The 144179-nt window shown below is 33.5% G+C and overlaps 9 protein-coding genes and 1 pseudogene across 9 annotated transcripts in view; 4 read left to right on the top strand and 6 right to left on the bottom strand.

Moving 5' to 3' along the window:
• The window catches only part of LOC133325101 (D-xylose transporter-like), a 4580-nt gene extending 2420 nt beyond the window's left edge, over nucleotides 1–2160 (bottom strand). The window contains exon 1 of the mRNA XM_061533927.1: nucleotides 1928–2160. Within this exon, the coding sequence (XP_061389911.1) occupies nucleotides 1928–2154 (227 nt within the window). The 5' untranslated portion in view covers nucleotides 2155–2160. The remainder of the gene's footprint in view (nucleotides 1–1927) is intronic.
• Nucleotides 2161–19720: 17560 nt separating this feature from the next.
• Nucleotides 19721–19839, bottom strand: LOC133325106 (5S ribosomal RNA; annotated as a pseudogene).
• Nucleotides 19840–48084: 28245 nt separating this feature from the next.
• Nucleotides 48085–52693, top strand: LOC133325099 (uncharacterized). Its single transcript, XM_061533925.1, has 2 exons — nucleotides 48085–50418; nucleotides 52604–52693. The coding sequence occupies exons 1-2, from the start codon at nucleotides 48085–48087 to the stop codon at nucleotides 52691–52693; spliced, it is 2424 nt and encodes an 807-aa protein (XP_061389909.1).
• Nucleotides 52694–64067: 11374 nt separating this feature from the next.
• Nucleotides 64068–77581, bottom strand: LOC133325098 (serine-rich adhesin for platelets). Its single transcript, XM_061533924.1, has 3 exons — nucleotides 76936–77581; nucleotides 67439–67717; nucleotides 64068–67363 (listed from the first exon to the last, which is right to left on the bottom strand). The coding sequence occupies exons 1-3, from the start codon at nucleotides 77498–77500 to the stop codon at nucleotides 64068–64070; spliced, it is 4140 nt and encodes a 1379-aa protein (XP_061389908.1). The 5' UTR covers nucleotides 77501–77581.
• Nucleotides 77582–84127: 6546 nt separating this feature from the next.
• On the top strand, nucleotides 84128–86326 carry LOC133325105 (protein regulator of cytokinesis 1). Its single transcript, XM_061533930.1, has one exon. The coding sequence runs from the start codon at nucleotides 84140–84142 to the stop codon at nucleotides 86321–86323; it is 2184 nt and encodes a 727-aa protein (XP_061389914.1). The 5' UTR covers nucleotides 84128–84139; the 3' UTR covers nucleotides 86324–86326.
• Nucleotides 86327–92394: 6068 nt separating this feature from the next.
• LOC133325097 (zinc finger protein 91-like) lies at nucleotides 92395–100516 on the bottom strand. The gene is made up of 7 exons (XM_061533923.1): nucleotides 99810–100516; nucleotides 98133–98413; nucleotides 97597–97848; nucleotides 96813–97467; nucleotides 96146–96736; nucleotides 92824–93361; nucleotides 92395–92703 (listed from the first exon to the last, which is right to left on the bottom strand). The coding sequence occupies exons 1-7, from the start codon at nucleotides 100514–100516 to the stop codon at nucleotides 92395–92397; spliced, it is 3333 nt and encodes a 1110-aa protein (XP_061389907.1).
• A 2787-nt stretch (nucleotides 100517–103303) lies between these two features.
• Nucleotides 103304–103742, top strand: LOC133325094 (large ribosomal subunit protein uL14m). Its single transcript, XM_061533919.1, has one exon. It carries the CDS (start codon nucleotides 103326–103328, stop codon nucleotides 103740–103742), a length of 417 nt encoding a protein of 138 aa, XP_061389903.1. The 5' UTR covers nucleotides 103304–103325.
• Nucleotides 103743–103816: 74 nt separating this feature from the next.
• LOC133325095 (DNA replication complex GINS protein PSF3) lies at nucleotides 103817–104590 on the bottom strand. Its single transcript, XM_061533921.1, has 3 exons — nucleotides 104488–104590; nucleotides 104032–104426; nucleotides 103817–103957 (listed from the first exon to the last, which is right to left on the bottom strand). The coding sequence occupies exons 1-3, from the start codon at nucleotides 104588–104590 to the stop codon at nucleotides 103817–103819; spliced, it is 639 nt and encodes a 212-aa protein (XP_061389905.1).
• A 282-nt stretch (nucleotides 104591–104872) lies between these two features.
• Nucleotides 104873–126729, top strand: LOC133325096 (uncharacterized). The gene is made up of 7 exons (XM_061533922.1): nucleotides 104873–104934; nucleotides 116989–117134; nucleotides 122046–122157; nucleotides 122253–124094; nucleotides 124368–126193; nucleotides 126261–126347; nucleotides 126407–126729. The coding sequence occupies exons 1-7, from the start codon at nucleotides 104873–104875 to the stop codon at nucleotides 126727–126729; spliced, it is 4398 nt and encodes a 1465-aa protein (XP_061389906.1).
• Nucleotides 126730–141268: 14539 nt separating this feature from the next.
• LOC133325104 (alpha-tocopherol transfer protein-like) overlaps nucleotides 141269–144179 on the bottom strand; it is a 9416-nt gene continuing 6505 nt past the window's right edge. Inside the window, exons 2-6 of the mRNA XM_061533929.1 lie at nucleotides 142381–142540; nucleotides 142059–142140; nucleotides 141618–141989; nucleotides 141414–141550; nucleotides 141269–141344 (exon numbers count right to left, since the gene is read on the bottom strand). Of these exons, the coding sequence (XP_061389913.1) occupies nucleotides 141269–141344; nucleotides 141414–141550; nucleotides 141618–141989; nucleotides 142059–142140; nucleotides 142381–142540 (827 nt within the window). The remainder of the gene's footprint in view (nucleotides 141345–141413; nucleotides 141551–141617; nucleotides 141990–142058; nucleotides 142141–142380; nucleotides 142541–144179) is intronic.

The raw sequence follows: 144179 nt of genomic DNA, 5'->3' as shown, positions 1-144179 counted from the left end.
AATTACTGCAATTTATTGTCTCAAAAAGTTTTTTTTTTAAGTTATTTTACTACTTCTACAGAAAAACAGATATTCCTCTTCCTTACTTAGATATCGAAATTGGATTCGACATCCTTATTTTTGTTCTTCTGTTAATTCGCTTGAAGGCAATTTCTCACTGTTTTTTATGCAGTGGTTTGGGTCATGATGCAATAATAAGGTGATGCATCACAACAAAATCTTTGTTTTTGTCTCGATCATCTGTCAAATTTTTCCATATAATATTTCAAGCGGTTGGCAACACTGCATATCGAATTCAATTAGAAATTACCCACTTTGACAGTTAATCAAGACATCAGCTGCGCTAAATGGACTACCTATTCATTGTGCCATGGTTTGGGTCATTGATTATTTAGAGTTGTCATTTCCCTCTGAATGGCACTATATCCTGCCATTTCTGCCGGACGCATTTCATATGGAGGAGGATATAAGTCTAATTTTTCAAATATTTGAAACTCCTTTTGAAAGACTCTTCTCCGCTGGGATTCTAAATCGGTGGTTGTTCTGCTGTATCATATCCTAGGTACTGGTGCTACAACTTATCGTTGTCTTAGGTAATGGAACTGACATCTATCGTTGGCTAGAAACAATGTCTCATTGAATTTTATGCAGTAGTTGGGATCCTGGCTTATCTTGTGTTGTCATTTTCCTTTGTATGGCGCTATTTCCTGCCATTCCTATTTTGTGTTATCAGCATGTTTTGTGTTCATGCCGAGTTTGGTTATTAGACGGTCAGGTGACTTCGGATTCTAAGTAGATGATTATTCTGCTGTATCTTGCCATATGTGATGGTGCTACCATCTATCTTAGGTGCTGACATCTGCCGTTATCTAGAAACAATGTATCATTGAATTTATTTTTAGTATTGCCATTTTTCTCCAAGTGGCGCTATCTTCTGCCAATTTAGATTGTAGTCAAGGTTATGTATTCAATTTTCGAGGTCTTCAGAGTCCATTTTTAAAAAATATTCGAAACCATCTTGAAAGAATTTCCCCCTTCGTTTGAATACATTTCCGGAACCTGCCGATTTTATATTTTTATGAAGTTATACACAGTTTTCGCATCTGACTTCAGAATTTCCAGAATATTTCTCTCTAAAGATTCTACTCTTAAAGATCTTAGTTGAGAGTAGGTGTGTTAAAGCGTAACTGAGAGATAATCATCAACAATTACTGATGCATAGAGAAAAAAGAGAATACGTGTTTAGCCATCACCGCTATCGTAATATTTTGTGCATGAGTGTTCTAGATCGACATGCCTATCGAGCAGGTCTGAATACGGTATTAATATCGATGATGTTGTAAATATTGTGCTCAGATGTGACATTTAGATTCTGGATGTCCTAACAGATTGAATTTTGATTGAGCGCCAGTTGATGACAATTCAGAATTTGGCATGCCTTTAGTTTCTAAGTCGAATATTTTCTAGGAATTCTCCTAATTTCTAGTGCTCAGATGACACCATCGAACAGTTAAATGCAGGATGTCGTAACCCTATTAATTCAAATTGGACGCCAGTTGAAGGTACTACATGATTGATATGATTTTAGTTTCTTAGACGAATCTTTTCTTGGAATTCTCCTGAATTTTTTCATCTCTTTCCCCTTCAACATTTGATGGGGCATTAACTCTGCGCCTTTTAAATCGACTCGATAAACGTTGCCATTTTAGTACTTTTAGGTACGGTGGTGTATTTTTATTGGTACAAAAAAACAGTGTTGTATTTTAAATTATCTCAATTATGGACAGTATTTTGAGCGAATCGAGATAAAGAGTAGATATAATTTTATATGGTAAATCGAAGAAAATTTAGCTCGATGACAATAAAAGCTATAGTCTAAACTTGCCCTTACTGAGCTAAGTTTTTTATTAAATATCTCATAACTTACCTTGTTTCATTTTGAATAGCCGAACATTGCTCGGTCACTTCGGCCCTAGTGAACATTGTATTATTCTGTTGGCAGGATATATCACCATATTCCAAATCAATGGCCGTCTGTTTCGAAGTGACACCAATTAAATAATGTCCCAGTTCACCCAAGATATAACCAATTGTTAAAATGGCCAGTACATAGGTACTATAATAGCCACTTAGTTTCGATAATATTGGTATCATTTTGGTGATCTACAAAGAAAAAAGAACAAGAAGAAAAAATTAGCAATTAATAATATTATTTTGAATCATTTATTTCTAAAATGAAAATAATAACAGGTTATAAGATTTATTTCACAATCAAAATTAATCATCCAAAAGTTTTGTTATTGTTGTTGCATTATTTGGTAGATATACGTAATTAAACATTTGACCAATGTAATTATCCATAACATTCGAATAGAATTTTTGTTTGTTCATTAGTAATAAACATTTGGTTTATTTGAAAGTAAAATCCAATATTCTAAGATTTTTGCAGTGAACTGCATTCGGATATTCCAGTCATATTCTATTCTACATGTGACTGTCTAATCAGATGATTACTGCTGCTTAAATTATCAATGAATTGGAAAAAAATATATAAAAAATACGTTCTAATTGCAGGGTGGCGAGCTTATTAATTTGTTATAGTACTTTATTTTAATTGATGTTAATCGTCAATTGTCTCGTAGTGATCGATGACCGGCTGTCGCAAGTGTGAAATATTCTTTAGATGGAATCTAAGAGAAACAGCAAAAGAATAAAAGTTCTATATTCAATTGGTATGTGTCAAAACTTGGATAGAAAAACATGTATTGAAAGCTGTAATACATTCCGGTCACAAAGTGATCAGAAATAATTTAAAACGAGGATAGGAATGACAATAAATTATACGTTGAGACAACTTAAAATATATAAATGCAAATATATGGGAATGCGAATAAAAAATGAAGCGATATGTTTTTAAACCCTCCACCATAGTATGGAAGGTATATTAATTTTGTCATTCCGTTTGTAACTCACGGAAATATTCATTTCCGTCCGTTTGTCCGTCTGTTGTAATCACGCTATCTTACGAAGGAATTGAGATAGGGTGCTGAAATTTTGCATAGGGTTGTCTTTTGTCTGCAGGCAAGTCAAGTTCGAAGATGGGATATATCGGTCCACGTTTAGGCATAGCTCCCATATAAGGTATTTTGGAGTTCTTGAGCTCGTTTTTCAACCGAATTCGCTGAAATTTGGTATATTGGGTTCTTATTGGGTACCAAATATCTCCACTAAAAATTATAAAGTGTATACACACTAATTAGCCATAAGGCTGAGGGTATATTTTTCTATTAAAAATTATTGTTCACATAATCGGTTTGTAGAAATGTCGGTATAGGTCCATTTTTTGGTATGTTCCGTATATTTTCATTTAAAGTACCTGCCAGTATATCTAACGCTTTTTCACTTGTTATACTATAGCTCAAATTTAGAACCATGCTCCAAAACGTTGTAATATAATAATTTATTTATTTTTCTTTTTTTTTTTTTTTTTGTTTTGCGTTAAAAAAAAGCGAATAAACATAACCAATTGCTGTGTATGATTTTTAAAATATTTGACAGAAGAGGCCACTACCTACAGAGTTGATTTTTTATCATACACATCAAGTTGTCCTACATTGTTTTCAGTTTTGCCAATTTAGCACTTTTACTGCTAGATTTAGCACTTTTTAAACTAGCTAAGCACCAAAAAAGTGATCTAGCATCTATCACTTATTTTGGAATTTTTAAATTGTTCAAAATTGTTAGCATTATCCTGGAAAATTTGTCTTTTTTGAATTTCACATTGACACATTGAAATTTCCGTGTTTCTAACAATGAATTCGATTTTCCAATGTTTAACAAGTGAGCGGAGCAGTGTAGTCGGGCGGGGACATCCATATGATACACTTCGCAACTACCAGTGGATTTTTTCTGTAAATTTGCCGTGTCAGTGACGAATTCTGCGTGATATTCACTTCCTGGTGTGACTAGAAAAACTGTCAAAAACAACTTTTCTGGTTCATTTAATCCCACAAATATCATCTTATCACCACCTAAAACTATACATGTCGCACTTCACGATAACCAGAACTTTCCGCCTTCTAGTGTAGTAATGGCAATACCAATACCAAACAATATCAGAATACGTAGACCCCTGTGAATATTTATATATAGCTCCCACATCCTGTTTATGTCCTATTGGACAACAAACACATATAATATCCTCACAACATAGCTGTTAATTTGAATTTCCTTTTTCGTATTTGAGTATACAAATATTTTTTTTGAAATATAGATCTCATTATAAATTATGAATAAATTTCTTTATATGCATTTTTTCGGCCTAAAACGAATTTAAAGTATGATAGAGCCAATCAGCTGATATTTGTTTACGTATACACACATTTCTAATTTCACGTAGTTGGCCAATATTTACATAATTTTAATAGGATTTTCCAGACATTAGATCATGGCATAATTACACAAGGTAATCTTATGTAAACATATGATTCCAATTTTTCATAAATTTACTTTTGACAACATTCAGCTTTCAAAATTTAAATGAAAATATCTTCCCAAATTAACGCACAACGCGTGTTCAGTGGCAATAATTACAAAATGTTTAATATTTTGAAATTCCCAGTCTTTATAACCTACAAATATAAGTTGTAACATCTATAATTATATCTTAAGAACAATATTAATAAAAAAATGGAGATACTTATTTACAGAAAGTATTAATTTATTTTTTAAAAAATTTAAATTTTTTAAAAAATATGCCATTCGACATGCATCAAATTTTAAGGAATTTATTTTTCAAATAATTTCAAATTGATAGATGAGTTCCAAATTAAAAAGGATTGCCACTATTAATTTCTCAAATGAGACTACCTTCCGTAATTATGCCATGATAAACTATGAACAAATTTCTTTATATACATTTTTTATTTCTTTCGGCCCAAAAAGGCATTTACATTAGAACATTTTACCAGGTTAACCTATTTTATGAGGATTTATTTGACATATATTCAAAGGAATTGAATATTTAAACCCACTGGGTTAACGAAATCCTGTCTAATGTAAACGCACTATAAAACGAGATTAGAGTAAGGACATGCCTTCTGATTAGTACGGTATTAAAATGATAGTCAATCAGCTGATATTTGTTTACGTATACACACACATTTCTAATTCCACGTAGCTGGACAATATTTACACAATTCTAATAGGAATTTCTAGCCATTAGATAAAATATGTAAAAATATCAAATCAAAAATGTTGTTTTAAATTACAGTTATACTCATTATAAATTTATAGTACGTTTACATTGTATTGGAATTCATTGACTCAGTGGGTTAAATTATTTACTCAGTGGGCTTATCTTAATGAGGCTAAATTTACCACACAATTTTAAATCATTTTGAGGCAGGATTTATTTTAAATCATGAACGAAATCATGATACTAATGAGATGCAACGCGGTTTTTGTACGAAAAAAATACAACTCTCTCACAAGGTACCAAAATTTGCACATGTTTGGTCTGTTCCATGGCACAATGAATAGGTAGTCCATTTAGCGCAGCTGATGTCTTGATTAACTGTCAAAGTGGGTAATTTCTACATGAATTCGATGTGCAGTGTTGCCAACCATTTGAAATATTATATGGAAAAATTGGACAGATAATCGAGACAAAAACAAAGGTTTTTGTTTTGATACATCACCTTATTATTGCATCATGGTCTGTTCCAGTACTTTTTTAATAGTAAAGCTAGTAAAAGGGAAACATTTCAAATTCGCTCTCATAGTACCAAATAATTCGAAAAGTTCGGGAACGAAAATCTAGTAAATATGACAAAATTAGATGGCAATATTTCAAAATCAACATAGCAGCCAATCAGAAGTTGGCATTCCTGTTTACATTTTTACTCGTTCAAATTTCTCGAGTAAATAGTTTACAAAGAGAACGCCATTTTGTTTTGTGCTCTCTTAAACTTGATTCAATGTTTTACCAGTTTTGTGGGTTTAGGAACGGATTTCGAGTAAAAGGTTCCAAAACTTGTAAAATTAGTAGATTCTTTTAAGTTCTGGAACGGAACTGTTTTTAATTTTTTAAATGAGAAAACGAAAAATCGCTGGAAAATAGAAAATACTTATAGAATTTTTGTTTAAGGGGACCCCCATTCTCGGGGTCAAAATTTTTTATGAATTAATTCGAATCTACTCTAATTCAAGAATGTCCCTACAAAATTTCAAGTGAAAATCTCAAGAACTCTTGAAGATATAGCCGATTTATTGTGCCAGCATCAAATGACGGCTGAAGGGCTTCTCAAACTTTAAACGCGTTTTTCCCAAACATTGGTTTTGCGAATGGCGGGCACGATAACTCAAAAACTAATAACCCAATCGATTCCAAATTTTTACACGTTTCTCTGTGAGTGCACAGCTATCGTATGAACTAGGATAAAGACAATCGGTGAAGATCTTTATTTTTTAACTTGGTTTTTGGTCAAAAATCAGCGATTTTCCAAAAATATTTTTTCAAAGGTCCGCCATTTTGTTAATTTTAGAGCGAAGTCAATAATCCTAGTTCATACGAGTGCTAGACATGTACTCTTTCTAATACCGTTGGAATTTTCGGATTCCGATGTTCCAGTGAGGAGTTATCATGCCCGCCATCAAAAATAAGGACTTTTCTTTAATTACAACAAAACAATAACAAACTTTTTTTTTGTAAATTATTTTTCTTTTCTTTTAAATCTTCAAATATATATATGCAAAGTTATAAAACAACCGGGCATTGGTATTGAATTACCAGCCCATTGAAAATCTTGAAAAAATAAAATCGAGAATGGGGGTTCCCTTAATAGGTGATTTTTTACATTTCAAACTATCAAATCATTGCAAAAAAATTGTCTATTGTTGTAATTTTTCTTTTCACTTTCAAATTGCAAACAAATATTTTTGGCGCAAATTACTAATTTTGTATGTATACTAACAAACATCAACTGATCGGGATTTAGATCATGATCAAAGGTATGTGTAAACAATTACGATGTATTTCTGGATTTTGTTAATCGGGTGGATTTCAAGTTGTATATGTAAATGTACTTTAAAAAACATCAGCTGATCGGGATTTAGATCATTATCAAAGGTATGTGCATGGCACAATGAATAGGTAGTCCATTTAGAGCAGCTGATGTCCTGATTAACTGTCAAAGTGGTAAATTTTACTTGAATTCGATGTGCAATGCTGCCAAATTTTTGAAATATTATAAGGAAAAATTTGACAGATAATCGTTTTGATACATCATCTGTTTATTGCATCATGGGTATGTGTAAACAATTAGGGTGTATTTCTGGATTTCGTTAATCGAGTCGATTTAAAATTGTATATGTAAATGTACTTTAAAGGTCTTCTGTTAGCGAAACAAATTTCAAATCTTCTACAACTAGAAGACCTATCTACTTTATGAAAATATTTGACTATTATTTTTTATTGTTCACACTTGTCAAATCAAGTTTGGGGTGTGTTGCATTAAAACACTTCAAATCAATCTCAAAAAAATATATATGTTCCCGTCAATAATGATTTATGTGTCTAGTCCATTAATCAATTTATCGAAATATTTGAAAAAATTAATGGCTAATTATATGAAATTTCATGAGAAGAGGATGTAGAAAAAAATAGAATAGGTGCTGGTGATTTTTTTTTTTTGCCCATTCCCACAAGTCATTGCCTTTTTGCCATGAAGAAATTGAATAAAAAAACTGATGAAATCAATCAATGATTTCCGAGAGTGCTATTTTGCCAGTTTTTAATGTTAATGCTGTCGTTGTTATTATTATTGACTTGTATGTAGTTCGTTTCAAGGTTAAGAATTCAATGGGGGATTTGTTATATAATAAAAACAACAACAATATAAAATAAAACAAAAACTTCAATCAAATAACAACAAGTGTTACGGACAAGCAGTGATTCGGACATACCAGAAAGAATTTGTAAAAGTTGAAATGCCAAAAAAAAGTATTAAAAACAAAGAACAAAATATTTCTAAACACATAAAAGAACATAATAATAGTAAATTATGATTGTATTACAATAATAAAAGAATAATACCTAAATTCCAAAAATACCTTAAATCCAAGAAAAAAAGAATTCTCTACAATCAATATGAAATAATCTGAAACAAAACATACACACACAAGCGGATGTAAACCACATCCACAGTGATTACCAATATTCGTATTTGTATTATTATTGTTCTGTTATTAAATTAGATAATTTGTATTCTTAGTTTTTATTTACAATAAAGTTGTTTTGTTGTTTTATATTTTATTTTTTTTGTCTTTGTTGTAGACAGTAACATCCATTAGGTAGTACATTGTTGTTAACTATTTTTGTTTTTTATTAAAAAGCCCACCTATATGTGATCTCTAATAATCATTATGGATATTAATATGAATCTTTTGTTTCAAAAGTTGGCAACCTTGTCGGTAATGTAAACAATTTCCGGTTTTAATGTTAAAATATTTAGTAAAATAATTCCTTTCACTTTCTTTGTTTTGTAAAAAAGTAACAAATAGACGTTTTCATGCTATGACAAATAATTTATAATGATATTAGGTTTTTGTTAACACCTCTGGGTGCTGTATACTAATCGATGATACCCATATAAAGTAAAAAATTACGTTTCAGAATGACTACAACTTTATTGACAGAAAGTCTAAATATATGTCATACATAACGATAGTTTAAACATGACTTGAAATGCAATTGAATGTCAAACAGGAGTTATAAAGTGTTTACACTTCAGTAATTTTTATTAGGAAGAACATTATCGAAAGTGCGTTCAATCTATACCTTCTAAATCGACTCGATTTGTAAATCGAAAAACTAAATCTAAGCTGTTTGGACTAGTATAAAATGATATAAAGTAAGTCAGCCAATATTTCTTTACGTATGCATAAAACGTAATTAAACGTAGGTTGTCAATGATTAAATAATTGTAATATGAATCCCATTAGGTTAAAAACAGCTGTTGCAATTCCTTAATTAGACAACAACTTTCAATATTAAAGAAAAACAAACGACATACATAAAGCATTGGATAAAGGGATGCTCTTTTTGACACAAAAAAGGGTTGTATTTGAAATTATCTCGATTTAGGGGAATTGAGTTTTTTTGCTTCCAGCATGAATTCATTTCAAAAAGTGTATCAGTTCCCAAACTCCCAAAAGTAAACAATTTTAGCTGTTTATGCTATTTGCAAATCAGCTGATGGTATGTATACGAACGAAAACACCATACCATGCTATGCAATCCTGTTTTTGTGTTATAAAATACTAACAATTGCAACTGTTCTCATAAATTAACTTCATTTTAGGAAAAATCTTAAATTTAAGTATACTTATAATAACTTTTCTGACTAATATAAATTATCGTCATTTTGCATTCTACATTATATAGTTGAATTTACCGGAAACGGATTTCTCAACATTCCATTTTATGGAGTTAACCGATATGTGCACTGAGCGGCTGAAATAATGTTGTCTTGAATTTGTAATTTGTCAGATGATTTTCATTCAAGAGAATATCGAAAATAATTATTTGGGGAAATAAAAAATGATAAATATCAAATTCCAATAAAAAATTGAGTTAAAATCTTATTTTTTATTATAAAATTCGTGGTAACAATTTTTTCTTTTTGTAAACTTGTGTTTGTATAGATGCGTGATGCAATAATAGGTGATGTATCAAAACAAAAAAGTTGTTTTTGTCTCGACCATCTGTCAAATTATTCCTTAAAATTTTTCACATGGTTTGCAACACTGCACATCGAATTCAAGTAAAAATTACCCACTTTGACAGTTAATCGAGACATCAGCTGCGCTAAGTGGACTACCTATTTATTGTGCCATGTATATATGTAAACAAATACCAGCTGACTGTCATCCACATCATATAAAGTGTGTATGTAAATGCTCTATAATAGCAAAAATCTCTCCCGGACAAATGATATAAAGTCAGCTGTTTTACATATACGTACACTTTTCACCGGTTTCATAATTTTTATGACAATTTTGCAATCAATATTTTCAAAATTCTTATATGACTTGCTCTCCGTTAGGTAAAATAAGGATAACATATTTTTTTTCTAATTATAGTAATATTCATTCCTAAATTCCTAAATAAAAAAATATATTTTCCAACAGCTGACATTTTTGTTAGGCAACTATTTTGAAGCGTAAAGCGTTGCCATATGAAGAATGTTGCACTCTTTTCAGCAAAACAGTTTAGACATGTCTCGAGATGATCAGTCGGTCAGCTGATGAGTACTGACACACAAATTTAAATTAGTAATTTTAATTGAAAGAACAGAACACGAACAAATTCCGACTTTTATATTTATGTACAATGTTGAATTTTTTGGCAGTATTCCTTCCTCTTTAAATACGGTATTTTCCCAATGAGATATAATTTTTTCCCTGGCGTAGTTATACAATGTAATCTCAAGCTGTCATATGTTTACCTTTTTTCAAATGTTACTTTTGACAACATTCTGTTTTCAAAATTTAAATGAAAAAAGCTTCTTTCACAAAGTACACACATCTTGTGTCCAGTGGCAAAAAATTCTAGATTATTAAAACCTATAGATATAAGTTGTAGCACCCATATTCATATGTTGAGAATTATGTATACAATTTTTTGGAATTTATTTTCCATTTTATTTGAAATTGATGTATGATTTACAAAATCGAAAAGGATTGTCATTATCAATTTTACAAAAGTGTTGCATTTTATTATTGCGATTTAACAATTAACATACTTAATGTGCATTTACATATACAATTTTAAATTCACTGGATTTACTAAATCCTGAAATACGCCCTCATTGTTTACACACACCTTTAATAATGACGTAAATAAAAATCAGCTGATGTTTGTTTGTATACACATTAAATTATTAATTTGCGCTAAAAATATTTGGTGATATTTCATTAGGATCACGATTTCGATCATGATTTAAATTTGTATGGCAAATCATTGTAAATTCAGCATGAATAAGCATGAAAATAAACCCTGCAATGGTATTGACAATTTAAGCCCACTAGACTAACGAAATCCAGTAAAATTTAAATGTACTATAATTCGGCAAAAGGTTTTAATGTATTTTAAAGAAAGTTGCTAAACATATAATAAATTCAAAATAAAAATGTAGACAACCCTTTTTGTTCTGTAGAATATTTAGTTGTATATACCTTCTATCAATCTACCTTGATCAAACTGTTCCATATTTAAAACACAGAGTTTCAATATTTACAATGACGTATTGTATTTGACCACTTTTTACAGCAAAATTTAATAACTGTCACAAACACTTAATTACAAATTTTAATTGACTCTTTGTATTTCTCTCTATCTCTGTCTCAGTGTCTATACAAAATTACATTAATAATCAAATATTTAATGACTTCAATTCGATTTGGCAATTAACATACTTCGATTATTATTATAACAATTTTAATTACTTGGCTAACAGTGACAAATTGAATTCCAGGCAAAAATAGTAAAATATTGTTGTGGTTGGGTTTTTATGCGAATTACATTTTCAATTTCCAATGTAAATTGAAATGTTGATTTTTCAAATTAAATCACTTGTGGCAAATTTATGTCAAATTATAACAAATTAAAAATGTCCATTTAAATGACAATATTTAAAATAGTTGTTTGGTAGGAGTTTTTTTCTATATGGCATGCAACAGCTGTTGATGTTGTTGTTACAACATGTCAGGGTAATAGACATTTAATGAAACATAAAAAACAACAACATAAATTGTTGTTGTCACGGTTGTTAATAGCTGTAGGGAGGGGTATGGGATTTTCTAATGATGATGATCTTCATCCTATGTGGATTGTTTGCATGTTCTTTTATTATTACTATTCTCATTCGTAAAAGACAAGAAAAAAAAAACAAAGATTTGAAATAAGATATTCTTTTAACATTGAAGATCAAGTTGGAGGCTTTTTTCCACTACTTTATTTTTTTTTTTCAAGCTATTGTTGTTGCTGCTGCTGATAAGCGTTTGTTTTGTGTCTCTATAATTAAATTAAAATTAGCACTATGTTATTTATGTTGTTGTAGTTATTGTAGTGTTAGCCAATTGTTAAACATGCACATGTTTTCATTAATTTTTCCAAGTTTTCGATTGAAGATTTCACTTTGTTGTGTTTCAATTCCACAATGTTCCCTGCGTGGGGGCTTTAGATGTCATTGATAAAATTGCAAGTAAACAAAACAAAATTTTGTATTAATTTCAACGTAATCTATAGAGGGAATTCCCACGTATTCCCACGACACACATTCGAGGTGCGTAAACTTGTTCGTGTTGAAAATATTTAAAATATTCTTAACGTTTAAATCACAATTAAGATGTCTGAAATGAATAACACGTAATTTGAATTCCTTTTTTATTTTTCTTGAATAAATTTTGGACATTAATTTATGCAAATTCCCACCATAATTAGCATTTATGTTCAAACGTTTAAAAGAGGATGGTGAAAGAAGTTGGGGAACATCAATATTTAAAAGCTTACTTTAATTTGTAATGGTACATTTATATAGTACTAGATCCAGTAGATTTAAATTGTCAATTCAACATGACAAATAAATGCTCATAGAAGAGGATTAATCTACGTTATGAGGATTTATTTGACATATATGGAATGGAATTGACAATTTAAATCTACTGGATTAACGAAATCCAGTACAATGTAATCGTACTATAATGTACATAGTTTACCATTCTTTATCTGGATAGTTTTACAGTACGTTTACATTTAACCGGATTTCGTTAACCCAGTGGGTTTCAATTGTCATTTCCTTTGCGTATATGTCAAATAAATCCTCATAAAGTAGGTTAACCCGGCAAAAAGTTCTAATGTACAAGGAGTTTTACGTATTGGCGGGTTTGATCATCTTTTCAACAATCAGCTGTTTTTGTCCCCTGTTATCAAACTCGTTTTCAAGTGACAATTGACATTTATTGCTGTCGTTATTTTATATTATAATGGCGCTTTAAGAGTATGCACTACTATGCACTTTGATAGTAGATTTAAATTGTCAATGCATATATGTCAAATAAATATTCATAGAAGAGGTTAACCCAGCAAAAAGTTCTAATGTAAATGCCGTTTAATTCCCAATATTTGTTAAATAAACGACAAATTTTAGCAAAGTTTTGTCACACTGTCTATGGGTATTTGTTTGTTTTGTCATTTGTAAGTTTGATCATCTGTTCATCGATCAGCTGATTTAGTCCGCTGTTATCATTCTCTCTTTCAAGTGTCAATTGAATATTCTTTAGATTTACGAAATCCGCTCGATCTAAAACGTCAATTCAGTAAGGTATACGCCACGTTAATTCTTTTCACAAATCCAGTTGATTATATTTGAGGTATACGCTATGGAATTGACATTTGAGATAAATCTAAACGTACTTTAAGGAATATTTTTGATTTGTTCCAGTACCTGCAAGAATTTACAATTTTTTACTACCATAGAAATTTTTCTTTTGTGTTATCAAAAAAAAAACTCTATATATATATATATACTCTACTCAAATGTCGGTTGGCTTGAAATCCTATGCAAAATCGAGATAATTTCAAATACAACCCAGCTTTCTCACCAAAAAAAAAAAAAATTACCAAATTTTCCTAAATTTAACATAATGAAAACATTTTAAGCTTCAACATATTTTAAAATTCAAAATAGTTAACCAACAAAAATATGAAAAACTTAAAAAAAGGTTTAAACATATTCTGAATAGAACTATAATTTAAAACGCGATATGTTTTTATGCATTTGTTGACCTAATTATTAGAATTATGAACATTTTGATTGAAAAATTGTCGCATAACTTATAACACCAGTGAAATGTATATGTATGTAAACAAATAACAGCTGAATGTCAACATTATGTCATTAGTACTTGTCCAAATAGCTAGAATTCTGTACTTCGATTTAGAAGACATAGTCTAAACGCACCTTTAGATAGTGCTATAATGGACAAGTCATTATGCAATAATAAGGTTATGTATTGAAACAAAAACATTTGTTTTTACCCCACAATCTGTCAAATGTTAACTAGTAATATTTCTCATGGTTGGCAACATTTGACATCGAGTTCATGTAGAAACTATGCACTTTGGCACAAGATCTATTACTAATGTCAACTGTTTTTTTTTCTCAAGTCTAACGGCAAAAATGTATGGTAGTTTATGTAAACATGCCATAAGTTTTTGACAATTTTTAGTAAAACAAAAATCTAATGATACAAAACATTCATTTCTCATTAATTTTTCGAAGATTAGATATAATTCGCATGCAATTAACCAATTGTAATAACAATTTTCATTTATTTCTATTAAAAATCAAACAACCCTCGTCGAACACAAACAAACAGCTGATTCATTCATTCATTGTGGCGAACAGCTGTAAACCGAAGCGGACAAGTGCGTATAAATGGCGTTGACTTGTGAATGAATGAAGCAGCAAAAAAAAAACAAGCGTCTTAATTATGCGGAATAAATTGACACTTCATTCATTGTAAACAACAGCAAAAAAACTGTAACAAATATTGCACTTGCATTCGCAGACGCACGCATACACTACCATATAAGTATGTTTCTTTTTTTCAATGTCAAACACGACAATGATGATTTACAAAAAATATATACGCGTAAACCGGTATTTGAAGTGCGTAAGAATTTTTGTAGAGTTTTTTTGCGGTTATCACGTTTAAACGCACAAAAAAATTCCGTTGCAGTATATTGATCATTAATGTAGAACATGTGAGTTGGTATTTCCTGTGCTGCTGTGGTTAGTAGCGGGGTTTTTCTGTCTCTTGTGCAAATAATCGATTCTGTTGAATATTTTAACATGATTTTAAGAAACTGGTCTAGGATGTAATTGGCTTGACACGCATGATTCATTATGGGAAAATCCCCACAATATGGGGAATAACAAGCAGGAGTGTTGGAAGTTGAGAAGATAAAACAGATTTAATAATTGAAACAGAATGGTCGCATTTTGAGTGTAGGTTTTTATGTGCGCTTATGTCAAAATGACAAGAAAAGGAAATCAACATTTATTAAATTAAAAGGGAATAGCTTGATATACACCTGATTTATAATGATTTACCATACAACCATAATTATTACTTATATCATATAAGACATACTATACGCATTTCCGATTTGGTTTACCATATCTCCATCCGTAATTTTCAACAACATCAAAATAGAAGGTATTCATTTACGACACGTCTTCCATTGTAAGATTTTGCGAGTACTCCAAATCTCCAAAATTTCAAAGGAAGTATGATGCTCGATATTTTATATTTGGAATCGCATTTTAGTTGGTCAAATATGAATTATGTATCTCCCGGCATGCACAAAATTTCGAAGGAAGTATGTTGACAATGCGTCATGACATAAGACCACAATAAACTTAACAAATATTACGGTTCAGTATCTTCCTCCAAATACTACAGCTTGATCATGGAATAATCCACTCATTTAAGCAGCATTATAGACAGATCATTGTCAAGAAGCAGATCTGTGCTATTGAAAGAGGAAAACCCGTTTCCGAATATATTAAATCAATAACCATATTGAATGCTTTGCATTTCATAAAGCGGGCCTGGTGGTTAGTAAAGCCTGAATGTATTGGAAACTGTTTCAAAAAGGTATGCACTATATTTATAAAAATATTTTTTTTCATATTCCTAAATACGTTTATTTTTTATATTTTCAGGCAGGTTTCAATCAGAATAGAGATACACCTAATTCTGTTTTTACACGATAGAATGGTTCCCGAAAAATTCGTGTAAAAAAAGATACTGGCCAAGTACACACCAGTATTATATAAAATGTTGCCATATCAGAAATTCATGCCATGCAGGGTTCTTACTCTAATTAAGGCAGGGATGTTTGAGCAAAAGCATTCCAGAATTTTCTTCAATAAATAAATAGTTCATATAATTTTTTTTTTTTTTTTGTATTCGTGTTATTTCAAATTATGTCGTGTAAAAATAGAAATATTTTTTCGTATTTACTCGTGTTATTTCAAATTCGTGTAAAAATAATTCTTGTAAAAACAGAATTAGGTGTACTATTGAGATTGAAGAGGAGGAAAACTGTGTAAGCGAAGTTTTGACGTTTTCATCAGAATATCAGCATTGTGATGACGAACTGATTTGCTGTGGAATGTTAAATGATGCAGATATTTTGGATGATGTGGTTTCGGACAAATATGTTGAAGAATGACATAATAATTTTAATGAGGAGGAATCCATTGTTGAAGTCTTTTATTCCAAGCAACCCAAAGTTACTTTAAAATATGTTCTAGATTCCGATGAAATATTAAGAACATATTGTACAGACAACGAAATTGAACAAAACTCATTTTTTGATTTTGAAAAAAATAGAGTCGTTTGTTGTAAGTTGCATAAAAAAGAAGCAAACTAAGATTACTGAATTTTGTTAAAAATAGTGAGCAATTCGATTTTTTTTATTTAATCCCCCAAAGACTTAAAATGGATCTCATAATTTAATTTGTTTCATTACAATAAGCTTCCAAAGCATTTGAATTAAAAAAATAATAGGTTATTGTTTAAACAATTTATTTATTTTAAATAAATATATGAATTTGTTTTAATAAACTTGAATTATATTTAGAAAAGTACATACTTTGTGTATGGTCCATGACGTGTATTATATCAGGATTCAGTTATATTCCATTAATGGACTTAAAACGAAATTCGGATATAGTCCACAAAAGTTGTGCAACTATTGTTGTGGACTATAAACGAAAACTACTGTATTAATATTTTGAAGTTCCCGGCCTCTAAAACTTATTAATATAAGTTGTAATATAAGCGCAACTTCTATTAATTTAGCAATGTGGCCTTTAGGCGCAAATGGACTATAGGCGAAGTGGTCTAAAGAACAAATAATTTGTATAAATTTGGAAAAAAAATGTCCGTAAAAAATGTCCGTTTTTGGGAAAATAACTGTAAATTAAAATCGTATATGTAAACGTACTTTAAATGATGTTAAATGTAGCTATTTCAATTTGCATTTTTTATAGAACAAAATTGGCAACCCCAATTCTAAAGATTATTATCACAAACGACCAAGAAATATTAACCTTTTAACACACAATTTGATTGAAATGACTATAATTTCAATAAATATCTCTTTTATGCCAATTTTATGCTATATGCCTAGAAAACAATTCAAAGTACTTATTTTAGTTCGACATTCTCGTTATGGTATAGTGGCCACCCCCAGAGGTTCTAGCTTAGCAACATTGGGGGCTATTGCACGTACATACCTCGCACATCTAATCAAACAATCCAATTCTATGTAGTGCTGTTATTAACACATATTGTTGTAAATGACATAGAATTGTTGCTGGTAAGTGAAAAACCAAAAACAAAAAACGGCGGCAAGCAACAAGAACAACATGTGGCTGAATAAAGTTGTTGGTTGTTGGGGCTGTCAGTCAGTTTTGCGGCAGATAGGCGAGTATGTCTGCTGTAAAAGCGTGTTTCATTTTTATTTGCGTTTCCAACGTGTTAACCGCAGCCAAGGTTAACAACAAGCTGACCATAATACTTGAATATTTGTTGCTTATAAAACATTTTTTTTTTTTTTGATTAATGCGAGAATTGATTTTATTATATTCTGTTTGAATAGAAAAAAAGCACCGCCAACTACTGGAAGTGCAGAAAATTGTGTCTCTTTTTTTTTGCATAATGTACTTATTTTCATATTCATTTTTTAGATTTTATCGAAACCTGTTTTATTCTCCCCAAAACCGTTTAGGTTCTTTACCATAGAAACTAATTTTTTATTTAAATTATTATTTACAAATAACGTCAAATAGTTACTAAGTGTGTAAGTAAGTAAGTACGGAGATTATAAATTCATAAATTGTTGACAATTTGCGTTTATTGTATTGGCATTTACTGTGAAATGTGTGTGTATGTATGTGTACTTGTATGTAAATTAGAAATATGCGCAATGACCTGGCAACGTTTACCAGTTATGTATGGCTGTCAGATAGAAAATCGCTTGTAATAAATCCGGTTTAACTTTTTGTTCTCTCCTTCGCAACAGAGACTTTGTTCTTTCTATTACACCCGTACCAGATGTTTTGTTTAATTTATTTTATTTTCGCTTCAGATAATGCATGGCTTTACATTTAGCAATAATTTATTTAAACTCAATGTTTATGCGCGGAATAGAATAATTTGTCAATGTGCCCAGACAGCAGCAGGTGGCAAAAAGAAATGTTCATGTAATTACATCATTACTAAATATACTATAAAGGAAATTGAAAAATATTTATGTGATTTTTTGAAAACCTATAATTTTGTTGAGACATTTTTTTTTTGGAATTTTGTAAGTTAGTTATAATTAAATAAAAAGTATATTCCAAAAACTGCAAGAATGCAAACATTTTTACTGCCATAACAATTTTTCTCTGGCATAATTATGGAAAATAATAATGCATTTTTTTTAAATTTTTTAAATCATATGTCAATGTCCATGGCATAATCATTTGAGAAATTGATAATGGCAACCCTTTTAATATGAAATGGATGGATGTATCCATGATGCAATAATAAGGTGATGTATCAAAACAAAACATTTGTTTTTGTCTCGATTATCTGTATAAATGTTCCTTATAATATTTCAAATGGTTGGTAACACTGTACATCGAATTCAAGTAAAATTACCCAATTTGACAGTTAATCGAGACATCAGCTGCGCTAAATGTACTACCTATTCATTGTGCCATGGATGGATGTATCCATGATGCAATAATAAGGTGATGTATCAAAACAAAAACCTTTGTTTTTGTCTCGACAATCTGTCAAATTTTTCCTTATAACATTTCACATGGTTGGCAACATTGCACAACGAATTAAAGTAGAAATTACCCGCTTTGACAGTTAATCGAGACATCAGCTGCTCTAAAGGACTACCTATTTATTGTGTCATGGAATTCATATATAAATTTCAAATGAAATGAAAAATAAATTCAATACAATTTTATGTGTGTCTATTGGCATATTTTTTATAAATTAAACAAAATATATTTTCTGAAGCTGAACATTGCTCTCAAGATTTAATCATGACTGTTACAACTTATATAAACTTTATAAGTTTAGAGGCAGGGAACTTCAAAATATTTATAAATATAAATGACTTAGACAATTTTTGCCACAGAACATATCCTGTTTGTATATTTCGAAGGTAGCTATTTTCATTTAAATTTTGAAAGCAAAATGCTGTTAAAGGCAAATTTATGAAAACATTGGAAACATATGACTGCATGAGACTACCTTGTATAATTATGCCATGCTCATACCCTTGCTAGAAAAACTATTCTTATACTTCAATATAAGTAATTTAAAGGTCTACAAAAGTTTTTATAAAATATTTCGGCATAAGGTTTTCTTGACCAATGTTCGTTTTACTAGTTCTTCAAAATAATTTGGAAAGTTTGTTACATATACGTTATTTTTACAGCTTAAGAATCGCCGTATGGCAAATTTATGCACCAGAAAAAGTATTCTTACATTTATAAAAAGACGAATCCCACTTATTACAAAATGATGTTCGTGTGAGTTAAAAAGAAAAAGCGCGACCACCAAAAATGTTGGACAATGCCAACAACACGCGGTGTTCCCAAACGGTCGCCTATCTAAGTACTAAACGCGGACGACGCTGCTTAATTTCGGTGATCGGACGAGAACCGATGTACTCAGCGTGGTATGGTCGTTGGCAATGCTTTAATTTAAGATGGGTCCAAAAACTAAAGAGCGAAGTCCTCGATCAATATTTAATTGTGAGGTTTAATAGTTTCAACCTACCTTTACCTAAACAATGTTTGCCAAAAAATTTGACAGTTTCGAATTTAGATAAATATTAATATACTTTAAAACAACAAATATTTGTTATGCATTTTCACCTAATAGAGAGCAATTTCTATTAGAATTATTAAAAAATTACAAACAGATATTATCAACTCATTGAAGTGTGTCAATAATGACTTTGCGCATTAACACATTAAACTATTTCTAATGTAGAAGCTCGAAATAATAATAATTATATTATTTTTGATATTTTTTGTTAATTATCATAATTGTATGCTGCACTTAATACAGTTCAAGTCAATCAAATTAAAATTTAATACAAAATAAAATAACAGTAGAAAAAACAAATATGGCTAAGTTACATATAACGCTTTACACACAGCTAGGTTTTTTATTATGGTATGCACTGTATTAAGATAATGGTCAGGCAAAGGGGACTTTCAGGAATGGCTTAACATGGCTTTGTTTAGTAAAAAAGAATAAAGGAGGACGGCGTCCAAAATCAAGTTTGATATCCCTTTATAAATTGGCATTTACATGTTTTCCACAAAATAATTTCCAATATGGATTTTGTCTAGGCTTTACGTCTCTGAAAATGTCTACAGTAAATCTCCCTAGAATCAGGATCGTATATAAGAAAACACATTTTAGGAACATTCAGACCATAATTATAATACTTATCTAAACAACTAGGATATTGTACCTCGACTTTGAAATCGAGTCAATTTAAAATGTATAGTCTAAATGCTTACTTTTATAGACATTTTTCAATGTCTGAAATTCTAAATACGCATTCAAAAAATTCAAAAGACGCATTGCTAATGTTGAAAAATTTCAACTTTATATTTTAATTCGCAATGCGTATTTGGGTAACATTCATTGAAATACATGTATTTAACTTTTTAGGTGAATAAATTCGTACCCATGAATTTGGGTACGACCCTGAAATCCATATTAAGAAGGGTTGCCAATATCAATTTCTCAAAAGAGACTACTTTCCATAATTATGCCATGAAGGTAGACATCATGATTAAATAATAAGGTGATGTATCAAAACAAAAACCTTTGTTTTTGTCTCGTCCATCTGTCAAACTTTTCCTTATAATATTTCACATGGTTGGCAACACTGCACATCGAATTCAAGTAGAAATTACCCACTTTGTCAGTTAATCAAAACATCAGCTGCTCTAAATGGACTAACTATTCATAGTGTCATGGTAGACATACTAATTAGTTATGACATAAACATAAAGCTACATATATGTCCATATTAATCAGCTGATCGGACCAAATGTAAGGAAATCAATTTATTCGTTTAACACTGCGTTTAGATTTACAAAATCCACTCGATCTCAACTGTAAATTCCATGAACAATTTTAACGTGACGTATACGCTATGGAATTGACGTCATTTTGTAGAATTTAGGATTTAGTAGAACCATGAGAAATGTTTTTTTATTTTATTTATTTGTTAGTCTATGGACATTTTCCTTACAGACTATATAATACAAAGTGTTGTACTTAATATCATGAATTTAAATATATTAAAATTTTACTTTTCAATGTTTCACGATTTATAGATAAAATCAATAAGATTATATAATTCATTAAAATCTTTAGACATTCTTGTTAAGGGATCTACATTTGAATAATTCATTCTAGAAAATTGAATAGCTAGTGGTGCATAATTGCGAGTAGCTCTTTGGGGAATATTGAAGGAAATATTGTTGATTAAAAATCCAGCAATAACGTCACCCATTATTACATTAAAAGTAAATGATGCATTCAACATTTTCCTTCGGTTTTTTAAAGTTGGCAGCTTGATGAGGGAAAGTCTATCTGTATATGATGGAAGATTATGAATCGAAAAGTTTAAGTTCCGAAAACAGAAAAGTAGAAATTGCTTTTGAACGGGCTCGATGCGATCACTGTGCGTAATATATATATAGGATTCCATATGATCGAAGAGTATTCCAGTATAGGGCGAACGAGCGTTGTGTATAAATTTTTTGTGACATAAGGATCCATGGACTCTTTACTCCACCATTTAATGAACCCAAGCACTGACTTGGCTTTATTTATTGTTACTGAAATGTGAGAATTGAAATTCAGTTTACGATCCAAAAGAACTCCTAGATCCACAAACTCATTAACTTTTTCCTGAATGTAGTCGTTAAGTGTGTAATCAGGATCAATTAACCTCTTTCTTGTAAATCTCATGAGTTTGCATTTCGAGTAATTTATTTCCATAAGGTTAATGTTACACCAATTCGTAAACGAATTCAAATCATTTTGTAACTAGGTAAACATTGACAATGGGTCGAATAAAAACAGATATTTTTTCTTTTCATACATATTCTCTCTAATTCCAAATGTTTTGGTGGAACTGTTTTTTTTTTTCTTGTGACTAACAATTAAATATTTTGAACTAGACGATATGTGGTTTTGTTAATTTTTTTAATTTCGGAAACAATTTTTGATTAATGTACAACCTTTGTGATTATAATTTAAGTGATTATATTGTTGTGGTTATTGCGGTTTCAAAAAAAAAATTATCATCTGGAAGTAAAATGATTTGTATATTTAAGTGACCACAAGTATAGGAACCTTTTTCAAAATGGAAAATTTAAAGTATATTTATTTTGAAAACATTATGGAAAGGAAAAGAAGGTTAAACCGCGTTTATACTATATCAAATAACGATTAACGAAATCCAAAAATACACCCTAACCGTTTACATATTCCTCCAGATGATGTAACCGACAGTCAGCTGATGATTATTGGCATATTATTTATGAGGATTTATTTAACATGTAAACAATGGAATTGAAAATTTAAAACCACTTGATTAACGAAAACCGGTACAATATAAACGTACTCTAAGATAATGATTTGAAATGAATAAGATAATGATTTATCATTTACATTAGATTTGTTCCCGATTAACCCTCCTTATGAGGATTTATTTGGCAATTATTTAAAGCAATTGACAATTTAAACCCACTGTGTTAACGAAATCCAGTACTATGTAAACGTACTATAACCCGCATTTTCATACAACAATCGTGTAAGTCATTTAAGTTCAAATATATTTTGATTAAATCACATAGTTAAATTGTCAATTTAATTGAAAATATGTCGAATAAAAAAATCTATATTTTTATAAACTTTTTTATTTTAATAAATTAGAAATTGTATGAAAATATATATCTAAAATAAATTACACAATTACAGTAACGTCTGACGTTTCGTTAAAGTAACAGTTTATGTAATTAAATATTATTTATAATGGATTAACAATATTATTACGATGCTAAATCAACTGCTTGTAATATAAACACATGGCAATAATCATGTGATTATAACTATGGCTAATGTTTAATAAATTTTAATTACATATAAATTGTCACATTTTTTCCAATTAACCAATAAGTAGGTACTTAGAAACGGTTATGGGAGATATAAACTTAAAACGAGACAGACACTTAGGCTACGTTTACATAAATGTCATTTATTCTGTGAGGTTTATATTAAAATTTATTAAATTTAATTTATTAAAATTTGTTTCCATAAAGTATCCGTAATTGTTGTAAGAATTTAATTTATAATTTTTAATCTGTATATTAGTTCAATATTGTTTGAATATTTCCACTTTAAACAAAAATAATTTAATAGGCAGTTTTCTAACAGCAATTGGATTTAATTGTATCCCACAATAGTTCTCATGTAATTTCACAGTTTTATTTTCAATTCAAAAGCACTTTCTAAATAATTGCTATTACTTGTTAATCAAAAATTATTTTGTTAAATTACTTGTTATAAAATTTAGTTAAGTGACATGATTAAGGTGGGCATTGTTAATTTCAATTGCAGCAAATCAAAAATAATATCACCCACTTCACTTCTTCTCAAAGTGAATTTTTTTTTTACGTTTCGAATTTATAATTCGTGACTAATGATGGATATGTAATTGTGTAGAAAAGAAGAAGAATAAAGTATATGTACTATCATTTTAATTTAATTTCAAATATAATTTTCTTAATTAAAATCGATTGAATAAGAATTTTTCATTTGAATGGAAACAAGGTAGAAGAACAATTATAGAATCACAGAGGGTTTTTTGTACAAAACTACAGTTATTTTTAATATTGTTTATTGTAATTAAAAATTCAACATCATTGTCATTATCTACAAACAACAAACCAGTGGGGTGTTAACATTTTAAATATTTGCATTTAATTTCATCAGTTGATTAGATAATTTAATGTCATCATTCCAATGAAGAAGAATAACTAAATTACTTGTAAAATTAAAAAAAGTGAAAATAATGAAATTGTATTTATACAGTAAAACAAGTATAACCGAAATTTTAAAATCACTCCGAGAATACCAATTTATACAAAAAGTCTGATACAGAACTCTCAAGAAATATTTTTTGAGTACCTGAACTGACTAATTAATGTCCAAAAACTGATAGTGTGTACTCGCTTTTACATTTTTCATAGAAAAAATGTCGATTATTCAAAGGCGTGTTTACACTATTGCTTTTATGATGATAATGTGAATTACCTCGATTGAATTTACCTCGATTTTCCATACAAAAATTAAATTCACACCATATCTCGATTTTCTCAAAATTCTATGCTAAATCGAGATAATTTCAAATACAGCACCGCTTTTGCACCAAAAAATGCATCAATTCTCCCTAAAGTACCAAAATTACAACGCTTTAAGCCTGATGCAATAATAAGGCTATGTATCAAAACAAGAACATCTGTTTCTTATTCGACTGTCTGTCAAATTTTATTTAATAATATTTCTCTTGGTTGGCAACATTGCTCTTTGAATTCCAATAGAATATATACACTTTGACAGTTAATCGTATAGTCAGCTGCGTTAAATGAAGTATTTCTTTATTGTATCATGGCTTAATGTTAGCCGAAATCCATAAAAATTTGAACTAGTTGCATATCAAAATATAAAGGTATTTGTAGTACGTTTACATTGTACTGGATTTCGTTAACCGAGTGTGTTTAAAGTATGTTAACCCGGAAAAAATGTCTAATGTAAATGAGGATTAACGTTAGAACTTTTGCCGGGTTAACCTCCTCTATGAGGATTTATACGACATATATGTAGTGGAATAATAAGGTGACGTTTCAAAACAAAAATCTTTGTTTGTGTCTCGACCATCTGTTAAATTTTTCCTTATAATATTTAAAATGGTTGGCAACATTGCACATCGAATTCAAGTAAAAATTACGCACCTCATTAGACTAGTGTTAAAATTACATAAAGTCTGTCAGCTGATTTACGTACATTTCTTATAGGAATCCTTCTATCTGAAAAATGTGTTGTTTATAAAATAGTAAAATATATATTTTATTTATTTTATGTTGTATTTAAAATAAAAAAAAAAAATCTCATGGTTCTTAGTAAAATTTACTAAACTATTAATCTTTACAAAACTAATTAATCGAAGACCACCCCAAGGATTTTCGGATTATGGACGGTGGGGATGCGCCTACCTTCAACGGAAATGTCAAGTTCTAGATTGACTTCTCGCGTCCGGGAAGTGAAGAGTGACACGGTAGACTTTGTAGTGAATAATTTTAGATTGCGCTCCTGGAAGAAGTTGGTGATGGTGGCTAGATAGTTGGAAATTCTTGCACTTACGTCGTCAATGTTAACGCCGGACGAAATAATCGTACAGTTATCGGCGTACGACACCACTGAAACATCTGGTGGAGGAATGGGGAGTTTCGCAAGATACATGTTGAACAAAATGGGGGAAAGGACACCGCCTTGCGGTACTCCCATTTTGATCTTGCGATATTTGGATTTTTGGCCACGGAGCTCAACGAAGGCCTGCCGCTCATTAAGGTAGTTGGCAAGCCAACGTTTGATATAACTCGGAAGGGTGGAATTTGTGATATCGGAAATCAGCTCGGAATGATCGACCGTATCAAACGCCTTGGACAGATCTACAGCTGCCACAATGGTCCGTTCAGGTGGTCGTCGCTGATTGAGGCCATTCGCAATCTTGGATGTAATTTCTTGCAAAGCTGTAGTTGTGCTATATCATTCCCTGAAACCGTATTGGTGGGGAGCAAGAACGAAATGCTGTTTCAGGGACGGAAGCAATAGAGACTCTAAAACCTTGGCTACTGGTGACAGAAGAAAAATCGGGCGGTAGGATTCCCCATTAGTAGCGGATTTATCAGGTTTTAGGATTGGAATAATCCGGGCAACTTTCCAAATGTGACATCGATAACTCGAGGACTTTGGTCAGGTAGCCCAGCCCTATTGCTCCAAGCTTCTTTAACATGAACATGGATATGCCGTCTGGACCAAGGGCTTTGTATGGTTTGGATTTGGAGATAATTGCCTCTACCTCGCTGTATGTAAATGGTAGTGGTTGCAAGTCTCTTTTAAGATTCTTGGATCTCCGGATAACTGCTCACTTGGTCCTGTTCTGCGAAGATGGATGCTCAATGAATTGGCGGCAGAACTGCATTGCACATTTTTTGGCATCGGAATGTTGAGTGTTATCGATGGAAATAGCAGGGAGATTTTTATTTTTTTGGAACTAGATAGACTATTAATTGTGGGCCATAGCTGCTTGGAATTTATGTTGCAGTGGTTAAGGTGTTTTTTTAATAAATATTGTAGAGAGCTAGAGTGTACCATAATCAAATATTATCTGCAGCACAAATAAAATTCCCCTAACACCCAATCATCGTAATGAATGTTGAGTTAGACCTATGTAAAAAGATTATTTGCACGTTGTTTAGTGAGACAGCAGCGGCAACAGTCAATAATGGTACTGAGATAATTATTGAACCTATTTTTGGTAATGAAACGAAATTGCTTAAGTGCTGTCCTATGTCAAATTGTTAAACAAATAACAAAGATTGTTTTCAATATCGGAGCCATTTTTTGTTTGCTTTCATAAGATATGTGTATGTTTTGCTGAAGTCAATCGAGATATGTTTGTTTAGAGATTAAACTATTTTTTGAGGAAATATACAGGTGGATGATAAAACGTAGCTAAATTATGTGTTTTATGAAGATGCGAAATTTATTTGATGTATTAACAAGACAATTGTCATTCTAAATGACGTGATTTATTAAAACTTATTTTATGTGAACATAACCTAATAGGCAATATTTAATGGTGGTCGAGACAAGAACAAATGTTTCCATCTGTTAAATTGCATCCATGCACAATGAATATGTAGTCCATTTAGCGCTGCTGATTAACTGTCAAAGTGGGTAATTTCTACTTGAATTCGATGTGCAGTTTTACCAACCATGTGAAATATTATATGGAAAAATTTGACAGATGATCGAGGCAAAAACAAACATACATCATCTTATTATTGCATCATATATGAATTTCATAATAAAAAGAGTTGCCATTATCAATTTCTCAAATGAGACTACCTTCCATAATTATGCCATGGGAATAGGGATATCTAAAAAAAATTAATTATATTAAATTTATAGAATTCCCATTTCGATTTTGAAACACTGACACAACATGTATTAGATTCCAAAAAAATAGTTGTCTTTCCATAAATGTCTTTATAACATTTACCGCATACTTTGAAGTATTAAGATAATTTCAATTCAATTCTTTACAACACTTGTATTTTTTTCTGAATAAATTACATTAACCCAACAAATATTACAATTGATTGAAAAAAAAACACCATTGTAAATTTATGTAAGTACAACCCACATTAAATGGTTGCTAAGACAGAACAAAAAATTAAATTCCAAAGAGACAGTGGCATGTGTAAAGAAAAGTATCCTCAACACAATTTTATATTAAATTTTACTAATCATGTTATAAAAAATCTGACATTACATAATCCCTTTATTATTACTTAACCTTTATTATTTGCATTAGAATTTAAAAACAAAAAATTAAATCCCTAATTGACATAAGTCAAAATAAAATAATCGTGAAAACAATGATTTTTTTTTATTTGCCGAACAGATGCAAGTCATTGTTAATCGATTCTTATGCATTCTTGTTGTTGTTGTTTTGTGATTAATTAGTTAATGTTGAACATGAAAAAATACTATAAAGTGAATTGATCAGGGCTTAGTAACAACAACAAAAATAGCCATCTAATGATAATTTCCTGTGTTCTAGAATACATTAAAGGTTCCTCGTTTTTTTCTTTCAATTTTGCTGCAATGCCGACGACAAGTATCACCATCTGGACCTAGCTAATATGATAATAATTTGAAATAATTAATTCCATTCAATTAAGAATCCATATAGCATGACCAAGATTTATAGATGATAAAGAAGTAAAAACACGTGGCCTTGATCATTTATTTAAGTGAACTCATTGATCATAAAAGTGGATTTAAACTGTACATTAGAAGTATTAAAGCGCGTTTTAATATTACATGCGTATGACGTATACGCCATGACACAATACATAGGAAGTCCATTTAACTGTCAAAGTGCGTAATTTCTACATGAATTTGATGTGCAATGTTGCCAACCATTTTAAATATTAAAAATTTAAATTATTGAAAAATTAACCATTTACACATACAATGAAATGATGTCAGCTGATAATTGTTAACATTTATGTACAAAATGTAATAATATCAGCTCCGTTCTCGTATTTTCTGATAGTAAAAGCAAAAGAGCGAGTTACTAAAAATTTCGCTATTACGAGCAAAATTTGTCCAACATGGAACGAAAATATTAAAAAGTTGAAAACGATCTAGGTATTCCTGGCTATTTCTTCTTCCTGTTAGACATTGATGCAATAATAAGAAAGAAAAGAAAAACATTTTGCCCCGTTCACTTTTTCTAGTACTATTTCACATGGTTGACAATATTTCACATTGAATTCAAGCATGATGCAATAATAAGGTGATGTATCACAACAAAAACCTTTGTTTTTGTCTCGATTATCTGTCAAATTTTTCCATAGAATATTTCAAATGGTTGGCAACACTACACATCGAAATCAAGTAGAAATTACCCACTTTGACAGTTAATCAAAACATCAGCTGCGCTAAATGGACTACCTATTCATTGTGCCATTTGAATTTAAACATAAAAATGGAAGAATAACTTAACAAAAATAGTGAAGAAAAGTCGCACAAAGCTTAAAAAGTTGAAAACAGAGATACAGGCCATTAAAAAGGTTGCATTGCAACTTTAGTCGCACAACGGTAACCCTACTTTAAGGTGATGTATCAAAACATAAACACCTGTTTTTTATTTGATAATCTGTCAAATTTTTGGCAACATTACATCGGGTAGTTAGCTGCGCTAAATTGAATACCTAGACTCAATTAACGAAATCCATTTAATCGTGATCTAAAAATAAATCGGCTGATGTTTATTGGTATACATACGAAATTAATAATTTACGTCAAAAAATGTTTGTTTGGAATTTGAAAATAATAGCATGTTTACATTGTACCGGATTAAGTAAACCCAGTGGGTTTTAATTGTCAATTCCATTACATATTTGTCAAATAAATCATCATAAAGTAGATTAACCATGCAAAAATTTCTAATGTAAATGTCGTTTAAGAAGAAATATATCATTTGTTCCTGAAATGTTTTAATTGTTTGAAAAACACAAAATACATGCTTTAAATTAGAACTTTTTAACCCTGCAAAAAGTTTACGATTTTAAATCGTATACATCGTACGAAATCCAGAAATACACCCTAATTGTTTACACATACCTTTAATTATGATGTAAATGTCGATCAGCTGATGTTTGTTAGTATCCATACAAAATTACTAATTTGCTCCAAAAATATTAGTTTGTAATTTAAAAATGGAAAGAGGAAATGTTTTTGCAATGCTGGGATCGTTTGAAAAGTAAAAAAAAATCATAATTAGATGTTATATGTAAATCCACTCTAAGTTCTACTTCGGAGAGTTAGCTGTTTTTAATGTATTTTGCAAAAATATTGAGAAAAGTAAAAAGACAACATCCAGTAAAATTTTGCAAAATATTCCTTCATTTCACCAAAAATGCTTGAAATTTTGGTAACATTTGTTACCAAATATCAAGTAAACAGACACAGCTATTATTACATTATAGGGGTAAAAGGTCGTTTACATTAACCCAGTGGGTTTAAGTTTTCAATCCCTTTGAATATATGTCAAATAAATCCTCATAAAGTAGGTTTACCCGGTAAAAGTTCTAATGTAAATGCCGTATAATTGATAATGTTAAAATTGAATATTTTTAGTTTTAATAATATATTTTTTATATTTTAAAACTGAAATTGATATTTCTTTTGTATTTTATGTCTGTACAAAGAAACATTTATGTTTATTACTAACAAAATTGAAAAAAAATGTTATTTGTCATTCTGTACCTTCACTTTTCTAACCACAAAGTGGATTGTTCAAAACATAATCCTAAGCTTTATATTGATTCTATATTCCAAATGATTCTATATTCCGTAATCTGGTTGTATAAAATATACCCTCCAAATTATTTTTCGTTTTTTGAATCTTGAAGAGCCCAACGAATAATAAAAAAAGTGTTTGTGGTCAAATTTGTATTTCCTTTGGAATATTATTTTTTTCGGAATCACTCATGATTATTAAGAAAGTGGTAGTTGCAAATCCAATCATATATACTTTCTTAGGTTTTGTATTAGAATATTTTCTTTAGGATTAACCTCCTTTATGATGATTTATTTGATATATGTATATGCAATGAAATTGGATTTACTAAATCCGGTACAATGTAAATGTACTATAAAATTCCTTGTACATTAGAACTTTTTACCGGGTTATCCTACTTTATGAGGATTTATTTGACATATATGCAAAGGAAATGACAATTGAAACCCACTGGGTTAACGAAATCCGGTTAAATGTAAACGTACTATAAGTTGTCCAACATTAACCATCACAAAATAGTTGGTCTGTTCCCGTAATCTAGTAATCCACTCCTTTATAATTTCGAAGAAAATTGTAAAATTTAGTAGATTCTTGCAGTACTGGAACAGACCAGTTACGTACAGATTTTGGTCGATAATTTTAACTTGTTACTTTGAATCTTTCGATCATTTAAAATTCGTGTTCCTTTGAGCAAAAAAAAAATCTTATCTTATTAATGAACAATTATTATTATAGGCATTTTGAGATTTATATCCGGTCCTTTGAGTTTCAATGTTCCTCATTTTGATTTTTTATAATTAAATATTACTTTATTTTATATTATTAATATTTACATAAATTTTCAAATGCAATATTTCACAGATTTCTATTGAGAATAAGTCTATTTAGTAATTAGATTCACATGCATTTATCAAACATTTAGATTTAATTTTTTTTTAATACCAATCACTTGCCATTAATCCTTATTTGTAAGTATTTTTTTAATTTGTATAACACTTTTAAACACTCACCTTTTTATATTTTAAATTCCGTTATAATGTACACTACTAAGTTCTAATATACTTGAAAATAATCACTAAAATTATTTCGTTTAACAATAATTTTATGACTTCTTTTCTTCAACACTAAAAATATATTTTTTTTCACAAAAAATATTTTATGTAAAAGTTTCTTTTTTACACAATTATTCCTTTTTTCTCTTTACTTAAAACTTAATTTTTTACAATTTGTACGTTTCACGTAACACTAGTAAAAAATACTTTTTAATAAAATTTATTATTTCAAGTTTTTCTTGTCTTTTTTTAAATTGATTTTTAATTAATGCCCCTTTTGTTGTTCCATTAATATTTTATTTCTTTAGTTTTTTCTTCAATCACTTTAATAAATATTTTTATTATAATTATTTTTATTCCGCTTAGGTCGCAAGTCAAGCTTAACGATTCTCCTAAGCGCTTTGAGTTCGAACTGATCGCTTAATTGCCATCGACAAACGTTTTTAAAGAATTACAGCAAACAGAACGAAAAAGCTGAACTGCTGCTGAAAATCGCAAACCAGCAACAACAAAATAACCTACCACAACAACAACGAGGAAAACAAGTTGCTTCAACGCTAAAGGGCCACACAAGCGTTGTTGTTTACAGAACACAGAACAAAAACATATCACCCAACCGAGTAGTAGCTAACAACTAAGAACAAACATGTTTGATTCATACAATTCATATATCTATATGTATTAAAATCTGATTAAATTATTCATTAACTGGGGTGTCGTAGAAAATAGCTAAGATACAAGCCATTTTAACCATGCATTTAAGCTTTTGCCAAATATGGACAATTTTTGACATTTTCAAACAATATTGCATGACATAACTATACAAGGTAGTCTCATTTGAGAAATTGATAATGGCAACCCTTCTTAATATGGAATTCATATATCAATTTCAAATAAAATGAAAAATAAATTCCATAAAATATTACGCATTGGCAATTTTCAGAAAATTAAAAATAAATATTTTTTTAAAGCTCCACTTTGTTCTCAAGATTTAACTAAGAAGGGAACTTAAAAAATATTAATAAATATAAATGAATCAAACATTTTTGCCACTGGACACAAGATTTGCTTACATTTCGAAGGAAGATATTTTCGTTAAAATTTTGAAATCTGAATGTTGTCAAAAGCAAATTGAAGAAAAATTGGAAACTACCTTGTATAGTTATGCCACAGCAAATAATGAAAAATTCGACTGAAATGCCTTAAATCATGGTACAATAACACAAGGTATGGTAGCTTGAGGTGAATAACAAAAAAAGCAACTATGCACGTGTGGCTTCTTCTGCCAAAAATAAAATAAATATACCCAACAAGTGTTTGTGTTTATTTGACATTTTTTCAACAGAAAACTAAAAACGCGAAAAATGAATGAAAGGTTATGATTTCTTCCCAAAATCCAGTAGGGAATACCATCAAATGTTTGTTTCATCCATAACAAAGTAATTATTTCCAGACGAACTTGTTAATAACATAATTTTCATTTCAATTAAATTTGAATATATTTCAATTTATTTGAAATAGTATTCAAAACAATACACACACATACACAAAATATGTATTTTGATTTGATGGAACAAGCCACCCTGAGAAAAAATTGTAATCAGTTGTTAGCTGTGCCCTACCTTGTAATAATTATACAATGGATTAAATATAAGAAGAATAAAACAAATCATATCATAAAAAGGAATAAAATTATTATTTTCATTCATGAATTTGAAAAATAGTTTTCAAATTGCCAGGACGCCTACGTCACAAAGGCAATTTATATATATATATTTTTTTTTTTTTTTTTGACAATTAAAGCATGAACTCAATTATCTTCAACTGTCCTGTCGCTTGTAGACGCAGGGTTAGTTTCTTTAAAATAATCGAATGCCATTTTCAGGGAAAACTTCATGGAAATAGATTTTGGAACGATTTAAATAATTTAGGATGTAAACAGAAAATTGAGTTTTGTAAGACATGTTTGTACAAAAGCCTAGATGTTTAAACTATTTTTATATAGTAATTTTTATCTAACTGCCTTGCATGTAGCTGCCGTCTCTTTACTTATTATTATTATTATTGTTATTATTATTATTTTTTTAACTGCTCAGAGAATATGAAAGTAAGAATTTTTTATTTTTTACACGTCAACATTTTTTTAATATTTCTCGCATACTTAAATTGAGATCTTGTGAATGTGCAGATAATATATAGCATTTCCACATTAAATGAAACCTTTTACAAATTAAATGAACCCTTTTCCAAATTAAATGAACCCTTTTCCAAATTAAATGAAACCTTTTCCAAATTAAATGAAACTTTTTCCAAATTAAATGAAACCTTTTCCACTTGAAATGAAACCTTTTACAAATAGAATGAAACCTTTTCCAATTGAAATGAAACCTTTTACAAATAGAATGAAACTTTTTCCAAATTAAATGAAACCTTTATTCTTATCCAAGGAAATATAATATTTGCACTAATTTTAAACCAATATTTGAAAATTAAATCAAAGAATATTAACAAATATAGTTGTATGGCTATGTAATTAACATAAATATTCTTTAATTCGGTGTGATTTCATTTAATATCTTTACTACATAAAACTAAATAAATAGTAATACAAACTGGGGTATTTCTTGACATTTTAATAAATAAATATTTAAGAACAAGAATTGAATACCCGGTCCTAAATGCGAAATACATATTTGACTTAATAAATTGTTGATGATAAGGTAACTGCTTATCTTAATGAAGGGGTTCCCGACTTGCAGCTTGTGGGTTTTTCAAAACCATGTCCATAACGTAGTTAGAACAATCTTGCCGAGTAAGCTTTTGAATACTTCGCTCGTTTACATCACCAATGTTATGTTCCATTGAAACGTCACACATCTCAGCTCTTGCACATAATTTTATTTTTGAAAATGCATTTTCGATTGGATTTAGCATTGGAGAATAAGGCGGTAAGAATTTAAGGTTGCATCTTTTGGATTCGATCAAATTTTTTATGTCATGTCGCTTGTGTATTTGAGCGTTATTTTCCAACTCTGGATTGATTTTCTCAAAAAAAAAAAAAAAAAAAATTCTATAAATAATTTAAATCTGTCTGCATTGACACTGGAATTAGAAACGATTGCGTGATGTACAACTCCCGCGTTGTTTATTGCTGCAATTATAGTGACATTACGACCTCTGACCGTAGGCAACACAATGTGTGCTCTTGTTCCTTGTCTTGAACGGGCTTGGGTTCTTCGTATGTGAAGATTAAATCCACACTCATCAATGAATATACATTTTTCTCCTTGTTGGGGTATCCATTTTGTAAAGTCTTGAGCATATTTTTGTCTCAAGCCTAATGTTCCGGAGTCATTCATTCGTTCTATTACAATAGAGGCCATCTTAAACGTAATTTTTAATTTCCGTAATCCATATTCTATGCAGCTTGTGGAAATATTTATATCATTTTCTCTCAACAGTTTAGTTTTTATGGCTTTGAGGGTTATTCCAGGTTGACTTTCTATATAGAACTCGATCAGACTTAAAACTTGTGGTGTCAACAACTTAGTTCTATTTCCTCCACGCTTATTTTCCTTCAATGTTCCAAAATTTTGTTTGTATCTTCTTATAAATGTTTTTTCGGAATTTATGTTTATGCAGGTTAAATTTGCAGCCTCGGAAATGGTTCTCCCCTCTTCATAGAATTTAAATAATAACAATTTCATGTCTTTTGTTATTTTGTTATACTGACCCAATTTGTTTCGGGGTCTTGTAGATGTAGCTTCGGTAGGTTCTGGAGCATTTCCACTTGCAATACTTGGCGAGGATATTGATTCTTCCTCAGGTTCCTAATTATCAGAGCTTCCCGGTCAGGTTCGCATTTATTTTAAACGTTGCTATTTTTAAATACAGTGAACTCTCGATAATGTGAACATCCAAAACAGTAAACTCTCGACAATGTGAAGTAATTACAAACAATATTTTGGAACATTGAAGGAAAATAAGCGTGAAGGAAATAGAACTAAGTTGTTGACACCACACGTTTTAAGTCTGATCGAGTTCTATATAAAAAGTCAACCTGGAATTACCCTCAAAGAGCACACATTGTGTTGCCTACGGTCAGAGGTCGTAATGTCACTATAATTGCAGCAATAAACAACGCGGGAGTTGTACATCACACAATCGTTTCTAATTCCAGTGTCAATGCAGACAGATTTAAATTATTTATAGACATTTTTTTTTTTTTTTTTTGAGAAAATCAATCCAGAGTTGGAAAATAACGCTCAAATACACAAGCGACATGACATAAAAAATTTGATCGAATCCAAAAGATGCAACCTTAAATTCTTACCGCCTTATTCTCCAATGCTAAATCCAATCGAAAATGCATTTTCAAAAATAAAATTATGTGCAAGAGCTGAGATGTGTGACGTTTCAATGTAACATAACATTGATGATGTAATCGAGCGAAGTATTCAAAAGCTTACTCGGCAAGATTGTTCTAACTACGTTATGGACATGGTTTTGAAAATCCCACAAGCTGCAAGTCGGGAACCCCTTCATTAAGATAAGCAGTTACCTTATCATCAACAATTTATTAAGTCAAATATGTATTTCGCATTTAGGACCGGGTATTCAATTCTTGTTCTTAAATATTTATTTATTAAAATGTCAAGAAATACCCCAGTTTGTATTACTATTTATTTAGTTTTATGTAGTAAAGATATTAAATGAAATCACACCGAATTAAAGAATATTTATGTTAATTACATAGCCATACAACTATATTTGTTAATATTCTTTGATTTAATTTTCAAATATTGGTTTAAAATTACTGGAAATATTATATTTCCTTGGATAAGAATAAAGGTTTCATTTAATTTGGAAAAAGTTTCATTCTATTTGTAAAAGGTTTCATTTCAATTGGAAAAGGTTTCATTCTATTTGTAAAAGGTTTCATTTCAAGTGGAAAAGGTTTCATTTAATTTGGAAAAGGTTTCATTTAATTTGGAAAAGGTTTCATTTAATTTGGAAAAGGGTTCATTTAATTTGGAAAAGGGTTCATTTAATTTGTAAAAGGTTTCATTTAATGTGGAAATGCTATATATGGTAAAACTAATAGTCCTTCAGTTTGATTATAAGGTAAGAAACGTTGATCGCGTAATCTAAAAAAAATAAATTTGTCCCATTTTAATGTAGTGATTTTAAGATATCTGCACTTTGGACATACCTGCACATAGGTCAAATCTACTGTAATATTAAAATTATATATTGACAATCAGCTGTTATTTGTTTACATGTTACATACATACTTTTAGGATATATTTTTTGATGCAAAAACAAAATTATCTCGATTTAGCATTGAATTTGATGCAAATCGAGATTATAAGGGAATTTAATTTTGTATAGTAAATCGAGGTAAGTTCTGCTCAATTTTGTCCGAGTTTATACTATGCCTCCGATTCGATTTTTAAATCAAGGTACAAAATCCTAGTTGTCCTAAGGCTATACATTACGAACCTTAATGTTTCCTTAATTGTTTCTATCCTTTTACCCTCTCCTTCCACCATAATTTTGATTCTTAAAACGTCGTTCACGCTGTCTACCTACTGTAGCTTTTTTCCGGCGTACTCTGTTGTAAAGCTTTCGGATCTATTTTCCTTTGTTCCGTATCTCTCCTGTCATCCAGGGGTTTTCAAAGGCCGATCTCCTTTCTCGAAGAAGACAACTTTTCTCGAAAGACTTTACAATTTACTTTGTCTATGTCATTCTCCTTGACTAGTCTCCCAAACTTTATCCAGTTAGTTTTGGACTTGTTTCGGAAGTATATGGGTTTCGGCCGTAGGATTTTGAACATAATATAATTGGACCTCTGGACCTCATCTATTAAGTTCGCTGAACATATTGTTATATCTAATACCTCCTTTCTAATTCTGTTAACAAAGGTAGGTCAGTATTCAAATAATCTAGAAGGGCCTGGCCAATTTTGTTAATATTTTTACTACCCCACCCAACATGATGTGAGTTATTATCACTCTCAATTAGTACTTCCTAACCAGTTTTCTGTGCTTTCTTCAGTCGAACGGGAGATAGACGGATGCCAGGTAAATGTTTCCACTCCCCTACTTCAGTACAGTGGCGTTCGATGTTGACAGCTCTGAGGAGAAGAGAAAGCATAATTTCTTGTGACATATTATACAGGCTCTCGGCCGAGAACTCGTATTTGCATAGGAGAGTTGGTAATTTATGTGACATAACCCAGAGACCTGGTTTTTAATTGTCCAAGGTTCCTGAATCAGTCCAATGTGTATTTGACCTTTTATTATTTTGCCTTCAGAGCCAGGGTTACAGTTCTCTCTCTGATGGAGGTTAATCTGGATGACTTCTAACAGTTATCCTCCAGTAACCGGTTTTCTTGGAAGTCCGTGATCTTCTTCCCGATTTTGAAGTATACGGCGTTCGTGGACCTAAAAAACATTTATTATGCATAGCTTTTTAACATTGTTATTTTATGATATATTTTTATAATATTAAACGGCAATTACATTAGAACATTTTACAGGGTTAACCTACTTTATGAGGATTTATTTGACATATATTCATGATAGGTATGATAATTTGTAGTATAACACCTAAATAAGATCTCAATAAAAAATAACTAAGAAAGCTTAACCCATTCGAAAGCTATAACGAATTTACTATGATTGTTTTATAAATTATCATTTAAGCATGGATTTAAATATATATTATTTTAATGTATATATAATTTTGATCAGATCAGATCAGATCCGTATAAACTAATTTAAAACACGATAGTCCAATTTTATAATGATAGACAGAGCTATCTTTGGATGGGTACAAATGTACCATGGTTATTGATCTACGTAGGTAATAACTTTAACAAATTGTAAAAATCATATATATGGAAAATATTTATAATTTTTTTCTTCGATTATGGGTGAAAATACCTCAAGAATGATTCCTCAAAATTTGATCCAAATATCTCCATTATTAACAATTTTACAGCATTTTATTCAAAAAGAGGTACAAATGTACCCTGTTATTGACCGTAGGGTTAAAATGTCAATTATGATTATGATCATTCACAGAATGATGTTGAATGAATAATGCAGCTCATCCATAATTTTCCAAATTCACAATTTGTGTTGCATTGTGCAGCAATTCTTCTATGTAAAATAATCTTTGTTCTAACAAATTTGGCGGTTACACTTGCGGTATTTGAATATTTGACTTCTCACAACATTTAATTTGTCTCTATTGGGTTTAATTGAGGGGAATACGGTTCCAATCTTAACAATGCTGCTGGATGATTTTCTACATTCTTATAAAAACTACACATATATTTCATTTACGAATTTAAAATGGAAATTAACGAATTACAAATTCAATTCTTTAAATTTTAAATAGATTTCTTTGAATTTCATGCGAAAATTTTAAAATTACAAATGAAATATTGTGAATTGCCAGTTACATTCTCGAATTACAAATGAAATATTAATTGCAAATTGAGTTTTCAAATTACAAATGAAATTCTCGAATTACAATTGAATTCTATTGAACAATATTTGAAAAAGGTGTATTATCAAAATGATATGAAGTATGAAGTAACTACTTCTAAAGTTTTATAACTTCAATGGTAATTTTTCAAACAATATTCTTATAATTTCACTAGAAGTTTTGAACTTTAACATTCAATTATATAGTGGTTCGTATTGGATGATTTTTAAATCCAATACGAACCGCTTTGATTTTGCTTGAACATAAAAAGAAGATAACGTATAACATGTAAGTTTTTCCATTAGAAATCATTTTTACATATGGGTCCCTTAATTTGTATTTTTTTTTATTTTACTTAAAAAAATAATAATTTGAACATTTGATAACTTTTTGAGTACGGAATTTGTAAAACAAAAAACTATATGGAAGGAAATATGACTATTGTGACCGTGAGGAGCTTAATTAGCACTCACCGTCAAACTACAAACGTGGATGACGTGTCTACTGTAGTCGAGAGTACTGCTACAAGCAAACAAACAAAAAGACACATCTCGGCCCAGCAGACGACCGTCGGCTGATATAAAGAGAAAGCAAAGTCAATCTAAAATTTCAAGTGAAGATCTCAAGAACTCTTGAAGATATAGCCGATTTATTGTCTCAGCATCAAGTGACGGCAAGAGTGATTCTCAAACTTTTAACGCATTTTTCTCGAAGCAGTGTTTTACGAATGACGGGCACGATAACTTAAATACTAATAATCCAATCGGGACGTTTTTCTGGGAGCTCTCGTATGAACTAGGATAAAGCTAATCGGTCAAGATCATCCTTATTTTTTAACTTAGTTTGTGGTCAAAAATAGGCGACAGTCCCGCCATTTTCTTAATTGTTGTGCGAAGTCAATAATCCTAGTTCATATGAGAGCCAGACATGTACTCTTTCTAACACAGTTGGAATTTCCGGAGTCCGATGTTCCGCCATAAAAAATAAGGACTTTTCTTTGATCACAAAAAACAACAAGAAAACTTTTTTTCTTCCTTTTTAAATCTTCAAATATATATGGGCAAAGTTGCAAACCTTAACAAGCATTGGTATTCATTCACCAGCCCATTTAAAATCTTAAAATACAAAATAGAGAATGGGGGGTTCGCTTATAGGGGAATCCATCGAATGAGGGTGGTTTTGCTGGTTCTAATATCCAGGAGATATTAGAGAAAGTGATTTAATAATAATTTAATCCACAACCAAAAACTTACCCAAAAGGAAATGTTAAACATCATATACGGTCATCCCTAACAATAATCCGCCTAACATTTTTGAAGACAATATCCTAACACAACCAGTTTGACAATACAAAAGGTCATTGCAAACAACATGTTGGATGTCAATGGCGGGGATTTTTTGGCAATCTGAATACAGAATCCAATAATGTTTGTTATAACATTGTTTTTTTTCGGACATTGAGAATGGAAAATTATCAGACGTTCGAAAGAAGTTGTTGGAAATTGGTTTGCAAACAACTCAAGTTGGTGTTAAGCTAAAAATAAGTATCAATAAACACGCTTACGACGATATATTATGTAATTCATATTATTGTTGTTTTCCTTTGTGACCAGAATACAAGCGAGTGACTTGCCAATGTCAAACTTAAAAAGGTAATAATGCGACAATATCAAATATAAAGAAAGTAAAGATTTTAGAAGAAATATCATTAATATTACCAATAATTTATGTATATACAAAGTATAATTATTAAAACACCGATATTTCATTATTACTTGTATACGTTTCGTAAATAGTGATAATTTAAGCTGAAATAAAACGCAATCTCAGAAAGTTATTAAGATTATTCTAATTCTAAATACAAAATTTAAAAGTCCTGCAGATTGTAACATGTGCAAATATAGACAAGATGTTTCCATTCTCCAATATGAATGTTACACGCCCGACTGAATATTGGACGACGTTATATTTTGCTATGAAACCAATGGACCAAATTTGGAAAAAAAATGGGTGTGCGAATCAAGCAAATGCGTGGGAGACTTAGTTTTTATAGAAACAACAATGGGCACACACAAATATTTAGATATATAAAAAAACATTTGGTAACCAGTGCTAACTTTGGGTTCATCAAGAACAACAAGCCACATTCTTAATATTATTAGGATAAAGATCCTAAGCATACGTCACAATACGCTAGCCCAAAGTCCTGACCTTATATCTATAAAAAAAATTGGTGTATATTTAAAAAAAAAATGACGAAACGGCAAACAAAAAACATAAAAGCATTAAAAAGTTCAATATTGATGAGTGACATAACATTCCGAACAAAAATATGCCCAAATGTGATCATATTAAATAGTTATTTTGGATTACAGGTAGTGGGTTGTAATCCAGAATAACAAATTTTAACCATATCGGATTTTTTCGCTCTCATTCAGAACAAAGGACAATTGGCTGCAATTTGTTGTTCAGAATAACATTAAAGGGAAGTTGGAACAAATTCACGGGTAATTGATGTCTATAATAGGGCTAAATATCTTGAAATACTATACTAAATCTACATAATTTCAAATACTATCCTGCGTTCACTCCAACTTTTTTGATAATTTTCACTTCTCCTATAAGGATCAAAAATGGAACGCTTTACTATTAAAAATACGTTATATGAAAAAAAAACAATTTTCTAATCAAAATATAGCAGAAGCTACAAAATTGGTTTACATATAACATTTGATCAGGATTAAAGCCCGAATAAGGGTTTATTTTCTTAGTCAGGCTGAGACTACCTTGTACAGTTGCGGCCAAAATAATAGCAGCACACCTTAAAATCAATATTTGGAAAACGGAGAAACATGCTGTAATCGTACGATTCCAAACATTTTTTATGGTGAAACTGGATCCGGACATTATAAGAAATTCATAGAACAAAAAAATCTGATCCCTAAAACTATCGAAGAAAGTGGATCACATATGACGCATTAAGCGCTTTTCTCATATTGCGAAGATATTGGCCGCTCAATGCTGCATCATATTATGGTTCTTTGTGCTGAGTATAAAATGCATATACAGTAGATATCGGATATAAGCACATCTCATATAAGAGCCTTTTTATATTGTTTCAGTGTAAAAATTGCTTCATATAAGAAAAACGCGTATACGAAAAACACTGATATAAGAAATGTTTGTCAAACACCAAAGTTGACAATGGTATTTGAAAACGTTTCATATAAGAAAATATTTAAGATTGTTGGCCACACTGTTTATTTTTAAATAGTGTTAGTCAAACTATGAACTGATTTTAATTTTTTTATTTTTGTTTATTTAAATTTTTAGTTTTTAAGATATTGATTTTTTTCTTGCCAAACTATAGTTTAATTTCGTTACTTTGTATTTTTATATACTGAATTGTTTTATTTAATAAAATATTGTTCTTTAAAACATGTTTTTCATTTAAACATTTTACTTTAAGGAAATATATTCGTATAGGAAATAGATTTCTTATATGCGTATGTAGTCTTACAAGAAACAACTTTCTTATATCTGATAATTCCATATAAGAATAAAAAAACGCATATAAGAAAGAAATCTCTTAAGTTTCAGATAAGAACCTAATATGAATTTATGTTATGTTTTCATTGCAATTGCTATTTATAACCTTCACCACACTGTGGTACAGGGTATTATGTCTTTGTGCATATGTTTGTAACAGGCAAAAGGAAACGAGATAGACACATGGTTCCTTTTGAGAATATGCATAGAATCACTTTCTAAGTCGATTTATGCATGTCCGTCCGTCTGTCTGTCTGTCTGTGCATGTTAAATTGTAAACAAAGTACAGGTCGCATTTATGATCCGAATTGGTTGAAATTTTGCATAGGTCACTTATTCGGCCCAAGGACGAACCCTATTGAAATTGGGAAAAATCGGTTCAGATTTAGATATAGCTCCCATATATATATTTAACCGATTTAATGTAAACGGCCCCTATATATCTTTCGATTTGCACGAAATTTAGTACAGCCTAATCATTTAGGTCTAGAATTATGTCTGCCAAGTTTCATGAAAATCGGTCCAGATTTAGATATAGCTCCCATATATAGATTCGTCCGATTTCATGTAAATGGTGCCCCAAAGTCCCAATATATCTTTCGATTTGCACGAAATTTGGCATAACGTACTGAATTAAGCCTAGAGTGATGTCTGCCAAGTTTCGAGAAAATCGGTCTAGATTTAGATACAGCTCTCATATATAGTTTCGTCCGATTTCATGTGAATGGTGCACCAACGTCGCTATATATATTTCGATTTGCACGAAATTTGGCATAACGTACTTAATTGAGCCTAGAATGATGTCTGCCAAGTTTCATGAAAATCTGTCCTGATTTAGATATAGCTCCCATATATAGTTTCGTCCGATTTCATGTAAATGGTGCACCTAAGTCCCTATATATCCTTCGACTTGCACGAAATTTGGCATAACGTACTGAATTGAGCCTAGGGTGATGTCTGCCAAGTTTCGTGAAAATCGGTCCTGATTTAGATATAACCCCCTTTTATTATAGATTGGTTTTAAGTAATTTGCGCACCAAGGAACCAATAGAAACAAAACGTTCTGAAATTTGTATCACCTAACCTGTGACAAGTTTGTTTGAAATCGCTTTATATTTGGATAGAGCTTCCATATATATTTTCGCCCGATTTCAAGTAAATTGGGCACAAAACTTCTCATGTTAGTCAGATTGAGATCAAATTTTGCACAACGTACTAAATTCAGCATAGAATGACGTAGTTGCGTTTTCTAGAAGTACAGACATACCCCAACGGATGACCTATTTATATTTGTTTGAAGTCGATTGACATACTTTATGGATGGATCTAGGTAGATTCACATTTAGATAAATATCACATATTTTATTTCATCCAATTTTATGTTAATAGTCCTGTTTAATATACCCATAGTGGTGAAGGGTATCATATAGTCGGTCCCGTCCGACTTTACTACTTTCCTTACTGTTTTTTTTTTTTTTTTTTTTTTGATCGACCCATTTCAAGAATATATCCATTTTAACACAATATTTTCAAAATACAAAACAGTTTGTTATAATTACAAAATAGATAGTAATTGGTAACGTTTTAACTACAGCTGCGGTCTTGCAGTAAATGAGCGATATAACATCTTTTACAAGCTTTCGTTAAAGCAGTGAGTTTAAATTGTCAATTCCGTTGTATATATGTCAAATAAATCCTCATAAAATAGGTTAACCCGGCAAAAAGTTCTAATGTAAATGCCGCTTACCCGTTTACACATGCCTTTGATCATGGTCTAAATGACAATCAGCTGATGTTTGTTTTTAAAAAACCTAAATTTTTAATTTGCGCAAAAATATTTGTTGTATTTTTTATACAAAAACTGTGTTGCATCTAATGAGATTTCGATCAAGATGATAATTAGACTTTCAATCATTATTAAAAATTGTATGTAAACCCGCTTTCACTGTTTAGACATATCTTGAAATTATATAAAGACCAGTCAGCTGATAATTGTTTACATTATCTTCGTTGCTATAATTTTTGATAGTTAAGGTAGCAAACGACAAAACTATCAAAAATTAAAAAATAGTTCCAATAGTAAAAAATAGCAAGCAATGGAATTGACAATTTAAACCCACTGGGTTAAAGAAATTCAGTACAATGTAAATATAGTATAATATATTGAACATTTTTTTTATCTTTTTATTTGAATTTAAGTATATAAAAATATGTAAGTTGTTATATGAAAACGTGATATTTTTATATTGATGTGAAATTAGATGGACACGCGTTATTTGCATATTAAAATGACGAATGGAAGATTTATGAATAAATTACATGGATTTAATTAGAACATTAACAGGTTATAACACATGTGATTTTATTTTTATTTATAACACATTATAATTACCGTTATTATTCATTAATAATAATTAAAATAATAATGTCATTAATTATTTATGTTCAGGGAATCTCCAAATAAAATTGAAACGTCATACATTGAATGAAGTTCACGACATTCTAAAATATTATATAAATAAAATAAATCAAGTGGGATTTTTATAAGTTGATATGTAAAAGTTTTCATACTATGGTTCTGATTCCGAATTAATTAAAATGATTTAATGTAACATGATGCTATTTATATAATAACAAAGTAAATGTTAAATAAACAAAAGAACTGGATGGGCTTACTTATAAGGAATAAAACTCCACTACAGAGTTGTATTTTCCAACAAATTCTTGTATAAAAAACCAAGGACCTGCTATGTAAACTCTTACAAAGCTTTCTATCATAATTAATAGACAACCCGGAATTCCTCTACGTCCGGAAGACACGCATTGTTCAATAAAATTAAACGAAATTAAACTTTGGAGGCAAATCGACAGTTTTTTTCCAACAACTCTCTCTTTTGATTGCTACGCAAAGATAAATTACAAACAATTGGACTTGATTATGACACGTTCGCTCTATGGGATTATATTATTTCTAAATAACAAAAATCTAAACACCTGGCATTGGTTATGTTTGGAGAATAGTCGTGACCATCAGTGCGCCAGTGAAATGTTTAGAATAAAATATTGGCAAACAAATCTATTTATTGACCCTTTCCTCACAACAACAAACAAACAAACAGAAAACTGCAATTGAATAATTTAAACGTCATATGCGCCATGTGTTTGCGGATAGTGAATTATCAAACAACAGCTACCAACCTACACCCAGACTCAGTTGTCGCGAAGCACGAGGCTGCCACTTTAAACAAAAGCATGACAACAAGCTGAACGGCGTGATTAGTAATAACAATAATTATTTTTTTCTTGTATTTTAACCGGTCCATATGTAGAATGCTGATTTTTTATTAACCTTCCCTCCCACTTATCTCTTGAATGCATATTAATTAAATTCTTTTGGTTTTTGTAAGTTTCGTGTTTTGGGTTTCCTAATTTTTCGAAAGTCAACCCAAGATCCATCCTGATAGTAATAAAGTATATTATATTATTCTTATAATTTTATTATTGCTATTATTATTATTATTATTATTTTTTTAATTTTTTATTGGCGAAAGTAAATTAACAACCGAAAACAGCACCTATAGTAGTGCATTTAGATTTACGAAATCCACTCGATCTCAAATGTCAGTTTCATAACGTATACGTGAAAAATGATTAAGGTGACGTATACGCTATAAAATTGACATTTGGAATCGAGAGGATTTAGTAGTCTTAAAAGTTGATCCATCAAATGGAAAATAAGGATTTAGGATCGTAACGTTATTAATTTCTTAAAACCAGCGATTTATGCGCCGTTTACTTTAAACAACACACAAGAACCCCTCTATGCTATTTAATTCGTGTTTGTGCACCGTAAATTGTAACTGTTCTCATATATTTTTTTTTAATTTTCAGCTGATTTTAATTTTAGAGAACAATAAAGTTGGGCAATCTAGTTCACTTAGCGGATCAATTTTTCTCGTTCATTTTTTGAAAAGGAACTAGTTCCTTAATGTAGTTCCTTTGCTCCACATAGTTCCGTTATTCCCTACAGTTCCTTTGCTCCATATAGTTCCGACTCCTACATAGTTCCTTTGAATCTCTCTCTTTCATCGTTCTTTTTGTTTTTTTTTTCATATAGTTCCTTTGATCCATATTGTACCTTTGCTCCATATAATTCCTTTACTCCTAAATAGTTCTTTGAATATCTCGCTTTCTTCGTTCTTTTTTCCGTTTTTCCATATATAGTTCCTTTGCTCCATATAGTTCCTTAACTCAATGCAGTTCCTTTGCTCCGTTCCGACTTCTACATAGTTCCTTTGAATCTCTCTCTTTCATCGTTCTTTTTGTTTTTTTTTTTTTTGCTCACATAGTTCCGTGTTGATTTGTTAATAAATGTAAAAATTAAAAAAAAAAGAAATGAAGCTAAAGAATTCAACTGCAGGACGATAAGCGCAAAATATTTTTTTATAAATAAATAAAAATATTTAAAACAAAAAAAAATAAAATTTAACTATTTACACTGTTTACGCCAAATGTGCATCCCTAAACTTTCCCCTTTCTTTTTGATTAACTAATATCTTTCTAAAAATGCCAAGGTTATTCCAGTGTAATAACGGCAAGATACTTGTACTAAAGTAATCAGTTTATAGCGAGTACATCGGCCATGTTGAAGGGACAATTTCTTTTTTTTATCTGTCTTGTTTTTTGCTAACCTTGGAAGATACCACACCTGTCCAGTGAGTAGTCAATCCTAAGGCATCCAAAATAATAAAGATACTCTCCAACACTGAATATCCTAACACTTTATTATTTTATTTTTCTGGTGCTCTGTTGGGTTCATTTTCTTCATCCATTTGTGCAAGCAACGAGAACAAATATACGTACATATATTTGCTTCTTGTTTTGGCTCTCCATTACACGGTCTCTGCAATTAATCAGTGAACTCCCACGCTCCAATTCAGCAATATATGCGTGAACATTTTGGTCCTAACGAGCCGGATCAGAGACAGGGCCGTAAGGAGAGATTTCAGCTTCACAAAAAATTGATGCTCACTGGTATGTTTTGGTTCCTTCGCTAGTTGGATTTTCAAGGGAGATCAGTTTGGTTTTTGTCACACAACACGGTGTTACAAAATTATTATTAAAAAGATAACCTAAAGTTGCCGGTAAACTTGGAGAAAACCCCTAAAGTTGCTGGTAAACTTGGATCAAATACCCTAAAGTTGCTGGTAAACTTGGATCAAATACCCTAAAGTTGCCGGTAAACTTGGACAAACCCCTAAATTTGCTGGTAAAAGTGGAAAAAACCGCAAAAAATTGAAGTTTGTTCCAGAGAAGTGCCGACGGCAAAGCATAGCAAGTAAAAATTACAATCTTGTAATCCGCAATTTTTGATTCAACTTAGGTCATAGGAAAAGAAAACATCTTCCATAAAATTTATATTTTTTTTTGTTTTCCATATACATAGATTGTTCAAACTATTTCCTAAATTGAATATTTGTATAAAATTTAGTTTTTTTTTTTGTTAATTTCCAAATCTAAATCTGTCGAGTGCCTTGAGGATAAATTATTATTTGCTTCTATTGCTAAATCTCAGACCTGATTTTTCCAATATTCCCAATTCCTTGTGATTTACACAAAAAAAAGAGAAAGAGGAAAAAAATGTCATTAGACAGATTTATTCGCCTAGCTGATAGCTTGGTGGAGTTTGAGGCGTCACTCAATAGCAATGAGTTCCCCGTATCCACACGTTGCCTTTTAGATGCGCACATCGGGGAAACAAAATCTACTTGGGAAAGACTTAGAGTAATATATGAACAATGTTTGGATGACTTGTCCAACAAAGAAGAGAGTGAGGAAGAGGCGGATGACGAAGCGTCAGAAATCGAGACAGTGAAACAAAAATATAGGAATTCGTATTCCACCTACTGTCGCATCATATCAAAGTTAACTGAAGCTTTAGAAAACATGTCGAACATAGTTCACAGTCCCTCTCCTAGCCTTCAACCATCTCCAAACAACCCTTTTCATTTGCCTCCAATAGAGCTTCCCACCTTCCATGGTGATTATAGGTCATGGCCTACGTTCCGCGATATGTTTTCCGCAGTTTGTATCCGCAATTCAAAGTTGTGCCCGGTAGAAAAGCTTTTCCATTTGTCGCAGAAAACTAAGGGAGAAGCTCATGAGATTGTAGCCAAAAGTCCGCTCACCAATGATGGCTTCCAGAATGCCTGGAGTAACCTGTGTGCGCGCTATGAGAACAAAAGGGTTCTTGTTAATGAGCAGCTCAAAATTCTTTTTAGCCTTCCCTCGATTCCAACCGAAAATGCGGCATCTCTTAAAAGGATTCAAAGGGATATAAATGGTTGCATATCCACTTTGAATCTTTATAGCATTGATGTCAACAGCTGGAATCCAATCTTTATATTCTTGTGTTCCAATTGCCTTCCGGATTCAACACTCACATTATGGGAGCAAACGTTGACCGACAAGGCTATCATTCCACAATGGTCAGAGTTGGATAGGTTTTTAACAAACCGTCATAGAACCCTAGAATCGGTTTTGGAAGTGAAGAGTTCTCATGACCCCAAACAGAACGTTCCAAAACACAAATCTTCGATATCAAAAAGCGTAAGCTCAAAAGTCAATACATTTCAGACAAATATATCCCACACTACATGCAAACTTTGTTCGAATGAATTCCATGTCATTCGGAAATGTCCCAAGTTCCTCAATATGGATCATGGTCAGAGGTTAACTGAAGTAAAAAACAGTAATTTATGCCTCAATTGTTTTTCCAGTGCTCATTTGCTTAAAAATTGCAAGAGCAAAAATTCATGTTTCAAATGTAAGAAACGGCACAACACTTTGCTTCATAAAGACAACAACAACTCCAATTCAGTAGTACCTACAACTCCTAAAAGTTCCCAACGTTCCAACCCCAGTCCTTCTGCAGCTCCCTTTGCTCCTCTAACTCCGTCTCCAGTACAGTCCACTTCTCAATCCAGTGGTGTTATCCAAAATTGTTTTGCCACAAATTCGAAGGGGGTTTTGCTTGGAACGGCATTGGTCAAAATCATCCATTTGGATGTAGTTTATACAGCAAGGGTATTAATCGATTCCGGTTCAGAGGGAACATTTGTATCCGAAAGATGGTTTAATCTTCTTAAGCTACCATCTACTCGTACCTCTGCAAAAATATCCGGTCTTAACAATATCCTTGCGGCAGATGTACATAAGGAATGTCGTTTTACGATGGGTTCATTTTCTAATGCAACATTTACAATTGACATTTCTGCTCTAGTTGTTCCACATTTATCCAACAATCTTCCATCTTCTACAATACATTCAGATGATCTTTTAAAGTTGCCAGAATTAGTTTTGGCCGATCCGAAATTCTACGAAAGTTCGAAGATTGATATTCTTTTAGGTGCCGATGTCTTGCCATCGATTATGTTATCCGGTTGTAGACATGGAATATGTGGGTCATTGATGGCACAAGAAACAGTCTTTGGATGGATCTTAACCGGACCAATTGGAGGTCAAAAGAAATCTAGATCTTGTCCCACTATCCTATCATACTTCTGTGAAATATCAATTGACCAGCAGATTTCACGTTTTTGGGAGGTGGAGAAAGTTCCACAGAAGAAGCTAGTGTCCGAATCTGAAAAATTCTGCGAGGATTTATATGAGAAAACGACAACTCGCGATCATGAGGGCAGATATGTAGTTTTTCTTCCATTTAAAGAGGGCTATTCACATACTTCGAATATAGGTAATTCCCGGAATAGTGCAATGGCGCAGTTTCTCAGGAATGAAAAACGATTGCTCCGTGATCCACAACTTAAGAAAGAATATGATGAGAATATCACAGAATATTTGTCCTTACAACATATGATTCCTATAAGTCCTCCTGATCCATTACATGATACGTCAGGCTTCTATTTGCCACATCATGCGGTAGTTAAACCGGACAGTACCACAACCAAAGTCCGGGTAGTATTTAATGCATCATACCCCTCCACTAATGGTTTAAGTTTAAATGACATTCTCCATACAGGTCCTGTATTACAGAATGACCTGACCATCCTTATTCTTAATTGGCGCTTATATCGTTACGTATTTAATGGTGACATTCAAAGGATGTACCGCCAAATACGTGTCCATTCCGACCACACATCCTTTCAAAGAATATTGTTTCGAAAAACTCCAAATGATCCAGTACAAGACTACGAGCTGCAAACTGTGACATTTGGAGTGAATTGTGCTCCTTATTTAGCTATAAGGACTATGATGCAGCTAGCTAATGATATCCAATCCGATTTTCCATCGGCTTACAATATTCTCAAGTCGTCTATGTACGTAGATGATGCACTTGTAGGTGCACATGACATCTCGTCAGCTATTCAGACTAGAGATGAGTTGATCCTAGCATTACGTTCTGCGAAATTCTCAATGAGGAAGTGGACCTCAAACTCAAAGGAGATTCTACGAGATCTGCCTCCAGAAGACCTGCTCCACTCAGATTTTTTAGATTTCGATGACTGCAGTTTGGCGAAAACATTAGGGATTCGTTGGAATGCCCTTTCCGATGAATTCTACTTTTCCACAACATCCTTCTCTGCAGATAGTTTGTACACAAAGAGAGCCGTACTTTCACAAATTTCCAAGCTTTTCGATCCTGCTGGTTGGTTGGCTCCTGTAATTGTGTTGGCAAAGATCCTGATGCAGAAAATTTGGATGGATAAAACAGAATGGGATCATGAAATATCTGTTGAGTCACTACGTCTATGGAAAACATTCCAAAGTCATTACCCATTCATAAACCAAATTCGTATCCCGAGATGGATCCAGTATGCCCCCGAGCTTGAGGTACAATTTCATGGATTCTGTGATGCATCGGAAAGAGCCTATGCAGCGGCCATATATATTCGAGTCATATATCCCAACAAAATTTGCACTAATTTGATATCTTCCAAGACCAAGGTTTCCCCCATTAAGACTCTTTCCATCCCTAGACTAGAACTATGTGGTGCTGTCCTACTATCAGAAATGATCGATAACATCCTACCGCAATTTGACCTCCAAGACTATTCTGTATTTGGGTGGACAGATTCCTCAATAGTTTTATCTTGGTTGGCGAAACCACCCTGTTTTTGGAATACGTTCGTGGCAAACAGGGTATCTAAAATCGTTCAAGTGCTGGACCCATCTCGGTGGTTTCATGTTGAATCCGCTCACAACCCAGCTGATTTAGCAAGCAGGGGGATGTACCCCCAAGAATTGGTAAACAGTACACTATGGTGGAAGGGACCATGTTGGTTATCCGATCCAATGGAAACGTGGCCCAGACCAACTACCAGCATCGACTACGGACTCGCATTAGAGAAAAAACAAAAACAAGTGTACTTTTCCTATTTTGAAACGTACCAGGACGTATTGGAAACTTTCTCCTGTTACTCCAGAGCCATGAGAGTTATGGCATACACATACCGATTTATTCGGGCAACTCATCCTGGACAAAAACCTTCGTATAGAAAAGAAAATTCCCATATAATATCACCATCCGAAATTTCGTACGTCCGAAATCGACTAATATGTATTAGTCAAAAGGCAGTTTATCCAAATGAGTATTCCGCACTTTCTTCCGGAAAATCCATTTCTTCGAAAAGTACTTTATTGAGTTTGAACCCATTCCTGGATGCAGAGGGCCTTATGCGGGCAAGTGGCAGATTGGAAGGTGCTCCAAACCTCTCCTATAACGAAAGACATCCAATTATAGTACCTTATAATTGTGCGTATTCCAAGCTGTTTGTTTCCTTTGTCCACAACATAAGTCTCCATGGTGGAAACCAACTAGTACTTCGATTGGTTCGCAGTCAATATTGGATACCGAAGGTTCAAAATTTAATAAAAACAACTATCCATAAATGCAAACCGTGTATTTTATACAAACGCAAATGTCAAAAACAATTAATGGCTGCACTGCCCCCAGAAAGGTGTACGTATTCCAGACCCTTTACTCACACCGGATTAGATTTTGCAGGCCCATTTGACGTAAAAACTAACACGGGGAGAGGCTGTCGAATCACAAAAGGATATGTTTGTGTCCTGGTCTGCTTTGCAACAAAAGCAATTCACCTCGAAGCAACATCTGACCTATCTACTCCTGCATTTCTAGCTGCTTTCAGTCGGTTTGTATCCAGACGAGGATGTCCTCTCCACTTACACTCTGACAACGGAACAACATTCGTCGGTGCGTCTCGCATAATAGCAAAGGAATTTATTCAGACCTCATACAAAGCTCTCCTTTTCAACTATTCCCACCAAAACATTACCTGGCACTTCATACCTCCAGGCGCCCCACATATGGGAGGCTTATGGGAGGCGGGGGTAAAAAGCTTTAAGCAACATTTCAAGAAGGTTGCAGGATCTACCAGATACACATTCGAGGAGTTTCAGACTTTGTTATCGCGGATCGAAGCCTGTCTTAATTCTAGACCTATATCCTCTATGTCGCAAAGTCCATCTGACTTAACAGCATTAACTCCTGGCCATTTCTTAATTGGAACTCCAATCTTATTACCGTTAGATCCGGAAATCCAGGAAGAACCGATATCTATACGAAATCGGTGGCAAAGGCTCAAGGCGATCCATCAGCATTTCTGTGCCAGGTGGAAGAATGAATATTTAAAGGAACTCCAGAAACGACATAAATGGAAATCTCCAGAGATTAATGTCACTGAGAATACTCTTGTGGTAGTCCGCGAAGAAAACCTGCCTCCTAATTGTTGGAGACTGGGAAGAGTTACGAAAGTATACCATGGGTCCGACAACCGAGTAAGAGTTGCTGATGTCCGCACGCAAGGAGGCGTGATAACCAGACCCATTACGAAATTAGTCATTATATCAGACAATATCCCATAACTAATTATCCTTTTATCCTAAAATTTCCTAAATTAAATTATTTCTCTATCCTATCCTATCCAAAAATCCCTTTTCCATATCTAATATTTGTCTCTTTTTCAGAAAAATGAAGTTTCACAATAGAAGAACATCAGTTTCCACCAAATGCAAGTTTGCGTGTAGAGTTTGCCGGCAAAGGCATGCTCTTAAGTCATGCTCTCGTTTTCACGACTTAAACACCCTGGACCGTATGCGCGTTGTGAAGAAGTATGGTTATTGCATGAACTGCTTAGCCCATACTCACTCACAGGGGACTTGCTTCACCAAAACGGGCTGTAGGTACTGTGGCAAGGCACATCATTCACTACTCCACACCCATTCTAGACTTCGGAAAGCTTCATCTCGGGAAGCCGAGAGGAGGGTGACAGATGATAGGCATATCAGACAGGCAACTAACTCAACATCAAGTCAAGCTGTACAGTCTTTGTCCGGTTCTTCAACGTCTGGTCGAGATTCACGCATTGCTCCCATTACGCCAACCACCGCATCCCTTACCTCCCTACTAAACCACAACATGGTCACTCTACTGCCAACCATTTTAGTAAGAGTCGAAAATAAGGGAAAAAACCATCAGGCTAGATGCCTTCTCGATTCTGCGGCCAGAATGAGCTACGTATCCCAAAGGCTATTGGATAAGTTAGGCGTGGTATGTCTGGAACTTGACAAGGAAACAATTTGCCCCCTAACTCTATGGGCTACAGCGGAATTGTCAAGGAGTATAGATGTTACACTAAGAGTAAACCACCGGATCGGCACCCTGACGCCAAAGAAATCGCTCCCTGACTCCATAAAAGAACATTTCGCTAACTTTATATTGGCAGATAAGTTTTTCAACGTATCTGCGCCCATTGACATCGTTCTAGGCGTCGATGTATACGCAAGAATTGTACTCGATGGAATGTATGCCAAACCCGGACTTCCAACTGCCCAAAGTACTTTATTTGGAATTGTACTGTACGGAACATTCAACCATTAGATTAGAATTTAGACTAAAAGTCATTTTTTTTAATTATTATATCTCAAAAAAAAATGAATATTATTCAAATTGGATTTTTATAAATAATGAACTTACAAATGTGAATTTTTAACATAAGTTCTATTTAACCTGTTCGAAATTAATTATTCCCATTCTATATATGTCTCTTCAACATCCGCCATAATAAGTTTTTTTTAAATATTTATTCCATTACAGTACACACTGTAAGGGGGGGAGGAATGTTTACGCCAAATGTGCATCCCTAAACTTTCCCCTTTCTTTTTGATTAACTAATATCTTTCTAAAAATGCCAAGGTTATTCCAGTGTAATAACGGCAAGATACTTGTACTAAAGTAATCAGTTTATAGCGAGTACATCGGCCATGTTGAAGGGACAATTTCTTTTTTTTATCTGTCTTGTTTTTTGCTAACCTTGGAAGATACCACACCTGTCCAGTGAGTAGTCAATCCTAAGGCATCCAAAATAATAAAGATACTCTCCAACACTGAATATCCTAACACTTTATTATTTTATTTTTCTGGTGCTCTGTTGGGTTCATTTTCTTCATCCATTTGTGCAAGCAACGAGAACAAATATACGTACATATATTTGCTTCTTGTTTTGGCTCTCCATTACACGGTCTCTGCAATTAATCAGTGAACTCCCACGCTCCAATTCAGCAATATATGCGTGAACATACACAATTTGAAATACGAACGAATGAAGAATATGGGAATAAAGGAACGAGATCAGAAAAAAAAGAACGAGAAAAAGGAAAATACAAAAGAACGAGATCAAAAAAAGGAACTATATTAATTTTAAACTGGCATACCTTAAGTCTGCATGAAAAAACGCCAGCACAAACCAAAATGTCATTACTATTTGAAAGATTTGTCCCCTACGAAAACCTACCATGAATCGCAAAGAATGGAAAACGAATTCTACAAGTTCTAACAATTTCTCCATACAAAAATTAAATATTGTCGTGTGTAGACATTATTATATAATGAAAATTAAAGTTCCATTCAACGTATCCGTTAAAAATCCTTACAGACATAAATCATCACTTAAAGGGCATATACATTAGAACTTTTTACCGGGTTAACCAACTTTATGAGGATTTATTTGACATATATGCAAAGTAATTGGCAATTGAAACCCACTGGGTTAACGAAATCCGGTTAAATGTAAACGTAGAATTACTATATATAAAATTAATTTAAAGTAAAAACTTGAGTTAAAATCTTAGTTTTTCCGTTTTTAAATTATTTGTGCGTGTTAGTATATGTAAACAAACACCAGCTGATTGTCACTGAAAATTATCGTTTTAAGTTGGATTTTCAAAGAATACCTACGCTTATCTCGCGAACTACTCGAAATATTGATTTTTACTCTTCTGTTACAGACCCATAAAGCCCATTCTCAAAAATGAATCAATTGTATGTTCATAGAAAATGGTAGTATGATATTTAAATAGCATACCATTTACTATGGACATACAATTGGTTCATTTTTGAGATTTGGACTTTGTAAGACTATAACCATGAGAAAAAGACATCCGATCCAAACAGGATTTAAAAAAAAAAAGTTGTTTGTTTTACCGTTGACTATCCTCCTGTTGGTCTTTTTAATAGTAAGTTCTATGCCTAGTGCGAAAAATCATGAAAAAAGCTTCGGAAAACTTATGTTTTTGACGGTGACACATTGATGATATTGTTGTTTTTTGGATTTAATCTCAAAACAGTATGTTTTATTTGGATTTTCACAATCCGGTACAATGTAAACGTACTATTTAATATCCAATCAACAAAATATATTGATGTAGCCTGCAGTGTGGCCATTTTAACATTTTTGATGCTAAAATTAGCATTTTATTTTTGTATTTATCAGCAAATTTTTCATTTAGCATTTCATATTCAAATTTTGCATTATTCTCTCCACAAATTTTAAATATTTTACATGGCATAATTATACAAGGTAGTCTCATGCAGTCATATGTTTTCAATTTTTTCATAAATTTTCTTTTGACAGTATTCAGCCTTCAAAATTTAAATGAAAATATCTTCCCTCGAAATGTACGTATATAATGTGTTCAGTGGCAAAAATTGCTAAATCATTTATATTTACAAATAATTTGAAGTTCCCTGCCTCTAAAACTTATAAATATAAGATGTAACAACCATGGTTAAATATTGAGATCAATGTTCAGCATTAGAAAATATACTTTGTTTAATTTATTGAAAATATGCCAAACGAGATACATATAATTTTATAGAATTTATTTTTCATTTTATTTGAAATTGATATGAATTCCAAATAAAAAAGGGTTGTCATTATCAATTTCTCAAATGAGACTAACTTCTGTTATTATGCCATGGCTGTAATCGTTTGGAAAAAAAAACATCTAATAACACAAAAATTATATAAAAATTTGTTTTCCTTTAATTTTTAATTGTTGTATTTGGCAACCATTAAATCTAAAAGCCAACCACATGTGAAAACAGTTGCAAATGTTTGTACATTGTGAGAGAGTTGTATTTTTTTTCGTACAAAAACCGTGTTGCATCACAGTAGTATCATAATTTCGATCATGATTTAAAATAAGCGCTGCCGCACGATGATTTAAATTTGTATGATAAATCATGGTAAATTCAGTTTGGATCCAAATCACCGCAGTCGAAATCGAAACTTCGTCATCGTAATGTAGTTCACGCGGATCACCGCAGTCGTTATCGAATTGTTTCTCCTCGAAGTTGTACACGATACGTAGTATGTTATCGAAAACTACACACTTAGGGATTTTTGGGCTGAAAAAAAGGAACAAGAAGTTGGTGAAAATGTAAGTATTATTTACTTTGGCAAAATAAATTTAAGAAAATATATTACTTACATTTAGGGACACGGACCAAAAAAGAAATTTATGTTTCAGCATCCAAACTTACCCAACACTAAGTTCCAAAACTCAGTATAATAAAGAGCCAACATTTGTGGCGCAAATTGACAAAAAAACGAAAAACGATATCAATTTCTAAAAAATAACACATTTTGACCACAAAAACTTATTTTGACATTCTCTTTCGCATCCAATTTCTTATTACAATATGTTTACAGCAATGTATAAAAAAGGTAGCAGACAGAATAAATTACGATCGAATGCGGTGATCCAAAAATGTACAACGATCGAAATGTTTCTCTATACGAAACAGAAATCGATGACAAATTCGGTGATTTGGCCCCTGATTAAGAAAATAAACCCTGATTCAGCCTTTAATCATGATTAGATGTTATATGTAAATCCGGATTTCGTAAATCCAAAGGCACTTTAGGATATCAAATTGCCGACTTTGAGTATCTCCTTTTTTACATGTTTTCATGTGGAGATTCCCTGCTCCGATGTAATTAACGATGCTATTAATTTTATTTATGACTAATAACGGTAATGACAAGGTGTTATAAGTAAAATAATAATTATTTCTCATGTGTTATAATTACCTGGTGATGTTAATAATAAGTCAAATAATTTATTCATAAATCTTCCATTCGTGAATTTTAATATTTAAATAATACATGACAATCTAAACTGATTTTAATATCGAAAGAGTTATTTGTGCATCACGTTTCCATTAAATAAATATCTTGCATTGAAAAGGAGTAAAATTTTATGAAAATATATTTATTAATTTTTCTAACAAACATTTCATTATTATTTAAATTTTCTAACAATCGAAATTTGAAATTAAAACTGATTTGTTATTAAAAGGAAATAAATTTATGTTTTTAAATGTGGTAACATGTTCGACATGTGAAATAGCTGTTTATTGTTTGATGCAATTTTTCCAATAGCATTTTATTTGTTGTTTTTGAGTTCAAAAAATTTCTTACAAAGTGTCATCACATTGTCCCTCTCCCTGTAATTCAGAATAATTATTTCCCCTCTAGCGAATTCTTTCGCTTTCGAATAAGGGGAAAGCAAAAATTCTCTGCTAGTTGTTGTTCAGAAGAGCAAACTAATTCACGGGAAATTGATGTTTAGAATAAGGCTGTATATTTGAAATCAGAGTAAAAAATTAAAATAACCAAATAAATATTTCTTAAATTTCGCTAATTTTAGTTTTGTTTAAAATTACTTATTTTTAAAGCGTTTTTTTATTTGATTATGTATTAAAGTTTCTTATTATTTTTCCCTTTTTGTTTGGCTCTCAGAGTTTTTATTGTCTTTGTTTGGAATACTTTATTTATACGATCATTTTCGTTTATTAAAAATAAAAAATTAAACGCTAATGACAAAGTTTAAAAATAAATAAAAAAAATGGAGCCTTTCACTGTTTCTTGCTTGCAGACAAAGAAACCATCATCTGCAAACCATATGATTTCCATTCAAATACGAAAACACTTTAAATCAGACATTCTTTCCTTGTGTTGTATTTGTATTCTGAAACTAATATAAATGGCGGTAAACAAATGTTGGAGACAAAAAAACGAGTCAACTTACCGGCATTCACTTCAAACATGTTCGATGTTACTAAACACATCTAGCATGTTGTGAGTGTACACAATTAGAGTTAACCCATTGGGAGGTTACACTTTGAAACAGTATGTTACTATAACCAGTCGTCTGTCATTGGTTGCTGCCAATTTAAACAAATGAGGTTAGAATTGAAAAACTATTATCAAAACAGAAATAGGAATCATGAGAATTGTCCCCAGATCAATAGAAATAATAATACGATGTCAGGACTAGTACAGATTAGGGACTAATCAATTAATCGACTTATTGTATTGAAAAGTCTAAAAGCCGAAGACAACTTCTGATAATTACCAATAATTACTTTGTTTATTATCACAAAGCCCAAATTGCAGAAGTCAGAATGAAGTCCTGAAATTATATCAACGAGTAAAACTCCAACCTGTAGGCTTTGGTGCGCAGGCACATCCTCCTATAGAGATGAAGAAGAAAATCTGGTGACAGATAAGACAACATGTTGAGGATCTGGAAGTAACATTTGGCAAAGCTTTTGGTATCAATTAGTAGCGGTGAAGAAGAAGATGCCAATAAGATATGACGGTATAGATTGTATACCACCTACCCAAGATGAGGTCAGAATGTCAATTAATTGGGTGAAGAATAATAAAGCAGCAGGTGCCGACTATTCAAGATCGCTGGTCAGATGCAGATCAGGAGCACGCACCCTTCACCACACTGTGTTACAGGGTATTATGTCTTTGGGCATATGTTTGTAACAGGCAAAAGGAATCGAGATAGACCCATGGTTCCTTTTAAGAATATGCATAGAATCACATTTTGAGTCGATTTATGCATGTCCGTCCGTCTATCCGTCCATGTATTTTTGTGAGCAAAATAAAGGTCGCATTTATGATCCGAATTGGATGAAATTTGGCGCAGACCATTGGTTTGGCCCAAAGACGAAATGTAAATTGTCCACCAAAGTCCCTGAAAATCATTCGATTTGCACGAATTTTGGTATAGCGTACTGAATTAAGTCGGCAATGATGGATATAGCTCCCATATATAGTTTGCCCGATTTTAGGTAAATGGTGCACTAAAGTCCCTGAAAATCTTAAGTGATTATTTATACTCTTTCGAGTCGAGCTTGATGATCTAAGTTTTGCAATGAAAAGGAAAGCCAGGAGAAGAACCTACGTACCCACCATAATGCGATGCGTTTCGCCGTTGGTTAAGCGGCTCATCAGGCATATTCGGCTATGTAATTATTAGATTTGCACAAATTTTGGCATAGCGTACTGAATTAAGTGTAGGATGACGTGTGTTAAATTTTGTACAAATCGGTTCAGATTTAGATATGGCTCCCATATATAGTTCCATCAAAGTCCCTGCAAATCTTTTGATTTGCACGAATTCTAGAATGATGTGTGTTAAGTTTCATGAAAATCGGTTCAGATTTAGATATAGCTCCCAAATATAGTTTCGTCCGATTTTAAGTAAGTGGTGCACCAAAGTCCCTGAAAATGAATTAAGTGTAAAATGACGTGTGATAAGTTTCGTGCAAATCGGTTCAGATTTAGATATAGCTCCCATATATATCGGTTCCGATTTAGATATAGTCCCCCTATATATTTTCGTCCCATTTGTGTTGGCGTTTCAAGAACCTCCGCCAAAGAAATCAAAAAAATATACCAAAAACCCGCCTCCATCTACGCCGTACTCAGACATTTTGGGTGAAGGCCTGCCTCTATTGCTCAATGGAAAAAGTACATATAGACATTGTGCATTATGATAAGCAAACGTTTCAAGAACCTCTGCCAAAGAAATCAAAAAATATACCAGTGCTCCGAGAAGACACACGTAGTTCAGTGCTCCGAGAAGACACATCCATCAGTTCTTTAAACACCATTAGTGGGTTCAATGACATTTCGAATGGATCTCATTAAACTTAATTTCTATAGATCCTTTTTGTGGACATCTGCGAGGTGTAATCAGCCAAGGCTCCAACGGATATCCAGCATCTCCTGTAATGAAATAGGTCTCATTTAGAGCAAGGGGGGAATTGCTGACTTCTAACAATAATTGAATAAGAACCATATATCGTTAGCTAAAATACAAAAAGGCGTAACTAACAAAAAATTGAAATTGACTTTGTTTATTGACGATATTCATTCAAAAAGTCAATTTTCAATTTTTTGTTAGTTACGCCTTTTTGCATTTTAGCTAACGATATATGGTTCTTATTCAATTAATGTTAGAAGCCAGCAATTCCCCCCTTGCTCTAAATGAGATCTTAAATCTTTTTGATGTAGGACGTTGGAATTTAAAATATCCCATAAATATATAAACGCCGGTTTATTAACTCGATAATATTTTTCAAACCTACAAAAAATGTTTTAAATAAATGTTTTAACATTTTCCAGTTGAAATTTCAAGTCATCAATTCCAACCATTTTTGAAATAAAAACACACAAAGTTTTCTTTTAAATTAGTATTCATTTTTTGCAAAAATATTTATTTTATTTTCTTAATCATTTGTTTCTTTTAGTTTTGTTGTTATATGAAAGTTTCTGATATTTTTGGGAAACTTGTTAAAGTTCTATGGCTCATCATTAAAACTAACCTAAAATTTAAACATTAAAAACCACACATTATTTTTTGAAAAAAACTCTTGTTTTGTTTCTAATAAAAAACAACAAGAAATACTATTTTTTGTGGATAAATAAATTGAAATAAAAAAACGTGAATTATTTACAAACTAAAAAAATAAAAACAAATAATAAACGTTGCTATGGTATTATTTTGATTAATAAAATTATGATGTAAAAGCTATAGCATCTTTTTTCCATTTTTTTGATTTTTGTTGTTGCAGCAGAGTGTTGTGTTAAAAATAATATTAATTAAAAAAAACCTAGTTTAATTGTTAATGATTTTCTTAAAAATGTAGTTATTAATAAAAATTTCCTTAAGATTTGATTTATAGAATTTATTTTTTATGGAATATACAAAAGGTTTTATGTGATTTTTTTAAATATATTTTTAAAAATAATTATGAAATTAAATTACAAAATATTTTTTTTGTATGGTATAGCATTTTTATGATGGTGATAGAAAATTTAGAATTTAGACTAAAAGTCATTGTATTGCAAATGAAAAAAGGAAATGATATATAAATTTAAGTTAAAACTAAACTAAAATAATATTGGTGGCTTACAATATAGGTATTTGTTTTTTTATTTTATAAATAATAATTTGTTCATATATTTTTTATATAAATATATATTTTGTTTGTTAATTTGATGTTTTATTAGTATGAAACTACTACTCCTATATTTATTTATATATATGCACAATGAATTTCAAAATTTTCTTTTGTGGTATTATTCTCAAATTTCATTATTTTGTACTACACATTTATCATTTTTTTCCATTATCATTAAACACACATCATTACATTGTTGTTGTAAGGAGTTTTCAATATTTTTTGTTTTTGGTATTGGAACTCATTGCAAAAGTAGAGTTTGTTTTAATTTGTCTGTATATCTGGAGGTGTTTAGGTTTTGTTATAGAAATTGTAGAAGAATCGTAGAAATGGGGAGAGATTTTCTGGATTTTTTTCTAAAGATCTAAACTAAATTGTATTTTTTGTTTAAAAGTTTGAATCTTTAGATTAGAAAGAGTTTTTTTTAAATACATTAAGATTAAAGATTTTGGAAATAATTATTTATTAACTGATCCCTTTAAACAGAACTATCGATTTATTAGTAAATATTTAAAAATTTGTATTTTTTAATTTGAATTTTATGTATTTCGAATATTTCTTAATTAATTAATATTAATTAATATTTAAAAATAAAAATTTGATAATTTTTTTTTTAAATATAATTGAACCCTGAAATAAATTTTGAAACATTTTAATTTCGGTAAAATTCGAAACGAATAGTAAAATTCAGAGTAGCGACTCGAATTCAAATTGGTTTCAAATTTTAGAGAAATAAACTTATGAGATTTTTTTAATTATGAGATTATTATAAGTAAAAAAATTGTAATTAGATTTCAACAAAAATCAATATTGAAAATTGTTTACTATTTTCATAAAAATATCAATATTTTAAATATTAATAAAATTTTGTTTTCTTTCAAGAATGTTAGATTTTTATAAATATTGAAAACAATTTTTTTAAATTGAAATTGAATTTTTTAATATTATTTTTTTAATATTCTAAACACAAAATTAAAAAAAAAATCAATATTGTAAAATTTTTACTACTTTCATAAAAATATCAATATTTTAAATATTAATAAAAATCTGTTTTCTTTCATTTTATATAAATATTAAAAACAATTTTTTTAATTAAAAAATTGAATTTTTTAATATTCAAAAAAAAAAAAAATTAGAATATTTATAAAAATTCAATATTTCAATTATTTATCAAACAAATATATATTTATGAAGTTTTAAAAATTTCCAAAATATTGATTTAAAAAAATTAAAAAAATCGATATGGAAAATTTTACGCATTTTTATAAAAATATCAATATTTTAAATATTAATAAAAACCGAAGTACTTTGCAGTAGTATCGATTTATTTTTAAAAATATTCAAAATAATTGGTATTTTTATTCGATTTTTGAATATTTATTAGTTGTTGCGAATGTTCAATTTTCATTAATTTCTATATGTTTTAATATTTATAAAAATTCAATATCTCAAATATTTATAAAAAATATTTAAAATAGTTAATTTTTATAAATAATTAGATATTTCAATTTTTGTAAATTATATATTATCAATATATTTTAAATGTTCATAAAAATTCAATATTTTAAATATATTGAGTTTTTAAGTACATTTTTGATCATGATTTTCGAATTTTTTAAATATTTTCTCACAATATCTATTTTAAAAAATGTTCAAGATATCAATTTTTCTTGTCAATACCAACTAATCTCAATAATTGTTTAATCCCCCATACATTTTTCAAATGTAAGAGAAAAAAAGAATAATCATTGTCCAAAACCTTTTATCTAAATTGTTGATTTCAAATCCATCACAGCAAATTCTTCTACAATTAAAATAAGAAAACCTAAAACCTCAAAATATACACTATACATATATATTTTTTTATAAAGCTATTCACATTCATTGGAAACCTCTTTGTAGTTGTTGTTTGCAGGAGAAATCTCTTGACAATATTTCTCTCAATAAAACTCCCTTTCTCTCCGTATCCTCGCATTTAACGTTTCAATTTCTTTACTATTCTACCTCTTAACGTTTGATGGGTAGAAGGAGGTGGCGGCGTTGCCAATACCGCCACTGATGGTGTCCCCGTCGTCGTCGTTCCCGCTGCCGGTGATGACGACGATGTCAGTACACCATTGCTACGCAAATTTACACGTTTACCAAATACCGCCGATACCACAGATTGCGTACCATTTGCCTGGGCAGCCCGTTGTTGTGAAATTAACGAACGTGCTCTTGTCGCCGCTGCAACTGCTGCTGCGGCATTTATCATTTTCGGTGAGGGAGGTGGTGCCGCCAAACTTGTACCCGTACTTTGTGATCTGGTGGTTTTACTGAAGTTGGTGGCTTGCACGGCAGGACCAATACGTGACGAACTACGTGTGTGTATGCTGCGCAGATTATTACGACGATCACTGAGGGAGGATGAGGCACGTTTTATCACAGGAGTAGATGCTGAAATCGGGGGTGGCGGTGAACCCACCAAGCTGTCTATTGAGGAATTATTATTGAGGTGAATAATATTCGGTATTGCCGCCGTCACTGCTGATGTGGGCGTCACCAAATTTTGTCGAGATCTTAAATTGAGATGATGTGGCGTCTGCTGAGCAGGCGGCATGGGACTCATTGTACTATTATTACGGGTTTTAATACTGCGATTGACGGTACCACTACATGTGCTGCCATTACCATTAAGAGATCTACGTTGTGTCGGTGTTAAGTGCTGATCCTGGATTAGAACAGCATTGCTTACAATCAGGGCTCCAGCTCCATTTCGTTGCAAAAATTTCCTTGTATTGTGGGGCAATTTTAAGGCTGACTGTACCATTGTTGATTTGGCTTTCATATCTTTGGTTAATGAATTCCTTGTCCGCAGGGTACGTTTACCATAATCTATGGGTGTGTTACTGCTATTGCTACGCAACTGCCTCATTATGGGCGTGGAAGCAGCTGTTGGAGGTGTCATTAGCAGAGACGAGGAGGTTTTAGAACTGCTACTCGTAGCCGGGGTCATACTTAGACTTCTCCTCTGGTTGTGGGAGTTGAAGAAGGCATGTTTGCTCCGACCTCTCGATGATATCCGTTCCACATTTTCATTTTGTACATTTGAGGAGCCATAAGCAAAGGCACGTCCTGTCCGCAGGCCATTCTTATTCGCCGCAACAGGCGTTGATGTTGTATTCAGGCAGGATGTGTTTGTTTTGCTTACACTCAAACATTGTCTTTTCTCAGGAGACGCCACCTTCAGTGGAGCCTTTTCTTCTTCTGCCACTTGATTTGATAATCTCCGCCTTCTACACACATCATACATTGAATCATCTTCCTGTAGAATTTCTATTTTTTCTATTGTCTCGATAACGGCGGGAGTTTTACTACATGTTGTTTCCACACATTCCTCATCTACCATGGCCTCTACCACCTCCGCCTCCTCCTCAATAATATCTTCCATTGTGGAGGAAGAGGATGAGATTTCATTGATTTGTACACAAGGTTCCACCGTAATTGTAACACTATCATCCACTTCTTCTATCAGATCATCTGTGGAATTCATTACAACGTCCATCGCCTTCTCCTCCATAATTGTGGGCAATGTGATAGGTTCCTGCTGCTGCTGATTGGCAACATAAACCGAGGCAGAAGTGCTGGGTGATGCATCATCATTGTGACGTATCGCTTGCAGGCAGGCATAGGAATTAATATTTTGCAGTTGTTGTTGTTGCTGCAGTCTTTCATATGCCACTTGCTGTTCTTCCTCCCGTTCTTGTTGTAGTAACGAGTGTAATTCCAACGGTTTCTGAGGCATATACTCCGCTGTCGGATGCAGATGACTATGTTCATAATAACTTTCCGTTGTGGTTGCTGTTGTCGTTGAGCTCGTGCTATACACCGCCATATTCTGCATATCTGGACGCGAATGCTGCTGATCACCGTTTGTGTGATGGAATATTTTAAATGTATCTACCGCTGAACTTTGAGATTTACACGACTGTTGTTCCCTTCTGGTTTCCAATTTTGTCAGAGAATAACCATCCTCTCCCGACATACACTGCTGTTGATACAACTGCTGCTCCTCGATGATGGCGTGCATATTTGGCGGTGAAACACTTTGGCAATTCGAGGAATTTGAACTGGAGTTTGAATTGGAATTTGTTGGTGTTATTAGAGATGCCACTGTGGTGGAAGGTACACTGTCTTCGATTACTTGGGCCGTGGATAACAGGGTATTGTATGACTCTGCAAAGGTGTTAATGTATGATGCAGCACCACTATTTGCCTCCTCGGAACCAATTTGTAGATAGTTTTGATAATCTATAACACAAACCTCGCGTGTTTCACTCTCAACACTGTGACTAGAGGTGGCATTATTTACAGTGTTAGCGACTTCGTCTTCTTCCTCCTCCTCTTCGTCATCCTCATCTTCGTCTATTTCATCATCATCTTCTTCTTCACCATCTTCCACATAGCCAGGTTCCTCTTCGGACACATGATGAGGATGATGGGTATTAACTTGATTTGAATGTTGCTGCCAATTCCAAGCATTTGTCTGCTGCAGGTGATAATTGTTGTGTGTAACAACACCATTTTGCATCAGCGATTTTGTACGTGTTTCTGCCGTTTCCTCACTATCACTTTCATCGGTATCCTCGCCATGATCCGAATCGTCGGCATAGTAATCGAAATTACGATACTCCTCGGGTGGTAAATATTTCATTGCCATCTCTTTGTAGGTGGTGGCATCATCGTATGTGGGAATTTCCGCTTGCACTTGGGTATACTCGAGACCATAGCTGGCTGGTTGTATAAAGGCTGGTGGTGTTGTTATTGCACTACCCACATCTTTGTGTATTTGATTTGTTGCATTGTGACCACCTTGACCCGGTGGATACAGTATCACAGTTACGACAGAGGTATTGTCGGCTCGCATTTTTTTCGACGACCACATCGACAGCGCCTGATCGACTAACGATTTGCTGGGATTTGTCCATTGTTGTCCCTCGTTGGGACAATCTCCACGGTGGGCCTGTAGCCGTTCATTAATTACTTCTTTTTCTCGTACAGTATTAACTGCCTCCTGGGGTGTAACCACATTCCAAAGGCCATCTGTGCCAAAGATTAGACAACGAAACGTTTTGGGATCTATGGGTATAACTTTAACATCGGGATCGGGGCTGACGACAAATTCATTGCGTTCGGAATTGTAACTCCATAAATCACCTAAACTACGGGCCACAGCCAGAAAGGGTATTTCATCGACTGGAGTTTTGTGTTTGATGGGACCACGATGGCTTGCTACAAATGGAGAAAGAGGGAGATTGTTTAATATAAATTATGGCTGGACGGTTAAGGTTGAATGTTGACGCTTACCATTTCTTGGACGATTCCATACAACTCGTGGTACACCTGATTTGACCACAACCTTGCCGCCAGATTTCATTATTCTTGTTCGTTCTTCCAGCGATTCTGGTTTATGATCAACCGTCAGCTGTTTGGCCCGCCAGAAATTTTCATTCTCATTTTGATAGCCCAATACAATGCCAGAATCTCCCACATGTCCTATGTAGATTTTTTCACGCCGTATAAAGGCTATTGTGGCTGTTGTACCAGCTGTACTGGGCAAACCATTGGCAGTTTTTGGCCATTTGTCTGAAAATGAAAATAAGAAAAAGGATAAATTAAAAATAAAAACAAGGAAATGTTAAAACTATTCCAAGGGCACCTGAACATCTTCAAATTTTAAAAGAAACAAGAATCTAATAATATCTTCTATATTCGTTGGGTAACTTAGAGGCCTTTACAATGTTAGTGACCGATCTCTACATAGACAAGTTACCGACGATCAAGGCCATCCATTCCTGTAAGCCTTTGGCAGAAGAAATTTCAATAGTTGATCTACACGGTATTTCAAATATTCCTTCTTTTGACACAGCGATGGTCTAGAGTATACCAAAGCCACCATCTATAAATTGGATACATCTATGTAGCTTTCTGTAAACGGGAAACCTACCCCACGTAATCTTTAGTGTTCCAGTACACAAGAACTGTTCAAAATTAAAAAGAAGAAATCGAAAATATTTTGATTAGAAGGAGGTTCTGGAACAAACCATATTTACATTTTTGAAGACCTGTTTCCTAATTTTATATGTAGGAGAACTCGATATATTTCCATGAATGCGTGCCAAATTCTTTTCTTATTCAACTGACATATTTTTTAATAAATGATTCTGCATATTGGTGCCATATGTTTGCGTTCCTGCCAGGCAAATCGATATCAATAAATAATTCTTCCATTTCTAGTTTATTTTTTGCATGCACTTTAATTAATCCTATTTCCCCGCCATTAAACATATGTGTCACTATTGCTCTCAGAGAAGAACTCTTTTTGAGAAGAGTCTAATTGTCAAATCTCCTCTGTCAAACCAATGGGCAAAGTGCGCGCCATTTATACATCAAGATATTGCATGCAAAGTGAATTTCCTACTTCCATAATACCACAACACCATTGAATGAGGTAAGCCGCATTAGCGCTAAATAAGAGGAACATAACAAAACACCATACAAAAACAACAATAACACAACAACAAAAGAAAAAACATGAAAACAATCATCAAAAGTGTAGCGGCAAATTAAGATAATCAAAACAAAAAATGCCAAACTTTTGTTTTGACTAATCAAACAACTAAACGATGGGCAGGAGGTGAGAGGGAGGTAGTTTTAAAGAATAATGCGTTACCCTACTAAACAATGAAAAGAGAAGGAACGAGTGAAGGAAAAAAATCAAAACAAACAAGTCGCTTAAAATAAAGAGGTGAATTTTATGGCAGCTACCATCCATATAAACACCAAAACAACATCCATCAAGTGTCAATAAAATGCGCGAAAAGCAAAACAAATCAAATCAGTGGGGATAAATTTAAATCTCCTCAAGCAGGGTTGCAATTGCAGTGATGATTAATTAAAACAAGTTAATCCCTGGTTTGTTACTATAGAAAAGCTACAAAAAAAAATTCCCATATCCTACTTTAATATTTCAGTTAAAAAATTCCCCTCTTTTTTCTAACGAAATTTACAATTCAAGAAATTCCATAATTTCCTGTTGAGAAATACAATTTAAAAAATATTTTTTTCTGTATAACAACATTTTTTGTTCGTATTTTGTGTGTATGGCGTTGTGTGTGCCGCTTTCATAAAAATGAAACACAATTTTCAATTTAACCATGACTGGCTGGCTGGCTGAGTCATAAAAGAGAAATACAAATACGAAAAAATACAGCAACAACATCGTTCACACTGATGGTATACACAAACGATGTTGCCGACTGAACGAACGCCTGCCTGACTTGCCAGCGTTAAAAGTGACTGGCTTATGTAAACTCAATAACCAGAGGGAAAAAATCCCCACCACCAGTGCCAGCCATATCGCACAAACAGCACAAAACAAAAGTATCAAATACACCATTTACCACACAATCGTTCACATGAACGCGCTCACACACACACAAACATCAACCTACTAAAATATACCACCACACAAATTAGCTGACGGCTGACATGGTCGGTCGTTCGTTCGTTCGCCGTTCATTCGATTGTTCAACACACGAATACGAAATATCGAACAAAGCAGAATGTGCGATAATTCTCATCGCCATTATAAAATAAAAAACCCACCAACAGAGAGTAGAGCTGCCTGCCTGTTTGGTTGGTTGCCTGACACAAAGCAAAACAAGGCAAGGCAAAATAATGATGGCAGCTGCAATGGTAATGGTGGTGGTGGGGATGGTATATACAAAAAATCGTTCAAATGAACGAACGAACCCGTATACAAATAATATACGCTATATACACAACACTGTTCAGTGTTGTGTGCGGCTGGCTGTGTTTTGCTTGCTTGTTTGTGCATGAAATGGGGGAAAAAGTAGTATTCATTGCCGCCGTCCGTTGGTTGTCATCGTTATTTCAGCACAAAAATGTTTTTAGGTATACCTATTATTGTCAGGGTTGGAAATGTGTATTGTTTTTATTTTAGGAATAGGTAGGTTGGTTGTTGCTAGGCTTATTTTATCGTTGAAACTTGTGATGTCTGATGATGAAATTTGAGTGCACAGTGTGTGCATTGATAGCATTTTGTTATGTGTCACCCCGTAATCAGTGTTATCGATGTTGTCAATAACCATGAGAATGAACAAAGAGTAAAGATTGTCATTTCAAATTCTACAGGAAAGTTGACAAATGCCATGAAGTTGCCACAACATAAGAATACATGTTTACATGAAATGTGTTTTAATAAAACTCGTCACTTAAACTAAATCGATAGTATAAGTTATACATTTTGAATGACATTTCGGCTCATCATTCAATAATCGATATAAAAACCGGCACTCAAACGACAAATTTGGTCGAATTGTGTAAATTTGATAAAATTTCTATATACCTTATTCCGTTATTATGTATTAAAATAATATTAACAGCAATTTTGTAAATTTTCGAATACACTAGTATTATTAAAAAATCAAAGAGTAAATATGACTGAACCGCCGATTTGTAGGCATGGGTGATATTTTTTGCTCCATAGTTCATATTTTATATATATATATATATATACAGTGGTGGTCACAGAATTAAAACATTTACTGTGGTAAACATTTTTCGATCAGCCCTCGATTCGTTTGACGTATTTTTGAAAATTTTTTAATTCAGAACACTTCGATATACTGCACTCAAGAGATTTAGTGTGAAAATGGAAAATTATTTCATGCAATTTTTCCATAAATAACGGTTTTTATGAAAATGCATCGACTTTGAAGTGGCCATATAATTAAAACATTGTGTGATTTTTTACTTTACTGCATTTTTTTGAAAATATTTTTAAAAAAAGTTCTTTAATTTAGTTAAATTATGTAAACTAAGCACCGATAAAATCATTTACTGATAATTTTTTTTTGAAAAAATCTGTAAAATCTATTAAAAGTGCCAAAAATGTGTTCAGTACACCTTACATTCAGAAAATAACCCTTATTATAGAAAATAAAGGTCCGAATGCACCAGAAATTGCTAGAATTAGTAGAAAACAATAAATAATTCTCAAAATAAATAAATATTTGAAATAAAAACTCAAAAAATTGGAATTAACCTAAAAAAACGATTCAATTTCGATAGCCTTTATTGAAGAAGGCCGGAATATTTTTGCAGTATTTGAGGAAATATCGATTGATATTGGCATTTATTATATCAAATCGATTGTTCGAGTAGTACAGAATATATTTCATCAAAAAAATTATCAGTCTTAACAGAACGAACAGAGATCAACACCTATGTTGACGAGAAAACGTTTCTGGTACACAGCAGCATGTTTGATGGTTAACTCTTGACCCTTAAAATCTACTGAACATGACAATATTTTTCCAAAATAATATTTTTTGAATAAAATAACGCCCATTTAATCTATTTTAGCCTAAAAGAAAGAAAATTTTTACAATTTGACAAATATTTAAAGTCTTGAGTTGAGCATCAAAAATGCTGCTGTGTGGCAGAAACTTTTACTCGTCAACATAGGCGTTTATCTCTGTTCTTTCTGTTGTGACTGGTATATTTTTTATAAAATATATTCTGTACTACTCGAACAATCGATTTGATATAATAAATGCAAATATCAATCGATATTTCCTCACATACTGCAAAAATATTCCGGCCTTCTTCAATAAAGGCTATCGAAATTGAATCGTTCTTTTAGGTTAATTCCAATTTTTTGAGTTTTTATTTCTAATATTTATTTATTTTGAGAATTATTTATTGTTTTCTACTAATTCTAGCAATTTCTGGTGCATTCGGACCTTTATTTTCTATAATAAGGGTTATTTTGTGAATGAAAGTGCACTGAACACATTTTTGGCATTTTTGATAGATTTTACAGATTTTTTCAAAAAATTTTATCAGTAAATGATTTTATCGCTGCTTAGTTTACATAATTTAACTAAATTAAAGAGCTTTTTTAAAAAATATTTTCAAAAAATGCAGTCAAGTAAAAAATCACACAATGTTTTAATTATATGGCCACTTCAAAGTCGATGTATTTTCATAAAAACCGTTATTTATGGAAAAATTGCATGAAATAATTTTCCATTTTCACACTAAATTTCTTGAGTGCAATATATCGATGTGTTCTGAATTAAAAAAATTTCAAAAATACTTCAAACGAATCGAGGGCTGATCAAAAAATGTTTACCACAGTAAATGTTTTAATTCTGTGACCACCACTGTATATCCCATATGTCTTAAATCGAAACAAATTTGTTAACCCATCAATTATAAACACCCAACCCTGTATAATATAATCTCAACGAATGTAAAGAATAAGCAGCAATAAAATGAACGAACTCAAAAACGAACAGTATGGCATCGTATGGTATGGCTTGGCTGACTGGCACTTTGGGAATATTCCATTGTTTAAGTGCAGCTGGCTGGCTGGCTTGGCTTTACTGGGGCTGAGTTAGGTAAAGAGAAACGCCGTCGCAGCCATCATCACCACAGTATATACAAGTTTCACAATTTGTTTTTGTGTTTTAAGGGTTGCCACTTCAATAAAACCTGAAATTCAAGGTAAACATGCAAAGAAGAAACCTGACATTTAAATGGCGAAACAACGAAAAGATGTAGGCGATGCCATTTTTTCGGTGTGTGTGTGTGTTTTTTACACGGAATGTTGGGGATTTGACATAAAGTGAGAGGAACAAGAGAATAAATGAAATCTATTGATTTTTGTTCAACATACATTATTGATGCATAGTGGCAACTCTTGGGTTGTTTGCTATACGTGACTTTTTCTATAAGGCAAATAATAAATGCTGATGACGACGAAGAAGAAGAAAAACAAGCAACACACAAACATACATATGGTATCGAATGGGGGGAAAATAAAATAATACCGAGTATATTTTATTTCGGTTAAAAAAAAAAAACGGAAAATACCCCAGAAAGGTTTTTTTTAAACAAACTCTCGGCTGTAGAGTGTTTTTATACAAAATGCCTCGCATAAAACCCACCAAGCCCATATGCATGATTTGTTTTAGATGTTGCCTGTAGATAGAAAACCTACAAAAGCCAATACACAAAAATGTACATAGCTGCTGCTGCCGTTGAACACAACTGAAACGACTGACTGTGTGTATACAATTTCAAAAAAACAAAAAAATATTTTGTAGGTATACAACGGTCGACGTTTGAAAATCGTATAATCAACGGCAGCAGCAACAACAACAACAGCCACACAGAAAACAAAACCAGCCAGATGCCAGTCGAAACAATTCGAACGAATGGTGGTGAAATTGGATTTTTTCCGTTGTGATGGTGATATGATGATTATATTGCTTGGCTGACTGGCTGGCAGCTTGTTTGTATTATTTTTATATAAGTAACGATAATTTTGTTTTCGTTTGTTCGTCGTTGCTTTGCTTTGCTGTGTGTGATACCTTGGGCCGTTTATTTGTTGTTGCTTGCATGCCCTCGTTGACGGCGTCATATGCTTGCTTGCTCGTGCTTGCTTCTTATACAAAAATTTTACCTTTATAATGCTGTTCATCGTTGCCGTCGATGTCGTTAACACGATGGAAAAAGAAACAACTTTTGAAATTATTTTCGTGTGTTGTATATTAGCAAGATAACACACGACGACGAGAAGTTTTTAGCAGCAGCACCAATTTTTATTAGCGGTTTTGTCCAAATGCATGCCTGACTAAAGGTTGTGGTCTATGATGATTAAAAGAGTAACACAAAACTTGAGTAGGATGGGTTAATATGTGTGGTGGTGCATGGTGAATGTTGAGTACTAGTAGAATAAGGAGAATCTAAACTAAAACGGTAACACCATCATCAGCATCACAACAACAGCCACCAAAAACGTAAAAAATGACATTCGACGGCCATCACACATCGGATGTGTGAACACGAACAAACGAACGACAGCATGAAATTAATGCATTAACGGCCGGTCAGGCAAAATGCAAATAGAAAGAAATTTTGACAGTTCTACTTTTAATTTTCTGATTACAGCGCCAAATGGCTATGAAACACAGTTTCACAGTAAACTTGCATATTTATGTTTATATGTGGGTATGTGTTTGTTTGATTGTGCCTGCCTCTGTGCAAATTGTGTGTTTGCTTTGCTATTTGTTATGGTTTGAAATGGGCGCGCAATGATTAATTTTTGTTTTTCTTGTTTTCTTTGACAAATGAAACGAATAGGCGGCAATGAAATGCTGTGGAATTGAAGAAATTCGAAAATTTAGCGATAATTAGAGAAGGAAACGGAAATTCAAATAAGACAAGAGTTGATATGGAATATGGTAACAAATGGATTGTAAAGGTGTATTGTTAGGGGTTTCCGACATAAAAAAATATGCTTGAAATTGTAAAAATTATTAAAAAAGAATGGGTAATCACAAATTTAACAATTGGATTATAATGAGTAATGTTTTTTCGTAAACTTTTACGAACGTAATTTAGAATAAAAATATTATAATTTTAAAATTGGAGAAGGAAACAAGCATTTAAATAGTAGATATGAAATATGATACAAATTTGGATTAAAAGAACATAATTGGTAGATTTGGAATTGTTTTTAGATTAAATTTAAAATTAGTTTGGCATTATAAGGTCGAAAGAGTGGACATTATGGAATTGAAATATATGAAAATGTAACGATTAATCTACTTTTTATATAGAAAATTATAAAAGTCGAAGTCGACTTTTGATCTGTGAGAAAACTGGAAAGTCGAATTTTAAAAATCGACTTTTGATTTTCTTCATAAGTACTTGATTTTTTATCACAAAACTGAAATTGCCTAAAAACTACTCATTACAGAATGTTACTGCATCTGTTGACAACAAATCATATAATAAGTCAAATTTTTAGTGAATTGATTTGGTAAAAGTCGAAAATCGATTTTGACAAAATCGAAGAATATAAAAGTCGAAATAAAAAAGTATTTTTAGTCAAAAGCAAAAAATGGAAAAGTATTAAAATCGACGTTTTGGTCAGAGGTAAAAATCGAAAAGCCCAAAAGTCGACTTTTGCCATCCAGTGCGTATCCTTAATTTGGTTATCTAGAAATTTAGTTTTGATTTTTTTTCACTTTTGCAAGTTTAATAAAATTAATATATTGTTTTTAAAAACAAAAAATAAGAAAGACCATATACAGTGGAAAATCGTTGACTTTTTCATACTGACTTTTTCTTACTGAAGACTGCAGAGCAAAGCTATATTTTAATTTATTCATAAATATTTATCATTATTAGTATTTTTTATTGGAAAAAAAGTTTATAGATCAAAAAAAATAATAAATAAGAAAATAGTTTTAAAAGATGCACAATGTAATACTCCATCGTTTAATCGCGAAATCGTTAAACCGGAGATCTACTGTATATATTTGTAAAATACTGTATTTGACTAGATATTATTATTAGCGAACTTAACTATAAAATGTGTTCAAATATTTCATATTCTTATCGAAAAAAGATTATATTTCTTTATGTTTTGTTTTTAAATTCCAAAAAAGAAAAAAACCAAACTACGTTCTTTCGAATTTGTTGAATTTGTTCAACTTTCGTACATCGACGTATTTCGGTAAAATTCATATAAATACATGTATTCTACTTTTGTGGTGAAAAACGTCGAACGAGCTAGTTGAATTTTAGGTTATAATTGACAATGGTTTGTCAAATGATTAATATAAAACCACTACAGCATAGTACAAGGTATGCCCGAAAATTATTCGAATCGTATCCGACACCTAGTCCCTCTGTCCTTTTGCAGTTTTTACAGAATAATCAAATGTAATTCTCAACAATATGATAATTGAGATATGTTCTGTTGTCTTAACATTAATTTGCAGCAAAACAATCCCGATCTGCTTATAAAACCAAATAATTGCAATTTAGAATTCCACCGGTTTATATTCCAATTACAGTTATATGGATTTTATTAAAAAGTGGAACTTAAAATGTGTTTTCTTATAGTTTATCCTTAAAATGGTTGACAAACAAATTTAAATAAAAAAATTAAAACATCTTTCACTGGCCTAAAGCCTAAACAAATCAACCAAAAATCTACATACAACAGGTCAACAACAAAAAGTGGAACAATGTTAACATATTTCGGTACTTCTATAGATATAAAATCAAACTCTTCGTTTGAAAAATACTCTGAGAATTTAATACATAATATTTGTTAGTACCCTTATATTGTATAAATTTTCTAAGATTTTACTTAAATATTGCAAGTTCAAGCATGATTCCACAATTTATATGCCAAGGCTTCGATATATACTTTGAATAAAAGGCATTCAAATTACGGAAAATGGGCGAAACCCATACACCGATATCTATCCTAAGTTTAACATCAATGTCTTCAAAAATATACTAAGATCATGTGAAAATCGGATAGACATAGGTCACCATTATCAAACAAAATGGGAAATAATAAACGAGTGTGGCCTCAATCGTTAACTATATCTTGTTTGCAGAATAAAATCCGGCTCCAAAGAATCTTTTTATAACTAATATTATTTTTTAATATGACTTAGAAATAGGACTATAAAGCAGTCCTAAGTGAGTTTTTATAGCCCTATTTCAAATTTTACATTGTACCGGATTTAGTTGACACAATGGGTTTTAATTATCAATTCCATTGCATATTTGTCAAATAAATCCTCATAAAGTAGGTTAACCCTGCAAAAATGCTTAATTATACTATTATTTCGATCCCCAACATTTTTCAATATCAATAACAACAATAATCCATTTATAACATATCTATCTCTAATTTCCTTTTTTGTATAGGTACTTAGCATATTAATCTCCCAAAAACTTACCTTGCTCCCTCCACATTGCGTAATGTGTTGCAATATAACCTTCACGTATGGCTCGCAGCACATCATGATCGGAATCTGACCAAAACAGTCGTTGATTTATTATTTCCATCATTAGATGTTCCTTGGCAAATGTAGCTGCCTCGGCACCACCATGACCATCATAGATACCAATGAATGCATATTCCAAATCTTTGGCATTTTCCGATTGTTGATATGCCACCGAAAAGTAATCTTCCATATATTTACGACCACCTTGACTACATTGTCCAGTTACCCGTAAATTAACACCTATTGAGGGTGTGGATTTTTTATCGGATGTAATGCTGGAATTTGAAGAATTTGGTGATAAGCTGCAGTTGGAATTAGTATCATTGGAACTGGTTGTTGTTGCTGTTGGGGATGTGGTATTACAATTCAGTAGTGATACCTCTGAACTGCTACAATACTGTGATGAACTGTCTGACGTCACAATGGGTGTTGTATAAAGTCCTTCGTTCAAGGATGTTAAAGGCGGTGTTATTGACGACGATGAGACTGGCATTGTTGTTATTGCTGTGGAAGGCATATGGGTATAACCCTGATGATGATGTTGATGGTGAGGATGCTGAGGATTCTGTTGTTGATGATTTGGCAGGATTTCGTGGCTTATATGTTGTGGCTGATGCTGCTGCTGTTGGAGATTTTGATATTGCTGCTCCTGGGCGGCATTGCTGTTGCTGGTGTTGTTGTTTATTAAGGTTTGCATTTTGTTTATATTTACAAAACGACACTTTGTCGTTGTTCTTGTTTTTGTTGTTGTTGCTGGTATTTATGTCTTTCTTTTCAGTTGTCGTTTGTATGTAGAAATTTGCTTGACATTTGCACTCTTCCCTTTTGAATGGTATTCTTGTGTTTGTTTTTGTTGTTTGTTTCACTATGTTTACAAAATGACGGCAGCTATCACCCTCACACATTCTAATGTGAGCGGTGTTGGTGCGAAAGAGAGAGAGCGAGAGCTGTGGCAGCAAACTCTTCTATTATTTTTTTGTCTTTGCTTTAATCTGTCTTTTCCTCCGCTGCTTCCTCTTCCTTCTCTCATACACAAACTTTATGCGCTATGTATTTTTTATTTTCTTTTTAAATCAGCCACAAACGACCTCTTTAATGTAATTTCTGTTTCTTCCTCATTAATTTCTGTGAGTTTCAGCAAAGGTTTCTACATTTTCCACTCTCAATTCAATGTAAAAATTTAATACATTTTTTCCGATAATTTTCCGTTTTTTATTTCAATCAAAATTTCAATGAATCATTTCGTTTTGAAAATATTTTTTTGAGCTCTGCTAAGTACTTTAATTAATTTTATTCAGTTTTTTTCTTTATTTCTTGTTAAAAATACAACGACGACACTACGACGTCTACGCGCTTCGACTGCAACTCTGTATCTGGCAAGAGCTGCCAAAAACAACATCTCGCCAGCCGTCTCTTTTCAAAAGAGTGTGACTGGCTGAGTGAGTGCGTGTGTGTGTGCGCCTATATAGTTGGTTGGGGGTATGTGTGAGTGTTGTTTTTGTTCAGTTGTGTATGTTTCGTTAATTCCTCTTTGTGCATTTCATTCGTAAGTATTTATGGGTTTTCTCGATTTCAACGGAAATATACTAAACATACAATTTCTAGACCCTGCAATGATAGCTGTTTTGTGTTTTAGGAAATTTTGAAGGATTTCAAAACAAATCAAGTCTGTCAATCCTTTAGAATAGGTGCGACAGGTAGAATTTTGTAAAAATCAATTTGAAAAATTTAATATTTTTTGCTTCTTTTTTATCTATACATGTATAGTAGATATGTATGTATAATTATGTATGTTTTAATATTGAAAAGTTTAAATACACTAAAATTGGCTTTATTAAAATGGATTTATTAAATGTTTTAATAATTTGTTGTAAAATTAGGGAACAGGCCCATCGCTATGTACAAATCGTTATGTTTATAATAATTCGTTTAATTAATAAAAAATATCTCATAGTTTTATTAATATTATTAGATTTGTCATTGAACAATTGTCAAATGTCGAAATTTATACCGCCACCGATTATTTGTCAAATTAGAGTCATAATTTGACAAATATTCGGTAGCTGTTCAACATTTGACAACCGTTCAACGCATTATGAAGTATTTACCATAATATGTGTACGAATACTTTCCGCACGGAAATAATTGTGAATTTCGCTATTCAATTACAGTTGAAATCTTTTTAATGACATATCGGCCATCCAAGAGTTAAAAAAAAAAAACTCAGCCCTTCATTTGATATCGTTATAAAGGATTATCACTTATAGTGGCCAATTTTTGATGGTCCCTTTTTTTTCTCGAAATTATGTATTTTACGTTGCAATTATACCAGGTAGACTACAGCACCTTACAAATGACAATTGTTTCTTGTTACGGCTTGTTATGTCAACATCATATACAAAATGTTTGTACACAAAATTTTTGTAAAAATATATAAAAATATTATATTTCCTATTCGATTATCTGCTAAAAACTTACATTCCACGTTTATGTGAATTATAGGATCAAGTCAATATTTATTTATTCTGACAGAACAAGCCTCAAGGTAGAGGTGTATTTTTTCTTCGTTGGCAAAAGCTAACCTACCTTGTATAACTGTACCATGGTTGCAATAAACATTTTTTAGTTTAATTTTAAATAATAACTTCTTTAGTTCTATTATTATCTACTTGTGTATTTTTTACTATACATAAACAATTTTTCTAGATATTGTCTTCTTTTTTTAAACAAATTTTAATTTCTGCTACTCTCTTATGAGAAATTACTGAGTAAATATTACGGGAAAAGTACACAGACAAACATATTAAGTTCCATTAAAATTGTGCAATTTTTTCATTTACAAAAAATAGTTTCTTTTTTCCAAAAACTGATATAAAATTAATTTATTTATAATTTCGAAGTAAAATTTTAACGAACACTAAACAAAAAAATGTGGTACATTGGATAGAATCATAGTACAATAATGTTGAGTTGAACAACAAAAAGCAACTCTGTATATAGTGCATTGTTCCGTCAGATATAAAATAAATAAACGAAACATATTGATGGGTTAATTTTTGACATAAAAACTAAGTTTTAGTAGTGAAGCTAGTTAAGGGGGATAATCTCAAATCCTTCAAAATCGAAACAACAATCATTTGGCACGCCTGTTACCATTTTTAGTCGGCCGAATTTTTCTAGTAAAAAGTTTATAAAGAGAACGCCATATTGGTTAATTTGGTTCCATGTTTTACTAATTTTGTGGGTACAGGAACGTGCCAATAGATTTAATTACTGTCCAAGTATAAAAAGTAGAAAAAACTGTCGAATTGCTCGATGAAACTGTCGAATTGCTCTATGAAACGAGTTATATAAATTTTTACATTGTACAATAATACAAGGTAGGGCAGCTTGAGTTGAATAATAAAAAAGCAACTATGTAGGTTGTGGCTTCTTCTGTCAAAATATTAAATAAATATACGCAACAAGTGGTTGAGTTTATTTGAATTTTTTAAATGTTTGTTTCACCTACAACAAAGTAATTACTTCCAGACGAACGCGTTAAAAATATAATTTTTATTCCAATTAAATTTGAATATATTTCAATTTATTTTGAATTTATTTGACATAGTATTCAAAACAATACACACACAAAATATGTATTTTGATTTGATGGAACAAGCCATATAAAAGTAATATAGCAATGTATTGATGTGTTATTTTTTTTACACAAAAACTGATTTTTGATGATAAAGCTAAATGAAAAACTAATAAAAATGACAAAATTATAAGAAAATCCTTCAAAATCATCACAACAGCTAATCAGAATTTCGCATTCTTGGTTATGTGCTTTTACACAATATGTATTTAACATATATGCTGTCACTTTTTCCATCCACATGTAATTCTTTTTGTGTGTCAAAATTAGCAGCGTGCACAAGACTTTTATTTTTTGCGTTCAAACCTGCATATGGGCACTTCCGCAGTCACTTACACAACGTACAGAGGCAAAATCAAACTTTAAATGTTAAATAAATCAAAAACAATTAAATTTTTTACAATTCGCCCTTAATATTTTTTAGTATAACAATATCACTATATTAGTATTTATTCTAAGAAAAAAAATATATCCAATGTGATCTTTGAATTTTTGGCGTTACTTCAAGTATTTAAGCACAATTAAGGAAACAAATTCTTCGACTTTGGTTTACCGTTTTGCCAGAAATGCCCATATATATTTTTCATATGACATAACCTATAAACAAAACAACACATTTTTTTCCTTAATCAACATATTTTTTATAATTTATAATTTTTGCCTTTTAATATATTTTTTGACTTGTAATTCAAATTTTTTCCGCTAACAATGTGTTTCTTTTAAACAGCTGATTCCTTTATGTTTCACATAAGAAAACTGAGCGAGCCCTATTCGGAAAAAAATACATATGTCATTACATATCGTTTTGACACATTGAAATTTCCGTATGTTTCACCTTTGCCAATCGTCCAAATTTCTCTAGTACTCCTTTATTTGGTTGTATGTTTTACTAGTGAATACAGGAACGGGTTTAATCAAAGTGTTTATTATTTCCATTGACCCTTTGTACCCCAATGTTTCGTGCCCATAGCACTATTTACTGTGCACAGATGTATTGCTAATATTTCTTTTTCATTTTATCAATTCTTTTTAAATGCCTATAGTGAGAAACTCGATCTAAGAACACCTAATTTCATGAAATTATTGTATGCAGTACTAATTTGTGTATTAAAATTGCACCCTTTTAATAATTTATAAATCTTGTAAAAAAGAACCTAGAGAATAACTTAAAGTAATTTTTCGTCGATATTGCATTTTCTTTTCTTAATTTTTGATTTTTATTTTTCAGAAAAAAAAGTACTGTATTTCCCGAGTAGCTGCATTTAATCTGTACACGGAAAATCATTCTATGATCACGGAAAAAATGGGGTTCATGGGGTTAAATTATTAGTTCCGTTCCAGAACCTAAAATAATCTACTAATTTTACAAGTTTTGTAACTTTTTACTCGAAACCCGTTCCTGAACCCACAAAACTGGTAAAACATTGAATCAAATATAAGAGAGCGCAAAATAAAATGGCGTTCTCTTTGCAAACTTTTTACTCGAGAAATTTGGCCGAGTAAAAATGGTAAACAGGAATGCCTACTTCTGATTGGCTGTTATGTTGATTTTGAAGTATTGCCATCTAATTTTGGCATATTTACCAGATTTGCGTTCCCGAACTTTTCAAATTATTTTGTACTCTGAGAGCGATTTTGAAATATTTCCCTTTTACTAGCTTTACTATTAAAAAAGTACTGGAACAGACCAATTCTGTATTCGGATTATACATATTTTACTCCCGATTTTTAATTATTTTAAAGACGTCCTAATAGTACGTTTACATTTAACCGGATTTCGTTTATTTGCATATATGTCAAATAAATCCTCATAAAGTAGGTTAACCCGGTAAAAAGTTCTAATGTATATGCCGTTTAAAGAACAATATAGAATATATGTACAGTATGTCCCGAATGCCGACTATATGATACCGTTCACCACTTTGAGTACATACAAGAGATCTACAATATACTGTAGAAAGATCAGACATAGAATCTTTGGAGGACAATTGAGATGGGATCGATCGAAAATAAATGTGCTATCTAGCTAGATATTTGAACCAATTGAAAAAAACCCCATACACATACCATTTTGAAATCAATAAAAAATTGCATGTCAAACGGCAGACTTGGATTCTTTGGTGTACCATTTGTATGAAATCAAGTAAAATTATATATGAGAGCTATATATAAACACATGGAATTAATTGATCAAACGTTGAATACACCATTTGGTTTTTGTTATTACTCTATATTTAATTTAATACCCTCTACCAAATTTCGTGTTAACCGAACAAACATAGGACCTTCGATGCACCATTTATATAAAATCGAACGAAAATGAACGATTTCAACAAACCTTATCACATATAATTTTTTTCTCAATTGCATTCGCTATGCAAAATTTTGCTCCAACGCACAAATTTTGGGAGTTTGGTGTACCATTCGCAATAAATCGGACGAATCTATATATGGAAGCTATATCTAAATCTGAACCGATTTTGACAAAACTTCGCAGACATCAGTCTGGACCTAATTCAGTACTATGTGCAAAATTTTGTCCCAATCGGACAAATATTGGGAGTTTGGTGCATCATTCCCATAAAATCGAACGAAAATATATATGGGATCTAAATCTGAACCGATTTTCTCCAATTTTAATAGGGTTCGTCCTTAGATCAAATAAGTGAACTGTGCCAAATTTCATCTAAATTGGATCATAAATGCGACCTGTACTTTCTTCACAAAAATACATGGGCGGACAGACGGACGGATATGCGTAAATCGACTCAGAAAGTTTTTCTATGCATATTCTCAAAATGAACCATGGGTCTATCTCGATTCCTTTTGCCTGTTACAAACATATGCACAAAGACATAATACCCTGTACAACAATGTGGTGAAGGGTATAAAAATTGAGCCCCTGTACTGTATTTAATATAAAGCATTTATACGTTACGTCCACAACACTGCACCAATAACTACGTAACGACAAATCTCTGACTAAATTAATTTCAACCCTGTTCGTATATTTTGCCGAATGGGTTTTAATGCAACCCTGTGCAATTCAGTATTGTGGCGGCATTTAAATGCAACACTCTTGCATATAATTCCACTACATATTCTCTTCTTCTTATTTTATCAGTAGTATGCCGCCAGAATGATTAGCTCCTTTTACAGCTATAGTTGTCTTCTTCTAATGCATCGAGTGGTGTATTGCTACAAGCATTGTTCACACTCAAGTGTGAAAGAGAGAGCGCGCATGAACTGTAAACAAAATGTCCTACAACACACAGTCAAACGAAATTTCAAAATTCATTTTCAACTGATGTTTTAAAGCCAAACAAGGTGCTGCCGGGGCAATTTAATAATTTCGGAATAAAAACAACAAAAAATAACGTGAAATACTTTAAACATTTGCTAAGAAAACATTATTTGAAAAAAAAAACTAAATTGGATACCAAGAAGTTTTTAACATTTTTACTAGTTTTTACAATTGTTATAAACTGTGACACCAACAACAACGAACACATCAATAAAATGGCTAACTATGAAAAAGAATGCAAGGAGATGCAATTTCTGACACACAAATATGTCAGTCAGATCACCAAGATCTGGGAACAATTATTCGAACAGGATGTGTGCCGAGACAACTTGCGCAAACTGGTCGAGCATGCCAATAACTTCTATAAGGAATTGGTGGAGGAATCACTGACGAGAAAATCTTATATAGAAGGAGAGATAAACGATTTGAAAAGAGAGGCGGAAAATTTAAAAAGGCTGCTGAATGTCGATGTAGAGTTGCCAACGTATGATATGGCGAATGTGCCGCTGTTGCGGGTACAATCGGAATTGGATAAAAGTTTGGAAAATTTGCGCGAACAGTTGAGGCAACGTAAAGATCAAATATGTGAACTGTTGTTGGAACAGGAAGCACTTTGCGAGGAACTTGGTGAACCGCCACGTGCTCTTTTGGCGGATCCTTTGCCGACGGCCGAAGAAATTGAAGAATTTCGACTTCATTTGGAGCGATTGCGAGAAGAGAGATCTGAACGTTTGAATCGTGTGTCGACAATGCGTAGAGATATTAAGAATTTCCTGCAAATTTTGGATCTGCAGGTGAACACAGAAACGGAAGATCGATTGCTCAATCATCGTGAAATACCAATGAATAAAGAAACATTTAATGGCCTGAAAAGGATGTATGACACATTTGGTGCCCAGGTACAAGAGTTGCGTGAAACCATTGATGGCATGCGCAACAAAATAAGTACGCTCTGGGCTCGTCTGCAAACCTCACCGAATACCCGCCATAAATTCAATCGCTACAAGGATTACAACCAACACACCTACGATGTTTTCTACAGTGAACTGCAACGTTGCGAACAATTGAAGAGTCAAAATATCAGATTGTATGTCCAGCAGATACGCGATGAAATCAAATTGTGGTGGGATAAGTGCCTGAAGAGTGACAAACAGAGAGAACGCTTCTCGGCATTTACCTCAAATTGCTTCACAGACGACTTGTTGGATTTACATGAACTGGAATTGGCCGATTGTAAACAGCATTATGAGACTAATAAGCAGATCTACGATTTATTTGCCGATCGTAACATTTTGTGGGATCGCATGGCGGCATTGGAAGCAAAGGCATCAGAACCTGGACGTTATAATAATCGAGGTGGTCAACTATTGAAAGAGGAAAAGGAGCGTAAAACAATCGCCACCAAGTTGCCGAAGATTGAGCAGCAAATAAGCGACTTGGTTAGGGTGTATGAGGAAAGGGAGCACTCGCCCTTTTTGGTTTATGGAGAAAATATAATTGAATACATGGTTAAGCAATGGGAGAGGAAACGCAAGGATAAGGAACAGTTGCAATCTGCACGTAAAAATGCCACCAAAACACCGGGACCATCGGCCATGAAAACAAATACAACAATGCGTACTCCAATGCGTACCCCAATGTCCTTGAAGAACGCCTCATCCATGTCGTCGTTAAGAAAGACACCATCTACAACCAATCTCACATCACAGACATCATTGTCGGCACAAAAACGTAGACTAAATCCCACTGATCGCGCCACACCTATGGCCAAACGTAGTCTAATGCAAGCTTTGAATAGCCCCAGTGTTTTTCTCAAACCCTCCACAACAAAAAACACGGGACAGCAATCTAAACTCCTCGGCTCAGCCTCAAAAGCCTCAACATTTAAATCACCCCTAAAGAAACCGAAAATAATTGGCACCACACTGCGGCGACGTAGTGGTCGTCAAAGTAATGGCGTGAAAAAACGTAGATCTATCAATAAGAACAGTTCAATGTCGAAGAATGTACCACGCATTGTGGTGGAAGAATGCCATTCATCCGATGGCTATACAACCGATTACAATGGCGACGATACATATGAATCGTTTCAGAAATGCATAGAACCCGCATCAAGATCATCAATTATTCAAGGCATCAGCCATCATTCATCGAGCAGCAGTGGCAGTAATACATCGCGTACCCGACGTATGCAAAAAATGGTAATGGATGAAAATGCACGTTTGGCCAAATTGCCCAGACCCCGGCCACCAAGTCGTACACCGTCCAAACAGAATGCCACCCATCACGGTAGTACAACAAATTTGGCAAGAACCCCCACAAACAGTCATCATCACTCGCCCGTAACATGTTCAACGGGTCGTAAGTTAACCACTAAGAATTTACCGATTATTATTTAAATGGAAAAAAAGTTATTTTTTTAAATTTATTTTTATTTTTTTCTTGTTTGTTAGGAGTCGATTTCCGGAAGGGATTCCAAATGGTTTTAGGACTTTAAAATTTTTCAGAAAAAAAAACAATCATTGAATTTGAAATCAAAATTAATTACCTAGTCTCAAGGAGGCCAATCGCTCTACACTCTTTTGGAAATCGACTTGATTCTTCTGTTTTTTGTAACTATATATTTTTTGGTGTTAGGTTTATTCTATATATATTTATGTTGGTTTAGCCTTTTGTTTGTAAAATGTACAACAATTTGATTTTGAAGAGAAATGGAAAAAGAGTGGACCAATCGTTTTTCATTTTTATGATTCAAATTACTATGGGAAGTTTTAAAGAATATTTAAAAACAAATATATTCCTAAATGATTTAACTTTGGTAGGATTCACATACTGTAAATTCTTTTTACATTTATAAAAATATTCGATCTAAAATTTAATGACTGGTCATACCCAAAAAAATCTTCAAAGTCAAATTTCTCAATTTTCATAACTATTTATATTTTTTGTTTATTTCTAAGTTTTAAATTGTAATATTAATAAGAGCCATATAACATTTCACCAGAGGGCAGATCGTTTGGTGGTAAAAGGATATTTAAATTTGTTATGTTTCTTTGTAAGTGGCTCAATTGCAATTTCAGTTAATTTTTTATTACGCTTATTTAGTTTTTTTATGTTTTACGTTTAAAGAACATTTTTTAAAAATGTGCTTTAAAATTATGATTTTTTTAAACAATTGTGAAAACAAACAACAACAAATGGTTTCTCTCAATATGTACTTAATAACAACAAACTGTTGACATCGTGACATTTTTAATTGATTAAAATAAATGAGATTTCTTTAAAGTTTTGAAAGTAAAAAAAAACATCGGTAATACAAATCAAGAAAAAAAGGGATAGTTAACATTTCACACAATAAGGCAAGAACGACATAATTATTTCACTATCTTTCCACCACAGGCATTTTTTTGTTAGGAAAAACCCCGTTAAAAATAATGAAATTTCAAAACTTTTTAGAAATTCCATATATTTTTTATACATTGTTGATATGACCACAAATAATAGCTATTATATACCAAGTAAATATTGACTTTTCTTTTAGCTAAGAAATGTTGTATATATTCTTGACACCCCAGTTTAGACACCCCAGTTCCCCGTCCCTCTTCTTTTTAATTTAATTTAAAATATTTGTGTAGTCAGGCCATTTTTTAACTATAAATTAACACTAAAACAAATGTATTATTTATATAAGAAAGTTTTTTTTATGATAATAAAATGTAAAAATACAAAACAATGTTTTTTATTCTAAATTTAAAATTGGTTTATTATTTAGCAGCTCTGAACAATATATAAAGTTTACTAGCAATCTGTACAACATAAACTTTCAGTTTTGTTGGGAAGAAGATGGATAACAACAACTTTAGCAAGGCAGCCTTTCTCCATATAGCGGGAGCCCTCTACAATTTAAAACTGCAGTCCATCCACCAAACACTCTTAACACAGAAATTTCTCCTATTCCAATTGAAAGACATGTTGTAATGCGGGAAAGTAGAAAAATCAACGCTAGAATTGGAGAGAGTTCCACAAGGTAAATACTCAAAAGAGGTACACCGCAGGATCTCGAGGGGGGTTCAATTACAATATAATCATGTACTCCATATAGAAGAGCTGGGGTCTGCAAACACACATCATGCACTGGTTATGGATGTTTTGTCTTGTGGTAGGTACATTGTAAAAGATAATTACTAATTATTAAATGTAGAAGTGAAATAATGCTATATATATTATTTTTGATATTTATTTGTTATTTTTCATAATTGTATGCTGCACTTAATACAGTTTGAGTCAACCACACTAAAATTTAGTACAAAATAAAAGAACAGTGCAACAAAAACAAATATGGTTTTCAGTTTCACCAGCGCACAGTGGGTTAGAGTACCATGTTTTCTTGGATCAAATCAGGGAAGCTATGTTAGAATAATTTTTCTTTATTTTTCATTAAAATAAGTTAAAAAAATGTTTTCTAAGTATATTTGAGTATAATTTTATTAAGTAGTGCCAAATATCAGTGTAGGTATATAGTGCAAGGAGTATAATATGATAACTTAAACCTTGAATTTTATACATCTTAAAGTTAATCATCCACATCGTCATCATCCGCAGCCAGGGATGGTCCGTATGACGAATTTTCAGGTTTTCGACTGTCAAAAAGGTGTAAACGTCGAAAACGTCATATACCTGTATAAAATGTCGTAAACGTCATTTATTTCAATATTATCACCATATACAGTAATTTTCAAGACCATATATTATTTTTACTGTATATCTGGCTATTCTTTACTAGAACTGATAAAAAATTCTGAATTTTTTTAAGAAAAAAATTTTGATATTCCATATGAATTTGAGTAAAGCATACGTTATTTCCAAATCGAAAAATGTAAATAGCTATTTTATAAATAATGGTTTTGAGTGGGTTTCCGACGTTTCTGACGTATGTATTATACGTCGTGAATGTATGTCATTTACGTCACTGTTTCTGACAGGCCATCTCTGTCCGCAGCATCACCAACTTCTGATAATTGCTCAATATGTAAAAGGGCATTTGACACAATTTCGGGTCCGTGAATAAAAAACTTGTGCAGAGTGTTAGGCATATTTCTCTAACTTAATTTAATTATGTTAGATTGTGTAGGAGTAGTTTTTATTATGGTATTTACGATTGTATGAATTTATGTTTTAATTTTTTGAATTTTTATGGTTATTTTTTTGGGGTAGTTTATCCTTTATTAGGTTAAGCATATCATATGCATTTTGTAATTTATCTTTAATGGGCCTGAAGGCTTTGAATTACAAGTTAAATAAAATTGAATTGAATTGAATTGAATATTATACCAATGATACGTTTCAACAAAAAGTCGTCCTGTATTGTGTGCATATATTTGAAATTTGTCATTATTAATCTCATGGCCACTGGATACAGCTATAACCGACACGTGCATTTTTATTAAATTAACATCCTACAGCTCAAACAGGTTTACGTGAGTCGTTTTTTTGTAATTGTTTTTATTGTTTAATGGCAAAATGTTAAAACATTACTTAACCATAATCTAATGGTACATATGTACTCTCGCTATTTTTTTCGTTTCCCTTGTGTTGCTGTTTTTGCAGCCTTCGTTTAATGGCAAAATTTACCAACTGAAGAAGATAAAGTAAAAGAACGATATCACTATACCCTTAACAGGGTGCCGCTCCGCAACAAACTGCTACTTGGAAACATTTAAAGAAGGAGAATCAACATTTATGAGTATACCCTGGCACCGCTTGACTTGAATCCACAGGATCGCCAACCCACAAAGCGGACGAACTCAAAAAAAAAAAAAATTAAATTAACATATATTTTTGTTATTTCGGCAGATTTTTTTCAGCGTTTTGGTGCGTTTTTTTGACTTCTTTAGCTAAAAATGTCATCTTGTCATTCATTGTTTGAGCGCTCGAATTCATCATAAGCTTCGACGATTATAAAAAACAACGTTCGACCTTGTACCTATAAAAAATGTTAATAAAGAACCCTTTTACCCGACTACTTGAAACTGCACAACACAATCACTATTTGTCAAAACAATAAATATTATTAAAATAAACAAAAACAAAATATTATTGTAAAATATTATTAAAAGAAACAAAAATAACAACAATAAAATAATTAGAAAAAATAACATGAAAAACAAGAAAACACAACACTCAACAACAGCACCAGCCACGAGATCAATGTGACTTTTAGCTAATTTGACTGCTGCAACACTTGTATTAAACAATGCATAGCTTCTAAAAGGCACAAAAGGGCAGCGTAAAATTTTGCAAAATAACACAGATTTATGTCCTCTTTAATATAAACCAAAAATTATGACACGAATGTGGACGAATAATAACTATTTATCCATTTAAAATATAAAAATATTAATTTTTTTGGGGTTTTCAATATAAATAACTAAATCTTAATCACTTCCAAACACAATTTCATACTCAAATGTTAACGAAGTATTTGCAAAATAACCTAAACTTCATGGTTCCGTTGAATTAGAATATCATGACATGTATTCTTGTTTGCAATACAATCAGATCTTAACCTATACAAAACATTTTATATGCGACAGGATTAATTATAAAAACTTGAGGGGGTTTTTTTACTCAAACGGCAAACATTTTACTGGAAATAATACAAGTCTTCTCTGTTTAATTTGTAATATGAATGAAATAGAAAATGACCTATATTCGCTCATTTAAGAAATTTGTGGACGTAAATGTATTCCCATTAGTAAGCTTCAGCATAAAAATGGATGCTATAGCATTCACGTCCGTGAATGTGTTAAGAAATGGATTCTGTGGTAAATACATTCTTGTATATCAAGAAGTGATTGAATGCATGTCTTAAATATAGAAATCTTATCATTTATGAATTTAATGTATAAAACTACCACTACAATTAGTATGGAACATTCATGTATGTATATGGGTAATATTGCCAATTTTTTAACCTAGCTGAAGCTGAGGTTCAGCCTCTATATAACACTGGAATTATTAAAGTGCCTGAGAAAAATTGAATAGTTTTGGATTTATTGATCTGTCGTTGCAAACTTTTCATTATATTGACCTCCAAAGTTTATGTACGTGGATGCAGTGTATACTTCAATGTAATAAAGGGTAAAAACAGGATGAGGCAACCATTAATTTCATGGCCTTTGTGCCAAAGTATCGCTTCGTTATGTATCGTTTTTCAAAAAAAAAATCTGCATCTACATTTTTAAATGATTCTGACATTTTGAAAGTGGATTTTGAGTGTTTTTTGTTTTAGTCTCAATGCGCAAGTATTCGCGAATCTGAGTAATTTGATATATATTTTTGGTATTTAGTATCACAGTAATGTTCATCCAAATGTAAAAACCCTATTTTTCCGGTGAAATCTTTATATCTGCCATTAGATTTATATGGGTCCCCGCGATCAGTTAGGTTTTTAATAGACCGCATTGAAATATGTATAGATCGATGTATTTTTTTTAAGGGCACACCGAAATTGGATGCGCGTCAAAATTATACACGTTTTACTAGATTTTGGGTACATCAATGAAACATGTAGTACATCTTAGCCGTCAAATGAAATTTCGCAAAATATAAATAGATTGGAAGATAAACTTCAGTATTTATTCCTATTTATAGAAGGCGTAAGTTTAGGATTTTTTATTTATGCCCAAAATTAAAACCTCGATAACATTTGCACGCACCAACCAAAAATTTGATCGCGATTCGGTGTCAGGACATTTTTCTCCATATGCGTACCAAAAATCATTGATGTGTAGTACAAAAAACAAGAAAACCCGATTTTTTGAAAATGGAATCTTGAAAAATTGGCAATATTGTTACAATAAAAACAGCAGCATGTAATATAATCAATTATGAATAATTAAAAAACAATATACCCTAAATAAAGAAACATTTAAAAAATTGAAAAAAGTTGTTATTTATTCAATTTAGTTTCTATCGATCCATTTGTCCGATTGTCTAAAATGAATTTTTTTACTCAAAGGTTTTAAATATAGAGTTTTTATTTTCATATTAAACACATTCATACACATATAATAAATAAATTACAATGATAATTTAATTTTCAAACGTACATAAATGCGAATGGATAGAAGTCACAAAATAGGTGTCATAGGTGTTTAAAAAAATAATTAAGAAAAATTCCTAGGAATAGTTTCTTTTGTCATATTTTTTTAACAATTTTTATTTTAATTTAATTAATTTGATATTCTTTTTTGTTTAATGCTATAAAGATAGTATATAAAAAATTTGCAGAATCGGTGTAGAATTATATATCTATGTATATCTGGACCTATATTTACCACTTTTTGTTCAAATTCCAATTTTAATCTACATTCAACATTAATTTCAACCATGTGCACAGTTAGAATCATTTTAGGATCTGTTTTAAATTGAAAGAGGCTGGTCAACGTCATTAATATTTTCTTATTTTTCATTCATATTTTCTTATTTTCGTTTTGGTATTCGCCATAGCTTTATGACGCCCCGTTTCCAAGTGTCTGTCCAACTGTTTATAGGTGCCAAATTTCTTATCACAATCACTGCACTCGAAATGTTTCTCCGAATGTACATCACGTAAATGTTTCTGTAGATTATCCTTACGTTTGAATGTCTTTTCACAGAGCTGGCATTCGAATGGCCGCAAATCGGTGTGTGTTAACATGTGACGTTTTATGTTACGTTGCATTTTAAATTGCAATGAACACAGGTCACAATGATAGCAATTTGTGGCGGGGTCACGTGTAAATATTCGTTCATTTATTGGTAACTCGCAGGAATCATTTTGATCTGTCTCATCTAATAGATGACTATATAATTCTCTGGATTGATTTTCTTCTTTATCAGGTATGAGTCTCTCCGAATGGACATCACGTAAATGTTTCTGTAGAATATCCTTCCGCTTGAAGGACTTTTCACAGAACTCGCATTGGAATGGTCGTAAATCGGTGTGTGTTAACATGTGCCGCTTTATGTTACGCAGAAGTTTAAATTGCAATGAACACATATCACAATGAAATAAATTCGTAGATGGATTACGTGTAAAGATGCGTTGGGGTGTTGGGTTTTCGGAGGATCCGTCTGGTTCATCTAATAAATGACTATATAATTCTCTATATAGACGTTCTTGTTTTTTCGTCATTATACCAGTTGTTGGATCAAAATGTTGTTGGTTTTTCTTTTCATTGTCATCATCTTCGTAGGCCTCTTCATCATCATTGTCATCGTGTTGGTGGCTATACGAATCCATAAATCCAACATTATTTTCATCATAATAACTATTGGAATCCATATAGTCCATAGATTCATTTGTAAAGCTATGCTGTTCATTAGATTGTGATACAATGTTTTCCGTTTCGTTTTCATATTCAGTTTGGATATTTGAATTTTTTGTACTATGCCTTTCCCCGGTGTAACAATTATATGAATCTATAAATTCTGTAGGCTCCACTAAAAAATTGAAGGAAGAGAAAATGGGAAGAAAAACATTAAAATTCGTCTAGGAAAGTACAGTATTTTTTATTTCTTTTTTTTTAGAAGGCCAAGCCAAAAGGCCTAGGCTACCAATTTTTATTATCTCCCATTAAATTGATGATATTAAGATAACAAAAATCCACAACCCACGTTTTATTATTAGTTGAAATTATACCAACCCCAAAATACACTTGCCTAAAGGTTTACATTTCTACAATAGCGTTCGTTATCTTTAGACATGGGCTATGTTACATATCGTACATACACATCACTTCATCTATTGAAATAGGATATGTCAATAGTGTACATGTGTGTGTACAAATAATGAAATGTTTATTTTGGGAGAGTTTAGTGATAAAGATGTTTCCTTTCGGCATTTGAGTGGAAATAATATTACGATTTTAAATTTGGGCTATGAGGGACTTCTTTATTTCACGGTCATACCTATAAAATAAAAATAATTTCATTAGCGAAAATAAGATGTATTCCTCAAATCATTATACAACCCAATTTTAAGCGTCCACGGGTTGCCGATAGTGGGAAGCCCAATAACATCCATTGGGTAGGGGCGAATCTAAATATTCAGTCGTAGAAAGTCAGCTGGTTTTGGGAGAGATTCTCTGAGGAAATGGCCGAGTGTCTATGATCTCAAAATCGACGGGTCAAGTTTGGCACTTATGTGACAGTTTGGAATCTTCCGATTTCAAAGTGTGATATTAATGTCCTGACATCATCAAAGCGGTCGATGGTTGTTGTGATTTGTTGGGTACATTCAACAGATGCATCCTTAAAGACGTCGCATTATTGAAGAACCATTAACATGAAATTGGACGAACTTAAATATGTGATCATTATCTGAACCGACTAACATCATCATTCCATACGGACGGAAATATATGGGAGGTATATCGTAATCTGAACCTGTTTCAACAAAACTTGATACACATACGGCTATACTAACTCTAGTACGTTATGTAAAACATTAAACCTATCTATCGGTCTATTTTTGGGTCTTTAAAGCTACATTTACTTAAAATCGGGCGAAAATATATATCAGAGCAATATCAAAATATGAATCGATTTTAATGAAACTTGCCAAAAAAATTTGTGCCAATGGACCATATTTTAGTTCTTTGGAGCACCATTTACATCAAATCGGACGAAAATATATTTCAGAGCTATATCTAAATCTGAACAGATTTTAACAAAACTTAAGACACAGTATTATAATCTTAATTCAAAACACTATGCAAAATTTTGTCTCAATCGGACAAACTTTGGGAATTTGGTGCACCATTTACATAAAATCGGACGAAATTGTATATGAGAGCTATACCTAAATCCGAACCGATTTCAACAAAACTTAACACACAATATTCTACACTTAATTCAATACGCTATGCAAACTTCCACCTCACAAACCTCCATCGGACAAACCTAGGGAGTTTAGTGCACAATTTTCATAAAATCGGGCGATAATATATATGGATGCTACATCTAAATCTGCATCGATTTTCTCAAATTTCAATAGGGTTTGTCCTTGGGCCAATTAAGTGGCATGTGCCTAATTTCATCCAAATCGGATAATAAATGCGTCCTGTACTTTGTTCACAAAAAACATGGGCGGTGGGACGAACATGCATAAATCGATTCAGATAGTGATTCTTGGCATATTCTTAAAAGTAACCAGGGGTAAATCTCGTTTTCTTTTCCATGTTACAAACACATGCACCAAACTGTGGTAAAGGGTATAAAGAGCCCGATATGTGTCCATTGATCCATTTAAATAGCATTACATTATACAAAGGGGTCAAGGTTAATTGGGGAAATAAGAAATCTGCAGAATTCCTTAGAAAAACAGTTAATGGTATTGGACAGGTTGTAAGCTGTCTATCGGATTTTTAGTGATCAAATCGGTTATTCAAATCGCTTCAAATAAAATTTACTAATTTATAATATTGGCCATATTAGAGGGCAGATGATAGGTTGGTTCAAATTAGATTCACCTGATATTATTATTATTTTTTTTATTTGAAAATTGTGATCCTTTGTGGGGGAGGTACCAGAAGCAGTGGACTAACGATTCCTATAATCGGACTTGATCTAGACTTGGTAGAGATAATAGGTTGTGCAAAGTTTGGTACAAATCGGACACTCCATTCGCCTGATATTTGGGGGAGGTACCAAAAGGAGTAGACCAATGGGTTCCATCTTTGGACATGGTAAAGATAATACGTTGTGCAAAGTTTGGTTAAAATCGGATAGTCCCCTCGCATGATATTATAAAATAATTTTTAGCAGAATTTTGACCATTTTGTGTGGGGAGTGAAACGATATTCCCCATTTTAAAACTTGATCTAAGTTTGGTAGTAACATTTCAACCAATGTGCAAAGTTTGGATAAAATTCCTTTGAGAGTTATCGTGCCCACCTGGCCGGCTGGTGGGACGGACGGTCGACTCCAAATTGTCTGAAACTAATACCAATATTTCCATGAGGTACATTTCAGCCGTATCAAAGTGTATATTAGAAGACTTGTATGATTGCACAAATGAAAATCACATCTCTCTGTAAAATTATTCAATAGTTTTATTTTATTAAATAAAATTTAAATTAATTCGTTTTTTTTTATAAATTAAAAATGGTTTTCTAATTCTAAACTAAAATCTAACTTAAATACAACAATATAATTATTATTTTTATTTATATTACATTTGTGTGGGGGGAGGTGGATGTGGTGGTGGCAAAATGGTTGCATCCATAGATGTTGCTGCCGCATGCGCCACTGCCAAACCTAGAGGAGCAGTCATCGGATTTAAAATGTGTTGGCCCAAATATAATGGCGGTGTTGATGAATTATCTATATGTTGTTGTTGCATTGCTGTTGTTGTTGTGTTTGCTATTGTTTTCTGGGGCAATGGTTCCGTTGCTTGCATTTGTTCCTCACCAGATAGCATATCATCAGCTGAAACATTGGTCCCACCTTGTACCTCACCAGGTTCAGCTTTACGTAAACGTCCCGTAAACGATGTAACAACAATGCCATGTACTGTCCTCAAATGGGCATTAAGCCCGTAACGTTGTAGGAATGCAGCACTACAAATATCACAGCGAAAACGTTCACCGGTGTGTCTGCGTATGTGGGCCTTCAAATCGTTGCTTTGGGCAAAGGCTTGGGGACATTGATTGCATTTGTAGGGTTTCTCACCGGTGTGGGTGCGCATGTGTATGGTTAGATTATAGGGACGATGGAAGCCTTTGCCGCATAAATTGCAGAGATTTGGTTTGAGACCAATGTGATACCTAAAGGGGGAGATGTGGATAATATAATAATGGATTAGTATTAGCAAAATAAAAATATGGAGAATTTCCAACCCACCTTTCATGCATTTTCAAATCCGTACTACGTGGAAAACCTTTTTCACAAAATCGACATTTGTATGGTTTTTCGCCAGTATGGCGCCGCATGTGAATTTTCAGATACTCGTTACGTTGAAATGAATCTCCACATATACTGCAAAGAAAATTCCTCGGTTGTGTGTGTTCCTTTTTCTGATGTTCCTTCATTTGTTCCTTTTCGGTGAACGTTTCCGGACAATGTTTACAGGCATAGAGACGATCAGTATGCAACAACTTGTGCTTTACCAAATAAGTTTTTGTTGTAAATTTCTTTTCACACATATCACATTCATATTGCGGCTTCGGGGCGGAAGGATTTTTATTGTGTCGCGTCTCAATGTGACGCATTAGATGATCTTTTCGTCCATAGGCATTGTCACAGCGGTCACATTTGAAATTCTTTTCCGCATGAATACTTTGTATGTGCTTCTGCAAGTGATCGGAACGGGTGAATCCTTTACTACAAAATTTACAAATGTGTGGCTTTTCATTGCTATGCGACAGCATGTGACGGAGCAAATGATTGTAGCGGGTAAATGTACGATTACATTCTTTACAGCGATTATCTTCGGGATTTGTGGAACCATGACGGCGTCGTGGTTTTCTTACTTTATTCGTAGTGGTCGCTGAATTTTCTTTTGGGGATTTTTTATTGTCTTTATGTATTTCCGGTTTTATGTCATGTTCAGTGTCTTCATCGTGGTCACCGCCTTCTTCATCATCATCGTAATTGTCTTCTTCGTCGTCGTCATCATCATCCTCACCATGTTTGAAATCTTCATCATCATCACTACTGCTATTATCATCATCACTATGATGATCATCGCCAAAGTAATGAAAATCGTCTTCATCATCATTATCAATATGTCCAGGTTCACGTTTTCCCTCAAATAATTCTGGTTTTTGTGATTCCAGAACCTGCACTGTGGGTTTTGTATCTTCCAATTGACCATCTTCATGTAATTTTATTAGTCTTTCCGTTTTAATGACATCATTATTATCATCGGTATGTTCAACTGAAAACAAACGCAAAATTCAAAATAAATGGACTTTAATGGAAATATATTCAACATTTTTAATACGAACCCTTAAGAATATTTTTAATTTGTTTATATTTTATATTTTGTTAGTTGGACACTGACATTTGCATCACATATCAATTTCATCATTACGAATTAGATGACAAAAGGGTTGTTATTTTTTTTAATTTAAAAACTACAAACATATGTGTTCCACCCCATTGTCTCTTGGTTAGTAACTTAGTTTATGTTAGGAAGGTATAAGGTAAGGTCAGACTCACCTTTTATTGATATTTCAGGTTGTGGGAAATTTTCTACAAAATTTTTAACATCCTCATCGTTCATATTATTGAAATTGTTCGGATCATTTGCCTCATCATCACTTGAGAAGGGATTAATTGCTGTTTCGGCCGTTTCATTTTGACTTGTCGATGCATCAGCTTCATCATCTTCGTTACAATAATCCGGCCAGTGACTACTGTAATTGTTAAGAGTGGTGGTGGTTGCCTGATTGTCTGAAGCATTGATTTGTATTTCAGGCTCATCCAGAGATATCTTGGAACTGAAAAAGAACAGAAATATTGGGTTTATGAGAAAAAAAAAAACAGTAAGGAAAATAGTAAAGTCGGACGGGACCGACTATATGATATCCTTCACTACTTTGGGTATAAATAACATATGCATTCTAACAGACGCATTTTTTAAGGAAATTGGATGAAACGACTTAGGTCAACCCATATACATGTCATTCTGCAACATATACTAAATTTTGGGTCCTTTACTTTATATCGGATATATGAGAGCTATATCTAAATCTGAACCGATTTCAACAAAACTTTGCATACATCAATCTGGACCTAATACAGTACGCTGTGCTAAATTTTATGCCAATTGGCCTAGCTTTGGGTCTTTGGTGCACCTTTAACTTAAAATCGGACAAAAATATATATAGGAGCTATTTCAATATTATTTTCTATTTCAACAAAACTTCGCGTACATCAATCTGGACCTACTTTAGTAGGTTGTGCAAAATATTGTAACAATCGGGCTAACTTTGGCTCTTTGGTGCACCATTTATTTAAAATCGGACGAAACTATATATGGGATTTATATCTAAATCTGAACCAATTTTAACAAAACTTCGTGTACATCAATCTGGACCTAATACAGTAAGCTGTGCAATATTTTGTGTCAATCGGCTAAACTTTGGGTTTTTGGTGCACAATTTACTTAATATCGGACTATACTATATATGGGAGCTATATCTAAATCTGAACCGATTTCAATAAAACTTCGCTTACATCAATCTGGACCTTATTTATTAGGCTGTGAAAAATTTTGTGTCAATCGGCCTAGCTTTGGGGTTTTGGTGCATCATTTACTTTAAATCGGACGAAACTATATATGGGAGCTATATCAAAATCGGAACCTATTTTAACACAATTTGGCATACATCAATCTCGACCTAATTTAGTAGGTTTTGCAAAATTTTGTACCTAATTCCGTACGCTGTGCAAAGTTTTGTGTCAATCGGCTTAACTTTGGTCAATCGGCTTAACTTAAATCAGACGAAAATATATATGGGAGCTATATGTAAATCTGAACCGATTTTTCCCAATTTCAATGGGGTTCGTCCTTGTGCCAATTAAATGAGCTGTGCCAAATTTCATCCAATTTACAATTTAACATGGACAGACAGACCTTGTGCCAATTAAATGAACCATTTGTCTATATGCCTTTTGCCTGTACGCACATATGCACAAAGACATAATAACCTGTACCACAGTGTGGTGAAGGGTATAAAAATCTGAAGGATCTATATTTAAATAAATTTCTTAGAATTAATTAATAGCAGACTTTATGCTTCCTATGGACAGATTATCTTTTTTATGGATTTTCTATGGCTATAAGGCCTTACTAGTTTCACACATATCCCCTATCTCAACACATCTACTTACATATTTAATTTGTCATCCTTGATCTTATGGACCTTAATCAAATGCCGTTTCAAATGATCCTTTCGCGTAAACTCTCGCGCACAGATGTAGCATTTGAAATCACAACGTATACCCTCATCGGGATGTGCCGTTGACAAGTGCACCTTTAGCTGGCCCAAATGATTGAATTTCTCTCCACAGACTCGGCACTTTTTACCATCGTATATGTGTGTTGAGGCCCGATGTTGACGCAATTCATGTTCCACAAAAAATTTCAATGGACAGGACTCACACTGGAATACCGTACTTTTTTCCGTTTGTGTATACTTATGTGCTATTCTGTTGCTGTCACAGCTACTAGTACTGTTATTGACAATATTCGGGCCTGTGGTAGTGGTGGGGACTGTGGGCGTCTCCTTGTTAATCCCATCCTTCTGTTGTTGTGTCGCCCAATTGATATCATATAGCGATTTTAGTCTACAATATGCCTCCTCAGTTTGCCGCTTAAAATTGTGGGCACTACGGGCCGTCTCCCTACAGTTAAGGCAAACCCTTGTGGGCAATTTATCATTACGTTCCACCGGATACTTTGTACACTCAGTCAATATCTCAGCTATAGAGTTTTCAAAGCCTGTTTGTACTTCAAATATAGGATACAGATTAGGATCGGCATTCATGCAAACTCGACATATCGATATGCTGTCGTCTTCTTCCACCATATTGGCCATGTTTTGTGCAATTGTAAATGGGTTTTCAAAACATTTCAATAATATTCCCAATATAATTCCAATTCTCTATCAACTTGTCTTTACTGAATGAAACAACCTAATTGAAAAGCGTTTAATTGGAAACGAATGAAGGGAGCAAAGAGAGAAGTCGTGATAAAAAATGCAATTGAAGCAAAATAGCCGATGACGGTATTATTTACGAAGGAGGATGAGGCATAACGCGGAATATCATCCCTTTGTTTAGAAAGAGACATGGAGGAGTTCAAATGAACGGTTCACTAAAAGGAGCGTAGAACTAAATTGTGATACGTCATTCAGTGTAAAATGGTTACACTCCGCTATCCACTGTAAAATGATAGTTTGTCACGTTATTCACTGTAAAATGTCATTAATGACTAGTTTGGTTTGCAAAAACTCCCTTCCCGCACTTTTTGATAGTAAATCCAGTAAAAGAGCATGGTAATATAATATAAGGTATGACAATTTGAGGTGAATATCAAAAAAAGCAACACTGTAGGTTGTGGCCTCTAAGTCAAATACATGGTATAACTATTACAAGGTAGGTCACAGCTACCATCTGATTACAATTTTTTCTCAAGGTGGCTTGTTCCATCAAATCAAAATACATATTTTGTGTATGTGTGTGTATTGTTTTGAATACTATGTAAAATAAATTGAAATATATTCAAATTTAATTGAAATTAAAATTAAGTTTTTAACACGTTCGTCTGGAAGTAATTACTTTGTTGTGGATGAAACAAACATTTTACGATATTCCCTACTGGATTATGGGAAGAAATCATAATCTTTCATTCATTTTTCGCGTTTTTAGTTTTGTGTTGAAAAAAATGTCAAATAAACACAAACACTTGTTGCGTATATTTATTATTTTTTTTTCTTTTCACACGTGCATATTTTTTTTGTTATTCAAGTCAAGCGTTTTTAGTTTTGTGTTAAAAAAATGTCAACATAAATTTCAACTAACTTTGTATATATATATATATATATATTTGGCACAATATGTATTTTGACGTGTAGTTGATATGACACGTTGAGAAAAAATTGTAAGTTATGTAACAATACAATTCAAGATAGACCATAGAAACTTATAAATTAAAATTTTTTCATATTGTGGCTGGTTATGCCAAAGTCGTATACAAAATAGGGGACTGTGTGTGTACATGTTTTGAAAAATATATGCAAAAATCCATTTGTTTACAGATGAATTTAGCAACATTGGTAAGAAGAAATTTATGATTTGTGGATGAATTAATATATAAATCATATTCCCAAAATTAATAAATAATCATATTCACAATTTTGAAAAGAAAACGCAACATTCCATTCATTTTTTCGCGTTTTTAATAAAATTTTAAATATATATCAAATGAACAGAACGACTTGTTGCATTTTGTTTTATTTATCATTATAACCCACAACGAAGAAGTGTATTTTTTCCATTTTTGATAAAAGATACCCTACCTTGTATAATTGTATAATGCGTATTAAGTCAATTAATAAAAGTTTCGTTCGTTTATTTTCCCAGTAACATTTACTCAGTAAGAATTTGCAGAGAGTAAATACGAATTTTTTGCTCTCAAGAGTGAAAATAACAAAAAGTAAACGAACAATATCCAGTAAAAAGATTGTATCGAAACAGATGATGAAAACAACAAACAATTTGTTGCACCAAAAACAGCATTTTTATTAGAAAAATTTATAAAAAGCGGAAATTTGATGTTGTTTGTTCTCCAAAAATATTAAAAAGGGTTGTGTCGGTTAAGTTTTAGTAATTTATTTGGAAATAATATAATGTTGATTGGCGTTCTACATATTAAGATTAAAGGATGGATTTGGAACCTAAAAAGTCGTTCGCCAATTTTTTCTTACATTATCGATTTTTATAAATACGTTTTCTTCATTCATTTTAATTAAAATAATCAATTAGCTTCAGAACAAAGCAGCTGATAAAATATCAGCTGATGGTACAAGAAAATTCTTACTGAGTAAATTTTCCTTGAAAGAATTTACAAATTGTTTTAGAGAAATAAAACAATAAAATATTTAGACCGCCGGAGTCTTTAAAGTAAGTATTTTTTTCCAACCCCCACCAGTTCCTAATTAGCAACACGTAATGCGGTGTACACACTATCATTTTTGAATGGCACTCTTGCCCAAATTTTGCTTGTTTGATAGTGTGGCCTCACATATTTGCATTCATCAAAACAAAAATTTTTGGTTGTTCAGTCACTAATCGATAAAAAAGTTGACAGTCAAAAATGATAGTGTGTACACCGCTTAAGTATGGCCTGTATACTTGTTGTGTTGTCTAATATTCATATTTATTGTTGTTCGTCTTTGTGCAACAAATATTTTCCCTGAACATTACTCTGTACATTTGGCCTGAGACCTATGTTTGCCATTCTTTGCCATTTGCAAGAATCTGTTATTTAGCAAAATTGTTTCTGATTCTCATTAAAAAATGTATAAAATTTTGTCAGTTTTTGTTTACGGGAGAAACAAATCCAACATTGATATTAAATTCAGTGAATACCCCTAATTTAATTCAATTGACATTCACAGTGAATGACTGCTTTCAATAACATATGATTTCTCCTGACACACTATTTTGACATTTCGTCTTCGGGGCCTCACTTGTTATTCAATTGAGGCAGCAGAGAATAAAATATTATTTTTTAACATAAATTTAATTAATCAAAGTGAATTATTAACGAAAATGTCTTTCCTGTTGAAAACACTTAAAACTCCCTTGATGGGAAGTGCCGTTAGCACAGTGTGTCAAACACAAATGCAAGCCAAACTTTTGCACACCTCACCGGTATGCTGTGAGATACGTAAATTGGCTCGTTTACGTGTGGTGGACAACAGTGACTTGGGCAAACGGGCTATGGCCGAGGGAAGGCCACCTCGTTGCATTCATGTCTACAACAAACGCGGCATAGGTTTGGTGGGAGACAAAGTTTTGGTTGCCATCAAGGGACAAATGAAAAAGGGCATTTTGGTGGGATTAAAACAAAAGCAGAAACCCAAAATTCCCAAATTTGACAGCAACAACCTGGTGTTGATCGATGACAATGGAACACCATTGGGAACACGTATCCATGTCCCAGTGCCCACAATTTTGCGAACAATACTAAAGGAGAAGACCCAGGCAAAGGGTGCCGATTATACTAAAGTTTTGGCCATAGCAAGTAGATTTATATAAAATATCACCATTGTTTAGATTCTTTGTTTAAAATAATAAAAGTTTATTGTTAAAAAATATCGAAATTTAAGCTGCTACAATGTTTGACGTTTGCGATCTTGTTCGGGGGAATCATTGGCATCACTTTGACGTTCACGTTTACGTTTTTTGGTGTGTTCTTGGACCATTTCGGAAACTGCAATGTTATTGAATTTCATACGAAGCCAATTGGTGAACTGCAAACGATGGAAGAGATACAAATAACATTGAGGTATAAAAGTAAAACTTCAAATCAAAAATAAATCCTTACCAAGATACTTGTTTTGACGCCAGAATCATACAGCTTGTTCTCTATGTCATCCAAACGATGTTCTGGTTTCCCAGTATCAGCTGCATTCTTGGAAATATCCAGTAGATGTCTCACCCGTTGACGCATTGTTTCAAATACAATTTTTCCCACCACATGATTTCGATCGTATGGAGTTAAATAACGACCATATTCATAAAAATATGGATGCAGCTTTCCCAATTCTATATGTGTGGTTTCTGCCTCGCACACAGCCTTATGGACATTTTTATAGATTTCCGGTACACACACAGTGAAATATGGATTATTAACTTTCAACTCTTTTATATACCAAAGTGGAAGGTTTATGGTGCGTCCAGGATTTAAATCTTCAGAATCAGCTCCGGAATCAAGGAAACCTAAAATAAATTGATGTCAATTGTTTTCTTGCAATTTGATATGTTTCGGCGTTCTACTTACCCATTTTCAAAAGTTTTGTATTAACTCTACATTCTACTTTTTCTTGTGTAACGAATATATCTTCCACAGCATAGTAATTGGGGAAATAGCTCTGGGCATTCATTATGTGGGTTGTTTTTCAAAATAAACTGAAAGAAAATGTAATAAGGGGATATTACATTGGGATGTATAGAATTGCATTCTTTATTTAGTGATCTCTTCAGGAGAATAGAGTACTAAATGGGCTAAAATGTATTGTCGTTTCCAAATAGAGCTCTGGATATTTGGCCCATAAAATAGTTCACTTTTTTTCAAAATTACTTTCAAGATAAAGTAAGTACTTTTCTATGGTATTGGGAACCGAACAACCTTTGTGTGTGGACCGATTCGGTCCGAATACCTAACAATGGACACCTCGGAAGTGTCCGGTCTGCAGACGGGTCAAACTGATCTGCGACAGGGCTTAAGGTAATTTGTTTTGCTATTAATTTGCTTACAGTAATTCACAGGTTAAAATTATATTTTCTTCTTTTTACCTTTCAAATTTGTCTTATAAATTTTTTTGTATGTTGTTGCTTATGTTGCATAAATTTAATAATAAAACATATTTTTGTTAATTGGGCACACTTGAAACAACGGGAACAAGTGAAAGACGCGTTCTGTTGAATGAATTCTTGAAAGTGATCGTTTGGCCTTACAAAGCCGACATTTTCAAAATCTTCGGCATTAAATGAGGAGAAATATGGAACAAAACAAAACCGATTACAAGACAGAATCAAAACAAAAATGCTTGAACAATTGCAAAAATTTTGGCGCGAAACAGCTGATAGACCGATGTTGACATGTTATTCACTATAGACTGATAACAAGGCAGATATATGAAAAAGGTGCTGGTTGTGGAAACAGTAATATCAATTTAGCGATTTTAAAATTAAAATATAAAAAATATATATTCTAAAATCCATTAGTTAATGTTGAATTTTACAACATTGGTAACAAGGTTTATTCAATATTTTAATTCGATCCAAAATATATGTGCACATAACTATCATTACGCTTTTGAATGATATTTTTAGTTTTTATCATGTTTTGATTGGTATTTCGTGATTAAAATGTTGACTGCAAGACTTCTCTTGCAACCATGGTATTATTATTATTAAGTGGTATGCCCAGCAAATATTTTTTTCCAAATCTCTGAACAAATTGACGATTCGGATGTCAAATTCGTTCTCAAAGTTATTGTGAAATTCTGAAGGAAACTTAGGATTTCTGAGAGAGTTCGGTCGGAAATATAGGAAGAAAATTCTTGTGAAATTCGGAAGAAAATTTAGATTTTTTGATTGCAATTTGACCGAATTCTAATTTAAAAAAAATAATATTTTCGAAAAAAAAGTTTATATATGTATGTGTGTGTATTGTTCTGAATACCATTTCAAATAAATTTACATTAAATTGAAATATATTCAAATTTATGGGTCGATTACCGATGGCAACCATAGTTTACTTGCGTTGCCAGTTGCCAAATTTGCATTATGGATGACAACTGTTGTCAACTTCAGTTGCTGTTTATAATAACTGAACTTTGTAGGCTTCCCATAATGGTTAATATTACTACAAAAGAACAATTTGAGGTCCTTATTGCCCCGATGGAAGCTCACTCAAATGTAGCACGAGGTGTGCGGACTTTTGGTCAAACCAAAGCCACTATCGATGATGTGTGGAAAGCCATTTCAGAAGACCATTACTGCTATGGCTCACCAACAAGCATTCGAAATGAATGGCAGAAAGTGGCGAACGTCTTCTTTTGGGTCCATGATATGTACGTGTGTATCATCAATACATTCGCATTATCTCGATTTTATTGCTAAATCGGTCGCAATTTAACCCCTTTTACCATACAAAATAAAATCCACTCAATATTTCGATTTGCTCGAAATCCTATCCTAAATCGAAATTATTTCAAATACAACCCTGATTTTCACCTAAAAATAATCGTTTCTCCCTAAAGTATGCTTTAAAATTATAAAATATTGATAATAACTGTCTAACAAAAACAGTATGTCAAGAATTAGTATACACAGTTTTTATTAAAAAATTGTATAAATGCGTATTAATTAATTAATGAATACAATTTTATTATTTTTTTATGTGAACATGAATATTCTAACTTAAAATGAATGACATAAAATAGACAATATTTATATAATTTCAATAGAAAAAAATAATTATTGTTAAACAAAAGCAATTGCAATATCACAGTACAGATTTCCATCGGTATTATTTACAACTTAATAATAAAGTTAAATATTGCATCAGAATTTGTTTACACTTTATGCGTGAGTTTGCTTGATGGGATAGACATCGTGAGAATTTGGCTCCCCACACAACGATTGCCGAGAAAAAAATTAATGTTGCCCACAGCAACAAAATGTTTTAGAGTTTATATTTAATACGTGGATACTAAATGTATATGTTTTTGGATTACATATGTTAAGAGTTGATTATGGACGACACAAATCAAAAAAAAAATTATAAAAAATTTAAAATTTTGGTCAAGTTATACACTTCTCAATACATAGATTAGTGCAAAAATATGTGCAGTATCAATTTGTGTGTACAGTCCAAATTATTTAAATAGTTTCGTATTCGAAATGTTCGAATTGTACCCTCTAAATTGTTGTTGAGTCTTGTAAAAAAGAACCTAAAGGATCCCATACACTATACATCATGCCGTACAGCATTTATCATAGTATTTGTTATTTTTTGAAAGTTTATTTATGTATGTGTGACACACACAATAGTTTTGATTTTGAAAAAGAAACCCTTTCAATCTGGTGAATAATATTGTTACGAATATAACTTTAGATTTAAGTTAATTTAGATGAATTCCGTTAATTTAAGAATTTGAACTGTAACGTAAATTTCTACTACGCAGTTCATTCGAATAACTTCACAACAACAACTACTGTATAGATTTTTCTACATCCTTCCATTTCCTCTTTCATTTTCTATTTTGTTGTTGACGTACAATTCTTGTTAAACGTCATCATTGATGATCGCTTAATTCCTCTTTCTTTGTTACTCCCTCGCCTGTATATGTGTTGTTGTTATTGTTCACCCAATGTAAGTTTGTATGTGTTTGTTGCATTGGTAGATTGTTCGTAATCTAGGTGTTACCAGATCGTCTAGAAACTTCTGTAGCGACAGGCAAGGCTCATATAAATAGAGGAAATGGCAAGGCAGTTAGTGAGTTGTGAATCAGATCGCGAATTGAAACCGTCAAGTAAAGTGCAGAGTAAAGTTGTGTCAATAAAATCATTGTAATATTCGTAATCAGAAAGAACCCGCGTTTTATTTGGTACGAACTGTATTGGGAAATAAAACAACGTCTACACGGGATTAAGTAAAATCCAAGAACGTAACAATATTCATTTTGCCCATAAATGGCACCATACACTATAAATCATGCCGTCATGCCGGTGAACCCCTTTTTGTATATGTGAGATTGACTAGTGTATGGCAAACTCTTCAATCACTATTCCAAAAAATCAATTTTTGTCCCAAAAATTGTATTTTGAGTCGTAAATTTAGTTGTTGTTTTATTCCGACACAATTCTATTACACTGTGCGACAAATTTGAATTTTTCTGATAATTACCGGGAAATTCCAACAGATTATGAAAGAGGGGCTAAAAAAAGAAGCCACGTGTATCGGCGTTTTGAAAGTTTACGTCGGGAGGTAACCTAAAAAGGGGAGACAATATTCCCCCTTTTCTAGAATTTTTATAATATATTGCTATACAATATTTTGCTATACAACTTTAACCCTCAACCGACTCATTAAAGGGGTCTTTTCGGTCCTCTTTTCCAGGAGTGATTGAAAACTCATTCAAAACGGGGTTGAAGCTGTTCAGAATATTCTACAGAAATGTTCGCCATAAAATTTTACTATAAGTCTCAGAATAGATTAAAACTCAAAAATCAGTCTAAACGTCAAAAATCTTAAAAAACAAAAACTCATTTTAGGGTTAATATCGTACTTATTACCAGTTTTTACCTATTTTTCCCACAAGATGTCGTTTTAGAAGGATAGTATAAGGGACAAAAATATTCTCCATCAATTTTTAGCATAAGTCACTGAACAAGACAAATCTTTATATATAATGTATATACCGAATATATAGTCATACGTTTTGAACCAACAAATCAAAATGTTCTTGTATTTTTTTACGAAGACATTTCCCAGTATTTTTTCGACTAAGTACATTAAAGTAACTCGAAACTTAAGTTTAGGTATATAATGTCAAAGAATAAAATATTCTACGTCAAAATCCGCTTCAAGTCTCAGAATAAACTATATATTTATATTCAATAGTTTTTAAGAAACCCCACAATATTAAAATATGGGGGTAACATTATGTGGAGGCTACCAGAAAAAGTGGACCGATATTTATTTTTTAGTGGAGAAATTGGGTACCCAATAAGAACGCAAAGTACCAAATCGCAGCGAATTCGGTTGAAAAATGCACTTAAAAATCCAAAAATACCGAAAAATTAGGGTTACCGTTATAGGGGGGCTACACAAAATATTTACTTATATTTATGATATTTAGTGCATAGATTTTCTACCTAATAAGAATCCAATGTATCCAAATACAACGCTCAACGAATTCTGTTGAAGAACGCGCTCAAGAACCACAAAATACCGAAAAGTGTGGGATACCCTTATATGGGGGCTATGCCTAAACGTAAACCATACAGCGCATCTTCGAATGCAAACAAAAGACAACCCTATGCAACATTTTCGCCTTCTATCTCAATTCCTTCAGAAGAGTGTGAATACAACAGAGGGACGGTCGGACATGTCTAGATCGTCTTAGAATTTTTCTCTGATCAAGAATATATATACTTTATAGGGTCGGAAATAAATATTTCGATAAGGTTACAAGAGGAATGACAAAATTAATGTACCCTCCATACTATGGTGGAGGGTATAATAAAAAAACTGGCAACACTGCACAAAATGCAAATTGGTGTTAAGCCTGAAATTATGCTACAATTTATGTTGCAACTTCACATACATACATATATACAACAATATTTTAAATGTGTCGATATTTACTGAAAACTTAGACACCATTATAAAATCATAAGATACTGAATTCATTGTTGCCATTTTTAAATTACATTATATTAGCTTTAAATTTGCTAAACTCTCCTCGTAAACAACCTGTCACAACAAACTGTACTACGCATTCTCCAACAATCAACGAAGGATGTGATAACAACAAAAACAATAGTGACGTAATATAATGAAAGCGGCTGCGGTAAAATGTAAACAAAAATCATATGTTTGGCCTTCTAATAAACAAGAACGATGACATTACACCAACCAACCAACCAACCAACAACCAAACGAACGAGCAGCAGCAAGCAGGAGCAGCTTTGAACAGTAGTCATGCATAGATTTCCGCTTGAGCAAGTTTGCTGTGTATAAATGTGTGATGACGGTGTGTGTGTGTGTTGCCGTCAAAGAATTAGGTTCAAAAAGGAAAGTCAAATAAAATGTCCTGTTTGACACAACGGACCTTGGATACGTAGCCGAAAAAATCAGTTTGTGATTATAAAGGGCAGCAGCTGGTCGTGTTCGAGAAGAGAAACCACAAATATAAAATAAAAGTCATACAACAAAAGTGAAAAGCTACAATTGGAGAAAAAAAGTTCATTTTGGAGAAAATCTAGAGCAAAGTGTTAAAAAATATTAAAAAAAGAGTTAAATAAATGTTAGTAATAATAGAAATGAAATAAAAAAAAGATAAATTCCAATAAGAATTATCCTTGATATAAAAAAAGAAAAAAAATTATCTAAAATCCAATCGAAAAAATATAAAATGTCAGTGAATCATTGAAACCAGTGTAGAAAAATCAATAAATTATTCATCAAATCAAATAAAAAGTTCTGTTTTAAAGAAAAGTATTGAAGAAAATCGAATATAAATATGATTTCATTTAATGTGAAAAATGTTGTATTTGCTGATAAGTGTCCTGGAAAATTTCTTGTTGGCCTGGTTTATACTTAAATTTTCTCTGAACATCTTAAATTTTCTGGTATGCCATACAAAATATAAAAAAAGTTCCTCTTCCTTTAACTACCTTCGTTTCGTTCGTTCACTTTGTTCGCTATCGACGTGTTGTGTGTATGTGGGTTTTGTGTGACACACACTCTTACGTACAAACACACACAAACAAACATGGATTTTTTTAATTCCCTGCAGTTGCAGTTCAATTTTTTTTTGTTGTAGTTATAAAAAATGAACGTAGTTGCCAGATTGTTAGTAATAGATTTAATATAGCTATTTTATATCATCAGAGTATTTAATATAGAGCTTAGAAATTGGGGATATACATTGCTACTACTGCTAGGATGTTTGGAATAAGGAATATATCGGTACATATGTTGGTAGCGGTACCACTCTAATATGTATTGCAATTTTTTTGGATATTGAGCACATTTTCCAACTGGATTGGATGTTATTTAGAATTTTGGATTCTCATTGGACAGAACATATTCTAAACCAAGAAAAATCTTTTTAAGATAGCACCTTCTCAAATGTCGGTATTTGAGAAATGGAATGTTTTCAACGAAATTGGCTATAATTTAGAATTTCGGACTCTAATTGGGTAGAAGATTTTCCAATTAAAACTTATTAATATTTATCCAATTTTAGTGAGAACACCCATATAGCAGTCCCCCCGAAATTTCGGTATTTTGTGGATTTTAGGGACGTTTTTCTAAAAAATTGGCTCTAATTTGTTATTTTTGGATCCTCATTCGGGTGTAAAATCTTCCTACCAACAATTTAGCATGGCCCCTATATTATTTTGAATGTCCACCGCATGGTAAAAGGGACAAGATTGTCCCGCTGGAACTAAAAGACGTTTTTGGAACCGAAATCAGAAACTTATTACTTGGTTCAAGGTATAGTTAACCAGTGAGCGGAGCAGTATAGTCGGAAGGGGCCGATCATACAATACCCTACACAACTACCACGGAACTGTAACTTTTTGCGGACGTATATTTCAAGCCTGGGCAATATTTCGTGATATCTACACCCTGTTGGCCGATTAGAGGTCAACAGCACCTCTGTATACTCTGTATAATCCTTCTTACTATTTGTCTAAATTCCCTTCACCGTGGGTTGTGATGTTCGACTTAGAAAAAAAAACACAAAAAAATTTTTGGTCCACTTCATCCAAAAATTATTATCTGATCATCACCGAAAATTATAGCCGTTGTCCTTGACCATAAATTGAACATCATGGAACATTTCAAAGCGATCATCGCCACATTTTCGCCCTCTAGTGTGGTAATGGGTTACTAAATAATATCAGAATACGTAAGCACCTGTACATATTTAGGTGTAACTCGAGTACATACGACAAAGGTATAAATTTAAAGGTCAACCACTCCTCTTGGATATACTATCAACTTCTCGGGTCTATGTCCTTCGGGATTAAATATATTCGCAATAGAATACAAATTTTGGCATTTTTCACATAAAAGTCAGGGTCCATTTGATCCGCTAAATATTGACCACTTATCAAAACAGGCATGCTTATTCTTTGGCCCGATCCCCTTCTCCATGTAAAAATTGCGGCCTCTGGAGCGATCAGAAAAACCGACAAAAATTAAGTATTTGGTCCATTTCATCCCTTAAATATTAACAGCATTTCGTAAAAATTGGTCCATAACTGTGGTCTGCATCGTGTTTACAAATTATACTGGACAGACGGACACACATTTATAGATCAGACTTCTTAAGTCGAATATATAGAAAACAACTGGGTCTGGGCCACTTTCTCTTGGTGTGCACAAAGCTTTTACCCTGACAGCATAGTTGTGTAGGATATAAATCAGACTCTAGCCCAATGTCTCAAAAAGATCGCTGTTACCTTAGTCACCATTAGCCTTAGTAAATAATACCTGGGATTCCTTCAAGAACTCGATATAACCGATTTAGTAAATTTAGATAACCACAAAGCCGCAGTAACAGGTGATAACCCTTGTTTCGACGTTTCCAACAGCAACCATTAGGTTGTCCTTAACAACCTCATCGAAAGACTGCTTATTCTCTTGGTCGTTAGGTGGTTGAGAGATGAACGATTCATTTTCTCCAACATCCTTCACATTTCGACTGCATTTTATTTTTCCACATCGCCGCGTTTGTTTTATTTTTCTTTTTTTCTGTCAAAGAGCATTTCTCCATTCCGCACGTGGAAATAAATGAAATCGATAGCGCCAATGGTGTGATGGCTAAAAAACTATTGACTTTTTAGCGGATCTTCTTCCGAAGAACGTTTTAGCTGGCTTCACAGTCGAGTTATTCACCCCAATAGACAGGCTAATTTCTCGCCTTTGGGCTCAGTAAGTTTAGTGAAGATAGTTTCCAATAGCCCCCATCGCCACCAATAACATCATCAACTTATTGTCCATGTAGTTTACCGATATTTTCTTTGTCGTGCTGCACATCTTCAGTTGCTTGCTTTACAATTCACATTATCGTTGGCGCCCGTCACAGATTATTTGCTTCTGATTGAGCAAGATGACTACACTGATTTGAGCAGCTAAAAGCTTTCAATCGATGTTGTCGTGTATTTACAGTCTAACTATCTACCTGTTTTTGACAAGGTAGCTCATGTATTCCTAATAGTGTTTATATTAAGTTATCTCACATGTTCGGTAATTTATCTACGAATATGTGAAGATATTTATGAATTTCAGTTAAATTATTAATTTATTTGTTTAGGTAGCTTTGCGGATTTATCCTTTGTTGTACTGTAAATCTTCAGTTGATTGCTTCAAAGTTAATAGAATCGTTGGGCGCCATTTCAGCTTACTCACGTCTGATTGAGCAAGAGGATGATCAATCTGGAAGAGTTCAGCCCAGATGGTCGTGTATGAATAGAAAGAACGACAGAATGTTATGCCAGATAGCTCCATCGACCAACCAATTCGTAAATTTTCGAAATACTACCTTACCGGCTGAAAAAGCAGAAATGTTTATAATCATTATCACTTACTTATACTTACTTCTAACGGAGATTATCGTCCTATCAATCGTGAAATTCGATATTTTAGCTGCGAAACTCATGTATTTGGATGGACTTATTCCCTCGGAACCTATTTGTCTCATTGTATGATCCAGTTGGTAGAAATTTTTTTCAGAACGTTGACAGTTTATTATCGCTGATGCAACATAGGATGTCGCGACTTTTTATAATTGTCCTATCGACAGTCTTTGGACTTTCTTTGATTAAATTATATTCAGTGTGAGCTTGATGATTAATTATTTTCAATTTTTTGAGATTCTTTACAAATTTTATAGTATTTTTCGTGTTTTTATAGTTCGCCACTATACTCTTTGAAAGTGAAAATTGCTAATATTTTATTTTCTTCTAATCAGATTTTTCATTGCTAGCGACAAACAAGATTGGCGCCCAACTTGCAAGCTGCTTATGTTGTAAATATACATTTGCTTCTTAGAAATGTCTTGCTGAGAGACAGATTTTAGTTATTCTTCAACTTGAACCTGGCGAATACGACTCCTGGGAGAGAAGATTTCCTCTATGAACTCAAGTGAGTGACCTATCAATGCGGTTAATTTTAATCCACTTCTTCTGGAGCAAGTTGAGTAGGCTTAGCGGGTCAATTGAATAAATGCTGTGAGGTATGCGGGTCTGTACCACATCCTGTGCAAACATTCTGCACATCGTCATTTATGCAAGTCCAATATTAATTGAGACGACTGTGTCTCTTGTCTCTGCGATGGGTGGGTAGGAGTAATATCCGAGGACAGCATTCACATTGCATACATATCATTCATTCTTTTTCCAGGGTTCGAGAGCGACTTAACCGTTTACTTTCACTGGCTTCAACGTAGCTACACTTCAGATGTTCAAACCATTTATTCCGCTTTTGCTCCGCGATTAATCTGCTGGCCACCAACGTAAGTTACAGACGCTGGGATTTAGCGCGTAAGAATGATGGAGCTCATTATACTTCGGCCCTTCGGCTACTGCATCAATTCAATCAATCATTCTTCTAGGGTTCGAGAGCGACTTAACCGTTGCCCCCAGTTTTGTTCACACCTGTTAAAATGTTGCAATACTTCAGATGCTCTATCCGTTTGTTCCGCGACTAATCTGCTGATATCCAACGCGAATTCCCTGACATTGGGATCTGCGGGGTTAGAATGATGGAGCTCATCATGCTCCGGCTACTGCATTTGGTTCTATCATTCATATTTGCAGGTTTCGAGAACAATTTAACCCTTGTTCAGACTTTACTCACACAGGTTCCAACGTTGCTACATTTCATATGCTCTAACTATTTATTCCGCTTTTGCTCCGCGACTAATCTGCTGACCACCAACGTAAATTCACTGTCGCTGCGATCTGTGGGGTTAGAATTATGCTTCGGCGCTTTGCCTACTGCATTAGGTCCTATCATACTTTTTTCTAGGGATCGAGAGCGACTTCGTTGGCAACACTTCAGACGCTCTAACCATCTGGGGTTGTTAGTCCAAATGCCTCTGCTAGAAATTAGGTTTTATTTAATTTAGGAATTATGGAGAGGTGGTCAAGAGAAATTACAGCCTGTCAGTTAACTTCATCAATAAAACCTGGTTATATTTGGTGAACTGTAAAACTCTACCCTTATTCTGGTGGGGTTATCCTCCTTCACCGTGCAAACGTGGTGCTATAATTTACACTTTTAGCAGTGTTTCCATCATAATGTGCATTGAAGTTATTACCTAGGACGGATTTGCCCTCCTGTAGAAAGTTACTCTTAGTCAAATAACGTAGTTCACTGCTATTAATCGGCGGTATATACATGTTTAGTGCCTCGGCAGAGCCAACTGTAGGCTACAATTTTAATTGTGGTTGCTTTACAGCACAACATGGTTATGTTCGAAATTGAGCTATATCAGTCCTCAATTAGGCATGGCACCTCATGTAATGATAACTCCATATTTTCGGTAATTCCTACACGACGTAAGTTTATTTTTTTTTAATTAAAAATTTCATATCGAATCGGTAGCTTCCACCCCACACCCAAAATAAAATCCTGTGTACGTTGGTGATGGCCTCATTTGCCCTCTAAATAGCAGTATTTTGGGGATTTTATACACATGTTCCACTATACCATGCGTCGTGAAAATCGGTCCACATTTTTGGGTTTTGCAATTTTTGGAAAAATGTCCATTAAAAGTTGCTGAAATTTGTATTTGGTGTACATTTTGGTTAAAACAATCGCTTGGTACTATTGTTGTTATAGGTATACGTTTTAGTATGTTCCCCATATTTGCATTTGAAGTAACTATCGGCATACGTATTGTGGAGGTTATCCAAAGTTCGGCTCGGCTCGGCCAAATTTAATGCTTAAACTTTATTTTTCACTTGTATTGGCTAATATTTATTTCCATTCAACAGTTGGTTGGTTCAATATTATATTACGCCTACTGAATATTTCCCTGTTTCCAATATCCACACATCTGGCAACACTCAAATTATTTTCTAGACCATTGTTGCATATCATTTCCTAATTTCTATTTTCTTTAGTAGAACACCCCAAGACTTAAGGGAACAAAATGTCAGCCCAGATGTTGTTGTTGTTTTATTGTGATTTGTTTTGTTTTCTATGTCTTCTCTGTTGGCTTTGTTGTTGCTGCTGTTTTGCTGTCATAGTATTAATCATACTCAGCTCTCAGTGAAAATCCTCCAACGTGTCATAGCATTCATTAGAGTACGGCAGCCAGAACAACAACAACAATAGTGAATAGAAGATGACTGACATACAACTTTGACAGAGTAACGGTAAAAATGTGTGTACGTTTGTGTGTGTGTCTGAGAATAGTGATTGTAAAAAATACCGTTAGATTTTCTTTATTGTGATGCCTCCGTTATCTCGCATATCCTCTCAACACAGCATCTCAATCCATCTATCCATACTCTCTCAATAGACTTTGTAGTGATGTTTGGTTGGATGACATAGTTGTTGCATTTGTTGTTGTTATTATTACGATTATTATTTGTTGCTATAAAACAAAAACAAGAAAAAACACATTTTTCTTTATTCTTATTTATTTTGTAGGTCACCACTATTGCACCAATCTCTCAAACCGTAGAAAGTTCATCACAAAACAAAAGAAAGATTTCATGGAAATGAATAAAATCGCCTAGAAGAGCAAATAAAAGAAAAATAATCATAAAAACAAAACCATCTCGGCCATAATGAAAAAATCAATTTAGTACTCATTGAATTGCAGCACAAGTGGAGCACAATAAAGGCGTTAGTCGCCATTGCCGGGTTGTGTAGTGCGTTTGCAAACGTAGCAAAAGCCATCATTGTCCAAAGATTATGATTTCATTTTCTTATTTTTTTCGATTTGATTTGAGTTGAAAAGAAAAATTGCTTTGTTTTTTCATTTCTTATATTATTCTTGTTATTGTTGTTGTGGTTTTCGGCTTTAACAACAATGGCTGAGTCAATATCATCCACAACATCGTCTTCATGCCGTTTGGATGACGGCATGAACTCACAATCGGATTCAATTGTATGCCAAGGATTTTATGGTGAGCCATCATCATCACAGCCAACGGAAGAAGGTGAGAATGCGTTTTAAACACACATTTTTATTTTTATTATTATTGAAATACAACTTAGTTTGGTGTCAATGATGTGACTAAACTAATATAAGAAAGGGTGTGTCTGTTATTGAGGTTATAAAATTAATTGTTGTTGCTTTTATAAATTATATTAATTAAATTTTGTACTAAAATAAAACGCTTATGCACAGCATGGAGTGAAAACGTTTCAAATATATATTTTTTTGTAATAAATGTCTTGCTGAAACATGTGAGAGATTTTAATGAAATTGGGATGTATTATAAACATACAGTCCTATTAACTAGAATTATAAAAGGATCTGTGATAAGAGTTGAATATTGTAAAATTATGGATAAAAAACTATTACTGAGCTATTAGAAGCTGAAATTGGGCTGAGGAAGGAAAACATAGTTTAAAAGCCATGTACAATGCCATACTTTCCCGATTAATAAATAAATATTTGTTTTTATAAAAAACTGTGACTACGCCTGACTATTTTGCAATAACAAAATGTAAATGGTATCCGAAATACCTCGCTAGCACTACGAAAATGAATTTGTTTATATAAAAAATACTTACTTAGTTACCTGGCTCGAGACAGAACATTTGTTCCATAAGTTGCGCTTAAAAAAGATTTCCAGGCGCGTCGGTCTTGTGTGCAGCTCTTCCAATTTGAAAGACCATGCTCCGAAATGTTGTCTTCCACTTCATTTTTCCATCTAATTCGTGGCCTCCCTCTTCTGCGTGAACCATCAGTTGTCCCGCTTTTATATGCCTTTTGAGCTGGGGCATCCTCAATCATTCTCACAACATGACCTAGCCAACTTAGCCGTGCAACTCGAAACGTCTGACTATGTCGATGTTCGAGTGTAAATGGTACAGCTCATGGTTCCATAGATCTACCGGAGAATCTTTCTCTTAAACACTCCAAGTGCTGCGTCATCTAATTTGCTCAAGTACCCATGCTTCAGATTCATACAACAGCAGGGGTAGTATCAGCGTCTTGTACAGTGTGAGTTTGGTATGGCGAGAGGTGGCCTTGCTTTTGAGTTGCTTACTCAGACCATTGTAGCATATATTGGCCAACACTATTCTCCTTGGGATTTCAAATCTATTATTATTAGTGTTGCTTATGGCGCTACCGAGGTATATAAAATCATTTACTACCTCGAAGCTGTAGTTTTCAAGTTCCACAGTAGGTTCAAGTCTAGTGGACGTCTTGCTCGTTATTACCATCAGCTTGGTCGTCGCGCCATTTACTGACAGTCCCCCTTTGGCAGACTGCTTCTCAATTCCTTCAAAGGTAGCTGTTACCGCTCGCAATGTTGGAAATATTATGTTGATTTCGTCGGCGTAGGCGAGTAACATATGCTGTTTGGTGTACAGAGTGTCATTTTTGTTCACATCTGGCCTTTTCCTGTAAGATGCTCAAAAGGTCACACGACAAACTGTCACCTTGTCTGAATCCTCCTTCGGTATTGAAGGGCTCCGAGAAGTCCTTTCCGATTTTAACGGCTGACCTTGTGCCAGTTAAAGTTAAACACCTCTAAGCGGATTGTGTTGTCGAATGTGGCTTTGAAGTCGGCAAATAGTGGAATCTGTCGATGTATTTTTCATGGGTTTTTTTCAAGGATTTGTGCGCCGTGTGAAAATCTGGTCTATAGTGGATTTGCCTGGTGTGAAGCCGCATTGATACAATCCAATAATATATCACTTTATATGCGATGGGAAGGAGACTAATTCATCTATAGTTGGCACATATCGTCTTGTCTACTTTTTTGTGCACGGCACACAGGATGCTGAGGTTCCAATCATTCGAATCTAGCCAAATTGTACTAATCAGTTGGTGCATGCTCTTGATAAGCTTCTGACCACCGGTCTTGAATAGTTTGGCTGGTAATCCCTTCTTTATATCTACAGGAAGATGTGCCTGCACCAAGGCCTTCGGTTAGATATTTTACTCGTTTGTAAAATTAACTTCATTCTGACTCCTGAACATCTCGATATGCTCATGCTCACGATTTTCTTGTTTTTAGCCATTTTTTTAAGGGTTCTCGTCTCTCCTTTTCTCTCGAGAAACAACTCTAGTTTAGTAAAAACGATCAGATTTTTCTGAATTTTTTTGTAGGTTTTTAAGGCCCATATCTTTTGATCCACAACAGATACAGCCACATATCGCACCATTTTGGAAAGGACAATGTGGCCTATCATTTGAGTCAGGAGTGGAGAGGGACTGGACCCAAGTTCGACTTTTAGGAGTTTTTCAAAAAAATCGGGGACCAAAACCTAGTTTTTTGACTGTATCTTTTTTGACTGAGATAACCCATCATATCACCACTCAATGGAAAGGTATTTTTATAACATTTAAAATGATACCCATTTATATTAACCGGATCCATAGAACCGGATATAACCGGGTACCCGTACCCGAACTTCAAGGTCAAATATCCGGGTACGGACAATTGTGACAGTCTTAATTGTGTCAAAGGCATTCGATAGGTCGATCATTTCGAGTTGTTATCAGACATCATTAATCCCACCCTTCCAAGTGATATCCAATTGGCTTGCAAATTTCCTTAATGGTCTGCAAGCCGTCGTTAAGTTCCGTGAACAAAAAGGTGGTGTCCTAACTCCAATTGTTTTCAATAGGTATCTTGTGAAACTTCTTATTCCTCCAGCAGAGGTTTCAGTGGCGTTGACGCCGATGTATGTACGGTTATTTCGTGGAGTATTAGCATTGACGACGTAAGTGCAAAAATTTCAAGCTACTTAGTCAAAGTCATCAACTTCTTCCGGGAGCACAATCTCACAATCAGCATTGGATACGCCTCACACCGACCATAATCCGAATTATCGAGTTAGTGAGAGACTTCTTCCTATGCAAACCCGTTCGATTCTGGAACAATTAAGATCCTGGTATTGCACTGTTCTCAATTCTTATCGAAAGCGCATTGTCCCCGGAATCCTAAATAGGCGTCCCTCTTGCCCTCACGACACACACCATCTATTCAAATGTTTTTCATTTGTCCTCGCATTCCATCTACGTCAACTAGAAGGTGAAAGCTTGGGAAAAAATTCTGAAAACTTTTACGTTGATAACGACATACAATCGTTCGTTAGTGACACACTTCTTCTTTCGTTAGTGACACACTCCGAATTTCAACCGTGAGTGTCCAGATGACGAGCATCGATCAGCTCCATGAGGAGACCAGGATGCTGTCAGCCAAACAACATAATCTGTTGTTGACTAGACATTTTCAGCTGACATGCTGTCTGCCGTGACATTGTAACCATCACAAAGTAATGGCTTTTCGATGGCGAACACGATGACGTTCGTGCATCAACAGGCGTTCCTCGAAGTCATAAATGGTCCTACTCCAACATCCTCTTCCGTTCAATTCTGACAGATTATGATTATGTTCTAAATTCGTATCAAGAGCGCATTGTTCCCGGAATGCTAAATATGTGTCCCTCCTTACGCCACGATATTCCATTGTCCGTCCGAGTCTAATATTATATTGCCCATAGACTTATGGCTGAAACCAATAATTCCATTAACCCCAGTTAATCGACAGTTTTACGGAGGAAGCTCTGTAATGATTCCAAAGAAAGTTTTTTTACAAAAAGAAGAAAATAATTTTCAGCATCTTTAGAAAGACTTTTTTCCCCATCCTGCCACAAAGATATTCCTTTCTTAGTTCTCCTTCCTGTGAAGGACTTCCTATTTCTTCAGCAGTAGTGTCTTGTTTTCCAGACCAAAGACTTTGAGCATGCATACTGTTGTGAACTCGCTGCGACAACCTCTGCTACCTTTATATAAGATGGTGCATCCTTCCTTTTGCGATTCCCGATCTTTATTGAAGATTTTGGCGTTTTCAGCCGATGGATTCTCGGTGCCTCAAATAACTGTCATTGTTTTATTCAATTATTTTCGTGACATCATTTAAGGGTCCTTCCCATCGTATTTAGGACATAGTTCTTTTTCCGTTGTGGGTTGAACAAATGTGCTAGTAGCCCCTTGAAACCCATCGGTACCTTGCTTTCATGCCGACGATTTTTATTCGATGGCGAACTGCATCGTGGACTTTACAGAAGGAGTTTTGACTGCCTTCTTCCTTGTTCACATCGTTGTTTTTTGGGGAAGCACTAAATCATAAGGTAAGGCATTAAATCATAAGGTAGCTTGAATTCGTTTCCGAACACAATTTTAGCTGAGGTACGGGATGTGGAATCATGCATGACTGATCATCGCAGTCTCTATAGCCACAGTCCACTATTTTCCGTAGATGTTAAATCAGGGTGCGATTAAATCGTTCTACCATGCCATCTTATTGTGGATATAAGGCGATGTCCTGATTTTCTTGATTCGGCAGGTGTCAGACATTTCCTTGAAAAACGTTGACTCAAAATGTCTACATTGATTGGAATGAACCTGGGATTTGGGATGGCATAAACCTCTTGCCTTTTGCTGAAGAAATTCATGACCACTCAGACATCAATATCTCTCAAAGGGAGGTCTTGATTATGCTCTTCGGTGTTGGACCTTCAGCTCTAATACGCCTCTCACAATTGGCAATCCATTCGACAATGAATTTCTGGCAAACGACCCAAGATTTCCTCCATCCACTCATTTTTTTTTTGAGTCCGGTACGACGATCAGATTCCGGCATCAGTAGTATCGTGTTTTCGACTTTTCTTGGGATCTATTCTATTTTACGTTGCCTCCTTGGCCTACTCTTGTACAGGTTAGCTCGAACAAGTTAATGATAGATTTGGGCTCATTACACTCGGTGTCCAGTTTGCGTATCTTGTAGCTTTCCGTAACAATATTTTTAGATTTCTCCACCCCCCTAACAACATATAATGATGACTAATGATTTATTTTTTACCTCTCTTCCCCCTTTGCACAGATATTCATGAATATGCCAAAACGATTGGCATTGACCCGGTAAAAGAGCCGCATTTGCTTCATTTGGCCAAGGAAGGTTTAATGCGTCCGTTGCCTGCTAACTGGCAATTGTGGTAAGGATAAATACAGACATACATACTTACATACGAATAGATTTAATGACTATTTAAATATATATTTCGATTCGCAAATATGTGTGTTTTTATAGCTCTGCCGATGAAATTGGTGATCCCTATTATTATAACGTAAAAACGAAAAACACGCAACGCGAACATCCTCTAAACGAATACTATCGTCAATTGGTGAGACAGGAGCGGCAGCGGCATAATGAGTTTCCATTGAAAATGGCCACAATGGATACAACAAATGGCAAAATGAATGAGGATGGGGGGATGGTGTCTGGGATGGGACCATTAACGCCAAGCGGTTCTAAGGTGGATGTCTTTGGTCGAAATGTACCGAGCAGAAATAGTGTCAAGGCCAAGGCTTCAATGTGGAATCAGACCTTTGATGAGGTTTACAATAAGGTCATACATCAAGAGAAGTTGAGACATGAGCAGCATCAGATTAAAAAGCCTGTCATACCGAAGAAACCAAATGAAAATGGTGAACCTGTTACGGAGGAAGCAACCGATGCCCTGGAAACAATGCACGATGAAGAAAATTCCGAGGAAAGGAAAACTACAAAGGAAGGTGGGGAGAATGTAGAGGATGCTGCTGCGAATCATGAACACGACGAAAAGGTACAAAACAATTCCGAATCATCTTCGACTTCTTCTGGGCCATCGCTAAATTCCACCGGAGCCATACCCAAGCTTTACGGCAGCTTGGCATCTGGTTCCACAACCAATGGTAATTTTAGTGGCAATGTTAATCGCTTCCTGGAGACCCGTTCGAAAAACTTTCCCACAAATTTTAAAGCTCAAACCCGTAAGGGTTTCAATATTAAGGCTGGCAATGAAAAATATCCCATACCCAATGCCAAGGAGAAGGATTCCGACAATGAGCTGCTGAGCGAGAGTTTGACGGAGAGAAAAGGTTTCACCTTGTCCGGTACGGGATCAATGTTTTTGAAATCACGTCGCCATTTTGGTATTACTTCCACTGAGCCGCCGTTGAACTACAAAGTGGTGGTAGAGGGTGAGGTGGGTACTCCGCCGGGGTACAAGAGTATTTTACGTGAAACGGGTTTGGAAGAGGTTAAACGCCGTTGGCAACGCGAATTTGCCAAGAGTGATTTGCGCGCCATTTCCGACACCGATGTGGACGATAAGAAAAATGTTCGCTTCAATTTGGAGGATGCAAAGATACCCAGTTCCAGCGAGGAAGAATTAAATGCAGAAATGTCCTCCGAATCGGAGGACGATGGTGTGGATGATGTTGAAGATCCCTGGGGCGATGAGGAGTTGGATGAATTTGAAGATTTGGAACATGACGATGATGTGGAAGAGGTAAATGCATGTGTGGGTATTGGTACTCTGCCCATGGAGGCAGTTTCCTATCAACGTAGCCTAAATCCATTCCTGATGGGCGATGAGCGGCAGATGAAGGACCTAAAAGTTACAGCGGTTAGTAAAACTCAAACAATTCAAATGCTTAAAGCTCAAAGTTTTTCTATACACATGAAGGCAAAGGATGCGGCTGAGGCAGCCAACGCCTCGGAGGAAAAGGCCAATCAGGAGTCGGCTGTGCAATATTTGGATAAATTGAAAGAGAATGCCGCGGTGAAGCCGTTGTACGAGGACACCGATTCCGATTCGAAAGGTAGTTCCGAACATAGTATTGTAACCACTAAACCGGAAGTAATTAATATGGCCCACAGCCCATCCAATAATCCCTTTGAAATGGATGAAGAACTGGTGGAGCAGGTGGCAGAGGCCGAGCGACAAGTTCCCATCATACAGCCAAGTGAAAAACCAGCTGTCAGATCTTTTAAAGTGGCCTCCAAGTTGGTGGGTTTCCTAAGGAAAGATGTCGACAAGCCGGACTCGAGCAAAGATAAGGAATCCGATGACAATTCCTTTGAAATGGATAAGGACAGGGCGACCATGTGGGACAATGAAGATGGTTATGAGTCAGAATATCCGGGTAATAATCCATTTGACTTCGAGGAGTTGGCAAGGCGACACAATCGTGCAGATGCGGAAGCAGCCTCCTCCTCCGCCCATTTGGAGAAGAAGTCACGAAGCCACAAACCAGAGAAATCTTCCATGCGCTCCTTTAGGGTTGCCTCCAAACTGGTAAATCTTCTCAAGAAAGACAATGAAAAATCTTCCTCCTCTTCGGAGGCCAGCAAAGAATTGGCAGTCCAAGAGGAAATGAGGGAGACTTTGGAAAAAGAGAAACAACAACGCCTGAAGGAGGAACGTGAAAAAATGGAAAGTGAATTGCAACAGGAAATTGCCCAAATCAAAAAGGATCACGAACAAAAGTTACGCAACATACGACAGGAATACGATTTACGTTTGAATTCCTATCGCCAGGAAACCGAGGAGGCACTGAAATTGGAAATGTCCGAATATTGCCATCAAATGCAAGAGGAATACGATTTGAAACGCAAGGCTGTGGTGGATGAACATAAATCGCAAATGGCCACGGTGCAAAAGAACCATGCCGAACTTCTGGAGGAGCTGGAACGTGACCTAAAGAGTGAAGAGGAAATGATCAAGAAGGAACATGCTACAAAGTTGCAGCAAATGAAAGATAAACTCAACGATGAATTGGAAGCCGAACGTCAACGAATGAAGGAGTCGGGCGAGGAGAGGCTGTACGAAAAGGTGCGCTGTGAGAAACGTTTGCTGGAGGATAAATACCGATGCCTGAAAGAGAAATATGCACGTCTCAAAACGGAAGTTAAGCTCTCGGTGGAGCGTAGAAATCGTCGGCGTGAAGCCCAAGCTTTGCAACAGAAGAATATGCATACCACAACCACTGGATCGGAAACGGAACGTTCAACATCTCATAGACCCACAGCGACAGTTAACACAGAACATCGTTCCTCAGCAATGGCAGGGCAAAGTGGTGGTGGCAGCCAGGCTCCCAACAAGCCACCCATACCAACAAAAACCCATTTAGCGGCGGCGGCCAATAAGGATCCTCCCTCAACCACGCTAACGGAACGCAGCGGCGAGAGGGTATCAACGTCAAGTTCTCGACGACCAGGAGCATCGCCTAAATATGCCCGTCATTTGCGGGTACAGGATGATACCACCTCCGTCAGTCAATCGGATACTACCATCTCCAATAACTATCCCAAGGGTAGATATTTATTGGCTCCCACATCGGCTCTAAGCGATAATGGCAACTCGGACTCGGAGGCGTTTGCCAGCAATGTTGAAAATAACAACAATTCGCGCCGAGGCAGTGGTGCTGGACCACCACCACAGCGCAAAAAACAATTTACCCGACTCAAATCGGCTTCCACGTCGCGTCTCAACACCGACAATGCCAAAAACGAGCGACCCTGTACGCCCGTCGAAAATCTACGACATCAACTGCAAAAACTTGAAGATCTCGAAGATCAGCTACCCGACAATGCCCTGGAGACCACATACCATCTACGCTATCCCTTCTCGGACATATCGAATGCCGATTATGCGGCCGGCTCCAGTTCGGAGCTGGAGTTCTTCAAGCATCGCATACATTTGGAACGGGATTCGGTACACCGAGCTAAGGAGTCATTGCGTTCGCAAAGAACTACCTTTAGAGCTAGACAGCGAGAAATCAAGCAAAGGCACAACAATCAGGCCACCCGACACAGTCTGGAACAATTGATACAGGAAGAGAAAGACCTCACCGAAATGGAGGTGACACTGCACAGGACACGTGCCTTGTTGGGCGAGAAGGTGATACGTCTGCGTCACCTGGAACAGAGTGTCATGCGTATTTGCGACAAAGCCGGCAACAAGGCATCGCTGGACTTGTTGAGTGTTGAGCCGACAAAAGAGGATGCAACTTTGAGTGATTTGTCGTCTCAGTCTAGCTCCGGTTTTAGTAGTACCGATTTGGCCAGTGGTGATACGCAGAATTTGAATAAGCGTCGAGAATATCACAATCTGGAATCGAATGAGTGTATAAAGAATTTGGAAATATTGAATTCGGAAATAAGAGAGATATTGGATCTGTTGGGTAGGGGTGGACAGCAGGCAGGTGAGTGGGAAATCTTATTCGAAAATAAGAAATAATGAAGTAACATTTTTATGATATTCAGCAGCAGGTTTAAACATACCCATGATACCGCCAGCAGAGTTAAATTGGTCACATATGATGGGTTCAGCTGGCGCAGCCATAAGTCCAACACCAGGTAAAGGGACAAGAAAATATTCACTCCGAAATCTAAATAACGATTTTCTTTATTTGCAGATCGCCGTGAAACTTTGCGGCAACTGAGTTCCGGCAATACCTCAACCATTGATCGTCTTCAAAATTCCATTATGGCCGCCAAAACCATTGCCTCTCAAAATCCCAAGGCCATAAATTACACCAACAGCCTGGTAGAGAGGACCCGGGACATACGCAATTGGTTGAAACAGGCCAAGAATGAACACGAGCTGGCCAGTCCCAAATCATTGGGTATCACCAGTCCCCTGCAGGCTAGCGGCCAATTGACACCGAATAATGCTTCGGGTAGTGAGGGAGGTATTAGTCCTGTGGGAGCTGCCGGTTCATCGCAAGCAAATCCATAAATGAATAGGGGCAAAATGGGAATACTGCACACAGAAGTGATGAAAATTGTGTTGTGAAATGTCACGAAATAGTGATCGGGATGGAACTAGAATAGTATCGTTGTATATGGTGCCAAAGAATTGAGTATTAACTAAGTGATGATTAGAAGATTTTTAAATCAAATTTTTTTAGGAAATAATTCATATAAAACAGAAAAATGGAATTCCTTAAAAGTCTGTATACCAGACAGCAATTGAATGATCATAGTTAGATATGAAAATGCCATTGCAAGAAGATTTGTAGTTATGCTAATGCAAAACAATTTAAGAAATTGAAAAACAAAAGTATTGACAGGATTTATGTATCTGTATATCCTTGTCTTTGTCAATCCATAAAGAAATCAGCAACTAATTGTAGTTATAGATAAATATGTGTATGGAATACAAATTAAGATAAATTTGGTTCATAGAATAGGAAAACTGATTAAAAATCTATAGAAGTAAATGATTCGTGATATGGAGAGGTTTTCAATAGAATGAAATCTTATAGGACGTCGGGCAGAGCAAATTATTTTAGTTTTCGAAATGTTACCATAAATAACTAGTCATGCTTCCGACAATCACGAGAAAATCATTTTGAAAAGGTTTAGAGAGTATTTTAGCAACTGTTTAGATATAAATGTTGTGACGATTCTAGCAACCTAGCAGAAACGATTCGTAGACTTCTCTATGATTTTGGTAAACGAATGAAATAGTTATGATTTTCGGAAATAGTTCTGATAGAGTGTAAAACATAAAAACGCATTTTCCGAAGAGCAAGCCTAAAATTTGTTCTTACAGTTATAGGGATCTGTTTGGTAATATGGATCTAAAGACACGTCTCGAATTTTGTTTTATAGTATTAGATTTTGCCAAATCAAATGTTTATTTCAATCATCATTTTCTTTATAAAGTTACAATGAATGAACAAGCATTTGCAATCTCTCGCGAATGTTCGCATTGTACGAAAAATTCACGAACGAAAAAATTTCGCTGCAAGCATCGTCGATTCATTCTTTCGCGAGCATTTATTGCTGAAGAACATACTTTTGAAAAACACAAAAAACAAATGTTCGCGAGCACTGTTAAAAACAACCACAAACAAAAATATCATAAAAAAGTAAACACACACACCCAACAATGAATGTGTGAGTAGCAGAAAGTGTGTGGAATAACAAAACACATGTCCAACAACTATTGAGTTCACGAACGTTTGTTGTTATTGTTGTTGCTGTTTTGAGAATTCGCGAGAATTCGGGAGTGTTTGTTTTCAATCGTGGGAGAATGTCAGAAAGAATTTCAACCTCCAAACGAAACGAACGAACGTTGTTGTTTGCTCTCACTCGTTTGTTATGTGTGTGCGAACATTCTTTGAGTCATTCGCGAGCGAATTTTTGCGCACCCTGGTTTTTGTAGAAGTTTTTTGAGAATGTCTGTTAGCATACCTTCCGTTGGACAATATTCACACAGAACTTTTCCAGATTGGCATAAGACTCAAACAAAATAATACTTCACATCAATGAGTTTCTTCTTCTTCCTTATTTGCAAATTCGATTTCCGAATATAAGCGGCCAATACAATTTGACCCAGTGAGCGGAGCAGTATAGTCGTGCGGTGCCGATCATATGATACCCTACACAACTTCCACGAAAGTCTAACTCTGTGTGGTTTTATATTCTGAGCTTGGACAATATTTTGCGATATTTGCACCGTCTTGACCGACTAGAGGCTAACAAATATTACTAATATTCAGTGCAGCCCTTCTAATTCCTTCACCGTGGGTTGTATTGTGATTGTGGTCTATAGATTGAGTTGAAAAAAAAAACACACACACACAAATGTAAGTGTTCGATCCACTTCATCCCAATATTATCATCAAAATTATAGGCGTTGTCCTTGACCTTACCTGGATCCTCATGGAAAATTTCAAAGCGATCAGCGCTAAATCCTACATGTAAAGTTTCGTGAAAATTGGTCCATAACTGTGGCCTGTATCGTTTCTCCAAATGGATATTGAATAATAATGGGGAAAGTATACATCCTTGTCTGACCCAATATTATCTGTCAGTTCTCCGTTTACCTCGATTTGAGCAGTCTGGTGCCAGAGTTATACTCTTAATACACTGTATTTCCTTCTGATCTATATTTATTTCTATCAATTTATCATGAAATATCATTAGGCGTCTCTACATTTTTTGTATTAACGTCTGTCTTCCTCGTCCGACAAGGGCGAGTCATCCCAGAGCTCCATAGAAAGCGATGCAAGTGAGGGATTGAGGTCGACCATGGCAAAGACTTAACATTTAAGCCTGAATAAGCTTGTTGTGACGGCCAGGTATCAACAAGGCTCCGTCCTAATACAGTCGGGACCCTGACTGCAAACCGAAGAACGCTGATAGGCACGAGGTCGCATGACACCCCAGCGTTAGGGGGTCGCTTTAAAAATGTAGTGACCCAGATCTTTTGAGATGGTTATATAGAATCGTCACTCTCGTCTCGTCGGCCCAGGGATCATAGGCACTCGGTCATTTCCGCCGAGACTCCCCCTGAGCCCGCTGGTTGTCCGCGACTGTTTATTTGTTATTCACAGCTACCCAATGAATATTATTGGGCTTCCCACTATCCGCAACCTGTGGACGCGTCCGTTAGTATTCACCTCTGCTCCCCGTAGGCGGAATGCCCCAGAGAGCATTCTTCTCTTCAATATCGAATACAAAATCATTGTTTCCATTAAATTTCATTTTTGGTGGTGATCTTCTGAATGCGCCAGCATCTTCTTTCAACTTTCTATGGCTTTGTAATCTTTCAATCTCCAGACATTCTTTAAAAAGTCATACATCATCAGGAGATTGTGGTCTGACGGAACATCAGCACCTGGGTATGTTGAAGCTTTTGTAACGGATGATCTATATCTCGAATTAAGAAGTATGAAGTCTATTAGATTCTGTATAATATTTCCTTTTCTGTCTTGGGGAGATTTCCTCGTATATAGTCTTCTTTGGGGGGAAAGGCAAAACGTGGTATGTGGTATGTGTTCTTGGCAGAACTGCATTAATCCATCTCCTCTTCCGTTTCTTTTCCCGCGTCAATATATACTGCTATTCCTGGAACTTTTTTGCTTCCAATTTTAGCATTAAAATCGCCCTGAACGATTGTTATGTTGTGATTTTTATGATATCTTTAATTTCATCATAGAAAGCTTCAATTTCGCTGTTGCTTTTATCGGCAGTGGGTGCATATATTTGAATAATGTTTACATCAATTGGTTGGCATTTAATTTTAATAAGCAAATATCTATCAGATTTTGGAATTGATGGGGCATCCTCATCCATTCTCAGAACATGACCTAGCCACCGAAGTCACTGCAGCTGCAGATTGTTCGACCCATCATGTTGATGTCATTGGCGTAGGCGAGAAATATGTGCTCTTTGGTGTACAGAGTGCCATTTCTATTCACCTTTGCATCTCGTATGATCCTTTAAAGCAGGATATTAAAAAAAAGTTCACACGACAAACTGTCACCATGTCTGAATCCTCATTCGGTATTTATGGGTTCCGAAAGGTTCTTTTCCTACACTTAATGCTGGTTTATAGTCTCTAGCCTAATTGTACTATCAGCTTGTAAATGCTCCTGATCAGAGCATCTGATCACCGGTCTTGAATAGTTCGGCTGATAACCTATCGACACTTGCTGCTTATTATTCTTCAGCCTATTAATTGATATTTTGACCTCATCTTGGCTTGGAACCAATAAGAGATGACGGTATGGATTGTATACCATAATATATACTGACATTTCTTATTGGTTCTGAGGTTCTGGTCAGTTACTATTTGATACCAGAAGCTTTGCAAAATGCTCCTTCCAGATCCTCGACACGCTATCTGTATATCTCACCAGGTCTCCTTCATCATCTCTACAGGAGGATGTGCCTGCACTAAAGCCTTTGGTTTATGTTTTACTCTTTGGTGAAATTTCCGGACGTCATCCAGATTCCTGTACACCAGGGATGGAAAATGAAAAATATGAAAAGGTACAAAAAGAGTACTTTTTTTTAATAAAAGAGTACTTTTTTTAAGAAAATACAAAAAAAAAAACATTTTATTCAGTTTAAGATCGATTTTCAAGATATCACATAGTCTATCTTTCTGATGGTAATAATATGAGAATTCTTGCTTCTTTCGATTGCATTTGAATATGTATTTGAATATGTATGTATTTGAATAGGTATTCTATTGACTAACTTTAATTTCACTATCTCGTTCTCAAAAGCCTATATACCATAAACTAAAATGAATTTCAGTTCGAAAGTGCTGTTGAAATTATTTGCCTACCGCGAGAGAGAACCCATTAACTTAATTTAATGTTTGTAATTTTAATCATAACTGATCAGTTATCAGTCGTAAACCTGTTTAATTTTCAAGAGAAATATTCCAATCACATCAATATCTTTATCTGCATATCCATAATAATTCTAATCCAAATATATATATATATATATATATATATTGGTCTAATGAAGGATTGTAATGGTACTGAAATTGTCACGGGGGTACTACGGTACTTTTTTGTGTAAAAAGGTACTGAAAAAAGTGCCATCCCTGCTGTACACCTCGATTTGTTTATGCTATGTACCTGCAAACTTAGGGAGGATTTAAATTTTAAAATTGTATATTTAAATTTTTGAATCCCGTTTTTGATTCTAGAGAGATATCCAGGCGAGTTAATGTCAGCTGACATATGTGGTTCATTCCAAATGTTTTTCAGTAAAAATAAGTTGTTAGTCACATTTAAAGATGTATACAGTAAATATTGTAATGGATACGTCTTGAAGACAAAATCCGAAGTTGAAACAGAATTGAAGGAAGTTCTTGCTCTATCAAGAAATCAAGGAAATCCGTTAATAGAGCTGAATTCGATATGTTTGAAATAAGACACATACTCAAGGAGCATGGAATTACAGAGACACTAACTGCTACCTACATTCCGCAATAGAATGGAGTAAGCTGAGATGAAAAAATATGGATTCAATGGCAATCAATGGATATGATGCTGAAGAACGTTATAGAATTTATATCAAAGAAATTCACGGCGTAATTTTATTTAGAGATGTTAAATTTTGTGAAGAACTTACAAAATGCGAGATTATATTTAAGATATTAATGTAGAGTCTTCAAATTATAGAAGGAAAAAAAAATAAAATTTACATTTAAAACCTATGATCCAAGTATATCAAGAATTGTTCAAGATATTCGTTATGAGTCAGATTGGGATGAAGTTGAGATATTAGTTGCGGTTGGGGTTGTATCATGGGAAAATTAGAGACAAGCTGTGGTAGGAACATCTATAACAGAAGGAGAAATCGTTGCGGCTTTTGAAGCAACTAAAGAAGTAATTTGACTAAACCGTTTATATTCTGTATTGGCATTTACAGTGTTATATATTAACCATTTTGCTGCGCATTTTCCCTATTCAGTTATTTTCTCATTTCGATATGATTTGATTCCAAAATTGTCCGTTACGAGTCCAGTTACATGTTGCGTATGTTATAGAGAGGGTTATTAAAATACGTACGAAATACAAATATACAGAATAATTTTGGACCAAATATTTTATGAATAGTTCAGAAGTTTCTATTGCGGAAATTCATGATAAAAGAGTGTTTTTGAAAAATCATCCCATGAAGTTCCAATTTCAACGTTATGGTAAATGTAGATGTTCTGGAACAGAGCATCTGTAAAATTTAAATTTTACAAAAATGTAAATCTATTTGAAAAACGATGATAATGAATTATTCGAATAATCTCCTATAAGGATTTGCAGAGAGGCTAACAAATATCAGTTTTATATTATTTATTATAAAACACAAAAAAAAAACATACAATATAAATAATATGAAAAACTCTAACTTACTGTTGTACAATTATGTTCGAGCTTAAAGAAACAAATAACTAGTTGGCCTGCTATTTATAAATATTAATTTGAATATATTGTTATTTTTAATAAATTAAGTTAAATATTTAACTATATTCTGTACTATAGTTTAACAAACAGCCGATTGCAATATTTTAGATTAAGCACTATTAATTTGTACCTTTCGACATTTCGAACAAAATTTAAAAAACAAAAATAATTAAACCTGCCTTTAAGTAAAAAATCTTGCTTGCAAAAATCTACATTTAGTTGAACATACATATATATTTGCTAATAATTATTGTTTTATATATACTTACACATATTATTTAGTGATTCTTATAAGTAATTCTTCGTAACAAAAGTTACAAGAAAAAAAACAGAGAAACGATAATATAATTACATATTTATCTAAAGAAAAATGAGTGATTGGAAAGAATCGAATTAAATCGAATATTAATTAAAAATTATTATCTATTATTTTATTATTTAATATTTTTTCATTATATTGTCATTCCTTGTGTTTACTTTCCATACTTACTTGGAGAAACATAAATGTAAACATTACTTCTTTCGATATTATTGGAAATCTTCAAAACGGAAAACAAATTTAATATACAATAAATATATTGGCGTTATCGATATAAAAAATAAATTATTTATTACCCAAAAAATATTTTTACTTATTTTTTTTTATTCAAAAGCAGTGTTTACATTTGGAGCTCATCAACAATGACACTGAAGACTCCATAAATTTCAAATACTCTTGATTCGATTGATATAGGCTGTCTGATGAAATATACAGAGTTCGCAATATTTCGAACTTAGCCTTGCATATACATTTCTGCTACCGTTTGGTATTAAGAATTGTTTTGGTATAGCCCAGATATTTGTGTATTATGAAGGTTTCAAACCTATTTCGAATCGAAGAAAAATTAATTTGTCACTCCTGGTCTATGGAGGCTAAAATTTCATAAAAAAATTGTTAATGCAGAACCTTCTTTTAACATAACATCCATTATCCGTCACAGTTTCCCATGCATTTCAGTTTTTCACAGTATAAAATACCACCTGATATAAACAAAGCGATCGTATACTACAATAGGATGCGCAGCAGAAACTCGTCCATGGGACTTGGCCCTGATGGAATCTGTTGAAACATCTGGATGAACCAAGAGTAGAGTTCCTGACCAAAGTCCTAAATTTGCCATTAGCCACTATAATAGTTCCCGATGTCTTGAAAATGGGCAGGATGGCTGTACTGTTTATTAAACTATAAGTAAATGTATTCTTAGGAGTCAGAAAATTGGGGTCGTACCATGTACCAATAACTCGAAATTGTTCGAGGACTTCGAAGGAACTACCATCCACGCATGTTAGAAATGTTCGATCGTGATCGTTTTACGTAGAATTCAGAGATAGGAACTTAAATGTCTGTATATTGAAGCGGGGAGGTCACTAAGAGGGGTGATATCACCGAAACTTTAATATCTGCCTTTGTATAGCGTGGGCATATCACACTGTTTATAACATGGACAGCGGGGATAGCGGTAACTTTGAGTGTGCAGGTTCTAAGGGTCATATTCGATAACTTATAGCCTATTGAAGTGGAGAGTTCTACAAGAGGGGGTGACATCTCCGGAACTGTTTAATATCTGCCTTTCCATATCGTGGACATATTACACTGCTTATAACATGGACAGCGAGGATTACATTCTATAGCCTATATAGATCGTCTGCGCATGCCACACAAGGTTTAATAGTCACGTAAAGGACACTTTACGTTCTGTGATATATACTTTTTAGATTCAGTGTGGTCTGCTAATGTCCTACCAGAACGTTGCCCTTAGTACTGCAACGGGGTGCCTCCTCATGTCCCCAATGGACCACTAACATGAGGAGACCAGACCCTTCCAATGCTTCAACACAACAAGATGTTGTAGGTGCTATATCCGTTTGGGTGTTATATGGACTGAAGGATCTTCATGATCTAGAGATGTCAGAGGTCAGATGTAACAAAACAGAGTTCATAGAGTCCAACAGGCCAAGCAAACTGAATTTAATTGTATTTAAACAGATGCAGTTGCGAAAGCAATATAAGGATACAGGGTAACTAAAATCCTCGGAGAACACCAGCAGCTACCGAGACAAACAAGATTGATTTAGGCAAAACGGAGATCAGGGTGGTTTAGCCGCCTCAATTCGTATTAGTCCCGATATTTTGGCAAGATGCATAACATCAGTCCGGCATTTAGTAATGGTCTACATGGTATACACCTTTTCAATTGTCCAAGCAAACCAGTGTGGTCCGCTAATCAGTCAATCTTGCCAAAGGACAAGATGACCCTAATAGACTATTTCTGTGGGTCAACAGAACAAGATGTTGTCGATGCAAAAACTTCGGGTGTTGCAGAAGCTGAAATCGGAATTACCAACCAATGAAAAGACAATCTGGAGGAAGAGCTGTAGAATAGAGAGCCTCTAGGTCAACAGACCTAGTAAACAGAATTGAATTGTATTCCCACTGAAGCAGTTGAAAAAACAATTTTTGAATACAAGGGGGAATAATATTCTCGGAGAACACCCGCCATGGATAACAGAAACTACCGTGACAAGCCATAGTGATGTGGATGGTATACCTGTTTGGTATTGGGCACGGATTGATGGCATTGTCAGTAATATCTGTTCGGCCCAGCAAACCTACTTACGTAACCCCAATTTCACCATAGGCACAACTTGTACTGGTCGCTGCCTTTTGAAACTGAATTTAGAAGCAGAACCAGATTGAGCAGAGCAAAGACTTTCTAGCAGCATAGAGTGATGGGGTGGCGATGTACCATAACCAATGGAGACTGATAGAGGGAGAAGAAAATTTCGAGGAGAAACAAACGTGGCTTGCCGTGGGACATTTGTATGCATTCAAAAAGATTAACTATCATTTTCTTCGTCAGGAATCTCGAATGCTAGATTGCAATCACTTTGGTAGGAATATACAGAACATTGAGCGGGACTTTCTGGTGGATGTAGGTCCGCCACCAAAATTCCGATGTGCTAAATTATAGCTCTATATGTTGGAAAATGCGCAAAAACCATCCTCTTTATATGAGGTCTATGTAAAAAACTGGACTGGATTGATAACTTACTGCATAGATGTAGGCCAGCCTCCCAAATGTCGGTAAGTCAAATATAAGCCCCTTCGCTTTAAAAAAAAGACTAAAATTTAAAAAATCCGGAAAATTGGAGGGAACCTTCATATGCGACCGATGTCAAAACATAGACCTGTATTGAAAATTTTCAGCATTGCCTCCAAAAACTCAGAATGCCAAATAACAGCTACTTTGGTTGGAAATTGCATTGCTAATTTCTGCGTTGAAATAGATCAGTCTTTAAACCCCTGTGTGCCAAATTACAGCTACTTCGGTGAGAAATGGGACAAAAACTTTAAAAACACTGAAAATGGGTCGGGACCTTTATATCGGGGATATTTTAAATTATCGACATATATTGATAATTGTCTGCATAGGTGTAGGACAGCCTCCAAAAACTCAGTATGCCAAATTTTGTTGGAAAATGCGTCTAAATTCTTTAAAATATTGAAATTTGAGTGTTATATCTAAACGTGGGCCGATGTATCCCCTCTGTAATACCAAAATTCTAGGAGTAATAGCAAGGCCAATGCATAATTTTAAAGGTGTGTTTTGTTAATATTGCGATGCCTATCGTGATTTCAACAGACTGGCATAGAATATGGGGGTCATATTTTATGTGGATCTCCGGCTAACATTTCGTGGAGTTGCGGGCCGGCTGTAAGGCGTTCACTTTAAATGGATGCAAAATAAGTTGCCCTATAAACCTCATACTTCGATTTAATGTAGGTTGAGCAAATGTGCAATTAATGAATCTAATCGGATACTCCAATCGGTACCGTTGTATGGGGGCTACTCTGAAACTTGTGTCAATATTAATAATTTTGGTGCGGATATGTGTTTTTCAGTGAGAACCCAACATACCAAATTCCAGCCAAGTCGGTTGGTAAACGTGTCCAAAATCCCCAAAATACCAAATATTGGCAGGTACCGCTATCTGGGGGCTACCCTGAAACTTAGGTCAATATTAATAAATTTTGGTAAGTTTGGGGGTACCGTTATATGGAGACAGACGGACAAACATAAATCGACATAGAATTTTATTCTGATTATATATTTTTTGGGGTCCTCCCGTGAATATTTCGAGGTGTTGCAAACAGACTTCACTTTATGGTGGAAGGTATAAAAAGAATTGTTTACACATAACACTTATTTACATTTGATTATTTATTTTTTCTTGTAAAGTAATTTTAATTTTATATGGTTTCCGGTACAGAAGAACTTATGAATTTATAAACAAAAATATACTGGTAAACTATGTTAGACTGATTGTTACTTTATGTAATGTTTTCAATTTTTTGGAATAGTTAATTTAATGAAGAAAATAAAAACAACAACAAAAAGATTTCTGCAAAAATAGAAATCTGGAAAAAATATTATAAAATAAAAAACACTCTCCCAATAATAAAAAAAAACATGATTACAAATACAAACATAAAAACGCAATAGTTTTATAAGAATATTAAAAGATTAACATAAACCACAACAAAAACAACAATTGTTAACAATTTTAGAAATAGAAAAAATAATTAAAAACTTTCTTAATATCAACTGGAAACAAAATAAAAAGAGCCTAAAGGGGGGAACACATACGAGGATTCAGGTCTGTTTAGTTGCCTTTGTATCAAATGTCAATTTTTAAAGGAATATCTGAGTCAAACTTGTGCAAGGACGCCGTTCTCCTTTATTCTTTTAGAACCAAATAAGCCAACTTAACATGTCAAGCCTCTTATGTGTTGCCCCCTAAACAATTACGATTCGACTACAATCTCTCGCCTCGGTATTGCTCAATACAAACTAAAGATCTATCTCGAAATTTTTTCGAAATTTACCTCAATGAAATTTTGAGGAATACGCTTCCGTTTCCGGTTGTTTAAGATTCCAAATGCTACCACAAGTACATATGTATGTCAAAATATTATAAACTAAAAAAACAAACAAAATACAACAACAACAAAATCAATGAAATTTAGGAATTCTATGACAGGAATTAGAAATAACAAACAGCAACTATCTACCTATCTCTATCTAACTAATTTTATCTCTCATCATTGTCTGTCTAAAAAAACAAAGAAAACAACAAAATAAAATCGAAAACAAATTAATTAAAAAAAATAACAAAAATACATGTATGTATGTATGTGTGACGCTACAGGTAATGTATCTGTATGCGTACGTCTCTAGAAACAAATAAATCAAAATATACTTTTAGTCATTGTTAGTAAATTAACGGTCGACAAAATGAAATCGATAAACGTTCTGAAAACAAAAAACAAAACAAACTGAAATAAAATAAAAAATAAATCGAATTGTTCAAAAATAAAATTGAGCCTCTTTTTTATTGAAGGTAAAATGTAAGTAAAACCAGAGGGCGCAGCAGTATAGTCGGACGGGGCTGACCATATGATACCCTACACAACTTCCATGAAAATCCAACTTTCTGTGGTTCCATATTCTGAGCATGGACAATATTTCGCGATATTTGAACTCGCTTTACCGACTAGAGGTCAACAATTATTACTAATATTCAGTGCAGCCATTCTAATATCTTGTCCAGATTCCCTTCACCTTGGGTTGTGTTGTAATGTTCGGCTTATAATTATGGCATATAGATAGAATTGAAAAAATACAAAATATAAAGTTTTCCACTTCATCCAAATATTATTATCTGATCATCACCATCCTCAGGAAAATTTCAAAGCGATCAGCGTTATATTTCCGCCCTCTAGTATGGTAATAGGTTACAAAATAATATATAAACACGTAAGCACTTGTAAATATTTAAGTGTATCTCCCACATCCGAGTGCATACGACAATATTGATATCAATTTAGAGGTCGACCACTCCTCATGGATATACTATCAACTTCTCGGGTCTATATCCTTCAGGGGTAAATATATACGCTATAGAATACAAATTTTGTAATTTTTCACACAAAAGTCAGAGTCCATTTGACCCGCTAAATATTGACTGATCTTCATCAAAACTGGCATGGTTATTCTTTAGCCCGACCCCTTCTCCTTTGGTCATAATTGAGGCCTCTGGAGCGACCAGAAAATCAGACAAAATTTTAGTATTTGGTCCATTTCATCCCTCAAAATGTTAACCACCTTCACCAAAAACAATAGGGGTCTTTATTGGACAGAACCCATCTGGCATGCAAAATTTCGTGAAGATTGGTCCATAACTGTGGCATGTATCGTGTTTACAAATTATAATGGACGGACGGACACACAAGTCTAAATCGATTCAGCTTGTCGAGATATGACGGTGATCGGTATACTTAAAGGTGGGTCTAGGACCAATAAACTTGAATACGTTATGTTTTTGGAATCTATGCTAAATTTCATTTCAACCGTCTCAATTTGATACGATTCGTGTCAACCGGTGCAACATTTACCTGAACTCCAACAACCATACAAATGGGAGCTATATCTAAATTTGAATCGATTTTCACGAAACTTAGCACACGTCATTCTAGACTCAATTTAGTACGCTTTGTCAAATTCGTGCAAATCGAAGGATATATAGAGACTTTGGTGCACCATTTGCATAAAATCGGACGAAAATATATATTGGAGCTATATCTAAATCTGAACCGATTTTCAGGAAACTTAACACTTAATTGAGTACGCGATGCCAAATTTCGCGCAAATCGAAAGATATATAGGGACTTTGGTACACCATTTACCTTAAATCGGACGAAAATATATATGGGGGCTATATCTAAATCTGAATCGATTTTCACGAAACTTAGCGCACAGATATATAGGGACTTTGTTGCACCATTTCTATTAAATCGGAAGAAAATACATAAATTTAATCTGAACCGAACATATGTTTAATCTGAACCGATTTTCACGAAACCAGCACACATCATTCTAGACATAATTGAATACGCGATGCCAAATTTCGTGGAAATCGAATGATATATATGGACTTTGGTACACCACTTACATAAAATCGGACGAAACTATATATGGGAGCTATATCTAAATCTGAACCGATTTTCCCGAAACTCAGCACACATTATTCTAGACTTAATTCAGTACGCTGCGCCAAATTTCGTGCAAATCGAAGAATATATAGTGACTTTGGTGCACCATTTACATAAAATCGGACGAAACTATATATGGTAGCTGTATTTAAATCTGAACCGATTTTCACAAAACTTAGCACACATCATTCTAGACTTAATTGAGTATGCTATACCAAATTTCGTGCAAATCGAAAGATATATAGAGACTTTGGTGCACCATTTGCATAAAATCGGACGAAACTTTATATGGAAGCTATACCTAAATCTGAACCGATTTTCACGAAACTCAGCACTCATTACTGTAGACTTAATTCCGTACGCTGTGCCAAATTTCGTGGAAATCGAATAATATATAGGGACTTTGGTGCCCCATTTACCTTAAATCGGACGAAAATATATACGGGAGCTATACATAAATCTGACCCGATTATCTTGAAACTTGGCACACATCATTCTGGACCTAATTCAGTACTCTATGCCAAATTTCGTGCAAATCGAAAGATATTTAGGAACGTTGGTGCCATATTTACCTTAAATCGGACGAAAAAATATATGGGAGCTATATCTAAACCTTTTTTCTCAATTTCAATAGGTTTCGTCCTTGGGCCAAGCAAATAAGCTGTGCCAAATTTCATTCAAATCAGATTATAAATGCGTAAAGGTGTTTACAATTTAACACCAAGAGACGGACAGACCGACGGAAGGACGGACGGACGGGCGGATAAATCGACTCAGAAAGTGATTCTCCAAAGGAACTATGGGTCTATCTCGTTTCCTTTTGCCTGTTATGCAAACATATGCACAAAGACATAATACCCTGTACCACAGTGTGCTGAAGGGTATAAAAACCAGTGAGCGGAGCAGTATAGTCGGACTTGGCCGACTTGGAGAATGTGTGGTTCAACAAGATGGTGCCAAATGCTACACAACATGAGCGAATATGATTTTATTGTAAGAGATATTTCCTTGCCGTGTATTTTTTTATTCGTGGCGATATCAGGTGGTCACCATGCAATTTGCCCTGTTAGACTTTTTTAGGAAAATACAACAGAGGCCATCAGCATCGCTCATAGCTCAGCCAAGTCAAAATATTTGTCCGATTGAGAAAAAAAAATTGCACAACGTTTTGAATTAAGTACAGATTTACATACGTGTTTAGTGGAAATCTTATTCAGTTTACATGAAATTTTGCACAGGATATTTAATTGAGTCTAGAATTATGTGTGTTAAGTTTCCCATATATATTTTTGTCCGATTGAGTCGAAATTTGGAATTAAAAAAACCGGTAAAAAATTACAACAAATATTCAGAAACGGTATATTGAGGTACAATTTGTTTAACAATTATATCACATACATACACAATACTAATACATTCACAAGTCTATAGACAAAAAATACAATTAAAAATTCGACAACAACAAATCACCACAAACTCCAACGACTCGGTGCTTCTTCAGTTTTGGTAACTTTCCAATGTCTAGGATCCATTAAATATTCCCTGGAAAAATATATCATTTATTTTGGAATATTTTTTTTTATTATATATAATTGAATAAAATTATCTTACTTTTTGTTATTGATAATTTTCCACCAATCCGATGAGATCTCGGCTAAACTTCGAGCATTACCACCATAGTCCAAAGGCAAGATGTCACGCGGCACTTGTTCATATAACGTTTCGAGGCCTTTGGTGTGGAAGTGGGTCTGCAAACAAAATCATATTTAATAGAAACCTATTTTTTTTTAAAAAAAAAAGTAAATTTTTCCCTACCATATTGAATACTTCCTCCCTTATAAATGGTTTTGTTATCCTCACCATATGATTAACTTGCGCTGGACAATTAATAATGTGCATTGCCTTTAGTCGTACAGGATATGCTTCCTGTAGGAAATTCATATAGGCCCGCATAACCATCAATGACATATTGGCAATGTGACGCAACGTATAATTGGCAATATCAACAATGTGTATTTCACCATTGGACAATTTGGACATATCATCATCGATATCTTCTGCATCCTCGTTTGCAGTCTCAGTGGGTGGCGGCGGCAGAGTAACGCTGAAGTTATCGGTAACATCGTCAAAGGTAAAACGTGTGTCGGTCATCATGAAAAATGCCTTGCTCTCTTCAATGTTGTTTTGCTATGGAATAGAGGAAGAGTGAGTAGGGGAAATATTTGGAAGTGCAGGAGTGAAGGGAGATTTACTTACTGCCTTTGCATCTTTGTTTATCAACCGAAAACATAAAACCTTGTAATTATCCGCTGTGAGCCCGGGTAATGGAACCATTTCTCTAAAAAGAAATGTACGTTCTAATTTTAATATGGAATGCTATAGGACAAATTCCAGTAAAATAGAAGGTCCAAAGCTCAGTTATTTATTAGTTACTGGAACCAATACCAAATAATCGATGTAAAATTTCGAAGACGAGTCAAATCCAACGAAAGCTATTAGTGAAAGTAGAACTTCCAAACAAATGGTGGAATAGTGCAGTCTCCTGGAGGACAGTGTATTCAATTTCACTTATACTTACACATTTAAAAATGATTTCCTAGTTACTTCATCTTCCGGATTACGATCAATAAATATCTGTGGGGTTTTATTTCTCAAGAAGTAGTTGCGTTCCAACAGCTTTTTTGTTTCTTCCACATCGTAGTTCATGCATTTTAGAAAACGTTTTAATAGTGTTAAGTCTATAAGGAAATAAAATACAAAAACAAATTAAAATAATAATTAAAAAATAATTCTCTTAAGAGTTTATGAAATATGATATAGTAAATCTGAACATCCGTCTCTGGTAAAAACATTTGCATTATTGTTAGGCATTCATTTCGGTAACACTCTAATACCCAACACATGAGTACATTCTAATTGATAACAGTAGCACTTGATCGTATTCTCTGCATTACTCTTTGCCCATAGCTGTACTCAACTCTTCATCACACACAACAAAGTAATTTAATCTTGATAAAAAATGTATATAAAGAGAATGAGTGTTTGTGAGAGCATGAAAAACAAAATACAAACAGATGGCATATTCGTCGGAGAACTGACCACAGATAATTGATAATATAAATAATAGGTGTGTTTTATTGCTTAAATAAAATTTCAAATTTATCTACAAACATTTATAAAAAAATGATTATATATATATATATAAACATTATTAAAATAAAATAAATTTTTAGATTTATTGAAAAATGTCATCAATCAATGTCTGTATTATTTAATAAAAAATATTGTTTTTAGAGAAGGTGTTGAGGTAACAATTACCTACAATAAATAAACCTCACATACTATACGTACATCGTACACATATCTTGTTATATCGCTTGTTATCTGATTAGTTTCAATTGAGAAGGCGTTTTATAATTGAATTATTCCAGTTGAAGATTTATTCATGTTTCGTGCACAAGACCGTATAGCGAATTGATATTACGCTATGCAATTGAATCGCAACGTCGAAATTATAAAAATAATTATAATATTTAAATAATTATAAATAAAGATCGTCCATATTACAGGAAATGCGATGAAAAGGAACTGTCGTAAGTAAATCAGATGATTACGCCCTGTATTAAAGCTGCCATGAAACGAGACATGAATTTGGCTGCGGATTTGTGGTTAACAGGAGAATAAAATACCTCGTCTCCAGATTCACTCCAGTATATGAGCGAATTGCTATAATCCGAATAAAAGCGAAGTTCTTCTACATCAGTCTTATTTGCGCCCATGCTCCGACGGAAGACAAAGATGAATAGACCAAAGACATTTTTTACGAGCGCCTAGAAACTGCATATGACCGCTGCCCTGGCCATGACATTAAAATTTTGCTAAGAGATTTTAATGCAAAAAATCGGAAGGGAAAATATTTTTTTTTTCGGAAAATTCAGCCTCCATGAAGAAACATCCGACAACGGCATGAGGTTGATTGACTTCGCGGCAGCAAAAACATGGTAGTTAGCAGCACCAGATTCAATCATCCCGATATACACAAGGCCACCTGGATTTCTCCTGATCAAGCAACGAGAAATCAAATTGACCATGTTGTGATAGACGGACGGCATTCGTCCAGTGTTTTAGACGTTCGATCGATACGAGGAGCAAATATCGATTCGGACCATTACCTTGTTGCAGCCAAGGTTCGCCCCCGTCTTAATGTTGCAGCAAAGGTGCGATCTAATACAACACGGAAACTCGACGTTGAAAAGCTGCAAGCACAACAGATAGCAGAAGCCTACTCCGCTCAACTTACCCTCTTGCTTGGCGAAAGCACTTCTTGTCACGATAAAAATATAGAAGCGCCATGGCAAAGAATTGCCCACTCCCTAC

Source organism: Musca vetustissima, unplaced genomic scaffold (assembly GCF_032173495.1).
Source record: "Musca vetustissima isolate MV318-11 ecotype Yass unplaced genomic scaffold, APGP_CSIRO_Mvet_v1 utg13543, whole genome shotgun sequence".
In the NCBI taxonomy this organism is placed as follows: domain Eukaryota; kingdom Metazoa; phylum Arthropoda; class Insecta; order Diptera; family Muscidae; genus Musca; species Musca vetustissima.
The sequence above is the reverse complement of the archived record's forward strand: the minus strand, read 5'-3'. Positions and strand labels throughout refer to the sequence as shown.

Coding starts and splice junctions, on each gene's coding strand:
- LOC133325099 (XM_061533925.1), top strand. CDS start 48,085: ATGTCATTAGACAGATTTATTCGCCTAGCTGATAGCTTGGTGGAGTTT. Junction 50,419..52,603: donor GTACCACAACCAAAGTCCGG/GTAGTATTTAAT, acceptor CTGCATTTCTAG/CTGCTTTCAGTCGGTTTGTA.
- LOC133325098 (XM_061533924.1), bottom strand. CDS start 77,500: ATGCCTTCCACAGCAATAACAACAATGCCAGTCTCATCGTCGTCAATA. Junction 67,718..76,935: donor CGCAATGTGGAGGGAGCAAG/GTAAGTTTTTGG, acceptor TTTCATTTTCAG/ACAAATGGCCAAAAACTGCC. Junction 67,364..67,438: donor ATGGAATCGTCCAAGAAATG/GTAAGCGTCAAC, acceptor CTCCATTTGTAG/CAAGCCATCGTGGTCCCATC.
- LOC133325105 (XM_061533930.1), top strand. CDS start 84,140: ATGGCTAACTATGAAAAAGAATGCAAGGAGATGCAATTTCTGACACAC.
- LOC133325097 (XM_061533923.1), bottom strand. CDS start 100,516: ATGGCCAATATGGTGGAAGAAGACGACAGCATATCGATATGTCGAGTT. Junction 97,849..98,132: donor ACCTGAAATATCAATAAAAG/GTGAGTCTGACC, acceptor GTTTGTTTTCAG/TTGAACATACCGATGATAAT. Junction 96,737..96,812: donor GATTTGAAAATGCATGAAAG/GTGGGTTGGAAA, acceptor CTCCCCCTTTAG/GTATCACATTGGTCTCAAAC.
- LOC133325094 (XM_061533919.1), top strand. CDS start 103,326: ATGCAAGCCAAACTTTTGCACACCTCACCGGTATGCTGTGAGATACGT.
- LOC133325095 (XM_061533921.1), bottom strand. CDS start 104,590: ATGAATGCCCAGAGCTATTTCCCCAATTACTATGCTGTGGAAGATATA. Junction 104,427..104,487: donor TACAAAACTTTTGAAAATGG/GTAAGTAGAACG, acceptor AATTTATTTTAG/GTTTCCTTGATTCCGGAGCT. Junction 103,958..104,031: donor GCGTCAAAACAAGTATCTTG/GTAAGGATTTAT, acceptor CATCGTTTGCAG/TTCACCAATTGGCTTCGTAT.
- LOC133325096 (XM_061533922.1), top strand. CDS start 104,873: ATGGACACCTCGGAAGTGTCCGGTCTGCAGACGGGTCAAACTGATCTG. Junction 126,194..126,260: donor TAGGGGTGGACAGCAGGCAG/GTGAGTGGGAAA, acceptor ATTCAGCAGCAG/GTTTAAACATACCCATGATA. Junction 126,348..126,406: donor AGCCATAAGTCCAACACCAG/GTAAAGGGACAA, acceptor CTTTATTTGCAG/ATCGCCGTGAAACTTTGCGG.